Consider the following 144,179-nt stretch of genomic DNA (forward strand, 5'->3'; position numbering starts at 1 on the left):
GTGTACCATAACTCTTGGATCTGAAATTGGCTTTTGATTATATTTTATTAGGATGAAAGATCTTGAAATTTGCCTTACTTATTTGATTGTTAGTAACTTGCAAATTTTTGAATGCTCTTTCTTAATTGCATGTTTACGTCATGTTAACTGTACTTGGTGAGGTTGCCAAGCAGATTGAGTTCTATTTATCTTACTGTTTATTATAATAAACAGTAAGATAATCTACTAATCTACTAATCTTGTAGGGTTAATAGATTAGTAAAATGTATGGACAGAGATATGAGTGACAGAATATATATATATATATCCACAATATAAAAACTGTATAAAAACTGTATTATAAAAACCCAGTACATATGTTGAAAACCCCAATACATTAACACACATCTTTGTTATCAACAAAGTTAGTTGCAGAAAAGCTGGAAACAAATGACTTGCTGAGTACAGATGAGCCATTTAAAACATTCATTAATTTCCTAAAGTTACCTTGAATCACAAAGGAAAAAATAGGTAATGAACTACATTTAAAAAAGCAATAAAAGGCTGCAGGAGTCTCACCAGCTGATTGAAGAAGAGCTCAGCTCTGATGTGAACTTCCTTCTGGTGTTCAGGTGAATTATTTGCCCTTTGAGCAGCAGTGTAATTCTGTAAGTTAATGTTAACAAATGTATAGATTTCCTAACCGGAAGGGACACATCCTCAGGACCCTGTAGATCCTCTCCCTCTAAGGCAGGAGTCTTTGTAACACATTCTTGCAGGTCACCCAGGGTCTGTTGATTGGAACCACTTTCCATTATACAGAAAGTACTGGCTGGGAGTCAGGACTCTGCATGCTTCTGCAGAAACCTTTCCCTGGGCAACTCTGCCCTGTTCCTACTGCCTTCTGCCTTTTGGAGTTGGACAGAAGATAATAAAGTCTCCATGAGAGCCTTCAGTTGTGTCCATCTAATTCCTTGTCCTCCTGGCATATCCTTTCCTGGTCTCTTTCTTCCATAGTTGTCTCTGAGTTCCTCAGGAGGGATTCTTTTTCTTCCCCTTCTCTTTGTGTCTGGACTGTCTCTTGCTCCCGAGGAAAGGCAAGCAGAACGTTTTGAATTCCTCTTTAGCCATCTTACCTAGAATGGTGGTTTCACTTTATTTCTGGGCATTTCTATCTACCAGACACAACCTTTGTCCCCAAACACCAACTTTACACAAACTTGTTGACCTCACACCCAAGTCAGCTTTTCTTCCACCCTCATCTGAACAAATAAACATTTTTCTTCTGATCAGCGGATATCCCGTGTGGAGTCAGGAAGAGCCGACTTGGGCAGTGCTGGCTCAGCTAGCCAGCCACCAAGCTTCTGATTTAGTTTCCTCCTCTGATTTTAAGAAGTGAGATTAAAAAAAAAAAAAAAAAAAAAAGCAATTCCTGTTAATCTCTTTGACAATGCAGGGGGCTCTGGGCTCTATTCTAGGAAGTTGGCTTCATCAAAGCGGTGAACCACCGACACCAGAAAGAAGGATAGGGACGCCAGTATGAAGGTGGCATCCAGGTAACACCCAGGGGTGAGGCCGGGGAGCTGGCACGGCCAGGGCTGGAAGGAGCCGCAGGAGCGAGGGCAGAGCCGGCTCTGCGCCCCTGCGTGGCTGCGCGCGGGAGTTCAGGCTGGGGGAGTGTGTTCCCTGTGCAACAGAGGCGGGGACAGGACCCTCCTCCTCTTATCTGTAAAGGGCGGAGGGCCAGATCTCAGAGTTTTCCAGTGGACCAGAGATAGAGGAGAGAGAGAAAAAGACCGATAGGAGAGGGAGATCTAGAGAGAGGCTCAGAGACGCTCATCAACTCACACAGAGAAAGACACAGAGACAGAAAGAGACAGGAGAGGTGAGAGTCCAGCCAGTCCTTCCTGGTCACTGGCCATCTCCAGAGAGGAGATCCCGGGAGAGGGAGGTGTGCGGATCCTGGCACCCCGGGACCCCGGAGGGTTCGTTTCCTGCAGCTCCTGGGCACTGGCTGATTCCAGGACAGCCCCTCTAAGTTTGCGGCGGGGGGCTAACGCTTGGGCAGGAAGAGGAGGTGGGGTTCTGCGGCCAGCGTGGTTCTGGTTCTCTTTGGGGGCGGCGGGTTTGGGGCTGTCTGTCCGGGAGGAGCGTGTGTCTCTACGCGGTCCGCAGATCCTGGGGCCTCGGGTTCCGGGCAGCTGGCCCCGCGCCTGTGGCCGGCCGGCTGCTGGCCGGTGGCCTTTATCGCGGTCCCTCTGTCCCCTCTATCTCAGGCGCTGCAGGAGGCCCGGGGGGCCCACTCTGCCTATCGATTCTCCCGGCTGCGCGGCCACTTCGATGTCCCGAAGCTCGCGGGCGGCCACCCTTCCCGAGGCGGCGGAGGAGCAGGGGCGCCCCGCGCCGCGCTGAGAGGAGGCGCGCAGCCTGGGCTCGGGCCGCGGCCGGGATGGCTCCGGGCGGCGCGGTGGCCGGGCTGCTGCTGCTGGCCGCCGCCGGCCTCGGAGGGGCGGCCGAGGGGCCGGCGCTCGCCTTCAGCGAGGATGTGCTGAGCGTGTTCGGCGCGAATCGGAGCCTGTCGGCGGCGCAGCTCGGGCTCCTGCTGGAGCAGCTGGGAGCTGCCCCCCGCTCGGGCGCCCTGGAGCCCGGCCGGCTGCACTTCAACCAGGTAGGAGCGCGGGCCCGGGCGGCCCTGCTGCCCCGCGGGTGTCCATGGCAGTCAGCTGTGGCGTGTGTGTGTGTGTGTGTGTGTGTGTGTGTGTGTGTGTGTGTGTGTGTCGAGTGCAGGAGAAAGGATTCCGTCCCGTGTGTCTCCTAGACCTGGCTGGCTACCAGTGTAAGCGGCTGGTGTAGTTGGGGCATCCAGAAGTCGCAGTTTTATGCCCGACGAGCTGCGAGGTCGGAGGTTTGTGTGTATAAGATTGTACAGAAACGTGTGTGAAGTACTAGACAGAGGTCGGGAAGGCAGGGCGAGAGATGCATTTTTAGATAGGAACGGTGTATTTAAATCTCCCAGGAAGATAGCAGTTTACCTCCTACAGATCAGCAGAGAGAATATGTCACATGCCACTCTAACAGTCGCCAAGTGGGTAACCACTCCCATTTTAAAGCGAGATGTAGCGTTCAGGCTCCCGTTCTATCACCTGAGGCACTTAAAGCCGGAGGGCCCATTCATTGTACAGATGGGGAAACTGAGGACACCTTGAGACCCATATCCCAGTTGGTCATTCCGTTGGCGGCAGACTGGGTTGTTTCTTGTCATCTGGGTCAGGTCAAGTGTTTAATTCTAAAATTCATTCAAAATAAAAGGTGCATTTTGAGGCTGAGACCGTAGGATCGCGGTTCGGACAGCCTCAGCTACTTAGGGAAGTCGTTTGCAACTCATTGAGACCCTGTTTCAGAAAAAAAAAAAAAACACTAAAAAATAGGGCTGGGGGTGTAGCTCGGAGGTAAAATGCCCCTGGGGTCCATCCCCAGAACCGCAGGGAAAAAAAAAGTGCATTTTTTTTTTTTTTAGTACATATACATGGTATTTCTAGTCACTTGGTAATACCTGGGAGCAATTAAAAGTCATTCTTTTTGCGGGGCTGGTGATGTAGCTGAGCGATAGAGCACTTGCCTACCTTGTGGGAGGCCTGGGTTCCACCCTCTGGGAATTCACTTAAATCAATGCTTTGATTTTTTTTTAAAAATAGCAAAATGCAGTATTTCCCATATTTTTTCCTTTTGAACAATCATACTTTGTTAGAAAAAAAGCTCATGTGGTTGAAGAAGTTTAGGAAATTCTGCATATTATATTCCACTTTTGGAAATATGGCAATTCCCGAAGAATCAGACCTTAGATTACAGCTTGGGAAACTTTAATCAAATAAATTTCTTTATAACAGCATCATAAATAGGTTGGTATTCTTTTTGTTAAGATAGTTTACCTCAAAGCATGTAGTTTCAAGAACTTTCTGATACTATGTGGTATCAAAGCCATCTCTCTTTGACCTGGAAGGGTTTGTGGTCCCCTATGCACATTTTTTTCTTTTTTTTTTTTAGTAAACTGTTTATTGTTCCAGTTCCGGCATGTTATGTTTGGTTTTATGTCTGAAAGATGATATGTTGGGAAGACTGAAATGGCCACATTCTGTATTGATACTTTAGAAAAAAAAAAGCAAATAAGTTCCTAAGTATTTTCCAAGCTAGTTGTATTTTTCTCCTTTTCAAGTATGAGAAACAGCTGAGCTGACTCCCTTATTTCTAGGGAGGTGTGGTCACGTGTTTGGATAGAAGCCTTGGGACTTGGCTTGAAGCTGTACATCTGTAGTCCACACAGTTTGACTTAAATGATATCCTTATCTTGCAGTGTCTGGAGGTGAATTTTAAAGGAGTCAAAGACCCTCAAGCCAAGATACTGGAAGATTTGCCCACATTATTTAGGAAAGTTGGTTAAGTTTACTAGCAAAATGATTGTTATTTTATTAGCAGGTCGGATCTCTCAGAAGGTAAATTATATGTATGTCGACACCTTGTTTCTCATCCTCAAGTTTGTATATTTAACTACACTAATTATGACCTATGTGGGCATCAAAAAGAGAGAGGAAGAAGCCCATAATTAGCTTGGAAACAAAGGGAAGCCAAGGCAAATTTACCATTAATCAGGCCTAATGAACATCTATTTGAAGTTCTAAGAAGTCCTAATGAAAACAACAATCACTGGTTAAATGATGACAAATGAAATGCTGGTCCAGAAGAATCCATTAATTTGCTGGAAACTAGTGGGCCAGAGCCAAGGCATTCATTCACAGGCACTCAGCCTGAAACCATCTAATTTGGAATAACATGCTGGGCCTTTAATGGCTCTGCACTTAAAAGAATGCAATTTTGGTTTTCTCACCTGCCACACAGAAAAATAAACAGCATAGAGTCTACTGTGAGAAATTTAATTTTCATTTTTTCCCTTGGTACTAGAGATTGAATTCAGGGGCATTCTACCTCTGAGCTACACTCTAGCCCTTTTCTTTTTTTCATTTTTAATTTTGAAAACAAGGCCTCACTAAGCTGATGAGGCTGTCCTTGAACCTGTGATCCTCCTGTCTCAGCCTCTCAAGTAGTGGGATTACAGGTGTGCGCCATCATGCTCAGTGAGAAATTTAATTTTCTAATTTTGAAAAAAGTTCAGGATATAGCATTTGTTTCAGTGGGCCAGGGATTTATTGAACCTACAAGATTTGTCTACAGAAGACATTCTTTTGGATGAGGGCTGTGTATTAGATTAGCTTCTTTTGGGTAAAGGATTACTAAACTCTAGAGGTTTGTTAGATAATCTTGGAATTTTTTCCTAATATATATATATTATACATTATATATATATTATATATATAATATATTATATATATATATATATATATATATATATATATATAATTTCAGTAACCTTAGGTACTATTAACTAGTTTCTTTGGGAAACCAAAGTGATCTGAGTTCAAGATGGAAACAACAGAACAATTCAGTTTATTATCTTTCTTCTTCTGGCCACAGAGGGTGTGAAGAGTTAGGTAGAAGAGGTAACCGGAACAGAGAGAAGGGGGCCCCTTTTAGCCAGGTGTGTCTACGGAGCCCCCCCATGGCTAATTAACAGAGTTCTGATTTATCTCAGGTAGTGTCTAGCATACACAGATAAGCCCCAGATGTCAGAGTACCAACAACAATTACCCTGTTTTTTTTTTTTTTTTTAAGCAAATTCTCAGCTCGGCCCTTGGTTTGTTCCAACATTGTTTTCTCATTCCTTTTCCCCATTTGTCTTTCCCAAATACTCATCACCAAGGTATTTGGTGTGGACCCTGGTTAAAGAGCTGATAAAAGGGGAGATCCTCATTCTTCAAATGATTCCACCAAGCTGCTTGGAATGTCCCCATTCAGCAGCCCAGCTCCAGGGAGGTCTGTGGTGCTGGCGGGTTGAAGTGTGAGGCCACCTGTGTCACGCCACCACGCCGCCCTGCACTTTGCCTCTTCCCAACCCTTTCCTCTTCTGCGGGCTATCTTGCAACTATCTCTTACAACATATATTTTTTTCTTTTACCTTCCAACCATTGTCCCGTTGCCTGTCACTTGTATTTCAGCTCCTTGAATTCCAAATGCATCTTCTTAGAGCAATACAGTACATATATTTTTAAACCCTTCATGAACTGTCTTTTCTCTGGTGCAAAGATCCTGAGTTTGAGGCCCTGCCCCCCTGTGTCAGCCCCCTCTCCAGGCCTGGCACCTTCTTCTGTGAATTCCTCAGGTACTTCTGCTCAGCCACTTCTTAGCTCTTTATTTTCCTTTGACCCTTTTGGCATCTGACTAAAACATTCGTCTTTTCCTTGAATGACTTAATCAAAATCTACATTTAAAAATAAAAAGAAGTCCAGTTAGTTGAGTGTGATGGTGTATGCCTGTAATTCCAGGACTTGGAAAGCTGGGGCAGAAGGATCAAAGGTTTGAGGCCAGCCTCAGCAACTTAGCAAGACTCTCAGAAACTTAGTGAGACCCTGTTTCAGAAAAATATAAAGTAAAAAGGGCTGGGGGCATAGCTAATAGGTAGAATGCCCTTGAGTTCAATCCCCAAAACCCCTAACAAAACAAAACATCAGTTAACCTCTGCCATAAAACAGAGGCACCACTACCAGCACTGGTTCACAGATTTCTCTTGTTTTCTGGATTCATAAAATATTTTTTTATTATGTTAACATCAATTAACTATCACATGTTCAACAACATTTTGATTGAGTACTACAGTCTAATTAGGATGGTTATTTTAAAGTACAAATCTGATTATAGCATTTATCTTATTAAAACAATTCAAACACTTCAAAATTAACTTCAGACACCTCATTTTTTGGGGGGGGATTTTGGGGGATGAAACCCATTTGCATCCCATGAAGCAACAGCCTCCCTTCCCCATATCCAAACTTCAAACTTCAGCTACTTTAGTAGAGCTGAGAGTCTTTTACGATCTGGTACCTGTATGTCTCTCTCAAACCCGTTCTTTCCCACCACTGCAGTCTTTATGGACCATTTATAATGCCTGGCTCTCCACACATACTTGTTTATGCTCAGGTATAAGTATAGGCATATTATTATTATTATTATTATTATTATTATTATTATTATTTATTTATTTATTTCGGGTTTGGAGATGGAACCCAGGGGCATTTGACCTCCGAGCTATAGCCCCTGCCCCATTTTTTATTCTTTATTTTGAAGCTGGGTCTTGCTGAGTTGCAGAGGGCCTCACTAAGTAGCTGAGGCTGTCCACAAACCGAAATCCTCCTGTCTCAGCCTCCCAAATGCTGGGATTACAGGCGTGCGCCACCAAACCCGGCTATTATTATTATTATTATGATTATTATTATTAGTGCTGGGAGTTAAACCCAGGGGCATTCTATTTTGAAAGAGGGTCTCACTAAGTTGCAGAGGGACTCACTAAGTAGCTGAGGTGGGCTGCAAATCTGTGATCCTCCACTCTCAGCCTCCCACTTACTGGGATTACAAGTGTACACCACCACTCCCAGTTTAGGCTTTACTTCTGAGGTCTTTCTTGGTCTGCCCAAGCATTTACTATGGATCCCTTCTATGTCACCCTGTATTAATTGATGCCTGTGCAATCATACAACACAATATATATTACAATATGTGTATAATTTTATACATACTACTATTTTTTGTTTATATGGCGGTGCTCCTTCCTACTTCCCAGTTTTTTATATAAGCTGAAGCAATGTGCTGACTCATGTCTCTAGGGGTTGATGTAGTGCCTGGTTAACAGTGTATTCGTTAGAAAGTTTCCGAACTCGTGAATGAAGATTGTTTAAGATGAGTAAAATAATTTGGGCTCACTCGAGTGTTTCAAAAAATTCACCGAATGTGGGAGTGTGGAATGTTGGAGTGGGTCAGGACCGGAGCTCAGGAGGCAGCAGCTGCAGATTGCAGGAGACAGTCAAAAGGTGAGATAAAACCTCTGCTTTGGAGCCTTTTGGAACAGCAGGACAAGCGAAGAAGAGTATGCAAAAGGCACCAAAGATAAACATTATACTACATGTTTTATTTTATGTATTTCATTTTTATTTTTGCTGTCTTCATGCATGCCAGGCAAGTGCACTGTCACTGAGTTATATCTGCCCAGCCCTCACCTACAATCATTAGACTGTTTTCTTCTTTCTCTTCTGGCCTTTGATGCCAGAAGGAAAGGCAGTAAGATATATCTGGGCTCGCATCAATGTTGTGGCCAGGCCAGTGGAGTGTCACAAACAGAAGATGTGTGTGTGTGTGCGTGCGTGTGTGTGTGTGTGTGTGTGTGTGCATGCATGTGTGTGTGTGTGTGTGTGTGTGTGTGTGTGTGGTCACTGAAAACATGTTGTTGTGTCTTTTGTACTTTTTCTCTGGGGTCAGGGCATGATAGACAGGATGAGGGAGGTCTTAGGTAGTATTGACTATGGATGGACCAGATTAAGAGCATCTGTATCTTTCTTTTCTCTTTTGTCCTTTATATGCAGAGGCTTGGGGGTGGGGGTAACCGTGGCAGGAATGCCTTCCAGCCTGCTGGTTCAGGTGAGAACCCGGAAGAGCAGAAGAGGGTGAGGTTGTGCTTGGTCTCTTGTCAAGTGTCCTCCAAGACAATGGGCCCATTCTGATCTATTATACTGCTCTCATGAGTTGAGTGTGTATAGTGTGTTGATTGTGTTTCAGAGCTTTGGGAAAATGTGGGACATTCATAATTCATTTGACCAGGAGGCCAAGAGCTTAGCTTGCTTTGATACAGGTATGAATGGGGTGCTTATAAGGAAACACTTTCATTCTTTCCATGCCTAACTCTCAAACTTGCCTCTTTATCTACTATGCTGAAAGTCACATGAGCCTTTTAGTACATTATATGAATAATTAGAGCTAGATTTTTAAATCTTTTACTATGTGACATAACTCTTTTAACCAATTTATTCATATTGTATTTTGTGCTCATAATAGTCCTCTAGAGGATTTATACCATTACTATTTTGTTTTTATAAATATGGAAAATGTGGTAGAGGGATATTATATAAGCTCACCAACGTCACAAGGTAGGTGGTAGAACCTTAGGCAATCTTAAACGACTAGGCAATAGCTCATTCTTTTGGATTATAATCTGGAAAAAAATCATACTTTCTTTAGCCAGAGCAACATTACCTCACATTTTGAACTGTGGACAAGTTTCTAATCATCAACAAATCTGGCTCTAAAACTTGGTCACATTAAGGAAACAGTGCAGGGCTATACGGCAGCATTTGAACATAACTGATGTTTGTTTTCAAAGGCCTTTTATATATTAGGAAATGAGATGGAAACTTGTGAAAAGTAAGTATTCAAAGCACAATTATGGGAGTTAAGTAATCATCAAAGCAAAAACAAGACGTATCACAAGGCCGTATATGATTGTCAGATGAATACAAGATAGCATGGACTACTAGATAGTAGATACTACTAGAAAGGTTGAGGTATCCTTTTGGGTTGGAAATGCTTATAGTAGAAGGGGGCAGGGAGAGGGAGGTGAGGAGGGGAGAAGGAAGAACTGATAAACAATTCAAATTATGCTATGCCCATGTATGAAGGATGACTGTCAATGTTACTATAATGTAATGTGTCACTATGTTATGATTATATAACATGTTACTAAGTTACATGTTACTATGTTACTAACACATGTTACTAACCTGTTACTGTGTTACTAACACAATGTTAATATTAGGTAACATTCTTCAGCTCACAGATGTTGGGAGTGAGTGGAAGCAGAGACAGAGGAGGTGAGCCAGTACTTCCACCTCGCTGCCAGGGGGAGTGGGCGTGCCCTCACTACCAGGAGAAGCAGAGGCAAACTCCTTTCCTTAACTGGATAGATCTTTGTTTCTCCCTGGAGATGTTGGCAGTAGGAAAGTTCGGTAGAAGATTCACATGTGTTCTTTTTATGGCTCAGGGTGTATTCCTGTTTTCTGGTTATTCCCATCTTGGGAGGTGTCAAGGGTCATGGACTTAGTTTCCTCTTCATTAACAAGCCATGGCTTTTCAGCTACAACTATAATTTTAGTGTGTTTTCTTTAAATGGTTCACATTATGGACTCCTTGGATATAATTTTCTTGGTGGTAGTAGAAGTTGGGAAGAAAAATGAGAATATAAATAGGACTGGAAAATAAGGCCTGAAATAGGGAAGGATCAACATTGCTCAGGGAAAAGAAAACCAAGCCCCAAGTGAAGAGCGCTCACTGTGGTTGGTAACAAGAGCTTGGGAGTTACTGGTACAAAGGGTGGTGTTTCCTCAAAGGATAAGACATTGCCAAGTGTAAACAGCTAATATTGGGGTCATTTTATAATACAACATTCAAAAATGCTACTAACCTCCAGATAACAATAGATTCCTATTAATAATTGACACTAATTAATTTATTCTCAAACTATTCCCAGTTGTCTATTTCAGTAGCCAAATGTGTTTGCTGAGTCTTGAGGTTTTATTTTATAAAAAAGTGAAACTATCATTGAATTACCTTTTTGATGATGGGATTTGAAAGCATAAAAAACCCTTCAGAATGGAGCCTTGTTTAATTTAGTTTCTGTCTCCTTCCAAAGATCTTCTGTGTTTTTCTTGGCCTGAAGCTTAAGGGGAACAAAAACAAAAATATCTGAATCTAGATCAAAAGTGCTAATCTGAAAAGTAGCATTATGCCTTCCAAATATTTAATGCCTTGGATTTTTATTTATTTTTATAACTAGATGAATAGTTGGAAGAAAAAATGAAGTGAACACTGGTAAGGACTCCAAGGCTTTAATTTTGTATACCTACTTCAGAAATAATCCAGAGTTGGCATCACTTTGGTGAGTTTCTTAGATCTCCACACATTTTAGAGAATACAGCACAATGGTTAACAATTTGTCTTCTAGGTTCAGGCAGACCTGGACTGAGATTTACATTGTGTCCCCAATGAGCCTGTTAAGTCACAGGCAAGTGATCTGACCTCTTTAATTCCTAGTTTTCACATCTATGAATTGAAATGAGTTAACTGACTTTAGTTGTTTGTTTGAACTAAAACATGAGAACAACAGTAACACTTTACAGAGGATTTTCTATATTTCAGGCACTTAAATATTAAGTGTATTACACATACTACCAATAGAAATACAGGATTTCCCCCATTACTTCTATTCATATAATAAATACTAAGGAAACAATGCATATAAAATACTTAGCATGCCGGGCGTGGTGGTGCACGCGCTTGTAATCCCCTTGCTTGGGAGGCGGAGACAGGAGGATCGCACTGGTTCAGAGCCCGCCTCGCTGGCTTAAGAGACCCCGTTTCCACAATAAAAAAATATAAAATAGGTCTGGGGGTGTAGCCCAGAGGTAGAAGGGCTTCCAGGAACCCCAGTACCACCACCAAAAAAAAAAAATACTTAGCATCCTGCCTCGTTAAAATTATGTGATTAACATATAATTATTACCATCATACTATGTATTTACTTGGTATATTATCCTTAACAAAATTGCTTATTTTTGGAGACTAAGCATCTTGGGGTAACTCAGTTTAAGAAGAAAGCCCAGCTATAAAAAGACATCAGGATTAATGAAATAAAGTTTCAGTGAGAAAAAAGTCAGTTCAGTGACTTTGGTTTGTCTTAGTTTCCATGCTGACTTTTACCTTGAGAAAGGCTTTAACTCATTGTCTGTACCCTTTCATTAAACACTGGCAATTCATTTCTAAAAGTCTAAACTTAGGTTTAATAATTTGAATATAAAAAATTTAAATATCTGAATATGCATTGAAATGATTACTTTTTCTCCAGAGGATTTTTGAGGCTGTATTTAGGAGTTGGCTCCATTTTATTATTATTTTTTTCTGAAATTTACATTAGTACTCAAATGTGAGTTATTAGAAGTCCATATTACACTTGTGGAAATTGATAGAATTGTTTTTAAATTAAAATCTACCTCTAAATCTGTATAGATTTTGCAAGCCCATGAACCAGGACCCTCTCTGTTCAGTTAAACTTTGTTAGTTGGAAAGCAAGGTAGAGAACAGGGGGCCATTTTGGCCCAACTGGGAAGAGAAGTAGCTCTTCAAGGGAGGGATAGAAAAAGTAAGCCCAAGCTTCAGATGGAAAGGGGCAGTAAAATCAGTGGTTGATTCTGAGATGGGTAATGAATCTTGCTTTACATAAACATTGACCATATGTGTGATAGAGCACACGGACCCTTTTAGTACGAGATGCATGGTATCCACCATACTGGATAATTGAGTTTGAAGACAAATCATGATGACCTACAGTTTTCTTTTGGAGTAGCATTCTCAGAACTTAGGTATATTCTTTGGTTACTTAACTAACATATTGATATAAAAAGCTATCTACTAGCTCTATTCCTCTGCTGGTCTGAAAGCCATTTAAGTAGATGTGTTAGGCAGCACCTTTCTGTAACAGAGTAAGCAGGTCCTTTTCTTTTTTAATTTCTTTTTTACTTTTATGTGGAACATATTAAAAATGACATATATTCAGACTGTGCTTGGTGCCCCCCACCCCACTTACCCCCCTCTCTCCCAACAATGAGTGTCCAGGTCGACCATGCTATATTCATACTTTTACACATATTCGAATGTAGCTCCTCCATTAATCAACCTCAGCCTTCTTCCTCCCCTCCCCTTCCTTTCTACCTTTGCTGAGGTTCCCCCTCCATTATCTGGAGTCCCTCTGGTATTCCTAATACTCCCTAGTTTGGGCATATTATGTTCCTTCTCTTTCTGTGCTTGGCTGATCTCACTTAACATAATGTTCTTCAGGTCTTCCCATCTTCTTGAGAATCCTTTTCTAATAATAGCAATGATAACTCATGTTTATGGGCTGCTTCTTGTGTGCCAGGCATTGTACTTAGGGTTTCCCTATTTACTATCCCCTTCCTAATCCTGAGGAAAATACTTTTTCTATTCCCACGAGGCAAACCAGCCTCAGGTAGGTTAAATTATTCTAAGTGAGAGAGCTCACAGGTGGCGGAGTGAGGGTTCCACTCCAGGATGACCGACTTCAAGCCCTATTCCCTTTCTCCTGTTGCTTCTCCTGAGAGCACCACATTCCCACTGAGCAGCTGGCTTACTTTCCAAGTGCCTGATGTCAAGGTGGAACTGATGCCAGTGTCTTGAAGCTACTGGGAGCTGTACACTCACTTGAAGCAGGAAGATGTTCTTTGTTGATGCTACTGTCTTGTTGGAATAAAAAAAGGAAATAAAAGGTTACCCCTCCCAGGCTGTAGCTGCCCTGCAGTAATCACAGACAACTAACTCTAAAACCCAGAATTTAAGCCGGGCGTGGTGGCGCACGCTTGTAATCCCCACGCTTGGGAGGCTGAGACAGGAGGATCGCACAGGTTCAAAGCCAGCCTCAACTACTTAGTGAGGCTCTCAGCAACTTAGTGAGACCCTGTTTCCAAATAAAGTATAAAATAGGTCTGGTAGTATAACCCAGAGGTAGAAAAAGCCCCTGGATTCTACCCCCAGTACCACACACACACAGACACACACACACACACACATACACACACACAAAGAAAACCCAGAATTTATTCCTTTAGGAGCTGCTTTTTCAACCCTTCACAGCTGTTTTCTGCTACAAATATGGGATTTTCAAAATGAAACTGAGAGTTGGCAAACATCAGTTTCCCCAGAAACAGAGGCACAAGTAGGTTGTTTGGTGGAAGTCAGACCAAGCGCCCACATTTTTGGAGAGATGATATACTCCAATTTTGAAACCATTCAGTTCTCTTCCCTTGCACTGATTAAAAGCAGATAGTGTGTTATTGGGCACCGTGCCATGGGTGTCCTGAGCATTCGTGGTCTCTGTACCTTACATCCTGTGTGTAACTGGATGAAGAAAGGCAGGAGTGTCTATCCCATTTCCTCACCTCGGGGTCACTCCTCAGCCCATTGTGGTTGGGCTTCTCCCACCACTTCCTTGAGCTCAGGGTCACCCAGACCTTCTTATTGTTAAACACAATTGGGTGTTTCTCATGCTTTTCCTCTGTAAATTTTGATGGTGTCGATTAATCCTACTTGAATCACACCTTCTTATTTGTAGAAGTGTCTGCTGTGTTTTGCTTACTTCTCTGGGTGTTTCTTTTCAATTTTCATTTCCTTGGTTCATCTATTAAATTATCAGTGGTCTTTGGGGTTCCATCTCAAGCCTCCTTCCTTTGGATTTTATATACTCTGCACAAGCTCAGTCATTCCATGGCTGTGGTTATTTGTATGGGTGCTTTCTGCCTCGGCTGGCTTGGTTCAGATTTCTCTCTCGGGATTTAGCCTTGAACATTCAGGGCTGACTGGTTTCTAACTCTATTTACTTCTCAATTAAACAGGCCCAAATCTGTCCCACCTAGAACTCTTTAATGCTGTGTTTTCCATTGAAACCTTTTGTTAATCCTGGTTTGCCCATCTCAGTGGTAGGGATCACCATCTCCTCACTGGATTAAGCTTAGAAATGAATGGTATTCATTTCTCCCTCCTCCTCCAACTCCTCCTCCTCCTCCTCCTCCTCCTCCTCCTCCTCCTCCTCCTCCTCTTCCTCCTCCTCCTCCTCCTCCTCTTTTTCCATCTTCCTTCTCTTTTCCATATCAAATGCACATAAACCCCATATCATTAGCTTCTAAATCTTTTCTTTAATTTTAAAACTTCAGTATTTTATTTTATGCAATGGAGAAAATTTTACCTACTTTCTGGGACTGTAGTGAAGATGAAATCACATTATGTATCTAGCTGTTCTGTCTTATGCCTGACATACTGTAGCTACTTAATACATGTCTCCCATGTTGCTGACACCAGTCTTCAACCAGTCTTGCCCCATCCCCTTCTCCATCCTCCACATTTATGTCAGACTTACATCTGAGAGTGTATCCGTTTTCAAATGGCTTCCTAATATAGTGAGCATAAATTATAAACTCGTTGCCTGGCATTTATGGCCCTGTTGCAATTGCCCCAATTTTTGTATTTCTTCCATCTAATTTCTACTTTCTCCACATCTCATTTTTTTTTTTGTAGTATTGGGGATGGAACCCAGGGGCATTCTACCTCTGAGCTACACCTCCAGCCCTATTTTTTATTCTTTGTTTTATGTATTTAGGGTATCGCTAAGTTGCAAAGGTCCACATCTCATTTTAAGATGCTGTTTTCTCTAGAAAGCCTTTGACAATCCCATTACTTTAGGACTGGTTCATCACTGTCACCCTCTCATTCATGGACTCTACCCTAGCACATAGCAGACCACGCTATAATTATTTATGTTTTTATATGAACCCAGTGATGGTCTATAAGATCTATGAAATGAGAGACTGGGTATTCTCCATCACTTTCTCTATTTCTCTGACTGTACGGTATCTAGTATATAGTTGCAATTCAGGAAATATTTTAGAATGAATGAATATTTATTTGCTTGATAAATAACTTCAGTCTTTTGAACAATATGTTGTATACCAACACAACTTCCTAAATTAGTTCAATCAAACTAATTGCCTTATTTAATTAAGGTAAATCAGCAATTACTTCCTTTGATGCAGACAAATTTAATTTAAAAGTAGTGCAAAGAAAATATTAAATTAAAATTTTATTCATATGTTTTCTGAATAGAAGGAAATAATAAACATTTTATTACTTTTAATTTCTGAATTTTCCAGTTTTCATTTCTCTTCATTTAAACCTGGATTTTCTCTATCGCCTATAAGTATATTTTTTAGGGCAACTTCAAACATTAGGATCAGTGTGAATTTATTTGTATTGTCAGTTCCCCACTGAACTGATTCTAGGAAAGTTTCACAGGATGAACAGAAATCCTTGTGACTGTAAAATTTGTCTTCTCAGAGGTCCTGGTAAAGGACACTTGTGTTATTAATCCATACTCTCAGAATTACATTCAAACACCGTGCACTAGTTTTAAATCTTCTTTCACACACACCCTTTGCTTAATCTATCAAGTTAGTGACTGTTTATAAATTGAGTATCTTTCATGTGTAGTTTGTTGGGGTTTAAGGAAGGCATAATAAGGAAGAAGCACATCTTTTCCAGATGTTTCTGATCTAATTAAAGAAATGCTCGTTTTTGAGAACAGATAACCATATAAGGAAGCCACAATAAGATCTAAACAAGTAAATACATGGGTGCAGAGTCTGAGACCAGATATAGCAATTTAGCAAGACTCCCAGCAACTTAGCAAGGCCCTGTTTCAAGATAAAAAATGAAAAGGACTGGTGATATATCTTGGAGGTAGAATGCTCCTGGGTTCAATCCTCAGTATCTGACCCTTCCCCTGAACCCAGGCAAAGAAGAAGGTTGGATCCCATGTGTGTCTCTGCATTCAGTTTGTTATGACATGTGTCACCTACTCTCTGGAAATTCCATGTTCACTCATAAAAGAGTGAGGTGTCAAAAACAGGAAAAATGCAGTCTTAGTGAAATGGGGGTTTCTTGAGAGAAAACCCGGCGAGTTCTTGTCTACGGTGAGCAAAGAATGACACCCGCAGACCTCAGGAAGGGGAGTAAAAGGTTTATTGGAAACAGCAGGGAATGGGGGAAGGGTGGCTGGACACCCCCAAAGGGGCTGGAACTCTGGGTCCAGCAGCTGCCTTCAGGACAATACTTGAGAGTAGCCCAAGTCGAATTGCCTTCAGGTACAGGCTGCTTTCTTCCAGAGTCCGCATGATCTGCCAGCAGGGAATAGAGAAAAGTGGCCGAACACCCCATAGGGGCGGTCGGAACTCTGGGGTCCAGTAGCTGCCTTCAGGGTCACTAACCGAGTGTCGTCCGAGCCAAGTGCCCATCAGTTGCAAACTACTTTCTCCCAGAGTCCACGCGATCTGCCAGAAAAGAGGTACAGGTCAGCCCTAGGGGCCTGGCCAGCCATGAGGTCCAGCAGAGGCCTTCAGGTCACTACTCGAGAGTCGCCTGAGCCACGTGCCCTCAGATGCACTCTGCCTTCTCTCAGGGCCAACACGACCTGCAAGAGAGAGAACAGCTCCCCAAAAGGGGAGGGGGTCCCCTAGCGGGAAAGTCCCCCTTTGCCATCCGACTGGCCAAAGCCTGACCACTTGCAGGTCCGTTTTTGGTTAGGGTGACTTTTGGGATTCCAAGGAGAATTTGCATAGGGCGTTTGCAAGTCCTTTGAAAGGTCTCCTTTCAGGAATGCCAGACTTGCTTGGTGGGTTTGTTGATTAGGAAACTCAGGATGGCTTTGTGAAGCTCTGGCCTTCTTATCTCTGAGCCTTTGGAGTTTCAGGCATTTGTCGCCCCTCAGGAAACTCAGGAAAATCAGGAAATTAATTTTTTTCTACCAAGGCCTTTTCCCTATCTGTGTATTTCCTTTCTACCTCCTCATTAGTGTTACTATGGAAATAATTTTGACTTTGTACATTCTCTGATGGGGTCTTGGCAGCCCCCAGGGGGCTTTGGGCTATACTTTGAGAACCAGTATGCTCAAGGACTGTCATGTAATTGGACTGATGATGGACCAGTCAGTCTGTGCAGGGGTGAGATGGCTTTGGAAGATTAGCTCATTGCTTGGGGCCTCCCCAGCCCTGGGCAGAAGAAGAGGCCTATCTTACATATTTTATCCCTAGAGGGACTTTGTGGGAAGCCCTTGGTCAGCAGCAAGGCCTTTTCATCTTGATAGCAGATGGGAGATGCTCATGGGGCCATCTCCCAGCCATGGGAAATAGGCAGCTCCTGCCAGGGGAAGGTCAGGGTTGAGAGGTGAGAGCGTGGATCCAGAGCCTTTGTTATGACATCACACCAGGCTTTTGAGGGTGAAGGGTTTGAGAAACTGAATGTAGCATGGGGCAGGGCTATGAGACTTGTCTATTGCTGTGATAAAGTCAGAAAAACATAATTTTTTTTGTGTGTGTGGTACTGAGGATGGAACCCATGGGCATTGTACCTCTGAGCTCTATTTTTTATTCTTTATATTTGAAACAGGGTCTCACTGAATTGCAAAGGGCCTCACTAATTAGGTAGCTGAGGCTGGCCGCAAACCGCAATCCTCCTGTCTCAGCCTCTCAAATGCTGGGATTACAAGCATGAGCCACCATGCCTGGCTTGTTGTAAGCTTTTTTGCAAAAGCATATTGTGCTTCTCAACTTCTTTCTCTCTTCATCCTTAGTAAAATCTTAGAAATCCAACTTGTCTTATGTATGTGAAACTTAGAAAAGGAGATTAAAACCCCCCACGACCACCATGCTTTAATTTTATTTTTCTCAGTGAAACAGTCATGCAAGTTCATTGTTTAAAACTTTAGCAGATATAGAGAAGCAGAAAGGGAAAAAATAAAAACTACCCAAAATTTCACCACTCACCAGTAACATTTTGGAGCATATATGTCTGATTATATTTAACCTTATTTATAGCAATAGTGCTCCTAATAGTCTTTTTCTCTTAATGATATGTCATAAAGGAGGTATTTTTCTCTTTTAAGGAATATATTTAGAAATAATAAAAGCCTGGTATGGTGACACATACTTGTAATCCCAGTACTTGTGTTACAGTGAAATATGTTCGGTGTGTGAGGGGAGAAATAATTCCCCAAACACAATCACACAAACAGAAAAACAGAAAAACCGCGGGTCCTTGTCCTGAGCTAAGTATACACGTTAGCCCAGAGTCTTGCTGAAGATTTAAAGAAGTTTATTAAAAAGATAGAAATACAGAAGATAGTTAAAGCTCCATTCTGGCATGGGCGGGGGGGGGGGGGGTGACTCAAGTGAATACACGAAAAGACCCCTGCAGGCTGAGTGTTCTTATCCTGACCAAGTCTGAGGCAGGTCCTTTGATATGTAGATATGCTGCCCTATCTCTAGCCCAGTTTTTCATCACAGCCTATCTGCCTCTCAGGGGGGCAGCCCTGTATCTGCCTCTCAGGGGGAAAGCCCTGTCTGGGCACAGACCTCCACACCTTTTGTTACCCTCCCAAGATGTGTTAAGTTGCTTCTCCAGATCTGGGATTTCCTCCCATCCTTGAGGCAGTTTGTCTCTCTTTAGAAATGTAAAGAACCCTTTCCCCTGGCTCCTGGATTTCTTCTCTTTAGAAATGTAAAAAGTCCCTTCTTCCTGGCAGTCTAGGCTTTCTTTAGTACAAATGATATATTTTCAAAATTGGAAATCTTTCCCAATACTGGTACATTAATACATTTTGAAACCTCTTCCCAATACTAGTACACTTGGAAGGCTGAGACAGGAGGATTATGATTCTCAGCCAGCCTCAGCTACTTAGTGAGGCCCTGCAGAACTTAGTGAGACCTTGTTTCAAAATGAAAGATAAAAATAGGGCTAGGGGTGTATCTCGGAGGTAGAATGCTCCTGGGTTCAATCCAGAGTACCACACACAAAAAAAGAAATAATGCTTTTCATCTGAGTATTTGAGTGTGTATGTATATGTCTGTATATGAGTATGTTTGTGAGTGTGGTGTTTGTGTGTTTGTGTTTATGAGTGTATGTTGTTGGTGGAAATATATCAGCATTATAAGTGGCTTCAGTAAAAAGCCTAAGAAGGATTGCAGAAAGACTGAAGAATTATGCCTGTAATCCAAGGATCCCAGGTATGAGGCCAGCCTCAAAAATTTAGCAAGATTCTCAGCAACTTAGCAAGACCCTGTTTAAAAAATAAAAAACATTAAAAAAAGGCTAAGACTGTAGCTTGCCCTTGGATTCAGTGTCCAGTAAAAAGCAAGCAAGCCTGAGAGAAAAACAGAAGAGTTAATCTCAGATAATGAAGTTGGAAGGACTTGATAGCTTACTCTTAAACCTAGGGATTATCTTTCTAGAGGAGTCTTTGTTTAAACCTTAGGAAATCCAGTGTCTTATCTTGGTAAAAGAGTAGTGTGTAAATGTTGAAGAGGCGTCTTAGAGGGCAAAGCTTCAAGACGAGGTTCAGAGTGATTCAGCTTGTACGTATCTTGAGCAATACCAAGAAGGAGTGAACCAGAGTGAACCGGGATGTCTTGGGTCTGAGGTGAGCAGCCCCACCATTGCAACACCTATCAGGAAGAGTTCCCGGCACTGCCTTGAGTGTTCCTGCCTTAAGCAAGTGTTTAAATCACCAGTTCTGTGACATTGTTCAGTGACCCGAAAGAGATACATTAATGGGACTATTCACTTGTTTCTAGGGTCAAATATATCCTTTCCATTGTCGAATTCAAATCACCACTTTAAATTTACACGTTTAAGTCATTTTTTAGGGGATCTTGGCTAGTTGCCTGATATAAAACACTCAGCGAAATTTACTTTCTGCATCTTACTCTTTTTGCTTTTTCATTTGTTTAGGTTACTACTGTGAAGTTAAATCACTTCGGCAATTGATTCCAAAGAGCAAATGAAACCGAGCGAGGGGCTCATTTCTTTACTCTTTCATGGATTCAATGTGTGTTTTCTAAGTACTACTTTGTGCCAGGCACATAGTATTATTCTTTTATTTATGCTACTGAGGAATAAACTCAGAGGTCTTCTACCTTTGAGCTGAACCCCCAGCCCTATTTTATTTTGAAACAGGGTCTCACTAAGTTGCAGAGGACTTTTCTAAGTTGCTTCGGCTGTCCTCGAAACTACAAGTCTGTCTTAGCTCCCAAGTACTAGGATTACAGGTGTGCTCCACCACAACTGGTTGTTGTATTGGTTTTATTAGTGTTAGCAAATATTAAAGTAGTGCGGGTACTGGGATTTTAGAGACTTCATTCCCATTTTATAATCGTCCTAGGTATTTCCTTTTTCCTCCTCTAAATACATATTGCTGACAATCTGTGGCCAGTCATACTGTTCTCATAGTCATAATGTGTGATAGTAGCATAGGTGGACAAATCATAAATTGACTCTTTGCTACAGCTGCAAAAATACCATGCTGGGCTTAAAATAGTAGCAGGAGACAGCACACATCCCTGGGATCGAGGTGCTCCTCCAGCATCTGCAGTAGCCGTAGGCCTGTGTGGGGGCCCAGTGCCAGGTTCTGGGCTGGTGGTTTCTGATACTCGAATGTAGCTTCAGTGTCCCTCCAGTTTTCTTGTTTGTTGACAGTCAGGATTTGGTGACTTATAGCCTTCACACTCTTATTTAGGGGGGAGATGAAGAATCATGACCATCTTTTATTTCTTTTTAATATTTTTTCCTTTTTTATTTCTTACCATGGAGAGGAAACATGGCTGATGTTTGGGTTGTAGGACTGATTTTTGGTCTCTCACTAGGTAGGTCTCTAAATAGTTAAAGAGTAATTTAACTTTATGATCCATGTCACTGATAGGGACAATAAAATACACTCCATGCCAGGGTCTACGTGACTTTCTCTTTATTATTTGAATTTTTCTCAGTGTTTAAATGAGAAATAGTATCTAGAGCATTGGTTTAGAAGTCAGAGGACAATGAGAAAACATAGGCTTAGATTTTGTCTTTTAACTCTTTTAAAATTAGACAGCTTTACCTAAAACATGACTTCTTTAGCCACATTTCTCCTAAAATCTATTAGTAGTTAGTGTGGAGGTTAAAAGAGGTTGTAGCCGGGCGTGGTGGCACACGCTTGTAATCCCCGTGCTTGGGAGGTAGAGACAGGAGGATCGTGCAGGTTCGAAGCCAGCCTTGCTGGCTTGAGACCCTGTTTCCAAATAAAAAAAAATATATAAAATAGGTCTGGGAGTGTAGCCTGGAGGTAGAAGGGGTCCATCCCAGTACCCCCACCAAAAAAAAAAAAGAGGTTATATAATGTGAAGTGCATATCATAGTTTCTGTTACTATAGCGCATTTCAGAACTCCAAATGTTGTTTAGAAAATACATTTGTCAATAACCACATTCTCTTTTCATTACCAATTTCTCCCTTAAGTTTGTGTAAATCACAACTTGATCTCCCCAGCCCTCAGAAGCACCAAAATATTATAGTTTCTCCTCCCCCAGAAAGTCTTTACTGACTCCTTGTTCATAAATTTATTGTGTTTAACTGTTTTGCATCTTTTTTATGAATGGCAAGCTTATTGAAGATGGGAACCCCATCTTATTCTCAGCTCCCACCTGACAGCTGACCCAGGGAAGGTGTGAACAACCTGTTTGGTTAATGAATAAATGAATGAGAATGAGCGACAAGAGGGAAAGGCTCCCATGAAAGCAGAATAAGACCAAGCTTGTGGGTTGATTTTTGTTGAACTATTACCTGTGGCTTCTCTTCAAAGAACAGGAGACCGTCATTCACCTGAGTGGTGGGAAGGAGGGTTCCAAGGCCACCATCATGGGGCTATGTCCATGGCAAAGTCTAGATAGTAGCTGCAGTTTTTGATGAAAAAACTACAGCTGCCAAAACAGTAGCACAGGAGGCTAGGATACCCTGGTTAAAAAAAAGAATTTAGACAGGGTTTTTGCAGACTTGATTTTGAACCCACTTCTGCCTCTGACTACCTTTGGGGCTTTGTAAAAAAAAAAAATTCAAAGCTTGTGTGGCATAGTTATTTTATCACTTAGGAAGATGAACTGGATTTGATGTTTCATTCTATTTTTGATTAACAGTGTATTTCTTTCCTTCCATCCCCCTCCCTCTTTTCCTGGTACTGGGGATTGAATCTAGGGACGTTTTACTCTGAACTACACTTGTAGCCCTCTTTTATTTTGAAATAGGATCTCACAAAGTTACTGAGGGTCTCACTAAATTACTGAGGCTGTTCTCAAGCCTGTAATTCTCCTGTCTCATCCTCTAAGTACTGGGATTAAGGTGTGTGTCACCATGCCCAGCAACAGTGAATTTAGATGCACTACAGACTGCTTTTTCTCCCAAACTTCACCTCAGTAGAGAGAATACAGCCACACCTCGCTGTCTTCTTAATATGAATATGAACTGCTTGGCTTTCCACAGAGTCCCAACCCATGGCAAAATCTGAACCCAACTCTAGGGTGACTTTTTTTTTTTTTTTTGCGATACCTGGGATGAAACCCAGGGGCATTCTACCTCCAAGAGACACCCCAACCCTATTTTTTATTCTTTATTTTTGAAACAGGGTCTCACTGAGTTGCAAAAGGCCTCACTAAGTAGCTGAGGCTGTCCACGAACTCTGATCCTGTCTCAGCTGCCCATAGGGTGACTTTAGAATGGGATAATATTTCATCTTTGTGGTGGTTTGAAGGCCTTGGCATAATGGACAGGCGATCAGATGGTCCCATTGTTTATATTACTTAATGGGCGCCACTTGACAAGACAGCCAGTGAAAATGGTCTGTCCATGTTTTGAGGAAAGGAAGAAGAAATAGAGAAGAGCCTTTAGAGAGCAGAAACACTTATCTTCTTGTTTTCACATGCGTTTTGGATATATCATTCATTTACTATTTGGGCATGCTGAGACAGGGGGATAGGTTTGAGGACAGCCTCAGCAAGGAGTGAGACATTCACCAACCTAGTGAGACTCTGTTTCAAAATGAAAAGATAAAATTGGGCTGGGGATACCAGCTTGGAGGTAGAATGATCCTGGGTTCAATCCCCAGTAACACACACACACACACACACACACACACACACACACACACACACCAAAAAACCCCAAACCAAAAAACAAAAACCCCCAAACAAAACTAAAAAAAGTAAAAGAAAAACAAAAAACAAACTTTTAACTTTCTGTTAACCTAAGTCATAAAAAAGATTTTATTAAGGTAACTGTAGTGTCAAGTTTCATATCAGCTTCAGGCACAGCTGCCTGTGTTTCTCTTCTTCTTAGCCTTTTTCCACATGGTGGTAAAGGTGATCTAAGGAGTCCTTAGACTCATAGTATTCCTGGTGAATGAAGATTTCTTTAGTAGCTTTCTTAGGAGCAGATAGCTCTGGGTCATCTGTTCTTGTTCAGCCCCTGGAATGGGGCACTGATGGCAATATGGTGTTCTGTACTGGCTAATGGAGAAGGAATCCTGGACAGGGAAAAGCCACAGGCATACGTCCATTTTACTAGCTTAGAGCATTTCTTGCTCATCTTGTTCTATTCCTTCTTTTGCACAAATTATTTCTGTGTTCCCAAGACTTTTGCTCTTTTTTCTATATACTTTATCTCCTGATCATCTCTTTACACCCACTTAGTGATTATTTCTTTACACAAGAGAACCACATCATTAGTCATTATCTCTGAATTAGTCACTTTCTCTGAAGGAGAATCTGATCATCTCTACCTGGTATCCCACAGGTACTGTGACTTTAAATGTAAGCGTGGTGTGGTGGTGCATGCCTATCATCCCAGACTTGGGGGGCCGAGACGGGAGAATTGCAGGTTCGCGGCCAGCCTCAGCAACTTAGTGAGGCCCTGTTTCAAAATACAAATTAAAAGCTGGGGGTCACAGTTGTGCATGGTGGTGCACACATGTAATCCCACTCAGGAAACTAAGACAAGAGGACTGTAGGTTTGCTGCCAGCCTCAGCACCTCGCTGAGGCCCTGTTTCAAATAAAAATTAAAATAAAGCAAAGGGTATAAAACTCAGAGGTAGAACACCCTGGATTCAATCCCCAGTGCAACAAAACAAAACAAATCTGTCTTCCACCTGCCCCATGCATTTTTCTTCTAGGTTCCTTAGTTACCAGGAGCAACATCCTCTTTCAGCTTTCCTAGAGTTCTACCCACAAAGTAGTTTTCTACTATTTTCTCTGCATACAACTTCTTCCTCATAGAAACTCCCAGTTCTTTATCATTACATTGTGCATGAATTTACCTCTTTCACCATGACTTTATAGATCTTGATGCATCTGATTTATTTCTGCCACAGTTATTTAGGTTTCTGGGTAAAAAGTACTTTTTAAAATGTTTAATCTGTTCACACCAACACAAAATTAACCATTACAAGGAGGAGATTTTGGTTAAAGAGACTTAACAGGATTCTTGCTGAAGCCAAGGGTGATCAGATACTGAGGGTGAGACAAGAAATTGGACCAGATGTTGAAGGTGATCAGATGTTAAGGGTGAGGAATGAGGAATTGGGCCAATTAAGAAGATGATCAGACATTGAGGGAGGGAGGATTCTCTCTAAACTGATGCTAGAAAAGTTTGACTTAAAGCAAGGCGATCTCATAAGGATGGATGTCAGGGTTGAGGCGTGGACCTAGAGGAGCCTGACCAAAATTTAGTCAGGGAAAGAGTCTGTCAGTTTTTAAGGTATTCCCTCCCTCCCTCCCTCCCTCCCTCCCTCCCTTCCTTCCTTCCTTCTTTGCTTTTTTTTGTGGTACTGGAGATTGAACCCAAGGTTATTCTCTGAGCCACACCCATGGCCCTATTTTATTTCTTATTTTAATAGGGTTTTTCTAGGTTGATGAGTCTCACTACTTCTGAGACTGTCCTCGAGCCCGTGATCCTCCTGTCTCAGCCCCTCAAATACTGGGCTTACGGGTGTGCACTGCCCTGGATTTCAGTTGTTTAAGAGGTTGAGGGAGGAAGTTGCTTAATTAACCTCCAGTTCTTTCCTTGCACCTGCCCATTGCCCACCTTGCACATTTCCACAAACACATGCAGGAAAGAAGCAGTGAAACTTTTGAGAAGTCAGAACCGGTGAGGGAGAAGAAGCAGAGGAAGCAGAAGCAGAAAGGCGCCAAACTATTTGCTAAAATTATTTTGGGTATCATTGGGGTCTTTATAATGCCTGTTTCACCCTCCCCCTTCACCTCCACAGCTACCTTGGTGTTTCACATACATAAGGCCCACTTGAGATCATCTTAATGTGGCAGACACTAGCAGATATGTAAAACTTTGAGGAATTGTTCAGGAAAGACATAGACCCACTGAGCACCAGGGACACTCTCCTCTGAGAGCACAGAGCTTAGAAGGCCACAGGAAACAGCGGTGTGGCACTTAGAGAACATCTGTGCCATAAAAATGAACAGATGGAAAGAAAGGAGGTTGTCAGCACATAACCGCGAGGGAGGTGGGGAATCGCACTGAGTTTTAGAGCTCTCACTACTCTCCAATCGCTCTGCCTCGTTTTCTGAAGAGCCCTTGGTGATTCTGCTATTTCCATAACCTATTCCTTCATTGTTTGGGGGGTAAGGGCCGTGGAGAGGGTGTTTGAGCTTCCTGGTTAGTGTCAGTGGTTCAACCAGTTTCTGGTGCCCTCTGTATTCAAGCACTGGGCTCTCATTCCCTTTGTTGTGGGAGACACTGGCTTTTTATAGACAACTGCTTCCTTTTGTTTTGTGGTCAAGCTTGTAAATCAAAGTATAGTAGAAATCAGGATTGAGGTCCAAATAGGCTGTTGTCCAAAATTACTTGCACTGTACTTACTGGTCGATAGCTATTTCAAGTGGATCAGGTCCTTGTGGCACATCTTCTTATCACAATGCAAAGCTTTGAGTCCTGTCATCTCACCTCTGTGTGCTTCCTGGCGATTGACACTTACTGCTGTCACAGCGCTATTATCTTTGACCACCTGCTTGGGCTAAAATGTCTACACCAATGCCACACACATTGTAGAGATCCTAAGCTGTTTCACAGCATTAATCACATGTTCATTGGAGCATGCAGATTCTTTTTTGCTAACTGTGCATGGGAGAGTATCTCTTTTTAAATATTTTTAAATTGGTGCATTATATTCATATATCATAATGGGGTAAAAAATTTGTGTGAACATACATGCATACATCACCCAGCCAGCACCCCCAGTCCCCACCCACCCCATTCCCTCCCCATCCCCCTTCCCATGCCTGGCTTAGTGGTTGACTTCGGTATGTTTAAGTACACCGTGTGCTTTAGAGAGTTTCCCTCTTCTCCTCTCCCATCCCCTCAGTTAGGTTGTCTTATTTGATCCTCTGTAGGATTTCCTTTTTCATCTAGAGTTTCTCCTGTGACCTATGGGCAATGGTCAAGTTAGGCATCCTTAAGGGGTATGACATTTAAACTTTGCCATTTGCAGTAAAAAAAAAAATGTACAGTGTGATCCGATGTATAATGTGTAACAGAAGCTAAAATTAGACTCAGAAAACACTGTTAAATGTGATAGATGCATTTACAGTTTCATTGAGTGTGTATTTTGCTCTATTAAGAAATGCTGAGTGCTTCCTTGGGCTCCGACCTCCCAGGGCAGTCCCAGGCTTCTGGTGATGGTCTGTCTTTGCCACCTGCAGTGGCGTTGAGAAGCAGAGCAAGTTGCAGCTTCAAAGTAATGGATGGAGCCCTAAAATGAATAAAAACAGATGCAAATAGGACTAGGTGTTTACCAGAAATGAGAGAGCAGAGATGGTGCTTATCACCTACACTCGCCTTGAATTTTGTTTGAAATTTGGTTCAACTGTGTGACTGCTCAACCCTGCGAGTGCCTGTTGACATGGAAGTCCATTTAGGATTGAAGGTGTTGGCTGTAGAATTTGAAAAAAAAAAAAGGCACATGAGCCCTGTCATCCTAAGATATTAAGCTTAAGTATCTTTGCGATGTTTTTGTAAATGGTGGATCATCTAGTAGCCACAGTGTGGTAGCGACCTGGACCTGGACTTGGATGTGAACTTAGAGTGGAATATCTCTCATGTCTCTGCGGTGTGAGAAGTGGGAACTGCTTTACCCAAGTTTTACAGGGTATCACCCTCTGATGTCAGATGAGATGAACACAGTTCTGCCTCTGCTGCTAATGCCTGAAACCTTCCAAAAATAGAATCAGTTAAGAGTTCTTTGGGGTTTGTCTCCAGAAGTATTGAAGGAGCTGGGCATGGTGGGATTCACCAGTAACCTTAGTATTTGGGAAGATTGAGACAAGAGGATCTCAGGTCCAAGGCTAGCCTCAGCAACTTAGTGAGACCCTCCCTATTTCAAAATAAATGGGGTATGCCGGGTGTGGTGGCACATGCTTGTGATCCTCGGGCTTGGGAGGCGGGGACAGAAGGATCGTGCAGGTTTGAAGCCAGCCGCGCTGGCTTAAGAGACCCCTGTTTCCAAAAATTAAAAAAAAGTATAAAATAGGTCTGGGAGTGTAGCCCAGAGGTAGAAGGGCTTCCAGGAACCCCAGTACTACCAAAATAAATAAATAAATAAATAAATAAATAAATAAATAAATAAATAGGGTATGGGAACATATCTTGGAGGTAGAGTACCCCCGAGTTCTGTCTCCATCACCACATACTCAAAAAAAAAAACAAAAAAAAAAAAAAAACCAAAAAGTAGCCAGAGATCATACCAGAAAATCTTTGGCAGTTACTGGAAATAGAGTATAACTAAGAACATTTAGAACTCTGGTCTGCGGGTTGGTATAATCTCATGTATGAGTGGGATTGCAGTGATTACAAATTGAAATTAAGTATTGTCATCTATACACTCTGGTAGGAAGCTAAGGAAAACAGATGCTTAGCCCAGAAAAGTGTTTCTCTGTGGATTTCCTGTGAAGTCAGTGACTTGGGTTTGAAGTTTGAAGCATAAATAAGGTTTTCTTTCTTTCTTTTTTTTTTTTTTTGGTGGTACTGCGGTTCCTGGAAGCCCTTCTATCTCCGGGCTACACTCCCAGACCTATTTTTACATTTTTATTTGGAAACAGGGTCTCCTAAGCCAGCGCACGTGGCTAGCTTCGAACCTGCGCGATCCTCCTGTCTCTGCCTCCCAAGCGCAGGGATTACAAGCGTGCGCCACCACGCCCGGCATAAATAAGGTTTTCTTAAAAAAAAAAAAAAGAAATGCTGACACCTGTAATTAGAGTAACTTGGTAGGCTAAGATAGGAGGATCGCAGGTTCAAGGCCAGCCTTTAGAACTTAGTGAGACCCTTATCAAAATAAAAAGGGCTAGGCTTGGGGTATAGCTCAGAGGTAGAACACCCCCACGTTCAATCCTCAGTACCAAACAAAACAAAACAAAAAACGAGTGTGTGTCATGTGTCTTCCTGATCCAGTAGTGGGCCATAGTTTGAGTCGATAGAACTTCTTAACAATCACTGCTATTGCAGATCTTGAGAAAGCTCGATCAGAGGATCTGCAATGACATAGATCACCCGTGAAGAATGTCTAACATTCCTTTCTTCATAAAATTATTTTAGGATTATTTGGATTAATATGTATAATTGAAATTTTATGTATAAACATTATAACTAAAACTGATGGGCAGTGGCTTGTGAGAGACTCAGACAGCAAAGATTTTTTTACCAAGGATAAAGTTATTGGGCCAAACATTAAGTTCAAACTGACCTTAGTTAGAGCCACTGTATAAGATTAAGTTTGAGTCAGCTTTGTGAAGTGAGACAAAACATATTATGATTATTTAAATGTCTGGCACCCTTGCCCTAAACTCTATAGAAAATAATAACTTTTTCCCGCCCTTGGCGATCCTGCTTGCATGACTTTGCCTTGGCTTTTCTGCCAACAAAAAAGGTATAAAAACTATAACAAATCCTGAATAAAATGGAGAAAGATGGAGAAAGATTGATCTCGTGTGGCATTCTTCTCTCATTGGCCTCGATTTTCCCCTCATCAACACACGAACCCCGACTCTGCTAGGGCTGGACCCTGGCAAATCGCCAAGTTTTAGGAAGTCTGAGGATGTTAATTCTGAGATGTCTTTGGTGATGTTCTATAGGCAGCTTGTTGTTTTCCTCCTGTTTTATGGCTGAAGGAACTTGAAGTCCAAGTCGGTTAGGATTTGCTTGCAGGCACACAGCTCTGCTCTGTTTGCACTAGCACACCTATCATTCTGGGACTCAGGCAGCAGCCAGCTGAGTCACAAGGCCTCTGTAATTTTTTGAGCATAGCAATTATGCTCCTGGGTGTCTTCACGGTAATGAATGAACTATACCCGCTTTCTCTTCCCCAAGTGGCTCTCCAGGTATGTTCTCTATCTATTATTTTAGGATTCCCCATTATCAGCCACAGAGAAGACTGATAACACAGCAGTCTGTGTCTCCTCTTCTAGGGCCAGTGCTCAGCTGTTGTGACCACAAACCCCAAAGACAGAGTAGGCTGAGTAAGAAGCAACTTAGATGCATTTGTAGACATTAAATAGACATTAAAAGAAAGCCTAAATGCACATTTGCTGTAAGGAGATTGCAGCCTCAGCTTCTGACAGTTGTATTTATCTTGGTATAGTTGTTTTCTTTCCCCCCACTTGTAAGCAGTAGTAATTTTCATGTACCCAAATCTGACATTTTTGCTTTCATGGTTTCTGTTGTGAAGGAATTAAAGCACCTTATGGCTGAATAATTAACATCAGCTTCCAAGTTCTCAAAACTATTCATGGTATTAGTCATCTCAGGCTGTCGGTAGCCTGGGGAGCTTAACCAACAGAAGTTTGTATTCTCACCATTCTAGAGACTGGAAGTCTAAGACCAAAAGCTTCGCTGGCTGGTGAGGGCTCTCTCTTTGGGCTGTAGACACACCCTTGTTCCTGTGTTCTTATAGGGTAGAGAAAGCAGATGAGCAACTCTCTGGTGTCCCTTCCTATATGAGTACTAACCCCATTGGGCCAGGTCCCCCTTATTTAACTAATTTGACCCTAACCACCTACGAAAAGCCCCATCTCCAAATACCATCATATTGGGGATGAAGGACACATTATAGAGCTTTTGAGGGATGAAATTCAGTCTATAAAACATTGCTAAGGTTTTAGTGGGGTTTGAGTATTGGAGGAAGGATGCAAAGGAATTGTATTTATCAAGAATTGACACTTCTATTTAAGTGAATGGATAATTTCATATCCTATAATTCTTTTTAACATTTAGTAGTATTTATATTCTTCTTAATAATTCAAGTATGTGGGAGAGAGTTTATAATTAAAATGTACCTGAGAATAAAATACCTTGAAGAGATTATTATTATTATTATTTTATTATTTTTTTTTTGCGGGTCTGGAGATGGAACCCAGGGGCATTTTACCTCCAAGTTACACCCCCTGCCCTATTTTTTATTCTTTATTTTGAAACCGAGTCTCACTGAGTTGCAGAGGGCCTCACTAAGTAGCTGAGGCTGTCGGCGAACTGCGATCCTCCAGTCTCAGCCTCCCGAATGCTGGGATTACAAGCGTGCGCCACCACGCCCGGCTTGAAGAGATTATTTTTAAAGAAATTGTTTCCAACACATATTCTATGAATTTTAATTCTATGAATATGAATTCTAATGAATTTTAAACAGCCCACTACTATTTTTGAAATTTTATTATGATGGACACAATGCAAATAATCCTTTGTTTATACATGAAATTATCTCTCTCAATGTAAATTTTCTCTCTGGGTAGGGGAGGGAGCCACACAATGAATGCTGTGTGCATTTGTGTTCGTGTCACTCTGAACCTCACTATGATGTATAATTACAATGCACCAATAAAAAGGACAATAATGAATTTCGGCATTTGTAAGGAAAATTTTAAGTGTAGTTCATATCAGAGTAACTATATACTGACATGGACGTTAACATTTCAGTTTTGAGATTCTTCGAATATTGAAAACAATAAAAATCATCTTCAAAGATTTATCATCTTTATACAATATGTAAAAGTTACTGTCATTGACAAAAATGCCTATTTTAGGAAATAATAGCATGTTAAAGACATTCTGCATGACTTTTATATATTAAAATTGTTACTGCTCTGCAGAGGAGAAACGTAATTCTTCATTATGAAACTGGAAGGATCCAGGTGTTTGTCTACAAGAAATGTTATAGAGGACTACTCCAATAGCTCTTACAAAAGAAATAACAATTCAGATAAATAAAAAAAGAAAAATGAGAAGAAAAATTGAGAATATGAAATTTTTATAAATCTCCCCTTTTTTTTTGTTGGCATCCTACTTCTGAGCTACATCCTCAGCCCTATTTTTTTTTTTTAACAAAAGACAGTCTTTTTATTGATTCATGTATTTGCAATTGATAATTAGTATTAAACGTTTTCTACAAATTAGCATGGTATTAATGTAAACAATGCAGTTAATGCTCTATACTAAATAAAACTCCGCACGTATTTAACACCTAGTATATAGCACACATATTTTCTTAGAAAAAGTGCTTTAAAAGTACGTTTGGATTGTAAGCCTGGTTAACCAAGACTTATTCACTACCACCAGTGAAGTATGTCATATTTGAGGAAATAAAAAAGGTTAAATGTTGTCTTGAGAGATGGATATTAGATTTTCCAGCAGTGGTAGATAAATAACAAACCATCCATTGCCTCTGCTCAGCCCTATTTTTTATTCTTTATCTTCGATAACAGAGTCTTAGTTGTGGAGGACTTCACTAAGTAGCTGAGGCTGGCCGCGAACTTGTGATCCTTCTGTCTCAGCCTCCCAAGTACTGCGATTACCAGTGTGCACCATCATGCCTGGCTACATAAATCCCTTTTTGTTTGAATGTTCTTGGTATGCTTTTTTGTTGTTGTTTATATTTATTTAGTATTTTTTGTACTGCTGAGGATCAAACCCAGGGCTTTGTGCATGCTAGGCAAGCACTCTATTACTGAGCTACAGCCTTTTTTTTTTTTTTTTTAAATTAAGTCTCTGTATATACCCAACCCAAATTTTAATCATTTTTCCTGCTATGGGTAAGCTGTTGATTAAAAAGGCTTTTTGCTATTTTTGGTGTTTGTTTCTAGGTTTAAAGAGGTGTACTGTTCCACCATTAAGGGGTATTCATACATTTCTATAGGGGCTTTCGTATAGTAAGTGCTGTGCACCTGGATGAACTATTCTGTTTCTCTATAGTATCTTTGTATACTTTTCTCACATGTATGTTTTGGCTGTGTTATTCTATTTCAGTGTTTATCAGCTGAAGAGATATTTTCCCTCCACGGCTTTTCCAATGCTACCCAGATAACGAGCTCCAACTTCTCTGTCATCTGCCCAGCAGTCTTGCAGCAGCTGAACTTCCACCCCTGTGAGGATCAGCAGAAGCTCAAGAAGAAGCCAAGTCTCTCAGAAGGTATACCTGCAACTTTTTCTTTCACTTTATGAAAAATCTACAAGCCAGTAGAAAATGAAGTTCATATACCTTCTTTTATGCTTTATTGGTTGCAGTTAATCTACACAGAAACTTTAGGTAAAGACTTATATTTTGAAAATAGCTAGAATACATACATAATGCTCCTCTATTAGTGGACTCAAAATTATACTTAATGCCACTGAAAACATAAATGAAACTCAATTCTTGATTTGAAACAATACATATTTATGCTGTATATATAAGACTGCACATTAAGTATTTGGTTTATAAATTACAAATGACCCATTAATTTCCATCACTTTTTGTTTATCATGTTATTTTAAAAGGTGTTAGTTTATCAGCAATTGTCAGTTAAGGCATAAGGGAATTAGCATGCTTCTTTAGATTAAATCTTAAAGGACCCAGTTATTACTCTAGTAACGTTCATAGATGAAAGAAAATTTCAGCCATGATCTTAAGGGTCTATAATAGTCATGAATAAATGCCATGAATACTGCGTTTAAAAAAATAATCTGGGGTGGGGCATTCACTCGAACCACCTCCCCCATGCCATTCAAGAATAGCATGGGGCTGTAACTATCTTCTGTATTTCTATCTTTTTAATAACTTTCTTTAAATCTTAAAAAAAATCTGCTGTGAAGAAATTTTAAAATATAAGAAAACTAATCATGCTTAATGAACAGTTCATTTACTTTTATGTGTGGAAGAGTACTTTTAGCAATTAAATAAACAAGTTGTTCAATGGTTCTTCTTCCGATTTACACGAAATTATTGATATCCCAAAATCTTTAGCTTGCTCCACATGGGTAATTTAATTTTAACTCAATAAATGTTTATGGAACACCACTATTCTGTGCATTGAGGATTCAGTGGTGGATAAGAAGAAAACTCCCTGTTCTATTATGACAGAGTATAGTTGAGAATACTCATTTACATGAGTAAATAATAAATAACACAGTTTCAGAGCGATGCATGCTCTGAAGAAAACAAAGTAGAGAAGGTTGTGGTGGGTGGTGGGGTTTCTGAGAGGTGAAGGGTTGAGGTTGCACCTGAGCAAAGGCCAGGGTGAGAACTTCTGCAGAGTATTTGTGGTTAAGGGGACAGACAGTAGAGCATGAGCGTGGGCTTGGCATGAGCCAGGAGCAGCAGGAAGGCCTGTGCGTCTGCAGCGTGGTGAGTAGAAGAACTGTAGAAGGCCATGAGGTCCTGGGCGTAGCCTGAGGCCAGAGGGGGAAGGCCTGGTAAGATGTGTTGATTGGATTTATTCTGAATGTAGCAGGAAGCCACTCAACAGTCGCTTTTAAAAAGTTGGGCATGCCATGTTTTTATTTGAACCTGTAAAGAAGTCTTGTATCTGCCTCTGAAGAAGATAGTGTAATGGGGCAAGAGCAGAAGCAAGGACACTGGGCAGGAGGCTTTTGCTCAAGATGATGTGAACCCGGACCAACGTGGGGGAAGTAGGAGAGTGGAGAAGTGATCAGATTCCGGATGGAATTTGGAGATTGTGCAAAAGTGGTTTGCTTCTGGGTTGGATGTGGGAAAGAGGAAGATGAATCAAGTTTTGAGCCAGTGAAAGTAAATACATGGTTGTATCCCTTTCCAGGGATGAAATGTAGTTAGGAGCCGTTTATTGTAGGGAAAAGGTGGAGATGAGGATTGAGAGTATGTTTGCCATGGTCGCTCTGTGTCATTGATGTATACCCATGTGTGGAGATGCACCTATTTGAAGCCGAGGAGAGACTGAGAGGGGGGATGTGTCATCAAAGAGATGGCATTTAAAGTTACTGGTGTGAGCAAGCTAGTCTAACATGAGTATACATAAAGAATAACAAGACAGCAAAGCTAGAGAAGACAAGGGAAACACAACAAAGAAAGTGCCCATTTACCTTACTTTTGGATTATTCTGCGTATATACACTTCAATCTCCCTATATGTGAGTAACAACAATAGCAATGATAATACTAAAATAATAATTATAGGAGCCAATTTTGGCTATTCTTTATTATGTAATAGACACTGTTCCAAGTACTATGCATATATTAACTCACTTAATCGTCACATAACTATATGAGATAATCATTGCTCTTTCCAGTTTATAGGAATTTTAAAGTCATTTGCTCTTAGAAAGTTGCACCTTGTATGTACGTGGTAGAGCCAGATTCAACCCACATTGTCTTGGCTCCAGAAGTCATGCTTTCATTTATCTTCTGTATTTATTTATTTATTTTTAAATGTTTTTATTTTTATGTGGATCATATTGAAAATGGCATACATTCAGAGTGTGCTTGGTGCCCTCTCCTCTCACCCCCACTTCCCATTCCCCCCTTCCAACAATAAGTGTCCAGGTTGACCATGCTACATTCATACTTTTACACATAATCGAATGCAGCTCCTCCATTAATCAACCTCAGCCTTCTTCCTCTCCTACCCTTCCATTCTGGCTTTGTTGAGGTATCTTCTGTATTTATATATGCAAAGAACAGAAATTATCAAGCACAATTTATCAATATAATTAACAATTCTGTGAATAAAAGTAATTTTAATTCTGAAATAACAGTAATGTCTACTCACTAATTGTTCAAGCAAATATTTTTGCTAGCGTATATTTATATTTCTATAAGCCTGTTTAATATAGTTTGAACTTTACATTCAAATATAAACTCTGCCTCATTAAGGTGTATGACTACAATACACCAATAAAAATAAAAAATTAAAATTTGAAAATGTTTAAGTGTTTTAACATTTGGTAGTAGTATGGAATTGAAAAAGCATAGACTATGAAGTCAGTCCACGTGGGCTCAAGTCCCGGCTCTGTAAAGGGCACGTGACTTTAATCTCAATTTTTCCACTACAGTTTTCTCATCTAAAATAGTTTCTTTCAACTCTTTGCACTGTTGGTGGAATTGTAAATTAGTACAACCACTATGGAGATCAGTCTGGAGGTTCCTCAAAAACCTAGGAATGGAACCACCGTCTGATTCAAATATACCACTTGTTGGTATCTTTTCAAAAGGATTAAAGTCAGAATATCATAGTGATACATATATGTCATGTTGATACAAGCACAATTCACAGTAGCCAAATGATGAAACCAACCCTGGTGTTAGTCCACACATGAACGGAGAAAGAAGTTGTGGTTTATACACACTGGAATTTACTCAGCAATAAAGGACAAAATTATGTTATATGCAGGAAAATGGATGGAAATAGAAAATGTTGTGCTAAGTGAGATTAGCCAATCTCAGAAGTCAAGGGCTGTATGCTTTCTCTCATATGTGGAAGCCAGAGAGAAAATAGGAAACATAAGGGACCTTAAATAATGTGGGAAAGAGGCCTGTTGAGTAGTGGAAGGGGATTCAGGAGGGATTCAGAGATGAGAAGAGGAGGATTGATGAAGGAAACAGATCAAACGATATTATGGCAATATGTGAAGATATTTCTACCAATTTCACTAATGTATGTGGGGAGGGAGGAGGAGGAACAGGGAAAGAAATACACCAAAAGCTGTGTGCGTGTATGTTTTTTTACCCCATTGAATCTCACAATCATACATAATTGCAAAACACTAAAAAATTAAGTAGTTCCCTTCCCACAGGGCTGCTGTAAGGATTTAATATCATTATATTTGTAAAGTACTTAGAACATTATCTGGCACATAAATGCTACATTAGATCTGTTAAATAAAATATATTACTAGGACATAATCCTATATACAGGATGTCAGGCTTCAGGAAAAGAAAATCTTGCACTCTGATATTCATAAGTTCTTTAACCCCAACTGCCCAGGTTACTGTATTTCAGAAACCAAAAGATGAAGCCAGGCATGGTGGTGCATACTTTATCATGTCAGTACTTGGAAGGCTGAGACAGGATTGCAAATTTGAGGCCAGCCCCAGCAACTTAGTGAGGTTCTCAAGAGCTTAGACCCTGTTTCCAAATAAAAAATAAAATGGGACAGGGGGTGTAGCTCAGAGATTGAAGGTCCTTATCTCAGAGATAGAATGTCCTTGGCCCCAGCAACACACACACACACACACACACACACACACACACACACACACAAGGTGAGAATATAGAAGTTGGAAGCAGAAAGAGAATTCAAATGTCAGCACTGCAAAGTCATAAAGCAGAAAAGTGAGCCATTTTAAGTTACAAGACCAGAAAGTTACCAAATATTTGGACAGAGGACCCATTAGAAAGGGTAGTGTCTAGTATAACTAACCTGGTAGTATGCTTCCTTTTTGATGTGATAATCTTACTTGTTTTACTTTGAGGTAGCTGCATCATCTTCAGCAACTTACTTGTTAATGTCCCCATGCCTTTGTTGTCTCACAGGTGAAATGCATTTCATAATAGCGCCTTTCTTATAGAACTGTCAGAGTGCCAAGCAAAAGCCTGGCACAGATGAAGATGACATCTCTGATCATCTTACATGTGCATCGATAGATCGTTTACTCCATTTGCTGGTCTTTGGGCAATGCTGTTTCCCACAAAGACATATTTTTAAAATTATTCAGTACACGGGATTCTTTATACAACTGTTCACTTAATAGAAAGTCAAGTCTGAGTTCAACCAAGAGAATAAAAATCAGAATAAAAGCAACAGGCGGGGCGTGGTGGCACACACTCGTAATCCCCATGCCTGGGAGGTGGAGACAGGTTCAAAGCCAGCCTCGCTGGCTTAAGAGACCCTGTTTCCAAATAAAAATATAAAATAGGTCTGGGAGTGTAGCCTGGAGGTAGAAGGGTTTCCAGAAACCCCAGTACCACCAAAAAAAGAAAAAAAGCAATTCAGGGGGGTCGTAATACAAGAATTTTCTGAACACATTTATGTTGACTTTTCAGAGGGCAGATAAAATAGGCTCGTTTTTCTCAAAGATCTCAGTTTGTGATTTTTTAAAAATTTTTTTTTCATATTTATTTTTAATTGGTGCACTGTATTCATACATCATAGTGGGATACATACTTTTGTAGACATACATGCACACATTGCCCAGTCAGCCCCCACCCAATCCCCACCCCGTTCTCTCCCTATCCCCCCCTCCTATGCTTGGCTTAGTAGTTGACATCTAGTATTATAGCAATTTATCCAAAATTAAAAATGATAATCTCACATAACAGTTTCATTTGTCTGATACCAAGCTTTTGATGACTTAAAGATAACATTTCAATATTTCTTTTTGCTTTCTTTCTTACCAGAGAATCTATTTTTTTCTATTTTTTAGGTGAAACTATCATATATTTATATATTTATTTTTCAGAAAAAAAATTTATCCTAATATGTAATATGGACTCTAGGTACCCAAAACGATCTTGAAGAAGAACAAAGCTAGCAGATATATATTTTCTGATTTCAAACCATATAAAGCTACAATAATTGAAACAGTGTAGTACTATTCTAAAGGCAGATATATAAACCACTGGAGTTAAATAAAAGCCTAGAGATCAATTCTTACATATATTGTCAAATTATTTTTGACAAGGTTTCCACGAACATTTGGTGGAGGAAATACTAATCTTTTAACTAAATATTGTTGAAAAATAATAATTACATGAAAAAGAATAAAATTGGACCCTTACCTAACACCATATACAAACATTAACTCAAAATAGATAAAAGACCTAAATATAAATCTTAAGACTATAAACTTTTAGGAGAAAATCTGGGTCATAAAACCTCACAACAATGAAATTGGCAGTGATTTCTTGGTTATGATTTCAATGGCACAGGCAACAGAAGAGTATACAAACTCCCTAAAAAATAAAAAACATATTGTATATCCAAAGACAATGTAAACAGAGTTAACAGTTACTAATAGAATTGGATAAAATATTTCCAAATGCTATATCTGAAGGTATATTAATATTCCAACTAGAAATCCTAAAAATTAACAACAATAAAGGCAAACAATACCCTTTAGAGATAGGTAACAGACTAACATAAATAATGAATCTCCACAGATAACCAATCTTAGTTGTCTGTTGGATGGAAAATCTTGTTTCTCTAGTTCTGATGTGTGTTACCCATTTCTTCTTTGTAGTTAATCTCTTTGAGTATTTTCTCTAGTGCTGGTTTTGAAAACATAAATTCCTTCAGTTTCTGTTTGTCATGGAAGCTTCTTATTTCTCCATCTAATTTGATAGAAAGTTTTGCTGGGTAGGAAATTTTTGGCTGGAAGTTGTTTTCTTTCAAAATTGGGAATATGTTACTCCAAGCCCTTCTGGCTCTCATAACTTGGTTTGGGAAGTCTGGAGTGATTCTAATTGGTTTGCCTCTGAATGTCACTTGGCCCTTTGCTTTTGTTGCCTTTAAGATTCTCTGCTTGGCTTCCACACTGGTCATTTTGACAATTATGTGGCGTGGGGATCCTCTTCTCCGATCCTGTCTAAAGGGAGTTCTATAAGTTTCCTGGACCTGCGTATCGACCTCTTGCTCTATGTCTGGAAAATTTTCTGCTATTACTTCCTTGAAGAGACTGTTGATCCCTTTGGTTTCACTTTCTTTTCCCTCCTCTATTCCAATTATTCTTAGGTTAGCTCTCTTAAAATGGGCCCATATTTCTTCAATATCAGATTCCTGCTGTCGGATATTTTTTCCTAGATTAGAAACTATGCGTTCATTTTTGGAATGATCATCTTCTAAGAGCGAGATTCTGTTCTCCATGTGTTCTAATCGGTTGTTTGTGCTTTGAATTGAGGCCTTTACTTCATTAATTGCATCCTTTATCTCTTTTTGGCTCTCTCTGAGTTCTTTTCGAAGCACCTCTATTATTTCTACAGTTATTTTCCTGATTTGATCTTCTAGAAATCTCTGATTTTCTGTTTTATCGGGTTCTGATGTTGTGGGGTTGTGAGCATTCATTGCTCCAGTATTATTCCTCTTTCCCATGATTTCGGAAGTTTGTGCCTTCTCTGGGTTCTACCCTTGGGTCACTATGACTTCACTTAAGGTGCTCTGGATCTCGAGTCTGTTGTATCTCAGACCCCACTACTCCTTTACTGGGTTGTATCACAGAGTCTCCGACCCAGAGAGTCGATAGAGGCTGCTTTAGACCGTGGGGGGTGCCAGGTTGCACGTTCTCCTATGGTGTGATATCACTGCCACAGCCCCTCTCCCACTGGGTCAAGTCCTAGTGAGTACAGTACTGGGATTTCTCCGCTGTGGCCCGCAATTTGACTCACTGTTCTTGAGTACGCAGATGTAGCTGTAGTGAATTCGGTGCTGCTGCCGCCGGTGGCAATATGGCGCCGCTGCCACGCCCTCGGCTGTTGGGCTGGCGTTTTTTTTTTTTTTTTCTTGGTTTTGATTTCCACTCTGAATCCCTGCAGCGTGTGCTGAGCTCAGACACTGGGAGCTTTAGATGTCCTCTGCGCCGAGAAATCCCTCCTGGCTGTTCCGCAGCGGCTCCCCTCGGCTTGCTGTGGCCGTCCCGTGAATTCGCCGGCAGTATGACGCTGCTGCCGCGTCTGCCGCGTCCTCGGGCGTGAGGATCTCCTCTGTGGCTCTGTTCTCAGTCCGCTTTCTCTCTGGAGCCTGGTGATTTTTTTTGTTTCTCTGGTGATGTTGTTTTCTGGCTTTGAAAGGCGCTGATTTTGTGGTAATGGATATTTGTTGTTAGCGGGGCTCTTAAGCCCCGCTTTTCTCGGTCGCCGTCTTCCCGGAAGTCTCAGTTTGTGATTTTGTGAGGTTGACTTTCAGTATAAAATCATATTGATGAATACAATAGTATATTAATTGTATTTCAGTAATAATTTAATAGTTTGAAATTGCTTCATTTTTGTGATGAGTTCCCAGAATACTGTTTAATTCAGATAACAGATAAGAATAGTAGAATTTTACTTGACGTGTTACTGAAGATCATTCTGTCCTTATGCTGTAATACCACCGGTAATCTAAGTCTCCTCTCCAGAGAGGGCAAATGACTTCTGGTAGCTGTAGTATCTGTGGGGTAGGAGAGCCCAGGGCTGAACTAAAATTTATAGTATAGTCTCTATTTTCTATGTTTTTTTGGAAATAATAACAACCTTTATTGAAAAACTTGCTATGTTGCAGGAACAGGATTAATTTATTCTTGTAAAAGCACTATGAGATAGGAGCTATTTTGACTCGCATTTTCAATAAGAAAAGAAAAAAAAAAGGCTTAGTGAAGAAAAAAAAAAAAAAACAGTTGGTGATGCCATGTAGGGAAGAACTGGGTTTCAAATACAAATTTACAGGCTCCAGAGTTTGCACTGTTAACCACCATTCTGTGCAGCTACTCATTTGCCTGGGGTCAGGTAGAATAAGAGTCTGGACTGTTTATGGATCTGCAAAATGAGGATAATAATAGAATCATGTGTCCTAACCTGCAAACTAGGGATAATAACAGTATCTATCTTACAGAGTTTTTATAAGTTAACATAAGTGAAGTTCTTCAATCATATAATGGACATTTGATAAATGCTAGCTATTGCTATTATTATTGTAAATCTATCGAAATCTTTCAGCGTTCACATAGACATAGAAGGGAATCTTCTCTGAAACTCATCATTAGAGTGAGTCTATGGTGTATTGGCGAGGCCCAAAGGAAGTTTTTATATCAATTCGCTCTCTGGTGTCCCAGTTGAGTAGAAAACTGGATTAAAAACTGTACTAACAATACAATAAGGAGAATCTATGTGATGTGTGTAGGGTGTGATGACTTAATTTTCAGTTTCCCAAATTGTTCTTTTTTTAAAAAAAGAATTAGGTGCATTGCAATATTACATCACATTGGCATACAGAGTGTTAGAAAAAATACATGGACATACTCTTGTTGCCTTCCCCACTGGGTTCTTCCCCATCCCCCACAAGTCTTTGACATTGGAATTGGCTATTTTGTATACATTCATAGCATTATTTCTATTATTGAATTGTTTATGACTTGATTTCCCTCCCCCTTCCCTAGTCACCCTCCATCACTCCCCTGGAGTCTCTGCTCATCTATCTTATGTTGTCCTTGTTGCCAAATATCTCTCAGGCTTCCACAGATAAGAGAGAACATACATCTACTTGTTCTTTGGGCCTGGGTGTACTCAATTAGGATAATATTAAAAAACTAAATATAATTGCTTGCATCTTATCAGACTAAATTGGTTTGAAAGTAGAAAACAACATGAAAATCCCGAAAAAACACACAAATATAGGGAGATTGATGCTACATTACTAAATGAAGACTGAATCAAAGAAGAAATAGGAGAGAAATAAAAAAAATCCTAGAATCAAATGAAAATAAAAATACAATATATAAAAAATCTATGGGACACCTTGAAGGCAGTGATAGGAAGAACATTCATAGCATTAAATGTCCATAGAAGAAAACAGAAAGACTCAAATAATCTACTGATGCACCTCAAAGCCCCAGAACAACAGGAACAAGCTAACCCCAACACTAGCAGAAGGCAGAAAATAATAATGATCAGAGCAAAAATTAATGAAATAATAAACAAAAAACTCAGAAGATCAACAAAACAAAAAGCTGGTTTTTTGAAAAGATTAATAAGATTGACAAACCCTTAGCCAACCTAACAAAAAGAGAGAACAGATCCAAATCTCAAGGATAAGAGATGAAAATGGAGATATCACCACAGATTATGTGGAAACAGAAACCTTATTACAAAGTATTTTGAAACTTTATATTCCAATTAAATAGAAAACCCAGAGGAAACTGACAAATTCCTAGACATCTGCAGCTTACACAAACGGACCAAGAGGACAGAGAAAACCTAAACAAATCAATAGGAATCAAATAAATCAAAACAACAATAAAGGGAAGAGGAGTCAAAGAAGGAGTCCAGGCCCAGATGGATTCCCAGCTGAATTCTATAAGACCTTCAAAGAAGAACTAACTCCAATGCTTTCAAAGTATTTTGTGAAATAGAAAAAAAAGGAACACTATCAAATCATTCTATGAAGCCGACATCACCTTAATCCTCAAACCAAATAAAGATACCACAAAAAAAAGAAAGGTACAGTCCGATATCAGTGATGAACATAGATGCAAAATATCTCAACAAAATATTAGCAATTTGCATTCAAAGCTACATCAAGAAAATAGTTCACCATGTCCAAGTAGGCTTCATCCCAGGCATACAAGGCTGGGTCAATATTAGCAAATTAATAAATATAAATAATCACATCAATAGAGTTAAGGATTAAAAACAACATGATTATATCAATAGATGTAGAAAAAGCATTTGACAAAGTACAACACCCTTTCATGATAAAAAAAAAATTCTAAGGAAATTAGGAATAGAAGGAAATGTACCTCAACATTGTGAAGACTCTATACAACAAAACCCGAATGGTTCTGATAAATGTGCACAAAAGCAAGGGTCTTAGGAAGATAGAATGAGCACATGAATTGACTTTTTAAATATAATTTTATTGGTGCACTGCAATTATACATCATAACAAGGTGCACACAGCATCTGGTGTGCTTCCCTCCAGATCTCACTCCGCTCCCTCCTCCTCTATGGACATACTATTGAGAATAACACTGATAACTTCACATGTGAACATAGCATTATTTGAATTGTTTTCCTTCACTAAGTCCCCCTTTTTTTCTTCCTTCCTCCCTTCCAAATTGCCTTCCATTATTCTGCTGGTCTCTCTCCTCATTTATCTGAGGTCCCTTATGTTTCTAAAATTTTCTCTAGCTTCAACATAAGAGAGAAAACATGCAACCCTTCACTTTTTTTTTGACTGGCTAATCTCCCTTAGTATAATATTAGCTAGTTCCATTCATTTTCTTGCAAGTGACATAACTGTGTTCTTTATAGCTGAGTAAAATTATATTGTGTGTTTATACCACACTTTTGCAATCCATTCATCTGTTGAGGGACATCTAGGCTGATTCCAAAGTCAGAACACTATAGTGATACATGCATATCCATGAATTGATTTTTTTTTGACAGTGTTCTGGGCTGTCCCATGAAATAGGGCATTCATCAATTCATTAGCAAAGATATGTGCTATTTCATGGACAATGTTCTGGGCACCAAGGATGAATTAAACACAGCCATTCTCTTGAGAATCTCACTGTTTGTACAATATAGACACATGTATATATGACAACATTTCTTTAGCACACAGAGTATGTTAATTGAATTAGCTTCAAACAAATATATGGGAGTCTTGTTGAGCAGAGGTCTGCTGCTCATGGAAGGAAGAAGACTTCACAGAGGAGATGCTAAGTTGGCTTGGAGCGCTGCATGTGAGTTTCTCAGGCAGTGAAAGTAGAAAGGAGTTTCCCACGGAGAACCATGGATAACGCTGCGTTTGGAAAACATTGTGTCTGGGCAAAGATCATTTTGAGAAGAGGGTAAATAATGCTGGAGAGGTTGAGTCAGTTTATAAAGGGCAGTTTTGAAATAGGGGCATCATTTTTGTGTTTTTGTATAATAACCTGAAGGTCATGTTCACTAGAGGGAGGGAACCAGAGAGAAAGCTGTCATACTGCAGTGGGTGAGGGAGTGAGAAATGACCAGGGCTGGACTCCCGCAGGCATGAGGAGGGAGAAGCTAGAGGTGAGAGATATCTGAAGCGGAATTGATAGGGCTTGGTCACCAATTGTCTGTGGAATTGACTAGTGGAGAGTGAGAAATTGGAATTGATCCTGGTGTTTCTGCTATTTATGTAGGCACTGAATGAGTTTTTGGAGCTGGATTTCTCGGTGGAAGCTGATGAGTTTGAGTATGTGACATTGCCTTTATTTGGCATGTAAACATTTCTTTACTTTTTTATTTTAGTGTTTTACATGCACATGTCTTGTATACTCAATAAGATGAGTATCTGTGAATGAATGAATATGTGTAGGCTAGTGATGGTATTGAAGGCTTTTGTATTGAGGGAAAATATGGGTGGATATATCATGGAGGAAAGCCTGAGCAGAGTGGGCAGTATTGTCTTAAGTGATAAGGTGGTAAGTGGGAATGAGGTGGACTGTGGCGTGACTTTGTAGGACAGGGCCAGGATCTGGAAGTGATAGGCCAGTGTCTGGAGTAGATAAAGCCATCACGGTCAGTGCCGTGATGATGCCTGGAGTTACATACAACCATTCACCATCTGTCCTTTTCATTTGGTACTTGGCATCATATATGTGCATGTATGTGCATTCATGGACACACGTGCACAGACATACATAAACACACAAATGCATGCCCGCACGCCCACATGTATGCATTCTCCAGATCCCCACACAGAAAATTGCAAGCTCCTTGTTGGCAGAAAACATGATTTAATCCACATCCTAGGTTCAATTAATATTTGCTTATTTTATTTGTAGATAGAATTGCTAAGATTAACAGCAAGTAATCTTGTATTCAGAGGTGTAAGTTGGGATAAAATTTGTACAGTTTTGATGAGTCCTTGGGCTTTTAAAAGGTTGGATGACTGTAATAAATAATATAAAATAAGTATTGAAGCACATTCTGGCCTAGGAGCCAGATTATCTGGGTTTGGAATCCAGCTTTCTATCATGTCACTGGGGCAGCTTATTTGAACTCCCTGTGCTCTGACTTATTCAACTCTATGAAGAAGTAATGATAGTGTGTCTCTCACAGGTCATTGTGAGGGTCAAATGAGCTAATACATGCTGCTTGCTTCCCACAGTGCTCAGCACATGACAAAGGCTAGCTCCCTGAGCACTAGGCATTGCTAGTGAATTCCTTTGATAGTACCAGTGAGAAAGGTGGCCCCACATTTAAGTGTTTTCTGGATATTTTAAAGAAGTAGCAATGCAGAGGCAGCTTTCTCACCTTTCATACTGAGCAGCATCCAGTGTGTGGGGCCACAGGCAAAGCCTTGTGTTACAAAGCCACTTCTATCTCCACCTGCGCTGATAAAGGTGGCTAACCCGCCTCTCTTACTTGCATTCCCATTTTGTCCTTAAACTACCCCTTTAGGATCAAGAGGGGGAAGTGAGATCCAAACACAAAAAATCACACATGCCATTAGCTGCAGAACTCAGGACAGCATCTGCTCATTTCACTCTAAGCACCATCTATTGAGCACCTATTAGGCAACAAGCCCTGGGTATCCAGAGAGGAAAGGTGTGCCACCTCCAGCTGTCCCCAGCATCTCATTCGAACCCAGCATTTTGCCTTGCTCTGGCCTGTGGAGGGGGGCACAGTCACTCTAACCGCCCGCTCTCATTTCCTGTGTGCTCCAGGCCCTAGGCTGATTCTAGGTCTTGGGCCCCAGCTGGGAGGCCGAGCTGCTGCTGTCTTCTCTGGGAGGTGCTCTCAAGAGTCTGCAGACAAAAGATTATGACAAGCTCAACGTCTGCAGCGATGGTCACCTTGACACCAGCCCACCCAGACTCATTTCTGCCACTGCCCTCCAGCCCTTATCCTTTTCCCTGAAACTCACACGGCTTCTGCCTTCCTACCAAAAGCTGAGTTTTTTTTTTTTACTTTATTTTTTTATTTTTTATTTTTTAATTTTTTAACAATTTTTTATTGAACATAAATAGTATACATTTACACTACATTTGGTGCCCTCTCCCCCCGCCCGCCCCCATTTTCCCTTCCCCCCTCCCACCAATGGTTGTCCAGGTTAACCATGTCTTATTCATAATTTTACACATGTTTAAGTGTAGACCCTTATTAATCAAGACCGGCCTTCCTCCTCTCCTATCTTACCATCCAAACTTAGCTAGTATTTCCCCTTCAATATCTGGAGTCCCTCTGGTATACATATGCATACCTATGTTCATAGCAGCACAATTTGTAATAGCCAAAATATGGAACCAACCCAGATCACCATCAACAGATGAATGGATAGCAAAACTGTGGGAAATACACACAATGGAATTCTATTCAGCCATAAAGAAGAACAAAATTATATCATTTGAAAGAAGATGGAAAGCCCTGGAGAACATTATGTTAAGTGAGATCAGCCAAGCACAGAAGAAGAAGATACATATGTTTCCTCTAATATGCCCAAACTAGGAAACACAAAAAGCTGAGTTTTAAAACAGGCCTCAAGCCACAGAGGAAACTAGGTGGCTGGGAGCCTGTGGACCTCGTGTTATTTATCATTGTTCTAGAATTTCCTCCAATTCCCTGCAATCTATAAAACTTTCTGATCTCGTAACGATGGTTTACGACAGATTAAGTCAGTATTTCTATTAATGTTTACTATGCTGTGTATATGTCTCGGTTTTCTGTGTAATTTTAATTGAGAATCTTTCTTTTCTTTTAAGCAGGTACCTGTTTCGAATTTTAAAGAAGAAATTTGTTTCAAGGGAGTGTACTCCAAGATTTCATTTGGGTCTTTGGCACTGATTAATTTTTACTTTTCCCTCTGACTCACAGTTTGGGGATATGGATTCCTGTCGGTGACAATTATTAATCTGGCATCACTCCTCGGATTGATTTTGACTCCCTTGATAAAGAAGTCTTATTTCCCCAAAATTCTGACCTATTTTGTGGGGCTGGCTATTGGGACTCTTTTTTCAAATGCAATTTTCCAGCTTATTCCAGAGGTAAGGATGCTGGCTATTTGTTTCTGTGAATACTTGTTTCTTCTAAATGCTCTATAGTCCTTGAACATTTTTAGCCTCCATAGTTCTCACAGCATTTTATGGTCTGGTTTAATGTGTTTTGGATAAGAGAAAGCTGAATCACAGCAAATGGAGAAGCTGGTCTTGGGTTATAGTAGATCTCAGTGTCAGAGACAAAATTAATATTCTAAGAGGCCAGTCACTAGAACGTGCTCAGACAGCTCTGGGACACCTCTCAGGGCCTTCATGCTTTATTCTGCCTTGCACTTGGCAAATTTAATGTTTCTGCACACTGTTTCATTATTTATTTATTTTTCTAAAGAGCATGCAATGTCAAATTCACTGAAGACATACACAAAATTCCCTCGCATATTCACTACAGCTATGAGGACTAGCGGATGAGTGAGCATGGTTGACAAACATTTTCCTCATTTTCCTGTTTTGTTTTGACTGAAGAAAAAAAATCAATCAAAGGCCAATCAATAAATAGCAAACTTATTTTTCTTTGATAAAATGTGTTGTTGATCTGATATTGACTATAGTGCACTACTCAATTAGTCAGCAAGTAATGGGTATGTTTTATTTCCAATATTTATTGTAGCCATGTAAGAAAAAAATAGAAGAAAAATAAGTGAGAGGAAGAGAGAGGGGATGTTGAAGAGGAGGGAAAGAGAAAAATCTTAGTGGGAGGGCACCACAAAAGTGAGCTGGAGAAATCTATGTACATGTGGACTGTGTCTCCCCACATATAATTGAGAGAGAGAGAGAGAGAGAGAGAGAGAGAGAGAGAGAGAGAGAGAGAGAGAGAGAGAGAAAGAAAGAGAAAGAGAAAGAAGAGAAGGGAAGAGAAGATTTCCGGAAGTACCTCCCTCATCGGTTTTAGACAGTAATACTTCCTTTAGTGTTCATGACTATGTATGTAAATGAAGGTATAATTTCTTAGAATCATGTGTTTTATTATTATTACAAATATGTATCAAAATATATCAAGAGTTTAGGAAAATACTTTTTTTTTTTTTTGGTGGTACTGGGGGTGGAACCCAGGGGCTTTCTACCTCCGGGCTCTACTCCCAAACCTATTTTATACTTTATTTGGAAACAGGGTCTCACTAAGTTGCTGAGAGCCTCACTAAGTAGCTGAGGCTGGCTTTAAATCTGCGGGATCCTCCTGTCTCAGCCTCCCAAGTTTGGGATTACAAGTGTGCACCACCACGCCCGGCAGGAAAATACTTTAAACCTGTGGTAGAGAAAAAAATTAAATCTTAGGGGATTAAATGACTTGGCATAACCATACAACTGGCTAGTAATACAGCTAGGACAACACAGGTTTTATGATTAAAAATAAATATTGTATATTTAAATAATACAACATTGTATGTTTATGTATTCATTATCTCACTTGCTTTGTGAGTCAGAGAAATTAAAATAAACAAACTGAGTTGGGGATGTAGCTCAGTGGTAGAATACCTATCTAGCATGCATGAATCCCTGGGTTTCACCCCCAGCACATGTGTACCATGCACACATGTGTTCACAAACACACACAAATTAAACTAATATTGTATGTGGACCGGATATTATGCATCCATTATTCAAGGTTTTATACTTTATTGAAAGTGTAGTAATATAAAGGATATCTCTTTGTAATGACACCTCAAATTTCCATAGTTTTTCTTTTATAAAAATTCTTTTCTTTTTTTTTACTTACATTTACAACCTCCATGTTAGCTACATAGTGTGGTATTTTTATACCATTTTTGCGCTGTAGAAATAGGCTCTAGGAGGTCTGTTAACATGAAGATATGATCCTGAGGTCTCCCCTGAGGCAGACAGACATATGTAGGACCAGGACCCTGACAACCTCTACTCTGATCCAGAAGTGTACAGTTGAATCTTTTCATACCTTCTTCCTATGTTTTATTTAAGTTGTGTTGTGTGTGTGTTAGGAATGTGTTGACTCCTTGTAACTATAGCTCCACCTCTAGCCTCTTTGTTTGTCTGGAAATGGATTGTCCCGTGTGTGTGTGTGTGTGTGTGTGTGTGTGTGTGTGTGTGTGTGTGTGTGACAGCAATCTTAAACCTTATTTTATTTTTATTCTTGGGCCCAGTCCTTGATTTTTAGGACTTATTAGGATTTTCTAGGTACAAGAAGATCCCTGGGGAAAATAGTAACCCAAATGGCCGGTCATATTTGCTTTAAAATCTTTACTCTGATATCATGGATGACAACTTTACTTTTACAGAAAGTGGGCAATAAATGTGTCCTTTATGTTCATTTCCTTGATCTAATATTATCTCTTAAAATATGAACTGGTACTGCTTCTTTACCGCTAAAAGTTTACTCTTTTAGGTCAATATAGTGATAGGCCTTATAGAATGGTAACTGTAAGAGCATCCGGAGGCTTTATATAATGGGATGTCTGGTTATAAGATTTTTATGCTCTTCCATATGGTTTGGTTACTCAAAATTTACAGTTGTTGTATTGTGATTTGGAGGGAAAATTTCCTATATTAGCTGGGCGTGAAGATGAACTTAGAACTTTGGTGAAAATTGTGTACTGAGAAATTATGTTTTCCAGAAATCAAAATTAAATTACTTGGTCTTACTTTACCTGGCTTGTTTCTCTCCCTTAGGCATTTGGATTTAATCCCAAAGTTGATAACTATGTTGAGAAGGCAGTTGCTGTATTTGGTGGATTTTACATACTTTTCTTTTTTGAAAGAACATTGAAGATGTTATTAAAGACATATGGTCAGGTAAATGGACTTTAAGATATTTGATATGTTCCCCTCTAAAATTCCTTGATATAGGCTGTACTTTTGTTCTTAGAATTATGTGAACAGTTCCAGTTATGTGCAGAGAATGAAAAAAGCCAATATATTGTCAAGTATAAGAAAAATACTTGACTCATATTATAGAATTTGGAACAAATTCTACCGTCAATTTAATGCTGAGTAACAGATGTGCATAATTTGTACTCCATTCATATTCATCAAACAGCAAAGTAAAGTATACATATCCTAATATGAAAAGCAGAAACAATAGAATCTAATAAATAGAATGCATTTAAAGAGGGAGAAGTTTTTTAAGCCTAAAAAGTGTACATTACATAGAGAATAGACATAAAATTTTCTTCTTTAAATGAAAAGCAGTAAACTATTTTCTTGTCTGTGTGAGCCATCTTTTTTCTTCTTCTTATGATCTCCTCATCCTTTTTTTTTTTTTTCCATGTAGAATGATCATACTCACTTTGGAAATGATGACTTTGGCTCTCAAGAAAAAGCGCATCAACCTAAAACATTGCCGTTACCTGCAATCAATGGTGTGACCTGCTATGCGAATCCCGCAGTCACAGAGCCTAATGGACACATACACTTTGACACTGTCAGTGTTGTCTCTCTCCAGGTAGGTGTATTATACTGATTCCACTTTTCTTTTACTATACTGTATGTTTTTTTTCACTATAAGGACTGTAGTGAATGCAATCAAGCTAGTATTTTGTACATTTATGAGTATCAGTCTTATTCCTGTAAATGTGAGGGATGTGGAATGTACATCTGTATTTTTACCCGACTTTTCCTGTAAATAAGAAAGAAATTGTGGATTTCCAGGTCTGGGGCATCATTATTTCATAAGATTAACTACATGAGAGTCTGGTAATTCGATTTATATATGTAGCAAAATGAATTCAGAGCATTTTTCTTATTTCAATTCTTCTAAGAACTTTCAAGATACCAAATAATCTTTTGCATGATTTTGAAACTACAAGAAGAAATATTTGTAAGCTATTACATTTCTGTTAATTCATTAACTTAGAATCTTTGTTTGTATCTTTTGAACAATACTGATATGTACTATTTCTTGAACAATTATATGCCAGGTAGTTAATTATTTAATTAACCATCAATTATTTTATCTCTTTTTTATATAACCGTTCAAGGTGGAGATTATTTCCTATGCATTAGAACAATTTCAGTTTCAAATTATGGTATTCAAATTTAAACTATGTACACAAAGGAGAATTTATAGCAAACATACTGAGATGTCTAATGGGAAAGCCTAGTTACAAGAAAAGCAAGAACCCAGGAGCTACTAGCACCATTAGGTTCACGCTCCTTCTCCATTTTGAATCTTTCCATCACTTTTTTCTTTAATTGTAGACCATCTCATTCTGGAAATGGGACATGTAGCTGCTAATTGTTCCTGAGATTTATGTCTTAGAATTTCAGGTACTAGAAGAAAATTGGCCTCTCCTATTCTGAAATTCAAAATTCTTTGCATGTGTCTCCCTGGTCCATGTTGAATTAGAGAAACACTTCTAGATTAATCTAAGTGCCTTAATAATTTGGCCCCTCGTTTGGCATCAAGTTAATATGGATGGAATAGATAAGCGGTTATTTAAAAGGGTGCTGGGGGTTGGGAGTGTAGCTGAGTGAAAGAGTACTTGTCTGGCATACATAAGGTCCTGCGTTCAATACTCAGCACTACTGCACACACACACACACACACACACACACCTATGATTATGTCATAAAGAATATATATGAGATGTGTCTGTGTGCTGGGATGATTGTATCTTTGGGGTCCACAAGAATTCTTATTTGACAGATGAAGAAATCAGAGTTTAAGATGTTAAATAACCTCTCCAGGTTAACTCAATTAATAAGTGTTAGACACACAAGGTACAAAGTTAAACAAAATATAAAAGTGAATGACTAAAACTTAAAAAAAAAAAAAAGGAAAGCCAACTAAGAGGGAAAAAGTAGGAAAGAGAGATACCCGATAGAGGTTATTATGACAAATGATCTGAGTTTCCTTCTGGAAAGAAGACATGAGTGGTCATATTCTTTCCCTACCCGATGAAGGAAAATCTTAAGTGCGTTTGCAGAGGCAGTTTTGTGTTAGCTCTAAGCTAAGAGGCAATTATTTTATGCAATTCAATGAGTGTTGCTTTCAGCCAAGATTTTGCAAGGAATATGGAAATGCTCAAACATTTAATTTCTTATTATTATACCTAATATTTATCAAATGCTCAAGGAGTATGTCTAGAAAATTAGATGAATTGCCTCATTGCATCCTCATGATAACCTAGGTACTATGAGTACCCTTATAATTTGGAGACTATGGCTTACAGAGGTCAAATATCACACCTGAGGGCACTTGGTTTCTCAGTGGCAAAGCTTGGATTAGTGCTGAGGGTGTCGGATGCTTAATTTTATGCTATAATATACTTTGCTGGACTTTCTTCCTCATTGTCAGTCTATTAGAAACAAGATGGCAACATTAACTCTTAAAAATAACAAACATTTATTTTTGGAGAGGGCGGAAGATAATTTGACCCAAGGATATTGTTTTCTGAAGATATAATTTACTGCAGGCACAGCAGAGAGAAACTAGAGAAAGATAGTAAAAACTTTCCTTACACTATATATCTAAATTCTAGTTGCTTTATACTGCAAGCTTTTGGAAAATACTGGATCATAGTAAAATAAGAGTTGATGATGATTTAAGAAGTGCCAATCAGCTATGTTGGTAGTTCAAACATTTATTAGTTCTTCAGATACTAGATGGCAGAAGGGATATTATGCCATGAAATTCATATTCCAACTTGAACTTTTTACTCTAAGGGAAGGCCCTCTTGCATCTCTCTAGAGTTAACTTCAGGCAGGCCCACATTGCTGTGGAGAAGGAATTTGAACCAGGTTTAGATTTGAGTAAGTTCTCTCTTGGGATACCCAAGTGCTGTCACACAAAGAATGTAAATCAGAGTTTTGGATTTAAAATAGGTAAAAGGCTCATGATTCCTTGACCATAGCAGAGACTCAGTGTGGCCTCTCTGGAAATTCTGACTTCAGATCCTTTCCTTCTCATGAACATACCAGGGTGAGCTAGCTGCCAATGTGCCCAAGTATCAGAGTGAGCTGATAGATTGTTCCCATTCAGACAGGAGGATGACTACCAAAGGCTTCAGAGGTTAAAATATTTATTTATTTTTAACAAAGAAATGAAACTGCTCAAAAGTTTGAATATAGGTAAGGTAGTAAGGCTCCTGGTTTAGGACTAGCTATTATAGAATATGTGTTTGCAACAATCTAAGCACTACAAGAAAGGTGGAGTCCTCCTAGAGACAATCCTATTTTATGTAATTTAGAAATATCAATAAAACCTGTTTTCACTTTTCTTCTGGCAGTGGTGCTAGTGTACAGAATTTTATTCATTTATTCAATATACATTTTTTTGAGTATCTGCACATTGTCCTAGGCACAGGGGATTCAGAAACAAACCAATTCATTTAGACCTTACAGTTTATTTGATAAAAACAGACCTTAGAGCAAAGAGTAAAATAAGAAAATATAACATAGCAAAAAAATTATATATATACGGTGGTATTGGGGTTCCTGGAAGCTCTTCTACCTCTGGGACACACTCCCAGACCTATTTTATACATTTTTATTTTTAGAAACAGGCCAGTGCGGCTGGCTTCGAACCTGCGCGATCCTCCTGTCTCTGCCTCCCAAGCGCGGGGATTACAAGCGTGCGCCACCACACCCGGCTAGCAAAAAAATGTTTTGATAGAAAAAAAACACAAAAAACAGTGGTGACATGAGAATGATGGCGGGGGTGGGGGGCTTCTTTGGAGTTAATGGTCAGGAAAGGTCCTGAAAGAGAACATTGCAGCAGAGAACTGGATAATGAGAAAGAACCAGCCAAGCAAATATCTGAGGAGAGAATGTTCTAAAAGCTTGGGAATAACGAAATGGGTCACAAACAAGGGGATTGCAGCCCAATATCAACACTGGAGACCAGTGGTGTGATTCCTCCCATACACTGAGTGAAAAGAACTGTGGAATTGTAAATGAAAATAAACTACAAATATGCTGACAGAGGAAAATTAAGCCAGGATTCTGGAAACTTACCTGCAGAGGTCAATACGAGGCTCGCTGAAGAAAGCAGAGAGTGCGCATGCCCAGGCGGCAGCCATGCACCGGGCCTTGAGATGAGACGCAGAACGAGTGCGGACATGAATTCCTTATGGAGTCTGTTTTCTGGACATTTTGTTGAAGGTGCAGTCTGGAAGGGAGAGAGTTTTAAACAAACTGAGCAACATACTACTATTTTGTTTTCTTTAAACGGTATGAAACATGGAAAGAAATAGAATTTAAGAAAGAATATAAAGATTTAGGTATTGCTTGAGGAGTCAGAAGGTATAAAATCAAAATAGTTTCTAACATTTTATTTTTTGTAATTTTATTGGTGCAGTATAACTACATATCCTAGTAAGATTTAAAGAGATACAGTCATATGTGCACACAACATCACTTGATGTGGTTCTTGCCTGATACCATCCTTCTACTCTCTTTCCCCACACATGCTAATGAGGTTGTCAGTGATACCTTCATCTATGAATATATTATTTGTTTTTTTTTCCTCCTCAAGCCCCCCTACCTCCTACCCCATCTCCATTCACTCTTCTCGTCTCACTCCTTAGTATGAAGTCCTTCTTCTTTCCTAATTCACTGCTGCTGCCACATAGGAGAGAAAACAGATGGCCCTTGACTTTCTGAGACTGGCTGATTTAAGTGACCTCATTAAAATAACTGAATCTGATACGTAAAATTTATTCACTTGAGTCTAAGTATGGCTATAAGAGTTTTTTTGGCAACATCAGTTGCTTCTGTCTCAACAGGGTGCAACTTTTTCAAACTGAAAATTGTAGTAAACTACTTAAAAATTGTGAGCTAGGAAATATAGTTTAAGCTGGGTGCAGTGGCACATGCTCGTAATCTCAATTACTGAGGAGGGTGAGGCGGGGGATCACAGGTTCCAGTGTAGCCTCAGCAACTTAGCAAGACCTTGTCTCAAGATAAAAAATAAATATAAAGGGTTTAAGTGTAGCTCAGTGGTAGAATGTTCCTGTATTCAATCCTTTTGTACTGTAAACCAGAACCAAAACCAGAATAGTCTAATTGGCCTTACTATCAATGAAATACAAATTGTGTAGCCAATCTAGATTTTTTTTTGGTGGTACTTAGGTTTCTGGAAGCCCTTCTACCTCCGGGCTACACTCCCAGACCTATTTTATATTTTTGAAACAGGGTCTCTTAAGCCAGCGCGGCTGGCTTCGAACCTGAGCGATCCATCCTGTCTCTGCCTCCCAAGCGCGGGGATTACAAGCGTGCGCCACCATGCTCGGCTTGCCAATCTAGATTTTTAACAGCACAATTTCTGATTTAGCTGTAATCTAGGAAGAACAGAAAAAAGTTATAATAAAACAAATAATATATAACAAAAGAAAAGAAATAATTAAAATATTTGACTTAGGGGTGTCTATTTTATTACTTATGCAAATACTTCTATCCCACCACAGAATAATCAAGGAGACTTACATTTAGTCATCTTTGGTAATTGACCTGTGCTCACCCGTATATAACAACAATAGCTTTATGTAATTTAGAAAATTTTGTTCCCATGGAAGCATTAATTTTTATCACAGTAGGAGAATAGACAATAGTTATCAGTCTAATATCTTGATTATAACTTCATTTAGATAATGAGATTCTCTAGTACCCTTGCTCCAGACCCAGTAAAGGCGGGGCGTGGCTGTCGGTATGGTGTGTACATGTGTGTGTGTGAGTGTGCAGGATGAGGGCCCGTGCGGCATACATACATGTGTTGGGGAAAGCTGAGAGAAATGGGAATAAGAGATAAGGAAATGGGGATAAGGGGAGTAAGGGGAGCACAAGATTCCATGTGTCCAGTTATCCAGGATAATGTGTCACATCTCATCTGTGATATATATTTTTTGGGGGGATAGTGTAATTGGAAATGGAACCCAGGGACATTTTACCTTGGAGCTACACCCTTAGCCCTATTTTATTCTTTTATTTTTGAAATAGGGTCTTACTAAGTTGCAGAGAGCCTCACTAAGTAGCTGAGGCTGGCTGCGAACCTGCGATCCTCCTGTTTCAGCCTCCTAAGTACTGGGATTACAAGTGTGTGCCACCACGCCCGGCTCGCCCTGTGATGTTGCTTTGTTCTTGTCTTTGACTGTTCTGCACAGCCACGTGGAAGCGCAATTTTAATAGCATATATGCAGTCAGGCGGGGCTTTTCCTCTTGGGCCCACAGCTTATGAAGGACCGTTCCTGGGGAATGTGAGGTTCTCAGGAGGGGTGTGTTAGCTCTCCAGGGCCACTAGAGGGACCATCTAGCCCCATCCCTCCCACAGCTTGTACTTGGTCTCCTGAATTCTTCTGTGTTTTAATCTAAGAATAGATAGATGTTAATAAGAATGAAGTGTTATGATCCATCTATTTTTCTAAGAACAGAAAATTAATTCAGCCATTTTTAGAAGTTGACTTTTGTGAATTTTATGTTTAAAATGGAGATGCAATGAAGTGGAATTTAGCGGCAAAGTGGTGGTGATATGAGAGAGACCTCTGTCAGAAGTGACAGGAAGCGATGCTCTGCAAAGAAACGAGAACTTTTTCTTTCTTTTTGTAGCACCGCTGCTCTCCTGGCTCCACTGCCCCTTGAGCGGCCACTTTCCTGCTGCTTGCTCCTCCCCTAGTCTCCCTCCCCTTGCACAGCTGCTGGGTGTGAACAAGCAGCAAGACCCTGGCAGTCATCCCCCTCACCCCCCCCCCCCCCGTCACATTGCAGCCAGAAATAACATGTGTGGTTGGAAGAAAACTGATTAACATTCCTAAATTCTCCTTTGTTCATCTGTTACAGGCAGAGTAAACATCCTTAACTATTGAATTTTTGTGAAAAGTAAATAATTTATTATGGGCTGACTATGTCCTATTGTTGGCACATCATTCTGTCTGCTTCTTTCTTCCATTTACCAGTTTTCTTCTTTCTGTAGTTTTTTTTTAATCATGGTCTTCTCATCAAGTCCATCACTTCATCTTTCCTCTTTAAATGTAAAGTACGTACAAGTCATCACTTAGAAGACGGCTTTAGCTGAGTGTGGTGGCCTGTGCTTTTAATCCTAGTACTTGGGAGGCAGAGACAGAAAGATCACAGGCTCGAGGCCAGCCTCAATAACTTAGTGAAACTCTATTTCAAAATAAAAAATAAGCCGGGCGTGGTGGCGCAGGCTTGTAATGCCCACGCTTGGGAGGCTGAGACAGGAGGATCGCACAGGTTCGAAGCCAGCCTCAGCTACTTAGTGAGGCTCTCCGCAACTTAGTGAGACCCTGTTTCCAAATAAAATATAAGTCTGTGAGTATAGTAGAAAGCCCCCGGGTTCCACCCCCAGTACCACCAAAAAAAAAAAAAAAAAAAAATTAATTAAAAAAAAAGATTGTAAAGATGATGCTTCTTGTATTAAACCCTATAGGTGTTTAAACCTATTTGTATATTTTTCTTTATGGTAGAATACTACAACAAGAAGATAAAATAAGCTGGGCATGGTGGTGCTTGCCTTTAATTCCAGTACTTGGAATACTGATACAGGAGGATCATAGATTTGAGTACATTCTCGGCACAGTAGCAAGACATTCGGCAACATAGTGAACCGTTTCAAAACAAAAAATTAAAATTAAAATAAAAAAGGGCTGGGGTATAGCTCTGAGGTAGAACACCCCTGGGTTCCATTTTTATTCCCTCCCCAAAAAGATAAAACTTATAGGATTCTATGTTTTCTCATCTCTATTATTTATCTTTCTTATAATTTGAGTACTTTTCTTGGAAATTAAACTTGGTTTTTAAAACTTATAGCTCATTTTGTAATGACAGCCTTCTGAATATAAATGCCTGCCAGGATGCCATTGATCTGTCAGACAGACTGAGAGAATCGGGAACATTTACTCTCACTTAATGGAACAGAACTTTAAAGACTAATTTAATTTGGCACTTGAATGATGATATTATCAGGCTTTGCACCAGATTCTCCATCAGAGTTGTCCAGCCATGCACCCAAAAAGTCCAATTGTATCTGTCACAATCTGACATGTTTGGGTTATTTGAAAGCATATGAAAGTAATAACATCTTGATTATGAATGAAAGACACTTAATGGTTATGGTTACATCACTGAAAGATTGGGGCACAACAAGTCTCTTAAAACTGAATTAAAAGCCAGTCTTGGTGGCGCATGCTTGTAATCCCAGCATTCGGGAGGCCGAGACCGGAGGATTGCGGTTCGCAGACAGCCTCAGCTATTTAGTGAGGCCCTCCGTAACTTAGTGAGACCCTGTTTCAAAATAAAGAATAAAAAATAGGCAGGGGGTGTAGCTTGGAGGTCAAATGCCCCTGGGTTCCATCCCCAGACCTACAAAAAACCAAAACAAAATAAAACAAAAAAACTGAATTAAAGATTATAGTTGTTGCTGTTAATTTTTCACCTGGATATAGGAAATGTTATAACTGGTTAACTATAAAGATAAACTCTTTAGTGGTACAAAATGTAAAAAATGGTGATTTGAAAGATGAGTGAGCAGCAGTGAGCAGAGCCATGTTGCCCCAGCTGGTCCGGGTGGCCTAAAGGAAGGCAGAGCCCAGTAGGGGAGTTTGAAACATTGGCTCAAGCCACTTACCAAGAGGCGAAACCCTTGGCTAACAATTCTCACTTCCCCAGATAAAACCAAGTCCTAGATGTTTAGGTTTGTCTAGAGCAATGTATTGGATACCCACCATCAGAAGGCATAGAGGGTTATCTGCTCGGACTCCTTCCATCAGCCAATCATTTGGCCAGCTGGGACATCCCATTCTTTCCTCCAGCGGGTGAGGGGCTGGTAGCATCACCATCACACATGAAGTTCATAGGAAAACACCTATGCTTGTGGCCAAGCAGTAAAGTAGATTTATGTGTATGAATGTGCTTTGGAAGGTACCAGAATTTGTTATTTAAGACACAGACTGTTGGTTATAGATCTCAGACAGGAATGGCTGTGATAAACATATGAAAAAAAATAAAATTTTAGTTAATCATGCGTTAAGCATTTAAATGGTTACTTTTTCCAGAGATAATTTTAATCCATTGGTATGGATTAAAAAGTACTTTTAGATCTCTACAAACATATCTCAAATGCTGTAACATTTTAAATTTTGGTTATAACTTGAAACTTTTTAGTTTTTCCTTTCCCTTTGTGTGTAGAATCACACGCATATACACATAATTTTTTGTTGAATAAAAGATTATTTTAAAGGTTTTTTTTTTATGGTACTGGGGACTGAACCCAGGCGCATCCTACCTCTGAGCTATAGCCCCTGGCCCTTTATTCTAAAATTTTTTGTTTTGAAATGGTCTTGCTAGGTTATTGAGAGTCTCACTAAGTTCCTGAGGCTTGTTTCGAACCTGCGCTCCTCCTAAGACTTCCAAGTACTGGAATTACTGGTGTGTACCACCATGCCTGGCAAATAAATTTATATCTTGAAATAAAAATAAAAGAAAGAATGAGTATTCAAAAATATGATATTCCAAATTAGGTCCTCTCTATTTCCCCAGAAATCACCAGCGAAACTCTTACTAATTTTTATTTCACATACTGTTTACAAAGGATCTTGAAAATTTTGTTCACAGAGTTACTCAAGTGGACAGAAACCTTTGCTAAGACTCCAAACACTTCTCAGTTTCTAACTTTGTTCACACAATGAGAGAAACAGTATCTGTTTGATGTTGGTGAGAAAGAAGAAAAGGCAAATTTGGCAGTGTGTCTTGTTAGTAGTGATCGGTCTTGATAAGGGTTGTTCTGTTGAAGCTGAAAGACCAAAAATGGGTGTGTAAGTTTGGACTGTGGAAAAATAATTATGGCGTCATTAGAATAAATGATGGAGGCAGGCAGAAAGCCCTGGATAAAAAGGACAAGGAAGAGAGATGACGATTCTCTCCAGATGAACTTTTTTTTTTTTTAGTATTTATTTATTTATTTATTTATTTATTTATTTATTTATTTATTTATGGTACTGGGGGTGGAACCCAGGGGCATTCTACCTCTGAGCTACACCCCCACTCCTATTTCTTAGTGTATATTTATTTCCCCAGAAATTGCCAGAGAAACTATGACTAATTTTTATTTCACATACTGTTTACAAAGAATCTTGAAAATTTTGTTCACAGTTACTCAATATACATATTGCAACAGGGTCTCACTGAGTTGCGAAGGGACTCGCTAAGTAGCTGAGGCTGCCCATGAACTGCCATCTTCCCCAATGCTGGGATTATAAGCATGAGCCACCACACCTGGCCCAAGATAAATGTTTTGTTGACACAAAATATATCCACACAGGGAAGGATACACACCAATTGTAGGGCCTCCTGAATGCTTACCAAGTGAATCCATTCCTATCACCACTACCTGGACCAAGAAATAGAGGATCACCAGCAATTCCTAAGCCTCCCTGGGGCATCTCCACAGTCATTACAGCCTTTCTTTCCAAAGGAAACTGCTATTATAACTTCTAACATTACAGGATAAATGATTTTTTCACAGAGGATGTAATCTTCTATATTGGCCTTCGATTACTGTGCTCTTTATGAAATCAATTTTTATTGCTGCCTATAATAATTTATTCATTTTCCTTGCTGTATAGCATTAAATCCTACCAATACATCCCATCAATGTTGAAAGATTTCTTGACAATTTAAAGAGTGTGAAATGGTCTATATAAATATATGCCATCAACATCATTATCATGAATTTAATCTTATCATACCTATCCAGGCTTTCATTTTTTTATTATATGTCTATATAGCCATAAACAAAATATTGCCTTATTTTACATTTTGAAACTGTAAAAAATGTGTATGGAGCGACTTACTTTTGTGAGTTGTATTGTGCAACTTACTATTCTTTTGCTTGTTTTCGCACTTCGAGTTCAGGTTCATTTTTTAACTGCATGTTTTTGCTGCTACCTGTTTTTCCATTTTCCTTTACATGCTTTTTTCTTCTGCCCAGGTTTTGCTATAATAAACATTTCTGAAATAAACATCCTTATAATGTCTTATTCTGTCTGTGTATAAAAGTTTGTGTAGAGCAGAGGAAGAGGAGAAACTTAAGAGACTTATATAGGACCTATGTGTACAGAAGATAAATTAATTCAGTCTACATAATGGATGACTTAAGGTATTAGGGCATCATTGTCTTGCTGAACCTCTGTAAGAAACTATTTGGGTCTACAGCTGGATGTGAAAGAAATGGCTCATAGACTATGGACATATTTAATTTGCTGAATAAATAGCAAATTGCTTTCTAAACTGTTATTTTTTTTTTACCTTCACATTGGTAGTATAAAGGAATTCACATTTTCTCCACATCTTTTGCAATGCTTGGAAAATTTCAGACTTAAGTCTATTGACAATTTAGTGAGTTTAAAATGATACCCTTTTGTGATTTATCTTGGAATGCTTCTGATTTTTAGGAAAGCTTATCATTTTTATATGTACTTATTATGTTTACTTTATGTTTCCAGTTCATCTGTTCTATATGCTTTTAGATGTGTTGTCTTTTTTCTTCATCTGGGTTAATAAAAATTTTTTTCTGACACTTGTTAAAACCACAAGAACTTTATTCAGAACTGTTGCAGTAGGGCTCAACTCTCTGACAAAAGGAAAAGGAGATTGGGCTCAACTCTTAGTACAGTACGACAAAGACAAAAGACATCTGGGGATTTATTGCTAGTTAGCCAAGGGGCAGGGTGGAGCCAGAGGATGGTCAAATTACTAAGAGGATACACCAAGGGTAGAGGATTTTTTTTTTTTTTAACCAAACCAATTTAGAATTCATGCTGAAGGCAGGCTGGCTATGGCAATCAGATATTATTACTTGCGGGATGTTGGAGAATGAGGAATGTTATCCAGTGTTGAGGTGATTAGATTATCAAAGATGGGAGGGATTCCAATCAAGTACTCTTAGCAGGATTCAGACTAGACTCTGAAAATAGACAGGGGAACCCCATATTGTGGTCTAATTGAGAAGAAGGCTCTCAGGAGCCTAACTAAAGTTTGGTCAAGAAGAAAAATCTTTGTCATTTTTGAAGACTTTACATATATACTGGATGCTAATTTTCATTGATTAAATGGGTTACAAATGCATTCTCCAAGTCTGTGATTTTTCTTTTAACTTGTCTGTAATATATTGTATTTCATAAAAGTTTTTTTTTTGTGGTACTGGGGTTCCTGGAAACCCTTCTACCTCTGGGCTACACTCCCAGACCTATTTTATATTTTTTTATTTGGAAACAGGGTCTCTTAAGCCAGCAAGGCTGGCTTCGAACCTGCATGATCCTCCTATGTCTGTCTCCCAAGCGCAGGGATTACAACTGTGTGCCACCAGGCCTGGCAAAAGTTTTTAATTTAATAGAGTTAAATATATAAAAGTTTTTCTTCAAGCTGTCTACCTGAAGTCTTATTTCAGAATGTTTTCCTTTACTAGAGTCAAGGAAATATTCTTCCACATTTCCTCCTAAAAGTGTTTTCCTTCCTTCCTTCCCTCCCTCCCTCCCTCCCTCCCTCCCTCCCTCCCTCCCTCCCTCCCTCCCTCCCTCCTTCCCTTCCTTCCTCTCTTCCTCCCTCCTTCCCTTTCTGTTGAATCCAGGGACGTTTTCTGTCTCTGAGCTCCATTCTCAGCTCTTTTTACTTTTATTTTGAAATAGGATTTGCTCGCAAAGTTGCTGAAGTTGGCTTCAAACCTGCAATTCTCTTGTTTCAGCCTCCCAAGTACCGGGATTACAGGCATACACCACCATGTTGGGTTCTGTTACTTTGTTTTTCTAAAACTCAGTTGCTAGCCGGGTGTAGTGGTGCATGATTGTAACCCCAGTATTTGGGAGATAAGACTGGAGGATCTCAGGTTCATGGCCAGACTCAGCTACTTAGGCTTTCTGCAATTTAGCAAGACCTTGTTTCAAAAAAGAGTAAAAAATAGGGCTGGGGTGTAGATCAGAGGTACAATGCCCCTGAGTTCAGTCCCCAGTACAGCAAAATAAATAAATAAATCCCACTTTCTTTATCTGTAAATTCTTAATAATACCTATCAGGCAGGATCATTATGAAGATTAAATTAGATACTATAAAAGTAATGATTAAGAGTAGCTATGTAATATTAACTCTTGTTATTCCTACCACTAGCATACTACCATATATCACTATTCTATTCTTGAGAAGTGATGGAGATTAGTGAGAGTACATTATGTTTTGACCAAAAGCCACAAACCCCTCAATTTCAGGGGCAGAATATTGAGTAGCTCTTGAAAGAGCCAGAGAGCTGGCGCAAAGTTGTGGGATCCTATGTCAGGTTATAAGCACGTATCAACTTACACAGTGTGTTTTCTGTGAAGGGTTGGTGAAGTACATTTTGAGGATTAAAGCAGAGATGTACTACTGTAGTGAAGGTGCATTTTTTAGCTCAGGATTATATTGATGAAATCTTCCAGAATGGACAAACAGAAAAGGGTTTCTAGGCAGTTTTATAGAGAGCAAAACCAAGAAACAAGTTTGAACACAGGATAGAAAGGTAGCTGACTGAATTTTTAAAGTAATTAATTAGTTAATTAAATGGAAAAGTAATAATTATGTACATTTATGGGGTACAATGTAATGGGTTTTTTTTTGGTGGTACTGGGGTTCTTGGAAACCCTTCTACCTCTGGGCTACACTCCCAGACCTATTTTATATTTTTATTTGGAAACAGGGTTTCTTAAGCCAGCAAGGCTGGCTTCTAAGCAGCGCGGTCCTCCTGTCTCTGCCTCCCAAGTGTGTGCCACCACGCCCGGCCAATGTAATGTTTTGACGTATGCATGTGCAGTAGAAGGACTAAATTAAACTATTTAACACCGTATCCATGTTTTTTTTTTTTGCGTGGTGAGAACATTTACAGTTTTTTTTGAAAAATTGAACTGCATAATATTGTCATAGTCTGTTTCTTGTTACTATAAGAGAAAATATAGGATGGAGTAATTTGTAAAGAAAGGAGACGTATTTCGGCTGATGGTTCTGGAGGACGGGAGGCCCAAAGCTGAGAGGCCATACTTGGTGAGGTCCTTCCTGCTGTTGGAAACTCTGCAGAGTTACGAGATGGTTCAGGTCCGCACAGTTCAAGGAGAGAGAGCCAAAGTGGCGTTTATACCAGCCCTACTCTGAAGATAGTTCATTAGCCACGAATTCATGAGTAGCGTTGTAAATTCACACATACACATACATATTTACACACACATATAATATGCATATAACTTAAAGGGGAGCTCACGGACCTATTGAAGCTCTTCTGAGAACTGCCAAGTCTAATATTCTGTGATGTAGAGATATATTTGAAAAAGAACACAAATGCTGAGGGGTAAAGGTAGAGGGCACTGTGGTAGGTTTTTATTGCTATTGTTGTGTTTAATTTCTACAGGAGCCCTGTTATGCAGGTATTATGCCTACTAGAGATGAGTAAATGAAGCCTCAGTTAAGTATGCAGTTTACTCAAGGTCTCACAGATGATAATTGGTGTTATGTTGAGATCCCCTCCTGGGGTCTTGCACCCCAAGCCTGTTTGTTTGTTCTGTATCTGTGGCATTAATTTTCTAATGGGGACATTACTTTTATCAGCTCAGATTTCTAACAGTTAACTTCTGAAGTCAACTTCCAGTGAGTTGAGGAGTGCCTGCACAGGGAAAGTGCATTAATTTTGACTGCTAGTCTGATAGCTGATAAATTATGATTTGTTGAATTTTGCTTATAGGCTGCTCTGAAGTCTAGCTTGGCAACATGTATATAAGTTTTCTTTAAAATAACTTTTTGGCAAGATTGCACCTATCCTTTTTTTTTTTTTTTGAGGGGCTGGGGATGGAACCCAGGGGCATTCGACCTCCGAGCTACACCCCCTGCCCTATTTTTTATTCTTTGTTTTGAAACAGGGTCTCACTAAGTTGCGGAGGGCCTCACTAAGTAGCTGAGGCTGTCCAAGAACTGTGATCCTCCGGTCTCAGCCTCCTGAAGGCTGGAATTACAAGCATGCACCACCACGCCCGGCTTGAACCTATGTTTTCTAAATGACCCAAAGCAGTATCAAGTTGTTATTAGGCCATTGACATGCCGCCTTAATCTCACCCATAAATGATGGTGGCGGGTTTTTTGAGGACCTCATCACACCTGTACTTAACTGCCAGAGTCCAGTTTGCTAGTGTGAATTCTGGAAAGCAGTGCAAGCGCATTTATCTAAACATGCTCTATACTAAATTGCTTTCACTAATCAAGCAGGACTTATCCCCATTTAGAAGAATTAGTGAGGTTTTACTCAATTAGGCTTGATATCAAGTTAATTTTTCCCCATTAGTATAATGAAGAATTGCTATGTTGTTCTGTCGTGCATGCTGATTGATAAAAAATTGAGAATGAGTGCCAGCACAATTTTACTTTGAAAAACAAGGATATGAAAGGTTCCAGTAAATAATTCTGTGTATCACATAAAGAGTTGCTTAATTCTACTGTACAAAAAGCCCGGTCACAAACCAGCACAAGCAGTGGAATATTTAAATGCACATTCTGTTACTGGTGGGCTCTAATATTAGCTTGCCAAGGACTTTCTTTTCTAAAGATTGCTTTAAAAAGGATGTCCAGTTCATAATAATTGGATTTGTAAAACAAAGTTGTCCTCTTTTTCTATTCTTTGCCTTTTTCTATTTGTGCTTTTAAAATATTTATTTTTGTGCTCTATTCTTTACATGCTACATTCTGCAGTTTGGGAATACTGAACCAAGACTTGGTAAGTAACTTCTATTCAGTGGATTATGTGATAGAAAATTTGCCAAAGTAAGAATTACATTATGGTTGTAATGAGCAAAATCCTGTCCCATGAAGAAGCTCTTAGGGAGGCAGAATTTATTCTACATTCTATGGTTCCATGTTATATTTATTGCATATATTAAAAATGATGACCCTGAGTTAGAAAGACCACAAACTAAATCATCTGAAAATGAAGCATTGTCTTGCTACAATAGTTTATGGGTCTGATGTTACTATGTTATGTGGTAGAGTCAAAGCAGATTACACACACACACACACACACACACACACACACACACACACTTCTCCCCACACAATCTACTTTCACCCTGCCCCCCTCACTCACTGATAGATCATCCATCTGTCTCTATAATCATATCCATTCAGTTTTATGTCTGAGGAAAATTCTAGATCACCAATCTTACTCTTTTAATTATTAATATTTTACTGATAATCTTGGTGAATAAAAATAAATTGAACATGTTTGAAGACCAATTTAAGTGCTCATTCTTAATAAAAGTACCTTTAGGCTAGAGTTAGATCATTCAATCGGTGGTAAAATTTCATTTTACTCTATGTCTGCTTTGTAGATAGAGAATTTCAGTTCTTTTCTGAGGATTTCAATTCAATTACAATTACGTTAATGACTTCTCATTTATTTTAACTAAGTGGTGATTTTCTCTGGCCTTTAACTTTGCGCGCCATGCCTATCAGTAGCCCAATTTATTCAGAAGGATGGTGTTTTGAGTTCTAATCAGTAGAAAGAAGAGATTAACGTATGAGCCTAATTCTTTTTAAAGTAGTTAAGATATTATTACTTTTTATTTCTATTAGCAGGTATCTGAAGATTAAAAGTAAAAAAAGAATAGATTTTATTTTACCAAATCTCCTTCAACTTAGAAATACCAAAAGGCTTAACGAATATGACTTCTTAAAATCCATAGCAACTCAGTGAAGGCAAGTTAATAGTGGAGAAAGCAACAATAAAAGATTACCTTTGAGCCGGACGTGGTGGCTCACACTTGTAATCCCCGCTCTTGGGAGGCGGAGACAGGAGGATCACACAGGTTCGAAGCCAGCCACGCTGGCTTAAGAGACCCTGTTTCCAAAAATAAAAAAGTATAAAATAGGTCTGGGAGTGTAGCCCGGAGGTAGAAGGGCTTTCAGGAACCCCAGTACCACCACCACCAAAAAAAAAAAAAAAAAAAAAAAAAAATTACCTTTGAAGGTTTAGTAAACTCTCTAGTACTCTGGTTACATGCTTTCTAGTTTATTCTTCTTTATTGCTAGATTATAAAATATATTTTGGAAAAACTGAAGTGAAGCATCAATCATCATCAACAGTTTGGCAAGCTACAAAACAACTACCCAAACCTAGAGATTATTTTGCTTGTGGAAAGTAGAATCATGAAAATTCTTTATTGGGTAGACATAATTTTTATAGACATGATTTGTGTTTTCTCTCTTTTTTGTAGTGTTCTTGGCTTTTCCCAAAATTCATGAAACTTTTACATTAAAACAAAAATAGCTATTTTAAACCGAGCCTCCAAGCAGATCTCTCTCTCTCTCTCTCTCTCTCTCTCTCTCTCTCTCATATATATATATATATATATATATATATATATATATATATATATATATATATATATATATATTTCATGTTACAAAGGACATCCTGGTTCATACAGTGAGTCACTCACTGATGCTGTGGGGAAGGGCAGGTACGTGGCTTTCAGTCCCTCCTTCTGTCTTCCACTCACTGTGCATCCAGTGATCACCTGCCAAGTGCTAGGCTCTCTTTGTACCCCAGAGATAACTGTGGTAAATGAGACAAAGTATTCCTATTCATGGACTCTTTTTTGTCCCAGTGGGACAGACAGTCCATAGTCATGGGGCTAAAATGCTGTGTGGGGACTTAAAGTGTGGTGATGTGATGATGTCTGGGTCACAGTTTTAGTTACAGTGGTTGGGGGTGACACCTTTAAAGATGGCACACTTCATGTAAAACCTGCTTCATAAGAAGGAGCTATCTCTTGGAAGCTCAAGGAGAACACTGTGATGCTGAGGAGAGAGCCAGTGAAGAGTCTCTGGGGTAGAAAAAAAGTTTGGTGGGTTTGCAGATCAGGAAAATGGTCAAAGTAGCTAGGGCATGGTGGTATCGATACTGCTATAAAATGACACTGGAGAAAATTCTAGATAGAAATTCTTCTCCAAAGTAAGCACTAATGTATTCTGGCATATAAGCAGGATTGATTATTTAAATAAAAGTTTGGTCCCCAAATTACATTTTATTCAAAGTGATAGACTCCAGAAGGCTGGCTGAAAAGACAACTGTAGTTTTCCATCCATGCTGTGGTCTGTAAACAACAGATTATAGAGAATAGATTGAAAGCTCAAGGATGGTGCTCTTTTTTTCTCCACAGTGATTGGAGGTATTATTTTAAGTATGTCCTAAGTGTTAGCAAACCTCAGATCACCACAGGAGATCAGCTTAGCGTATTCTACGCAAGGCTGGAGGTACTTGAATCTCTGGCACCTTCCAGGACAAAGGCCAGCAAATAGCAATGAAACAATCCATTATCATAGCAATAAACCACGGAACTCAGAAATGTCTTATCTGAAAGACTCAATTCTCTGGAGCAGTCTGTCGACTTTTTATTGTGTGGGCTTATGAGTCAAAGAGTCTGGATTCAAGGCCTTTCCATTTTCTAGCCTGGTCATTTTCTGCTCTGGTCAAGAGCTCACCTCTAGGATTTCTGTTCACTTCACCTGTAATCAGCCTGATAGCACACACCCTTAGGGCTGTTAGGAGAGTACTTTGCAAATACCAAGCATTTAACAGGTGGGTTGCCCTTGTTACTACTGTTCTTATTTCGACCCCCTCCTGCTTCCTAGGAATTCTGGGAAATGTGTAAGCTTTACCAAGTTAGATGCAGGATGGCTGTCAATAAAAGTCTTCTGCCCTCTACTGGTGTGGAGGAGAAAGCCTCCCGAGATCTGTTGACTAGAATGTGTTTTCAGTATTCTACTCCTTCATTCCATTCAGCAAAAACAACCTTCCTCCTATTTAATTAAAAGAAACATTTACTGGACACCTGTTAAATGCTAAACCATTGCCTTCAAATGAAAGAAAAATCCCGCCCTCCAACAGCTTTTAATCCTGCTCCTTAACTTTTGGTAATAAAGAAGTGGCGAAGAAACAAACAATAAATATCTCTTTGCTCTGTAATAGGTATATGAATCAAAGTAAAATTGATTAACAAACATTTTCTTTATTGAACCTAGGCCTTACCCATGCCAAGTAGATACTCAATGGCTGAGCTACATCTCCTGCCCTGATGAATGAGCTTTTAAAATGCACATTCTTTATGCTTCACATGTTATTTGTCTCTGTGTTTGCTCCTTGGAAATATTTGAATAGGTGCTTCATGGGACAGTGATTTGTGAACTTGTCATGAGAGGAAGTGTGTTTTTTATTATGACCACACCTTTATTTATTCACTCAGCAAATATTTGCTGAGGGCCCACAGTGCCGGATACTAGGAGAACAGAGTGAACAGGAAATATTACCATACATTTTCTAGCCATCATAGGCATAGCTTGTTTGGCTCAGGGGCTCAGAGCCTGTTTCAGCTGCTGTCTAGAATACAACTTAGCCTCTTTTCACCTCAGTTTCCTTATTTATAAAGTGGGGATGATGACCAAATATGATTGTTGTCAACTGTGATTGACTTGCTATGTGTCAAATACATAGAACAGTCCTAGGGGTATATGGGGGAATGTTCACTACAAGGCTCTTATTAATACTGTCACTATTAATTTTGTGCATGATATTTGTGGATCCAGTATCATTCATGTTCAGTTCCTCACCATAAAACTCCTATTCTTACACTGGTTAGCAGATTTTCACAGTGGCACAGTGATGTGTCTAAGAAAAAATGAGGTTCCATTCTTTATTCTACATGGCTTGCACCCCTCACTCTGCATAGGAAGCAGAGTCGACCTCTGTTTTTCTGATTATTGAAATCTTGGCCGGTAGCTGGTTTTCCCTCACAGGGAATGGCTTCTTAACTTGTCTCCACGTGGCTGTTTCTTCACTGCTGGCATCTTGTCTATTTCCAACACTTCACTCTTGTCTTACTTGCCTGTTGTGTCAGCGTCTGCAGCTACCCTGGCTCTTGTCCTCCTTCTCTTCCATCATTCTCTGCCTCTTACCACTTTTACCATTACCAAGCTTCTTGTGTCAAAAGACTTGTGTTTCTAATCTTCTCTGGCCAGAGAAAACACTCCTCGCCTGTCCCCCCTTTTACGGGTTAGCCAATCAATCATTTGTATTACATTGGGTGGGATTGTGTGTAGTTCTGTTCTTGGTATCATTCATGTCAAGTAGTAAGTACTCACTTGGCATCTGCTGCATGGCGTCAGCGCCTCAGCGGCACCCCACCCTCCTTCTGTTTCCTCATCCATATTATTCTGAAGTCTTGATGTTGCACAGTGTTGGTAACACTGTATTTTGGGAGCACTTCTTTTCAGGATCCTAGCAGCTAATTTCTCTAGCTCACATTAAAAGTTAACCAGTTTTCAGTGTTTTGAAAATCCCTTAAGGCTTCTCAGTAATAGTGAGAGTTCTGGGACTGGGGAGTACATTATATAGGCTTGTTATAAAAAATTATATCCTGTTTCCCGAATGTACCAGGGCCTTAATGCCATTCTCATCAGCAGCAACAGTAGGCAATCTTTTAGAGTGCTGTAAATACTCCATTAGGATAACTGTAAATATTTAATTAGTATATACTTTAAATTCCATTGGCAAAATAGTAGTAGATTTCTTGAAAATCCCTCAGCTTTCTCCTAAATTATATATTTTTTCAAGGTTATAAAATACTGTGGTCCCAAGATGGAAATGAAAGACAATTATTTAAACTTCTAAAGACCAAAACAACTTTATTCATTCCACAGAAGGATTGGATAAAAAGGATACAGTTTTTAAGGTTTCTGGAAATTGCTATTTTCTTGTTAATGGCTATTTTCATTAGCAAATGAGAGTTTCAGAATTAGTTTTGAGATTTTTCTGAAACCAAATGACTAGAAATTTAGCTCATTTGAATTATATTTGGTTATATTCAATATAGATAAAATTAATTTCTTCTTTCTCACGTGAAGTTTCATTTTGGTTACAGTAGACTGAGGCTGACCTTTGAAAGCTAAGAGCAGGGCCAAGAACCCCCAGCTATAAAACATAAACACTGAAATCATTAGAAAATCTTGTCATAAAAGCAAAGCTCATCAAAATTGTGTGTGTGTGTCTGTGTGTGGAGGTATTGGGGATTTAACCCAGGAATGTACCCAAATATACACCCTCAATCCCTTTTTAGTTTGAAATAGGGCCTTATAAGTTGCTGAGGGTTTCTTTAAAAATTTTTTTTTTATTGGTGCACTATAGTCATACATCTTAATGGGGTACAAGATGGTAGAGGCATATGTTCACACATCACTCTTTTAACCCTTCCCCCAATTCCCTCCCCATTCCCTCCTTCTTCCTTCTGTCTCTTATTTGGCTTAGTGATTGACTTTGATATGTTTGTGAATGTACATTAGGAATGAGGGTCTCCTTAAGTTGCTGAGGCTGTGTTTAAACCAGAAATCCTACTGTCTCAGCTTCCCCAAGTACTGGGCCTACAGCATGTGCCACTGTGCATGGCTTAAAATATATTTAATAAGTATACATAGAATCTGTGAATATTGTTTTGTGGAGTGAATATTAAATTTCAAATCAGTCATGTCCTTTTTAGAAAAAGATGGCACAATCAAATAAGGATATATTGTCAGATGCATTAGTGCATGCCTGTCATCCCAGTATTTGGGAATAAATATCTTCATCTCAGTCTCCTCTTTCCCTCTAATTTATGTTTAAAATCTTTGTACGGAGCCAACCAGAAGCCGGGAGCATGGGAACCTTTTCATAGAATACATACAAGTCTCATGGGATAGAGAAGTGGGAAAGAAGGACAGAAAGTAAATCTGGAGGGTGAATGAATGATGTCTGTAATCTCCTACCACATTATCTCCTATGAGCCTCTACTTCATGCAGATGAAGATTGGAGCCTCCAGCATGGGAGAATGCATATGCTATCATATCATCTCTGTGTGTGAGGCCATTTTAGTAATGCTGTGACTTTAAGCTAAAATATTGGCCACTATCAGAATCCCTTCTATAGAATGTTGAGAGAAGGGGAAGGGGAAGAAAAGATGCAATGGAGGGACATAAATGACAGCTGCTGTTCACTTTTATAGCTGACTATGAGGGCTAGGCTGGTTCTTATAACTTCACCCTTCCAATATCTATTCTATGTTCACCTCACTGTCTTCACCTTGACTTACTGAGAACTTTTCCAGTATGGAACCAAGTCTTTGGTAGTTTTGTTTTATTGCATTGTTGACTTTCTTCCTTGACCAGGACTACTTAGAGGGAGGTATGAAGGTGTATCCCACTATATTCTTTTAGTTCTAAGCATTATCCTCATCTTCCTTCTGTAGCAGACAATCACCTGCTTCTAATATCTGGGTACCATTACCCTAGACAGTATAGTAATTTCATCTACTTATTGGTTTAGAGGAATAAAGAACTTCAAATTGCCAGGGGTTAGACTCTACTTCCATATGATTAGAAAATGACTATTTCCTGGTGGAAGAATTACTTCTATTGACATTAGGTTCTTCAGATACACCAACTTTAAGGTCTTAGGGATAGGAGCAAGAATTATTTAAGTGGGTTATTGGGTGCAAATATAAGATGGAATGCTTTCACCTGCATCTGGAGCTGAAGGGGTATATTCTCTGTAGCACGCTTGTAGTTATTCTTGGAGCTGTGCATTTTCTATAGCAGAAATGGCACCATGCTTTTAGCTGCTGCGTAAGGCATATATCCACAACCTATGGACAGAACTCCAATCTGCCTTTCCTCTTGGCTTTCACTCTGGCTGAGCTTTCATCAGGGCATTTCATAGTTCTGTCTGGTTGCTTCTATGAGGGAGTAAGTAATATGCTCTGGGATTCTATGGATTGATTCATAGAATTCATAGATTCAAAGAATTCCATTATTGTTTCACTTCCTTCTCTTAAAAAATGGTTTGGAGGCAGTTTTTACGGAACTTGGCTATATATCAGATGTAGTGTAAGTCCATGAAAAATGGTACTTGCAGAAGCACCGAAGGCAGGGAAGAGAGGTTGTGTGTGTGTGTGTGTGTGTGTGTGTGTGTGTGTGTGTAAAATCTCTATCTTTATGAGTCCAAAGAATATCTTCCAGCTGGAAGATCCAGTGTCATCATCTCGCTGTCTCATAGAGCTAGCTGGGTCCTCTTGCCCTGGGGCAATGACACCTTTTGGGAAATTGGGCCTTCTGTAGTGATCACCTTGTTAGAGGAAGAGAATTCCTAACTCATAAATAAACTCCCTCCCCATCACTTTTGCATTTTGTATGTGGGCTTATTAAGCTGACATCAGGTTGGTTATTGAAAGATACCAAGTGGCATCCACAATCAGGTCTTCTCCTTCACTTTATTATTGAGGTTATTTTCTACCATAGCCTTTTATGAGATTCAGTGGATATAATTAATTTCATGTCCTGTGTCTATTTTTTTTTTTTGGTGGTATTGGGGTTCCTGGAAGCCCTTCTTCCTCCGGGCTACACTCCCAGACCTATTTTATATTTTTGAAACAGGGTATCTTACGCCAGCACGGCTGGCTTCGAACCTGCGCGATCCTCCTGTCTCCGCCTCCCAAGCGCGGGGATTACAAGCGTGCGCCACCACGCCCGGCATGTCCTGTGTCTATTAAAAGAGGTCTATCTTTATATTTTTTCCAGATGGCTTTGCTACCATTGTGTGTGTGTGTGTGTGTGTGTGTGTGTGTGTGTGTGTGTGTTTATGTGTGTGTTACTGGAGATTGAACCCAGGGGCATTCTACCTCTGAGCTACACCCATAGCCCTGTTTTTTATTTTTTATTTTGAAACAGGGTCTCACTGAGTTGCAGAGGGCCTCACAAAGTAGCTGAGGCTGTCCGCAAACCGCGATCCTCCTGTCTCAGCCTCTCAAATGCTGGGATTACAAGCGTGCGCCACCATGCCCAGCCTGTTTGATTGTTTTGAAATAGAGTCTCTCTAAAGAGGCCCTCACTAAGTTGCTGAGGCTGGCTTTAATCCTGCAATCCTCCTGTCTCAGCCTTCCAAGTACAGGCATGTGCCACCACTCCTGCCTTGCTATCAATTTGTTAATTTTATCTTTTGAAAGCCTCTGACCCACCCTGAATTAATGTAGCTCTATATCTCAGACTGTTTATTCTTCAGGAAGTAGAAAATCAGATATTCTACCCAAAGTTTGCATAGCTGGCTGGTGCTGGAACAATGACATCTGCCCGCAGTTAGCAGGCTGTTGGAAACTTGCCATGCTACCTTATTGCTGTCTGAGGGAGGGAGGTGAAGCACTAGGGTTAGATATCATGAGACTCTGAATCACCTGCAGTACAGTTCATTTATGCCTTTGAGATAACGGAGGACCTATTCTTGTAGGTGCAATGTAGTAATGGGATGCTGAGGTGAACCTCCAATTTTTTTGGTTTGCTGGACCAGATAATACCCAGTTCATGCTTGTCATGATCCTGTGGCCATTTTGTATCTCATGGGTAGGGAACAGTACCCATGAACAAACAAGTTACTGCTTTATAAAGAAAAAAAAGTGCAAAAGAAGACAGAGTTTTACCATAAAACCCTAGGAGTCTGCACAGGGATCATTTGATCGGGGGTTTCCAGAAGGCTCATTATAACGTCTATCCGTTGGCTCTGTGAGGTCATGAGAACCAAGCAGAGGAAAACTTGCAGCACAGCCTGGACCTCGCAGAAACCCTGCATGTTATGGGCTTCACTTGCCATCAGATGCATATCTTATGTTTCATTTCCTTTATAAATTGAATTTATGAAAAACCCAATTAAAATAACATTTGGATGATTTGTTTCTGATGCTTACTTCCAGCACCAACAATTCTATCAGTTAGTATCCCAACGGTTGGTGTACTTAAATTAGGGTAATTTGAGGAAGGGCTATTGATAAGGTCTGAGCAGTAAGAGAATGATAAAGGTTAGTGCATGAACCGGAGGGAATAATGACAATGTTATCAGCTCCAGACCCAAAGGATGGAGGGGAAGAAGAAGTTACTAGAACCTAGAAAGAGATTTTTCTTGAGAAGTGCTGTGGCCTTCACATGAGGGTCATACAGAGCCAGAGTTAAGCTCACAAAATAGCACCTAGGAATAAATATTCTGATCTCTCTAACTGTACTCTCCCTAAACTCCTGCCAGGACGCCCCAATAACTGATATCAAATACAACCCAAAAAACAAAGAGCATGTTATGTGGCTCATCTTCCACTGCCTCAGGACAGAGTGGAGAGTCATTTTGGAAGGGAAAAGGGAGCTACTTACCACAGACCTGAAGTGTGAATCCTGGAAATTTCTTTTTGGACTAAGGAATTCAACAAGATGGAAGTTTATTTTATTTATATTTCTGTTCTCAGTTCTTAGCAGTTTCTGCCTGCTACAAAATAGTTGCTCAATGAATAATTAAGTAGTTGATTCCAATGCTTCTTGTGTGACCTTGAGCATTTATTGTCTTAGATTATCACCCCCCCTCCCCATTGGTACCAAATGAGCCAGCAATACTTTTAGGTATCTATCCAAAAGAATGGAAACTAAACTACCAAACTAATGCATGCGTATCTATATTTATGGATTGCCATTTTCTGCATTCTAAAATTAAGATACCAGCCTCTGCCCTGTTTCATTCATGAGGCTATTTTTTTGGTTCAGAGAAGATGAAGAAGCTAAAAATTGGAAGTGCTTTGTAAATTGGGATGTGCTATGTGTTTGTAAGATATTATTTTACACATTTCTCATTCTTTTTCTCCCATACCCAGTCAACTATCTGATTCATATAAACTTATTAACTCTGAGTTTGTACTTTTCACAATGAGTTTTACTTTCTGGATAATTACTCTCCTGACTCATGTATCTCGAGGTTTCTTCAAGATCATAATTATGGCTAACTCATGCATCTTTGTTAAATATTTTCCTTTTTTCTTTTTAACAAGTCTCTGTGTCAGTACCTTTTCTAAAGTTTTCTTAGATCTAAATTTTCTTCCTTTTTCTCTGAAATAATTTTTGGTCACTAGGCTCCTGAGTATCTTCAAGGGTTGCGCATAATAAATCTTCCAGCGTGGACACTCACGGGTAGTTTTAGTTTTTCTTCCTTGTGATAATGCTGTGTTCATCTGCACTTTGTGTGGCATAATAATTATTAACGGTGCACTTATGGATTTATAAATATCATTTCATTTGATTATCACAACAATCCCATAAAGTTGGAAGTATTATTGTCAACACATAAGGAGTCTGAAGCTCAGAGATGAACATCTTTTTCCATGGTACAGAGTTATGACTCAAATTTAGATCCACTTGATGATAAAACAGGCCCACAGCTTTTAGTCAGTAAACTAGTTCTCATTTTAGCCTTCTTTCCTTAAATCTCATCATCCTTTACTTGAAGTTCTTTTCTTCCAAACTCTATTTTAGTACTTTTATTCATTTCTTTTTTTATGGGCATAGATTTTCTGTTTTCTTTACACATGGCTGCATATTTCTTTTGTTGTTGTCTATACTTCATTTTGCCACCACTCTTTTTGGTGGGCTGCTATTTTCCTTTTTGGCTTGATTTTATTTTCACTAGAACTCTTTCTTCACAAATTATTTCAGTAAGAGATATGGAATATGGAATTGAACAATTCTCCACAATGGTTATTTGCTTTTGCCTTAACAATAAAGCACAGAGACCTATAAAAACATGCTCGTTAGTCATGGATCATGCTGTCTTCCTCAGTGCTAAGTGAAGTTTGATTGTGCCCAGGCTGCTCCTTTGAGCCCTTAAACAAACAAGAAAAGATTGAGTTCAGAGGCTGGTGCACCCTCTCCTGAGTGCACGCCAAGTGCTCGCCGGCTGTCACACGACGGTAGCATCCAAGTCCTCAAGATTCACTGTTCCTTTGTGCCATCCCTCACCCTGTGTTTCTCCCTAAGCAGGACTTTATTGTTTTATTTTATGACTATTGAGATGCATAGTGAGTGTAAAAATATACAGAAGATCCAGAAGTGATGAAAGAAAAAAAATAACAAAGATCATCTGTAGGTTTATCTCCTAGGGAGAACAGAACAAGAATTTTTGTGTATCTCTTCTAACTCTATTTGCACTTGGCCATCATAGAATTACATTGTTTTTAGAAAAAGTTATCCAATAGGCATGATGTTTTATAGTTATTATCATCATTATTATAAAACACTTTGTGTATATTTTTACATGTAGAAAAATATAGACCTTTCTCATCTACACTACTCATCATAGTATTTTATGCAGGGACAAACTGTATACCTGCTAAAGGGCAGCAGAGAGCTTTCTTTGTCTTTCTCCATCCTCGTCCTCCTCATTGCTCTTCTTCCCATTCTCTTCACCTCCTCTCTTTTGTCCTCCCTGTCTTTATCCTCCTTGTTTTCCTCCTCTTTGCATTCTTCCTGCTCCTCCTCCTCTCAGTCATCTGTGCTCCCCTCCTCCTCCTCATTTCTTCCTAGTTTCTTCTCTGTATGCTTTCTTTCCCGCCTCCTCATCTTCCTCTTCCCCATCCTGTGCTCACCGTCCTCTGTACACCTGTGTCCGCTTCCTTCCTCCACACGCGAGTCCTTCCTCTCCTCAGCCTCCTTTTCTCTCATGCCTCCCCTTTCTTTTCAACTGTCTCCATGTTGCTGACACGGTTCTACCATGAGCCTACTTGCTTTCTCCATTTACATTTTTGGTATTTTTTCTCTTACATTTTACTTCTTCCTTTTCATATAATTACAAAGATATAATTAGGTAAGACAAGTTGGAGGATGAAAACATTTTTTTTTAATTCAAAATACTCTAAGTGTATCGGGCCGGTGTCAATGCCCAGGTCACCTTCTCTGTGTCTTTCCACAAGATTCCTGCAGCAGTCATTGCCTCCAGCTTCCAGGACATTTTTTACCCACCCCACCTCACGAGATATGGCCTGAATCACGACTGTTTACCATGTTGTAATTTTAAGATATAGCTATGCAGTGAAAAGACCATGTTTAAAGATAAGATAGAGTCCTTTTTATGCAGAAGAGATTGGCTTTTTGAAGTAAAGGAGATTAGAAACTTCACTTCAATTTTACTTTGATGATTAAGAAGAGTTTTTTGAGAGGAGGAAGAAGAGATATCCTCAAGTACTGCCTTCAGATCCTGGTATAAACAAGAACCTTCTATCTCTTAAATTTGGAATAGTAGAAGGTTGTTACCAAAAAGCCTGCTTACTTCCTTTGTATCACTAGATAAGCTCATTACTCTTTCTGTGATATATTTTCTTCAACTTTAAATGACAAGAGTTGTCCTTAACTGATAGAATTGATTTAAATGAATTAAACATCTAAAGTGCTTAGTGAAGTGCCTAGAACATACTGCATGCCATGTACTTTTACTATTATTGTTCTGAAAAAACTACATCATCAGCAATGATAACAACACTAATAGTGCCCCAGTTCTTCCATATTAATTTAGGAATTTGTCTGTTCCAAATGAAATTTTTTCCAAATAACTTTTGATTGTGTCTATAAAGAAAAAATTTTGCCCAAAGATGTAGATTTGCCTCCAATGAGTAGTGAAAAGATGTATTGGAAGATCAAAAGTCACTTCTGAAAGCATTGGTCCCTAAAGTGTCTTGAGTAAGGAAGCAATGTTGGGGAGAATGGAAACCCTCTTAGATGACTTCTCTGGAAAAACCCCTTTTCTGTGGATATGGATTGTACATTAAAGAAAATGTCAGCTATGCACTTTGTAACTTCTTTCCAACATAGATTTGCTTCTTGAAGATACAAGCTCTGTGTTATACTTCTGTATCTTTCCCATAGCATTTAGTATGATGTTTTACAAATTGAAGGTGATCAATAAATGTGCTGACCAGCTGCTTAGGTTGAGGCAGGAGGGGACAGAGTTAGGAATAAAATGTTCTCTAGTTACTTACAAATTGCTGTACTACTTAAAAAATGAATCTGTGTTTTTACTATCTTCTTCTACAACTTCTGGAAGATGCTTTAGTTGGCATTTATCATTTTGATTTTATACAGTTTTGCCAATTTTATGAACTCTGAATTCTTACAAAGGTTTGTTGTTGGATTTTGTATTTTTATGATTGACTCAACATGGAGAGAAGTATTAGGGTAAAGGCAATTCTGCTCCTGTCACACTTCATGAAATTCATTAAGAGAATAATTGAAATTTAGAGCTGGTAGGGACATCATTGTTACAGCCTAAACACCTGTAGCATTTGAAATGGAGTGGAAATTCAACAAGTTGTCAAAAATAAGTAAATTATTTAGTATATTCCCTTTATTTCACAATTGCAGAAACTGACAGTGATAATTGGTTCACAGTCACATAGTGACATGGAAGGAATTGGAATAAAATTTCCTTGATATTATCATGCTCTAATTGTGGATTTCACATTTAAATTATGACATAAAGAAGACTTTAAATATAATCTTTGAATAATTATTTTATTTTATTTTATTTTATTTCATTTGTGGTACTGGGGATGGAACCCAGGAGCATTCTACCTCTGAGTTACATTCCCAGCCCTAATTTTTTATTCTTTAGTTTTTTTTTTTTTTTTTTTTTTTTTGGTGGTACTGGGGTTCCTGGAAGCCCTTCTACCTCCGGGCTACACTCCCAGACCTATTTTTGCATTTTTATTTGGAAACAGGGTCTCCTAAGCCAGCGCGCAGGGCTAGCTTCGAACCTGCGCGATCCTCCTGTCTCTGCCTCCCAAGCGCGGGGATTACAAGCGTGCGCCACCACGCCCGGCTTATTCTTTAGTTTTGAAACAGAGTTTCACTGAGTTGCAAGGAGCCTTACTAAGGAGCTGAGGCTGTCTGTGAACAACGATCCTCCTGTGTCAGCCTCCCGAATGCTGGAATTACAAGTGTGTGCCGCCACGCCCAGCCAGAATAACTTTATTTTAAAATGTGTGCATAAGCTGAGCGTGGTGTCGCACGCTTGTAATCCACGCGCTTGGGAGGCTGAGATAGAAGAATCGCACAGGTTCGAAGCCAGCTTCAGTTACTTAGTGAGGCTCTCAGCAACCTAGTGAAACCCTGTTTCCAAATAAAATATAAAATAGGTCTGGGAGTATAGCCTGGAGATAGAAAGCCTCTGGGTTCCACCCCAAGCAACACACACACACACACACACACACACACACAATGTGTGCATAAATCAGATTCTTAGGTTAATTTCTGTGACACTGTATGAAGGTAGATATAAGAATCTGTTCATAAAAGGCAAAAGGGTTGATTTAAGGGGAAACTAATGTAAAATGTTTGCAAGTGGCTTGTTCTACATGGTCAGTCGATTCATTTTCTTTCTCCTATCATACGTTTTTTTTTTCTCTTTTATAATATTCAAGTTTTCCTCCGAAAGAAAGACTTCAGTTGGAACATTTTGTCTCCCAAGGCTTAATGTAATTCACGTCTTACTTTGTACCTCTTGGAATTTCAAAAAATGATTGTTATCATGTTGACTGATATTTTGCTATTTTACAGGATGGAAAAGGGGAGCCAAGCTCATGTCCCTGTTTGAAGGGGCCCAAACTGTCAGACATAGGGACAATTGCCTGGATGATCACACTCAGCGATGCCCTCCACAACTTCATCGACGGCCTGGCGATTGGAGCCTCCTGCACCTTGTCTCTTCTTCAGGGACTCAGTACTTCCATAGCCATTCTGTGCGAGGAGTTTCCTCATGAGTTAGGTGAGGGCTCTGCTTAGATTGGAAAAGGGGGTTTTCACAGACTGAGACATTTCAAGTGACACGCTTTTAAAATCCCACTGCTGCACCTAAATGGAGGAGCCCTGGTTGGACATTGATGATTATCTACGATCACAACCTCAAATGGCTAAAAACAAAAGCAAAAGCGAAACACCAATTTACTTGCCTTTTCTTCTTCCAGGGGACTTTGTGATCCTGCTTAACGCAGGGATGAGCACCAGACAAGCCTTGCTATTCAACTTCCTCTCCGCCTGCTCCTGCTATGTTGGCCTAGCTTTTGGCATTTTGGTGGGCAACAATTTTGCTCCAAATGTTATATTTGCACTGGCTGGTGGCATGTTCCTCTACATCTCTCTCGCAGATATGGTAAGACACTTAGACATTTTAATTTGTTTTCATTTTAAAATTGAAAATGAGCGTCTGGGTTATGAGTTGACTAAGGGCGCCTTCCCCTTTCCAGTGTGTGTACTGCCTTTGTGTACTACCTGAGAACATTCTTATTTCGCCAGAGTGTACTTCTTGAGTAGGTTGCATCTGTAGCCATTCAAAAGTAGTTCCTGGTGATTATTTTATTAATGATCTAATCGATGGGGGATGAAATGATTTCTTTTCGCTGACACAGGGATATGTTCTCTGTCTTTCTTTTGCCTCGGTAGATAAAACCCATCTTCTATTTGGTACGTCCCTGCAAAACTTTCCCTCACCCTCTTTTGTGGGGATGCCACATTTGAAAGAGAAATAGCTTGTTACAGCAAATAGCATTTTGTTATTACAAATCTCTGAACCGTGAAAGCCTTTGGGGCTAAACTAAAATTAATACACTAATATTGGTAAAATAAAATTTGACAATATTTCAGTCAGTATGTATTTATGTCTATATCATTATCTATGTGGTGTTTGTGTCTTTATTTCTATCTGTGTGTATATGCCCACATGAATGTGTGTACATGTGTATGTTTAAAAGAGAAAATATTCTGTACATTTTTAAATAAGTCATGGACAGCTTTCTAGAAAATAAAAATGTGCTCGTGCCTTTACATTTGGGACTGAATATATTACATATATAATTAAATAATTTAATTTTCTTCATCTGTATTCTTTGCCACAAGTTATAACTGTCCAGCTCTGTTCAGTGCTCTGCAGGCCTGGTAAGAGCAAGGATTTCATCTCTTAGAACAACCGCTTCATTTGTATTTTTCTTCACAGAATTAATATTTCATGCTATCTTTATTTTAGGTGGGCATTTATCATTGATATGATGTAAGAACAGAAATTGACTAGAATAGTATTAATGAAACAGTAGTAACCTGGGCATAGTGGTACCTGAAATCCTCCGGTACGTCAATCCTCCAGTACTCGGGAGGCTGAGAGAGGAGGATCATAGGCTCATGGCCAGCCTCCATGATTTGGTGAGGCGCTCTGCAACTTAGTGAGACCCTGTTTGAAAATAAGAAATAAAATAGGGCTGAGAGCATAGCTCAGAGGTAGAATACCACTGGGTTCAATCCCCAGTGCCACAAAAATAAATATAACAAGAAATTATTTTAAAATTTATATGTTCATTAGTTTTTCTTTTCCAGAATAGGTTACAGCTTTCACCCATTTTATCCTAGCCATGATTTTTTTAAAGTCAGGCCTGTGGATTTACTGTGAATTCTGGAGATCTCTCAGATGCTTTGGTATAATGTATCCTAGCTTTTACAGCACATCATTTTGCAATATGTTTCGAAAAGTGGCATTTACACATCTCCTATATAGCCTTTTCAGTATGTTATTGCTGTGAAAAAGTAGATTTTAACTAAAAATTTAGTCACTGAAGACTCTGGAGTGAGCAAAAGAGCACAGTCTATGAATTCCAGGGGAATTTTGTTAAGGAGGAAAACAAAACAAAAAAAATGAACAAATAAAAAAATGATACAGATGGCTAAATAATTACAAACAATTTAAAAATACTGTGAAATGAAAGGAAAAGCAGCTCATATGATGAAAAAGATAATAAGGGAATCTAGTATAAATTAGGGCTAAGGGAAGCATTTCAGGAAGGTGTGATTTAAGGTAAAATATGAAGGAATTAGTCTATTGAAAACCTGAAGGGAGAAGACTTCAGGTTCAGCTTATAGCAAGAGTGCAGATTTTGAGGAAGAAACGAAGCTGGGTGCATTTGAAATCCTTAAAAAAAAATGGTGTGGATGGAGCATGGAGAGTAAGGGAGAGAGAAAGAAGAAAAATGAGGAGAGTGTAAAAAAAAAACAAAAAAAAAGGAAGTTAATCCTACCCTGCCAATCGACTCCATTGAAGTAGAACCATTTCTGTGCTTTTACTCTTGATACCTGAAAGTGCTGGGTCCCCTATTAACAACCTCTAGGAAAACATCTAAGCATCTGAAATAAATGGTCAATCCTCCTTACAGAAATCTACAAATGACGATCTCATATTTTACCACAAGATGGCAACAGTTATCTAACAATACCTCTCTCTTCTAGTTTCCAGAGATGAATGATATGCTGAGAGAGAAGGTAACTGGAAGAAAAACCGACTTCACCTTTTTTATGATTCAGAATGCCGGAATGTTGACTGGATTCACAGCCATCCTGCTCATTACCCTGTATGCAGGAGAAATTGAACTGGAGTAATGGGAAATGGGAGATGGTGTTGATGAAGGCATTGCCTTAAACATCTCCTAAGGAATTTCTGAGCTCAATCTATTTAGTTAAAAGATCATTTTGTTTTCAACTGTAGGTCAAGGAAACTAATTATTGGTTTCAGATATATGAAATAGGCCATTATTTGACATTAAAAAATGCTTCAAGAAGCTTTTGGTTCTTGTCTAAAATGCCTGGTATATGGGGTCTTTGGTAAATATCTATTTTTCAATGTCTTACGCACATTAAAAAACCATTATGAAACAAGACACATATATGATATCTGTAATCACGCAGACATCTAGACCCAACAACAATATTATAAAATAGGTCATCTACAGCTTTAAGACTCAGTTGGATCAAAATTTAAGTGGTTTCAGAGTGGTTTTCTTTCAATTAATTTGTTCTAGTGCTTTCAAGAGCAGGTACATCAAAATGTGGAAGAGAATCAAAGCACAGACAACAGATGATTCTGAAGTTCTTAATAAACCCAAGAAAGGAAGATTGCTCACAGTATTTGTTCTTTGTTATGTTTCAATTAAGAGCTTATAGGATTGTTTTGAAATCCATCCAAAATAATATGAATTAGGAAATCAACAAAAGCTTATTAGCCCTACCCTGGGCTTAGAGGTTTATTTTTAAGTACAAACTCTACCAGACTCCATAAAAGGCTGAAATTGTTATTTTTATGATTTATACTGTGATGGTACCTCCTAGAAATGGCAAAACCATGGGTAAAACTAGCGACATCTCAGTTTCAGCATATCAGGTATTTGCTTCATGACAGTGAAGAATATATTGGACCCCGTGCAGAGGATAATGAGGGATGTATGTATGCAGTTTTCATCACTCTGTACCCTAATATGATATAAAATTACAATGTGCCAAATTAAAAAAAGAAAGATTATATTGGTTTGGAGAAAGAAATTGAATGTAATTCTAAGCAATTTACTTTTAAAGATGAAGAAAATTATTTGGCTGAGAATATTGCAATAAGTGCTAAACAACAGCTGGACTGCTGCATGTCAGGGACTGATTAATCACAAAACATACGTTCCTGATGTGTGTCTGAGAGTCATTTCAAGTAGACTTCTTTTATGTTCAGTCTACTTTTTCCATAAGGTATGCATTGGGGGAAAATGTAGCACACCATGTTTTTTTTTCCACCTTTATGAAAGTCAGAACCTGCTTGTTCACTTAGCAGATAATAGGGAATTAGCCTAACCTTGAACATTCTGACCTCAATTCACACTCCCAAGTCACTCAAGGAAAGATGAGGTGTTCAATGAAGAAAATGATTGTTAAAAGGCAATAATGATCTCAGGATTTAGATTTCCCCACAGACCATAATATATTTTCACATAGATGTAATGCCAATTTGGTGTATATTTCACTTTATGATTGATAAAAAAAATTGTTTGACTAAGTAGTAAACACCTTTGAAACCACGTTTGTGTCATTCATTATTCATTTAATAAGTATCTGTTTTGAGTGACAACCATTTATAAGGGAGAGAGATAACTAGAAAATTGGTGATGAAATTATTTAAACAATACCTAGCAAATAAATACAGCAAAGTTTTTATCATTTTATCTTTTTACATTCAATCTTCATAAACAATTTTGTTTTTTTAAATCATAGATTGCATGTCTTGTTGAAGAAACTATTTGCAAACAACATTGTATTACACGAGATATTTTTTTTGTTTTGTTTTGTTTTGGTGGTACTGGGGTTCCTGGAAACCTTTCTACCTCTGGGCTACACTCCCCGACTCATTTTTATACATTTTAATTTTGGAAACAGGGTCTCTTAAGCCAGCAAGGCTGGCTTTGAACCTGCGCGATCCTCCTGTCTCCGCCTCCCAAGCGCGGGGATTACAAGCGTGCGCCACCACGCCCGGCTTAAACGAGATAGTTTAGTGGCTTCTGATGGTGTGTGTGGGCCGTCTGGACTCTTCTTGTTACTCTCTGCAACTTCACCTTTTGGCCATTTTGTCCAACTCTGAGAACAGATGCAACAGGGCAAAGAAGTCTCAAAAAGCGTAAAGAAAATTGCTACTTATTGGAGGCTGTGGTCGAAGGTGGAACATAGGATTGAAAAGCTGAGACTGCATTTAAGTTATCCTGGACAACTTTATCCAAATGAACATAAACCCATTAAGTAAACATATTTTATATGGAGACAGTCACTGTTCCAGTTGAATATTCTAAAATTATTAGACTTTACATATGCTTCCAGGACAAACTAAAAATGATTTAAATGCATTATATATCATTATATACTTCTGTTTTTTATTGTATGTGTATGGTACTGGGGGATGTTGGGCCTCTGAGCTATAACCCCATCCCTATTTTTTTAAATTTTCTATTTTGAAGCAGGGTCTTACTAAATGGCTGAGGGTCTTGCTAAGGTGCTGAGGCTGGCCTCTAATCTGTGACTCATCTCTCTCAGCCTCCCAGATAGTAGAATTACCCGTGAATGCCATCATGCCTGGCTCATTGTTAAACTTTTAAAAATGCCTAATACTGCCGGGTGTGGTGGCGCACGCTTGTAATCCCCGCGCTTGGGAGGCGGAGACAGGAGGGTCGCGCAGGTTTGAAGCCAGTCTCGCTGGCTTAGGAGACCCTGTTTCCAAATTTAAAAAAATATAAAAATAGGTCTGGGAGTGTAGCCCGGAGGTAGAAGGGCTTCCAGGAACCCCAGTACCACCAAAAAATAAAAAAATAAAAATGCCTACTATTATCTGACATTTACAGAATACTGCATCAGACCCATATTGCCATGTTAATGTGGTTTTAAAAGCCACCACAGAATCTAAGGAGGCTCCCAACACCAGATAACTGCTCATGCTGCAGGTCTGCTGATGGAGGGTTCTGCTGCAGGGGTCCCTCAGGCTCGGTTAGACCTTGCTTGGTCACTGTAGTGGCTGGTGCTGCAAAGCCATGGACAAAAAATAGAGATGTGTAATTAAAATAGAGAACGAAGAAGTACGCAGTAGTCCAATCTATCTTAATGGTCTTTATGAGCTGCTATTTCATTTTACCTAGTGGCAAATATTTAACAGCAATAATAGTTTTATCAAAACTTCTAGGATCATGTCCTTGTTTTGATATTTACCTCGGATTCCTTTTTATGAAAATATATTTTCCCCTTTAGCCGTGCAAGTTGTGCTGTGTGGATGTAACGCTGCTTCACTCCCATGTGGATAATCTACGTTCACTTTATGAATCCACCCCTGCCATGGCGCATTTTCCTAGTAGCTGAGTACTGTAGTCCACATGAGAGGTTGATATTTGAAAGGTCTCTGAACAGCGTGATTCTGATCATTTCTAGATACTTAGTAAAGTCCTACTGAAATTAGTATTTTTGAATTACTACATTTTAAAGGGCTTCTTTAACTAGGAACTTAATTTTTTTTTTAAAAAAAAAGAACCCAGAGAACAGTCAAAATGGTACCATGAACTTATGAGTTAATTAGTTTAGCCGCATCCATAGAGCTAATTATGGCCAGTGCCAGGGCATACTAACTGCCTTTCTGTCCTCACTCTGCTTGGCATCGGCTTACTTTAGGTCTCAGTCTGGTCTTTATCAAGAGGCTACCATGATTTCCAGATGCCTTCTGTGTTTATTTAAGCTCCATTATATACCAAGAGGTGCTTAACCCTATGACAAGTACATTCTCTAACCCTGATGTCACTACAGCTATTTTCTCGCTGATACTTTGCCTTCCACACAGCTGGCGGTTGTGATACCTGTGTTAGATTGCTTTTTTCTTTGCTTCCCTGGGTATGTATGAAGCACTCTCTCTCGAGGGCAGTTAGGTCCCTCTGTTGAAGGCCTCTAACTTCTATATGGCCCGAGAATCAGTGATTTTCAGTAAAATTTCAGGTACGTTAAAGCAACTGGGTAAACTGAAAACTCTAAATGTCATTTTATTAATTCTAAGGCACACCCCCCCATCCCATATTTTAACATTTCCAAATGACACGCCGCAATCACTGAAAAACAGGTGGCTTTGTGGAGGTAGTTATACATGTGTGAAAATGAAAATCATCTACTGAAATCTGTAAGTCTAGAAAATGCCAGATTTTCACTGTGTTTAGAATTTGATGGTGTATAAGAAGAGGTGCGTATATGATTTCCTATCTTTTCTGTAAAAGAAGTGTGGAAACCACAGTGCAGGGCTGGCCTGATGGTCCTGTGGTCTCTGGAACCCAAACTTTATTTCATTAGTCTGCTCTGTCATTTTTACCTGTGACAAGTTTGCTTCATACTCTGAGGTAGTTGCTAGAGCTCCAGGCTTAAAGTCTAAAACTGACAAAGCAGGAAGGAGAAATGAATGGAAAGATTAAAGTTCACAGCTCTTCCTCGTTCTTTGAGGAAATCTTTCAGAAAAAAATATCTAATAATCTTCATGTATATTTACTGGCCAGATTTAGTCACATGGACATGTTAACTTGCAAGAGAAGCTGGGAAAGGTTGTTTTATCTACATGTCCTACCACCAATAGAATCAGGATTCTATTACTATGAAGAAGCAAGGAATGGACACTGGATGACTGGCCACCTCCCAGGTCTGGGCAGTTGTGTTTGTTTCACTGGGAAGCTCATTGTTCTAGATGGTTCTGATGTGACCTGTTCAGGGAACTGATGCTTTTAGGGATTCTCATGACTTCTTTTTTGCAGTTCCTTGTCACCCTGACTATTTTAATTATCCTGGTCCACCTGACCAGTCTTACTTTATAATTAATGTTATTTTTACACATTTTATAGTTTCTCTGTCTGAGTCTGTTATGAGTAATATTAATTTACCTTGAAGAAATCCTGTTTTCACAGGATGACTTAAATTCTAAGGAAGCCGAACAAAACTCTTTAGAGAGCCTTTGCTTTCTTATTAAAAACTCCTATTTTTGGACTTATGTCCAGAATTATTAAATTAAACACCACCAGCAGAGATTGGCTAAAACAGTTATTAGAAATAATTTATTTTCTCTCCCTTTCTCTAGATGGGTATTTAGTATAAGGAAAGTTGTATCTGAAATATTGTTATCTGCTATTTGTCGATAACTTTTAGGTAGTTTAATTTTTTAAGGATAAACAAGATGGGCACACCTATAATCCCAGTAGTTGAGAGGCTGAGACAGGAGGATCGCAGGTCTCAGCAATTTAGCAAGATTCTTAGCAACCTAGCAAGACACTATTTCAAAACAAAAATAAAAAGGGTTGGGTGTAGTTTGGAGGCAGACTGCCCCTCAGTTCAATCCCCAGTACCACAATAAGTGAATAAATAAATAAATAAAACAAAAATACTTTTGTAGATAATTAAATAGGTTACTCACCAAATGTGAAGTTCATTTACTTTAGATATATACAGTAAGAATACCAAGGGCCAATTTTAATGGGTAGCATCTGTATGCTTTAAAATATGTAGTGGCTCAACTTCTATTGCAGTGATTGTAAATGTTATTTTCAGAACTGTGTAGTCCAATTTGTGATAAAATCCTAGTGAGCCAACAAGTGAATAATTTATGTCCATGTTTGTGATCACAGATACATTTTACCAGGAGTTACAGAGAAGAAAAAGATGGATGATGTGGTAAAAATGAAAACTATGTGAAAATGATGAAAAATTATGAATTATAGAGGAAAAGTTCTCAGGAAGAATTCAAATTCAAAATGCTTCCATGTCTCAAAGAGCTGAGAAAGTTAATGAGATGTGTCCCATTCTCTATTTTGTGTCAGTCTCCACCCGTGACTCCCACTGGGCAGTTGACAGTGGCCACTGTAACAAATACTGTAGACTGGCTGACAAATGGCTCTGGAGGTGAAACGAGGACAGTTGCTGCTACATTTGATTTCAGTTCTAGAATTTTGGGGATAAAAGAGATGAATTTTTTCTTGATCTAGTGTAAGCCAAGTAGGGAGTGAGGAATCTGGTTTGGAAGAATTAAAAAATCCTGTGTAGGAGGGGCGCCATCTTGAAGACAAGAGTTCAGTCCTGTGTGGACCTCCAGAAAACCAAAGACCAAGTCAAGGGGAACAAGTGGAGAACCACAATACATTGTTGGGAAGGAGCCAGCTCTCCCTGAAGAATCTTGAAAGGTTAGCTTAAGTACTTGTCAGTTAGATAGCATGGAGCCATATTTTGAGAATATTTGCCAAGTAAAAACTTTTCTATCCCCAATTTTCTCTCTTCCATCTAAACACTTAACTCTGGAGGGGCCAGAAGCCAGTTAGCAAACAGGATGAATAGAAGTCTTACCTTTAAGTAAAGATTGAAGTACTGACTGATGTAAAGAACATTTTCCATAATTGACTTGAAACTATGTTTATGACTCAGAGTGATTGTAGGATTTTATATTCTCCCAGATTCCTGTGTCAGAACAGTTCTTATGCCACTCCCCAAGATTTAGCCAGATATAAAAGGCCTATCCAGTCCATATTCCTTTCTTAAAAACCAGTAAGAGGTAAAATAAAAATTGTTTTATTTATACTCTGAGAGCTACATGATACTGATTGCATGTACGCTTTTAAAATCAGTAGTCACAATAACCCTATAAAATAGGTTCTATTTTTAATACCAGGTCTGGCTGGAACTGAGAAGGGACAGAAGGATCACATACTCAGATGTGTATCTGGAACAGACCATGACCAGAATCCCGCTCATGCTGAGGGCCCCCATGCAGAAGGAGGGCCTCTTCCTCTTCTAGCAATGTCGTTTCAGTGTCCATGCTGAGAAAGCTCAATATGGTACTTGCTTACCATAAAGGATGGATGCCTAATGGGACTCTGCCTGTTATGGAAGAGATGGTATGGAAGGGCCAGTCTGAAGCTGGGAGGCAATAAAACTGATCATGGTACAGGGATTGTGACCAAAACAATAATACTTCACGGTGACAGGATTTTGTGTATTTTCTGTGCTGGAGGCATAAGCTTTTCATCTACACTCAATAAAGATTCGTTCTCTACCCTTCGATGTTTTTCTATTTGCCCCAGGAAACTGATACTCCTGAACATTAATAGATTGAACAAAATAGAGGACCTCAACAAGAGATTGGAGGAAGAGTGGAGAACGAGGATAAGCTATCAATTTTCTTGACTATTTCTACTGGTATCTTGGGTTGCCTGTGTTGCCCAGGAATGCCTTCTCCTCCCACTGGTGGATATATGTCTAAAAGAAATGAAGTTAGTATGTCAAAAAAACATCTACACTTGCATGTCTATTGCAGTACTATGCACAATAGCTAAGATAGGGAATCAACTGGGGGGTCCATTGGTGCATGAATGGACAAAGAAAATGCAGCACACACTCACACACACACACACACACACACACACACACACACACACACACACTGGGATATTATCCCACCATATAAAAGAATGAAATACTGTTATTTTTAGTGATATGAATGGAGCTGAAAGACATTAAAAAAAGTAAAATAAGCCAAGCACTGAATGTTTTCATTCATATGGAGAAGCTAAAAAGCTAATATTCTAAAAGTAGAGAAAGAATAGTGATTATCAGAGATTGAGAATGGTGGGTGGAAGAGAGAATGGAGAGAGGACTGTTAAGTGGTTAGGATTCAGTTGGGTGAGGAGTAACTTCTAATGTTCTATAGCACAGTAGTGTAACCATAGTTGATAACAATTAATTGAACATTTCAACATATCTAGTTGAAAGGATTTTGGAAGTTCCCATTATTGAGAAATGATAAATGTCTGAGGTGCTAGACATATAACAGTTTCCCTGATCTAATCACAACACTATATATGTACTGAAATGCCACACTGTACCTCATAAATATGTATATATGTATAGTTTCTATGTGTCAAGTAGGAATAATGCAAAGTCTTTCTCTAGAGCAGAGATTCCTGTATTCTCTGTGATGAAAGCTCAGCTTGCATTCCTTATTTCCAATTTTTCACAAGTTGGTACCTTTGTAAATAGAATTACTAGAAAAACTGAAATTAAATTTAAAACACAGACACAGAAAGTCTGAACTCCATTTTCCCTATGAGATACTTGTTATGGTTTAGATCTGGAATGTCCATGCAAAAGCTCATATGTTAAAAGCATCATCCTCAATGTAGTAACATTCAGAGATAGCGCTTTTAAGAAGATTGGATCCTGAGGGTTCTAACCCCACAGGTGGATTAACCCATTAAATGAATTACTAGTTTAAATAGACTACTGGGTGGTAAGCACTGATAGGTGGAGTATGTCTGGGGGAAGTAGGTCATTGGGAGAATGGCGTCAGGGACTCATGCCTCTCTCTAGCTCTCACTTTGCCTCCTGGCTGCCATGAGCTGAACAGCTTCCCTCTGCTATGTATTCCTCCATGCTGCTTCTGCCTTGAAGCCTGCTGACCATGAACTGAACCTCTGAAACCATGAGGAAAATAAGCTTTTTAAAACATCTAAGTTGTTCTTGTCAGATATTTTGGTCATAGCAACACAAATGCTGACTAACACAATACTCTAGACATACCGATATTATATCAAGTCACCATTGAAATTTATAAATTATTACTATCAATTTCTATATTTAGTTCACAGATTTTATACCTAGCACACCTAACAGTTAACACTTAAGAAACGACTTTGCTTTTGGCAATCACTATTTTTCTTCCCCTTTGGCTTAAGAATAACCACAACTTTGCTGTCTTTAGCCCCAGCTTTGTGACAATACTTAGGGTTTCTCTACATCTCATTTGCATATATGTATTTATTCCCTTGGTAAATAAATGAAGTTGATTCACCTTATCCTGATTTGAGTACATTATTTGATTCTAGTGGTGCCTATGACTGATCAGCATAAATGCCTTATCATGGAAGAGGAGGTGATCATATATGAATTTGGTGGGGAAAAGTGAGGGACAAAAGTGGGAAACAAGTGTGTAGTTGTTACTATTTGGTAGCAAAGTGAAACTCTAGGACAATCCCTCACTTCAAACGTGCTATGCATTGTTATGAGTCATATCTGAGTGGGAAAATCAGGGACTGCAGCCTATTTCCATAGAGCTGAGAAGCTCCAATTATTCACAGCCCACACATATAAATAGATAATGTTCTCCCCTCGGGAGTCAGCATATTTGTTAACCCTAATATTGTTACTTTTATAATTAGGTAAGAGCTTGTTAATGAATTGGGAAATACTGATTTTAGAAATCTTAGGAGCTGTGGGGGAAGGTGCTTTATATGCACCTTTATCCTTACTTTTCATGTTTCAACTAAAGAAATATCTTCTTTTAATTTGGAAAAGCAAGGCCTCAGATGTGTGAGCATTTTACAGAAGGATGCATGTGAGAACAATCGATTGCACTATGCTAGTGATTCCTTAGTGGTATAAGGTAAATGAAATTCACAGTATTTTAGCATAGTAGAGGATTAAAGATGACATTTTATCAAGTAGGAATTGGGCTGCCCTGGAATTTTACAGTGACAAAACTAATGAAGGTTATATTAAAATCATTGTCCAACATGGTAAGAGTACTGGAGTTTTGTTGATTTTTCATATTTATTTTGGTTTCTGCCCTTCTTCTTATAACAGCTCCACTCTTTGTCTTGGAAACTGGTTGCTTCCACTCCCAGTGGTTTAGGAGGGCTCATCCACCTCTGTGCCTAACCCACTCCTGTACCACAAGCTAGGCAAGTCACTAAGACAGGGCCAATCCCAACCTGCACACAAAACTTTTCAAGGAGGCGGAGAGTGAAAGCTCTTGCCTTTTGTGTATGATTTCAGAGCTGCTGGTTGTTGCATCCCACAGACGAGAGGAAGATGTGCATGGGGGGGAAGTGGAGAGCAAGAGTTGTTTGTTTTTCCTTGGGTCTAGTCCCTGACATCCTCATACTTAGTTCCCCTCTCCCCTGGCAGTTCCTTCAGTTTTATAAATTATTCCTGCTACTTAATGTTGAAAAAGTCTTTTTTTTTTTTACTTTAGCTAATTTGACTTGGGTTTGTTACTTGCAGTAAAATTTTCTAATACAACCATTAGATACTAAGATATTTATTTCAAACAAATTCCTAGCTCTTGAATTTAGCTCAGTCCCTTACACTTTACAGATCTTTGACATCAAGGCCTGGAGTTAACTTCCCATTTCAGACAGAGCATAGCAACATCTCCATCATGCTCCAGTGGTGGAGAGCAAAAGTCTTTTAAAATTTCTAGAATTTCCAATTGCTATGATTTAACTTTGGAATATATAGAATCATTGCAGATATTTTATCATCATCACCATCATCATCATCATTTGCATTTAGTATAGTTGGTGCATCAGAAGTGATGGTTGTTTCTCATTGACTACAGGAGGAGGACACTTAAGGCCACTAAAACACATTGGAACTAAAAGAGGCCTCAGTCTGTCATCTAACTAACCTGGGATTCAGAACAGATAATAGTGTTGAAATGATATTCTATTTGTAGAACTGTATGATTTTTAATAGCAGTAGCAGGATAACGAAGAGCATAACTTATACTCTCTGACAGAGCATGCACAATCAGACTTTTTAGATAACTCCAAGGAAGGTATTTAATGTAGGATATGAATCTAGGCCATACTTTATATACAAAGTGTTCATAGAAAAATGCAGTTTCTTAGCAACAATCACCTGGTTGTCAAGTTATTACTTGATTTTTTATAGACACCTGGCTTTTTTTAGGCCCCTGCCTCACTGATATTTAAGCATAATATCTAGGTTAGTGTTGGAATAATTACATTCTACTTTCTTCCAGATAATATTTTTAAAATGAATTTTTCAAATTTGCTTTTTTTTTTTTAAGAGATAAGCCATTGTAGAAAAATCGTTATAGAGAGTTAGAAAAAGGATTTTGAGCTTGTTTTCCTCTGGGTGAATGAATAAACTTATTTGTTCAATAAAATGTATGTGTAGGGTCCATTAGTGCTAGGCCTTGGGAGTACAAAGATGAGTCAGAGTTATCTCTGCTCTTGAAAGTACAATGCCATGTAAAGAAAGAATGATATCACAAGTCATAGGTGTTATGGATAGATAACATAGAACATGGACTGCCAGGTAGAAAAACAGTAGCTGAGCATAAGTGAGAGAATTCTCCTCAGATGGGAGTGGAAGTTAATCAGAAATACTTTACAAGGTACATAGCATTTCAATAATTTTTTTTTTTTTTTAGTACTGAGGATGAAACCCAGGGGAATTCTACTTCTGAGATAAATTCCCAGCCCTATTTTTTTATTCTTATTTTGAAAGAGGGTCTCACTGAGTTGCAAAGGGCCTCATTAAGTAGCTGAGGCTGTCCACGAACTGCGATCCTCCTGTCTCAGCAGCATTTCACTATTTGACTTTGGTTTTAGTGAGTGATGTTTAATTCTTCTCTGACTAGATCTCTTCTCTCCTCCCACACCTGGAACTGATAGTGTCACCTTTGACTTATCTCAAGATAAAACTCTTTTACAAGACAGTAAAGTGTAAATATGTGTTTGGGGGAGGTGTTCCAGATAACATAATAACTAGTTATTACTACAGAAGTGATAGAAATATAAAAATTAAATTAATAGTAACTGAAAAAAATCAGGCTACTCAACAGTATGTGCGGTGTAATCCCAATTTTTGTTTTATATCTATATTAATGTATGTGTAAAATATACAGAGGGAAGTATATTTTCTAATATATTAGTTGAGAGTATATCTATGGAGCTATAAATCATTTTGAGTTGTTTTTTTAATGTTAGTGTTTGCTCATTGTTTTTCAATAAACATATGCCTATTGATGGATTGGAAGAACTCTCAGTTGGTGGGCCTTTAACTGAGTCATCACCCAAATTTGTTCTTTTTAATATCTCCTAGTTTTTAAATGAACATGTATTCCAAAAGGCCTACTAGATGTGATTAAAGGAAGGGGATGAGAAAAAAGCTAGCAATTTAGAGATTTAAAGATTGAAAAGAACACAGTGATGGACATGATTTACTTCTTACTATATTCTTTTCCTTTGCTTATCAGTTAAGTTAGTAATTTAATTCTCGGGAACATTCTATCTCCAAATCTCTTCACCAGTAATTAGAGGGAAGCATATGATGTAGTTACGATCCCTGAGACATGCCAAGGTGTATACTGAGACTGTAGATGTGATTTTGGGAGTAGCTATTTTGCTATTCTTTTGAGTTGAATTTTGTCCCTCCAAAAAGTTATGTTGGAGTTCTAACACCCAGTATCTCAGGACGTGACCTTATTTGGAAATAGTGTCATTTCAGATATAATTAGTTAAGATAGAGTTGTACTGGAGGGGGTGAGTTCCCAATAAAATTTGTATACCCGGGGAATACTATGGAAGATGAAGGCAGAGATCATGGTGACGTGTCGATAAGCCAAGAGATGCTAACAAACACCAGCAGATCACCAGATGCTAGGAGAGAGGCCTGGAACGGGTTCTCGCTCCCAGCTCTAGGAAGGAACCAACTCTGCGCACACCTTGACCTAGGACTTAAATTTCTGTTGTTTAAGCTTCTCAGCTGGGTACTTTGTTATGGGATTTCTGGTAAACAAATACATTGCCTTAAGAGATAATGGCATAAGGACAACTAATGTGCTAAGGTTGCAAAAAAGAAAGTGGAAAGATGGCTCATGATAAAATCCTTACAGCTGAGTTAAAAATTCTCCATCATGGAATGTCATTTCCTTGGAACCTCTTGGTATGAGTAGCGGTCACTTTTCTTAGTTGTGCAAACCATGTTGAATTGCTTTTCAAATACCAGCACTAATATCTACTAAATATCAGTAGCACAAACTAACTGATTTGGCCCTCCTCCGTGTTCTCTTTTGCATTCTGAATCCTGATGCCTGACTCTGCCCCAGTCCATTCTCTTCCATTCAACTTCCAGAAGTCTACATTTCTCAATCCAAAGGAAGAAAGAGGGAAGTTTTTATTTTTCCCAAGAGATTCTTCTACTTCTGTGAATATCAGAAGAAAAAACATTACTTCATTACTTAACTCTTCTCACTAGTAGGAACCAATTCCTGCTATGACTACTGTATACTTAGATGCCATATTTTATAAGAACTAAAAAAAACAAAACAAAACCCAGACCTGCCCATCAGTTATTTCAACGTTATGCATCCCTCCCTTAACAGAGCTGGAGGAAACACCTGATTATTGAAGGGTAGAAGAAAATAAAGATACTTCAGGTCTGTGCTCCAGCTCTTCATTTTTTGGAGTTAGCCTTTGTGCCTGGAATGTCTAGGAGTGAAGAAAAGAGAACCACTTACACACCCAGACTGTGGTGAGGAGAACTATCAGTGAGGTTGGGATGTTGGGGACAATTTTCAAGAAGAGATTAAAGGTGTTAAGAACATGCCAGTCCAAAATATGCTGCTGTGGCATGTTGACTATTCTGAACTGAAGGCACTTAAAACAACAGCAGATGCAAGGAGAAACGCATAATGAAGCCCCTTCATTATGATCCCTGAAAGCAGGAGGGAAAATTCCCATGTGAGAGATGTCCTCTCTGTAATAGAAGGAATAATGTTCTTAGCATCAAGTGAGAAGTTAAAATTGAGGGAGTTCTGAATAGTTCTTATTTAAATAACTCTTATCCTTTAAGCTTCTCCACGTAATTTAGTTCTTTTTTGACAAATTACTACTCTTAGTCCAATTTAATATTTAAGTAGTTCACTTTAACTACTTCTTGGGGTCATTATTTCCTCATAAGGGCTCCTGTATCATATAAAACTTGAGTGACTATGCATGTGTATATTTTATAATCTCTTATGTCAATTTATTTCATCTGGGACCCTAGGAGGGTAGAGGTTGGGTTTTATTTCTTCTGCAAAGGAAGAGGAGATGCTTAGCCCACTGGGCCTAGGGAATCAAAGTGGATTTCCTAGACTTTGAAGTGGACCCTGAATCTGAACCTGGCCCCGGAGCCTCCCTGTTGTTGTACACTGCTGCTGCCAATTGTGGATGCTTAGGCCTGGATCACTAAACACTAAAGACCTTTTCCTTTGGCTGACATAACAGCTAAGATTCCTAAGACCTTCTCCTCTTCATGTGCTTCTCTGTATCTTTGAGCCTACTAAAGTAACTCACACTTCCCCAGAAGAATTAGATATTGTCTTTGAGGAAGAGAATAATTCTTTATACTCACATAAGCCCTCTCTGGACTAATTTCTAGACAGGATTCATAATTGGCTATCCTGCTTCTATTTTTATTGTGAGTCACACATTTATGGGATTTCCTAAAAAAAATCTTTGGAGTTTTTATCCAGGGATGCTGGTCTCGACTCTCATATTATTTATTGACTAAATAGTGGGTTGATATACAGAAAAAGGAATTTTGAAAGATGGTGTATTTTTTGCTGATGAATTAAGGTGGACATTTCTTCCCCAAATACTTAATCAGAGTTGAAATTAATGATTTGTGACACATCCTTACAGAACTTGAAGAGGTAAAAACTTACTTAAAAGGGCTCAGAGAGTGCAAAGAAACTAGATCATCCTTCAACCTGGTTTTAAAATACAGAACTCTCTATTGCTATTTCAAGATCCGTTTAAAAATAGCTAATATTGAGCAGAGAACACTTTATTAAATTTAACACTTGTATTTTTTTTTTTTTACTGGTGGCCTATTGTCAGTCAATAAGCATTAGCCACAAAGTGCTTCTGCTAGTTTAAATGATAAGTTATAATATTTCTTTCATTCATCACTTATTAATACCATTACTAAATAAGCATTACTTCTGTTAAAAGTAATTTCCATTTTTGAAATTTACTCTATGTATGTAGTTATAAAAACATCTCTGGGATAATTATAGAAATGTTTTCTTACTAAAAACTTGCTATAAGTTCATTTTCAACCATTTAGACTTTTATATTTGATCTAATATCACACAAAACATTTCTGTACATTTGTTTTTAGTTTTGCTAATTTTATAATTACTTATTTTAAATTAGAAAAGCAGAAGATGTGTTGAAGGAGAAAAAGTTTGGAATCAAAGAGACTAAACTTCTGTTTCTTTTCTATTTCTACTTGTTTTGCCTGTGAAATGATAATAATTTCTACCTATAGAGTTAAACATGACCATATATTAAACACATCTGGCCAGTGGTAGAAATGTAGTTTTTAACTCCCTGTTTACTCTGACTAGTACTTCGGAACTATGAACAGTTTTTAGTTCATGGTTACAAGGTCATAGTGCTATTGTCAACTGCAAACAATTTAAGGTGATGCTATTTTTAATGGTCCTTCCAATACCCTAGATTTGCTTTTTTAATGAATATATATGTGCAGAGAAGGAATATTACTAATGTATCTGCATGCCATTTTTAGTTAAAATGCTGGTTTTTCACAACAGGTACGTAAAATCACTGGGATTTCTGTTTGGATTCAGATAAATTTCTTAAGTAACTTGTCATATTAAATAAGATGACAAGAGAGATTTGCCTTGATTTTACTTCTTTTAGGATGACTTCCAATTTCTTTCAAGTTTGTAGTAATTTTCAAATATACATTAATAATGTCAAAATGCTACAGATTTTTTTTCTTTCTTATATGGCTTCTGTTGGAGGACATGATTTCATGTTACCATAATATAATTTGCATAGAACTTTAAGCTTATCAAAATTTCTCTTTACTTAGGAGCTGGGTATGGTGCCCCATCTCTGTATCTCAGTGCTTGGGAGGCTGAGACAGAGACAGAAAGATCACAGGTTTGAGGCCAGCCCCAGCAAGTTATTGAGATCCTGTTTCAAAATAAAAAAGGGCTGAGGGTGTAGCTTGGAAGTAGAATGCCCTTGGGCTCAATACCTGGTACCAAAGCCAAAATAAAACTTCTGTTATTTGTTATATAATTTCATATTTATATTAATTCTACATGCTACACAGGAAAAAACATATTGTCTTCATAATTTAGATGAAGAAACTAAGTGTCAGAGAAGATGTGATTTGTTTGAAATTCAGTGTTTTCATCACCTTTGAAAGATTATTTTTATCATGCAAAATACAGTTGGCTCTTACATTTTTCTGGATCCTAGAGTTTTTTGAATCTCAGATGAACATGATGGTGTCTCTCTCCATATCACAGCAGAAAAAGCAAAACAAAACAAAGCAAAACAAAATTATATACAGCCAGTTGTCTACAGTTCCTCCTCCTTCCCCAATTTATCTGTTTAAGCTTATTTTAGGAATTCTGCTTAGAGATCCCCTTGCAGATACACCAAATGAGACAACCTGGTTTTGCTGGCTTATGACATTATTTTACCTGCAAATATATGTGGATGGGAACATCCAAGACATCCCGTCAAGGGGTTAGGCCAGTGCCAGGGCCAGCGAGGCTGGGAACGGAGCCTGCCATGAGGCAAGGCTGGTGCTGGGGCCTCTGAGGCCAGGATAGGAGTCTGTCAAGGGGTTAGGCCGGTGCCAGGGTCAGCGAGGCTGGGACAGAGCCTGCCTTGAGGCTAGGCTGGTGCTGGGGCCACCGAGGCCGGCATCGGAGCCAGCCGAGGGGTTAGGCTAGTGTGGGCGCCAGCGAGGCCAGTATTGGGGTTTCCCATGAGGCAAGGCCACTGCTTGAGCCAGCAAGGTCTGGATCAGTCCATCAGGTAGCCAGGCCACTACTGGGGCCGTCAAGAGTGGGATCGGTACTTGCAACGCGGCATGCACAGAAAAATATTGCAGAAAATAAAAACCAGATGCTTCCCCTAATCAGCAATAACTAGGAGGAAAGGGGCAACAGGAAAAGGTCAAGTTATAGAAAGGGCCCTATATTGAAGCAATTAAGGTGACCAATCAGAGGGTATGGAATAGGGGAGGATGGAGCCTCTTTAAAACGCAGGAGGTACATAAACAAATGTATCAAAGTTAATCACCAAACAAGCATGGGATCGAAGGAGGAGGAGGGAATGGGATGGGGGCTGAATGAGGGCTAATTGGATGGTGTGTGCTTGTATATCCTCTCAAGTCTTGTATTCCAATGTTATATATGATTACAATGCATCAATAAAAATAAATAAAAAAAAAACAAAAACAAAATAAAGAATAAAATGTCGGGCTAGGTGTGTAGCTCGGAGGTAGGATGCCCTTGGGTTCTATCCCTAGTACTGGGAAAAAAAGAAGTGGACCAATTTTATTTGAAAGCAGATGGGCTGGGGGCCCATTGTGAACTAACAGCTTTTATAGACATTGGATGAATACAGTTGAGAGAGCTCTGGATGAAGGGATTCCTGGTTCTACCTTAGGTAGCAATATTCAAGCACTTTTTTTTTTTAAAGAAAAACAGGACTAAATTATCTACAAAAAAACTAATTCAGAACACAAACTTGAGAGAAGAGGCATTAAAAATGGTTGAAGTATGAGGACTTGCTTTTTCTTCCTTGTTCTCAATTTTCTTCCAATATTATTTTCAAAATCCAGGTTTGAAAATCACTGATAAGCCATCTTGTACTCCATTAACATATAGACTAAAATCCAACAATAAAAAATAATAAAACAAGAAAAGAAGAAAAAGAAAATCAATGATAAACAGAATCCAGGAGTGTGTTGTTAAATTAGTCACTCTAAGCTGGGTGTGGTGGCGTATGCTTGTAATTCCAGCATTCAGGAGGCTGAGAAAGGGAGACTAGTTCAAGGATAGCCTCAGCTACTTAGTGAGGCACTTTGCAACTCAGTGAGACCCTGTTTCAAAATAAAGAATAAAAATATAGGGCTGGGTGTGTAGCTCAAAGGTAGAATGCCCCTGGATTCCATCTCCAGAACAGTAATAAATAAATAAATAAATAAATAAATAAATAAGTCACTCTAATATATTAGATGAAGTCATTGACTATTTATTTATTTATTTTAAATTTCTATTGGTGCATTGTAGTCATGCATCTGAATGGATTACAAGATTGTGGAAGCATACATCACCTAATTAGCCCTTACCCAATTCCTGCCTCATTCCTTCCCCATTCCTCCTTCTCATGTTTGGCTTAATGATTGACTCTGATATGTTTGTTAATGTACAACATAAACTTTAGAGAATTCCCCCCACCCCCATCCCCTCAGGTCGCCTTATTTGCTCATCTATAGTCTCCTTCTTCAATTAGAATTCCTCCTATGACCCATTTTCTCCCTAGCTTTTGCATATTAGGGAGAGCATCTGATTTCTTATTTTTTGTGACTGACTAATCTCACTTATCATAATGTTCGCCAGTTCCATCTATTTCCCTGTAAATGATGCAATTGTGTTTTTCTTTATAGCTGAGTAAAATTCCTTTGTGTACATATCCCATAGTTCTGTAGTCCATTTGTGCAGGTTTGAAGCCAGTCTTGCTGGTTTAAGAGACCCTGTTTCCAAATAAAATATAAAATAGGTCTGAGAGTGTAGCCCGGGAGAAGGGTTCCATTCCCAGTACCACCAAAAAGAAAAAAAAAAAGAACAAAATCAGTGCTAGAGAAAATACTCAAAGAGATTAACTACAAAGAAGAAATAGGTAATACATGCCAGAACCAAAGAAATAAGAATTTTCATCCAGCAGACAACTAAGCATAGAAAAATAAACAGTATTTCAAACAGAAATAAAATCTTAACATGTTAGGAATTAAAAATCATCTCTCAATAATTGCATTGAATGTAAATGGCCTCAACTCCCCAATAAAAAGACATAAAGTGGCAAAATGGATTAAAAATCAGAATCCTTCCATCTGCTGCTTGCAAGAAACACACCTTACAAGTAAAGATAGTGACAAATTTAAGGAAAAGGGCTGGAGCAAGGTAATCCATGCTAACAGAACTCGAAGGCAAGCAGGAGTAGCAACTATATCAGACAAGTTAGACTTCAAACCCAAACTTATTAAAAGAGATAAAGAAGTTCATATTTTACTGGTAAAAAGAAAAATTCAGCAGGAGGAAGTATCAATAATCAACATCTATGCCCCAAACATAGATGCAGTTACTTTCATAAAACAAACTCTTTCCAATATTAAGTCACACATAAATCCCAATACAAAAATACTGGGAGACTTCAACATCCCTCTCACACCATTAGACCAATCTTCCACACAAAGGTCAGTAAAGATACCTCAGACCTAAAGAACACCATCAAACAAATGGACCTGTTGGACACACATAGAATATTCCAAACAACTACAGCAGAGTTCACAGTTTTCTTAGTTCCTCGCAGAAGCTTCTCCAAAATAGATCACATCCTGGGACACAAGGTGAGCACTAGCCAATTCAAAAAATGTTACATACTTCCCTGTGTCATTTCAGACCATAATGGAATGAAACTAGAAATCAACTATAAGAAGACCCAGAGAAACCACATAAACATGTGGAGACTGAACACTACACTGCTGAATGAAGAATAGGTCATAGAAGAAACAGAGGTAGAATTAAGAAATTTCTAGAAACAAATGAAAATAGAGATACAACATATCAAAACCTCTGGGACACTTTTTTTTTTTTTTTGGTGGTACTGGGGTTCCTGGAAGCCCTTCTACCTCCGGGCTACACTCCCAGACCTATTTTATATTTTTGAAACAGGGTCTCTTACGCCAGCGCGGCTGGCTTCGAACCTGCGCGATCCTCCTGTCTCCGCCTCCCAAGCGCGGGGATTACAAGCATGCGCCACCACGCCCGGCCTCTGGGACACTTTGAAGGCAGTTTTAAGAGGAAAATTTATTGCACTGAGTGCTCACATAAAAAAAAAAAAATGAGAAAATCTTCAAATAAATAACCTGATGACACAGCTCAAAGCCCTTGAAAAACAGGAACAATCTAACCCCAAAGCCAGTAGAAGATAGGAAATTATTAAAATCAGAGCAGATATTAATGAAGTAGAGAATAAAAAAAATACAGAAAATCAACAAAACCAAAAGCTGGTTTCTCAAAAAAATTACAAGATAGATGAACCACTAGCCAACCTAACTAAAAAAAAAAAAAAAAAAAATATAGAGAGAATCAACCCCAATTATGAAGATAAGAGATGAAAAAAGAGACATTAATACTGACAGTGCAGAGGATAATAAAAAAAATCCAGAGGATTATCACAAACTACTTTGAAAAACTATACTCCAACAAAATGGAAAGTCTGGAGGAAATTGACAACTTTCTCGATTAATACAACCTTCTTAAACTGAGTCAAGAAGATATAGAAAATTTTAACCAACCAATAGCAATCAAAGAAGTTGAAACAGCAATAAAGAATTACCATCAAAGGAAAGCCCAGGACCAGATGGCTTTCCAAGTGAATTCTATAAAACCTTTATAGAAGAGCTCACCCCAATACTCCTCAAACTATTTCATGAAATTGAAAAAAGCGGGACTCTCCCAAATACATTTTATGAAGCCAACATCACACTAACACCAAAACTGAATAAAGACAGGTCAAGGAAGGAAATCTATAGGCCTATACGATAAACTTGGATGCAAAAATACTAAATAAAATACTAGCAACACGCATTCAAAACCACATCAAGAAAATTATACACCATGACCAGGTAGGGTTCATCCCAGGGATGCAAGTCTGGTTCAACATAGGAAAATCAATCCATGTAATTCATCATATAAACAGAATCAAAGACAAAATTCACATGGTTATTTCAATAGATGCTGAAAAAGCATTTGATAAAATCCAACATCCATTTATGATAAAAGCACTGCAGAAAATTGGAATAGAAGGAACATATCTCAACATCATAAAGGCAATCTACAATAAGCCCACAGCCAACATCATATTAAATGGGGAAAAACTTCGAGTATTCCCCCTAAAAACAGAAACAAGACAAGGATATCCATTATAACCGCTTCTCTTCAATATAGTACTAGAGACTCTAGCCAAAGCAATAAGGCAAGAAAAGGAAATCAAAGGAGTACAAATAGGAAAAGAAGAACTCAAACTTTCACTATTTGCAGATGACATATTTAGAAAACCCAACAAACTCAACCAAAAGGCTTATAGAACTGATCAACAAATTCAGCAAAGTGTCTGGATACAAAATCAATCTAAAAAAATCAGAAGCTTTCCTGTACACCAACCATAAATCTACCAAAAATGAAATCCAGAAAACACTTCCACTCAGGATTCCCCATAAAAAAATAAAATACTTAGGAATAAACTCAACCAAGGAGGTAAAAGACCTCTACAAAAAAATTATAAAACATTAAAAAAAAGAAATCAAAGAAGACTTTAGAAAATGGAAAGATCTTCCATGTTCACAGATAGGCAGAATAAATATCATTAAAATGGTCATCTTTCCAAACTTGATCTACAGATTCAACACAATGCCCATTAAAGTACTAAGATTGCTGGAGCCAGCCGGCAAGAGTACAGGTTCTGAAGTGAGGCGTGAGGATGGAGAATTTTAAATTTTAATGTGGGGGAGCCTCCAGCCTATTATCTCTACTGGTCGAACCCTGTTCATGGGTCAATATTTCCTACGGGTCGATGACTATGCCTGGGTCAGTATTCTCTATTGTGTCAACACTCCTGGCCAATGCAACTTCTGGGTCAATCTCATCTTTATTGTGCCGACGCTGTGTTTGTTTTTCCAGAAGTATTTATACACAGCTACAAGTCAATCAAAATTCTCATTCTACCACCACCAGAATACAATAAAGACCAATACAAAACACACACATTACAGATAGGCCTATCAGTACCCTTGTGTCATCACCACCTGATCCTCTCTCAGACCTCTTTGAACTTTCCATAACCCAAACCTTGTTGACTCTGGGCGAAGGACAGTCAGCTGAGTCAGAGGCACCAATATAGGGGAAAGCCTTAATGGCTCCCCACACAAGATCATTCCTCACAGACATAAAAAATCAGTCCTTAAATTTATTTGGAATAACAAAAAGCCAAGAATAGCCAAAGTAGTTCTCAGCAATAAAAACCATGCAGGAGGAATCACAATACCTGACTTTATACTACAAAGCCATTGTAATAAAAACAGCATGGTAAGAAGACCTAGAAACAAATCCACACACTTACAGCCAATTGACTTTTGACAAAGGGGCCAAAAGCATACACTGGAAAAAGATAGCCTGTTCAACAAATGGTATTAGCAAAACTGGTAAACTATATGCAGAAAATTATAAATGAATCCCACTTTCTCACTCTAAACAAGAGTCAATTCAAGATGGATCAAAAACTTGGAAATCAGACCAGAGACTTTGAGGCTCCTTGAAGAGGGCATAGGTCCAACACTGCAACACATAGGAACAGGTAAAAACTTTCTCAACAAGACCCCAAAGGCACAACAAATTAAAAGGCAAATCAATAAGTGGAATTACATGAAACTGAAAAGCTTCTGTTCAGAAAAGGAAACTGTCAAGAACCTCAATTGAAAGTCAACAGAATGGGAGAAGATTTTTGCCACCAACACCTCTGATAGAGGACTAATATCTAGACTATACAGAGAACTCAAGAAACTCAACACTAAAAAACAAATAATCCAATCAAAAAAATGGGCAAGCGAACTAGACACTTCACGAAAGAAGAAATTCAAATGGCCAATAAATGCATGAAAAATTTTCAACATCATTGGCAATCAGAGAGATGCAAATCAAAACTACCCTGAGATTTTACCTAACTCCAACTAGAATGGCATTCATTCAAAACACAAACAACAACAATTACTGTCGAGGATGTGGAGAAGTGTGAATGCCAAAACATTGCTGGTGGGTTTGCAAATGAGTGCAACCACTTTGGAAAACAGTATGGAGAATCCTCAGAAGAATGGGAACAAATCTACCATTTGATCCAGCAATACCTCTTCTGGTTATTTACCCCAAAGAAAGTAAACCAAACTACCAAACTAATGCACGTGTCTCTATGTTCATAGCTGCACAATTCACCATAGCCAAACTATGGAACCAACCAAGATGTCCATCAACAGATGAGTGGATCACAAAACTGTGGGATATGTACACAATGGAACTCTACTCAGTCATTAAACAATACAAATGTGGTATTTTCAGGGAAATGGATGGAACTGGAGGACATTATGCAAAGCGATATTAATCAGTCAAAAAAAAAAAGAAATTGGATGCTTTCCCTCATATGTGAAAGCTAAGGAGAAATTTGTCATAGGAGGAACTCTAGATGTAAATGAAATCCTATTGAGGAGCAAACAAGACATCCTAAATGAGGAGATGGGAGGGAGGAAGAAGGAAATTCTCTAAAGCACACAATGTACTTAAACTTATCAAAGTCAACTACTAAACCAAGCATGGGAATGAGGGATGGGGAGGAATGGGGTGGGAATTGGGTAGGGGATAAATAGGCAATGTGTACATGTATGTCTACACAAGTTTTTTACCCCATTATGATGTATGAATACAATGCACCAATCAAAAAAATTAAAAAAGTAATGCAACCTTATAAATATATGAACATTCAGCAGAGTGGGCCTCAGTCTTTCTCTGTGTAGATACTGAGTGCCACCCGCACCTTTCCTGCTGCAAGCCTGTTTCTCGGAGTCTTTCCCAGTCCATGCAGATGGCTGGTATCAATGGGGCTGGACCTAATGATAAGCATAGACTGCCCTCCATGCTTTCCACTGATGTGGAGTCTTGGTCTCTCCCTACTTCCATAGGAGGTAGATGCCTCTGAGACCAAACTCAATCTACGAGTCTCTTTTCTGCACAGCTAGGGCAGGGCTGGTCTAACTTCTTGTTCACCATGATTGGATGGTCTGTGGTGATCCCGGAGATCCTACTAGTTGGAACAAGTGTTAAGTGTAGGTCTCCCCCACACTTTCTACTGATGCGAAGCCTGAGTCTGTCTGACCCTCTGCTATGTCCAACAGGAGACTCCAACTCCACCTTTAACAGGTTGAATCCCAAAGTCTCAGACCTAGGGAGTTTATCATGGCTGAGTGAGTTCTAGGGGCTGTGCTGGGCATTCTCCCATGGGTTGGTGGCTTCACTTACACTGTTGTTGAGCACCGCTCTGGATCTCTGGAGGGTGTGGTGAGCTGGGTGCAGTGAGGCAAATGGTGCTGCTGTGGTGCCCACGGCTGCTAGGTGGGTGGGTTTCTTTTGTGCTCTCTGATCAGTCTTCTAGCCTTTTTTTCCCCTGCAGCCTCTGTTCTTTTTAAAGTTGTGGTGTTTTCTGGCTTTTGTAAGAATGGTATTTTTAAGGCAATGGAGATGGGGTGTCAGCAGGAGGACTGGTATATGCTGCTTTCCTCAGTTACCATCTTCCTAGAAGGTCTCATAAAATAATTTGACAAAATTAAAAGTATAATAATAATTGCCGAGTACAAGCTTTTGTTTTATACCCTGACTAAGGAGAAAGATTGAGTTCTCTTTTTCAAAAGCAACATTCAGCTTAACTGGGATTTAAGTTAGTGTTCCCCATCACCAAATCAATTGCAAATGTTCATCTGTACAAACAATTCTTTTTTTTTAAATTTAATTTAATTAATTTATTTTTTATTGGTGCACTGTATTCATACATCACAGGGGGATACAAACTTTTGTAGACATACATGCACACATCGCCCAAACAGCCCCCACCCGATCCCCACCCCATTCTCTCCCCATTCCTCCTTCCCATGCTTGGCTTAGTGGTTGACATCTAGTATTATAGCAATTTATCCAAAATTAAAAATGATAATCTCACATAACAGTTTCATTTGTCTGATACCAAGCTTTTGATGACTTAAAGATAACATTTCAATATTTCTTTTTGCTTTCTTTCTTACCAGAGAATATTTTTTTTCTATTTTTTTAGGTGAAACTATCATATATTTATATATTTATTTAAATCTATCCTAATATGGAATATGGATTCTAGATACCTAAAACGATCTTGAAAAAGAACAAAGATAGAAGATATATATTTTCTGATTTCAAACCATATAAAGCTACAATAATTGAAACAGTGTAGTACTGTTCTAAAGGCAGATATATAAACCACTGGAGTTACATAAAAGCCTAGAGCTAAATTCTTCCCTATATTGTCAAGTTATTTTTGACAAAGATTCCACGAACATTTGGTGGTGGAAATAATAATCTTTTGACTAAATATTGTTGAAAAATAATAATTACATGGAAAAGAATAAAATTGGACCCTTACCTAATCCCATATACAAGTATTAACTCAAAATAGATAAACGACCTAAATATAAATCTTAAGACTATAAACTTTTAGGAAAAAATCTGGGTCATTAAACCTCACAACATTGAAATTGGCAGTGATTTCTTGGATATGATTTCAATGGCACAGGCAACAGAAGAGTATACAAACTCCCTAAAAAATAAAAAAATATTGTATATCCAAAGACAATGTAAACAGAGTTAAAAGTTACTAATAGAATTGGATAAAATATTTCCAAATGCTATATCTGAAGGTATATTAATATTCCAACTAGAAATCCTAAAAATTAACAACAATAAAGGCAAACAATACAATTTAGAGATAGGTAAAAAACTAACAAAAATAATGAATCTCCACAGATAACCAATCTTAGTTGTCTGTTGGATGGAAAATCTTGTTTCTCTGGTTCTGGTGTGTGTTACCTACTTCTTCTTTGTAGTTAATATTACTCTTTGAGTATTTTCTCTAGCGCTGGTTTTGAAGACATAAATTCCTTCAGTTTCTGTTTGTCATGGAAGCTTCTTATTTTTCCATCTAATTTGATAGAAAGTTTTGCTGGGTAGGAAATTTTTGGCTGGAAGTTGTTTTCTTTCAGAGTTTGGAATATGTTACTCCAAGCCCTTCTGGCTCTCATGACTTGGTTTGGGAAGTCTGGAGTGATTCTAATTGGTTTGCCTCTGAATGTCACTTGGCCCTTTGCTTTTGTTGCCTTTAAGATTCTCTGCTTGGCTTCCACATTGGTCATTTTGACAATTAGGTGGCATGGGGATCCTCTTCTCTGATCCTGTTTAAAGGTAGTTCTATAAGTTTCCTGGACCTGTGTATCGACCTCTTGCTCTATGTTTGGAAAATTTTCTGCTATTACTTCCTTGAAGAGATTGTTGATCCCTTTGGTTTCACTTTCTTTTCCCTCCTCTATTCCAATTATTCTTAGGTTAGCTCTCTTAAAATGGGCCCATATTTCTTCAATGTCAGATTCCTGCTGTTGGATATTTTTTTCTAGATTAGAAACTATGCGTTCATTTTTGGAATGATCATCTTCTACAAGCAGATTCTATTCTCCATGTGGTCTAATCGGTTGTTTGTGCTTTGAATTGAGGACTTTACTTCATTAATTACATCCTTTTTCTCTTTTTGGCTCTCTCTGAGTTCTTTTCGAAGCACCTCTATTATTTCTACAGTTATTTTCCTGATTTGATCTTCTAGAAATCTCTGAATTTCTGTTTTATCGGGTTCTGATGTTGTGGGGTTGTGGGCATTCATTGCTCCAGTATTATTCCTCTTTCCCATGATTTAGGAAGTTTGTGCTTTCTCTGGGTTCTTCCCTTGGGTCACTATGACTTCACTTAGGGTGCTCTGGATCTCGAGTCTGTAGTATCTCTGACCCCACCACTCCTTTATTGGGTTGTATCACAGAGTCTCCGACCCAGGGAGTCGACAGAGGCTGCTTTAAACTATGGGGGGTGCCAGGTTGCACGTTCTCCCATGGTGTGATGTCTCTGCCACCGCCACTCCCCCACTGGGTCAAGTCCCAGGGAGTACAGTACTGGGATTTCTCCTCTGTGGCCCGCAATTTGACTCACTGTTCTTGAGTTCGCATACGTAGCTGTACTGGACTTGGTGGATTCACTGCTGTTGCCGCTGGTGGCAATATGGCGCCGCTGCTATACCCTCAGCCGTGAGGCTGGCTTATTTCTTCTTGGTTTTGAATTCCACTCTGAATCCCTGCAGCATGTGCTGAGCTCAGCCACTGGGAGCTTTAGATGCTCTCTGTGCTGAAAAATCCTGCCCGGCTGTTCCTCAGCGGCTCACCTCGGCTTGCTGTAGCCGTCCGCTGAACTCGCCGGCGCCGCCGGCAGTATGGCGCTGCTGCCGCATCCTTGGGCATGAGGCCGGTGTATCTCCTCTGTGGCTCTGAGCTCTGTTCTCAGTCCGCTTTCTCTCTGGAGCCTGGTGATTTTTTTGTTTCTCTGCTGATGGTGTTTTCTGGCTATGAAAGGCGCTGATTTTGTGGTAATGGAGATTGGTTGTTAGCGGGGCTCTTAAGTCCCGCTTTTCTCGGTTGCCATTTTCCCCAAACAATTCTTGTGAGATGTACAAAAACACATGGTGGGTGGGATTTGATTCATGGTGAGATATGATTCATGGGAGAAAATTACTGCTACATTGAAATATTTTTAGGCTAAACCTGTTATTTGGTGATAAATTTTTACCCAAAGCAACATCCAAACATTGTGAACCTTGGTGTAAACAAACCTGACCTAAAAGAGTACCCTTGTAACCAAGCAACAAGTCTCAGCCAGTCATGGTAGCCAAATTTCAGTCAGTTACAGGCTTCCTACTGTTCAGACCATGTCTATATTTGGAAAATACCTCAGCACACCATGAACATCTAAAGCTGAATGCTGGCGGCCTCCTAACAGGGTATTTCTATTTGCCATTTCCTTTTTTTCTGGCTATAACTAGAACCTCCCCATGTGGTGGTGTGGGGCATTCTGAACCATCTTTGTTCTGGAATGTTGCTTTCTTTAAGAACCTTTTATCCTATTTTGAATAAACCTTATTGTATTTAACTAGTCTCTGTGTTTCTCCTAATACAACTAATTTGAAGATCCAAAATGAAGCAGCCCTCAGAATGAGAATAATTTCAGAGAACTCTGTGACTGTAACATGCTCAGCCAATATTTATGGAGAGCAAATGAGAGTGAGGTGTAGGGACAGGAGTGAGCTATAGAATTTAATTATTTTGCCTTATTTGAATATGTTGACCACCTACAATTGACGACACTCAGCTGCTGTAACTAAAGACACTCAACCATTTGCTCTATGACTATGCTCCTAAATTAGTTAGTTGCAGTTAGCACAAATGACTCTTTATTGATTTGGTGTGTTGGGCCCAGTACAGGTGTCTACTTTGTAGACCCTTCCTGTAGAATAAACTTCAGTTGGAAAATGGTAATTAAAGGATTTCAATTTGTCTTGAAGGTACTTTTGTTTTATAGTGACAGCAACAAAACACTTTCTCATCGCTTTATATTGGCAGTGTATTTTCTCTGTAAAGGTGAAATTGCCATTTCTAGTGTGGATAAAGTTTAAATCAAAGGAAAATTCAAAAGTTCTATCCTTCTCTAGAAGATAATTTGTAAAAATGTGTCAAGAAATCTAAAAAAGTGCATATACACTTTGACCCAGTGTTTTTACTTCTAGGAATTTAGCCCAATAAAAATTGTGCCAAATTATTTATGTACAAAGTTATTTATTGTTTATCATAGTGAAAATTTGGTACAGCCTAAATGTTTAGTAATAGAGGGATCAAAAAATAAATTATTATAGAGACATAAAAGAGATTAATATATGGCCACTGTCAATCATAATATGGAGCTTTATTTAATGGCATAGAAAGATGGTCACAATATATTACTATTTAAGAAAGAACGCCACAGAGATTGTGCATAATCTAATCCCATTATTGGATTAAAAGTATGTGCAAGTGTCAATACTGAAAACAAAATTAAAGACTGCATGCTAAAACATTAATAGTACTATTAGTGAGATGGGAATATAGATCATTATTTTTAGTAGCATAATAATAAGTAATATTTCTTGATTGCTTAGTGACTGTAGGCACTCTGGGAAATAATTTGCACAAATAATCTCATGCAATCTTTAAATCAATGCTGTAAAGTACATATGCTTATCTCTTATAATAATGGCTTGGAGAAGTTAAATAGCTTCCCCATTTGACATGGTTAGAAACAGGGAGTGTGAGTTTTAACTCAGATGTGTCTGATTTTAGAATTTGCACTGCTACATTCATGCATACAGATATTCTTACTTTCTTCATGCTAACTTATTTATTCTTGCTCTAAGGTATTGGTGGGTGCTTTATTAAAAAGCTGAAAATGAGCCAGGTGTGGTTGAGCACACTTGTAATCCCCGTGCTTGGGAGGCTGAGACAGGAGGATTGCACAGGTTTGAAGCCAGCCTCAGCTACTTAGTGAGGCTCTCAGCAACTTAGTGACACCCTGTTTCCAAACAAAATATAAAATAGGTGTGGGGGTATAGCCTGGAAGTAGAAGGCCCCTGGGTTCCACCCTCAGTACCACTAAAAAAAAAAAAAAAAAAAAAAAAAAAAAAAAAAAGCTGAAAATGAGAACATTGAATGTAAGTACATTAAAGACATTGAATCACTCTGCAAGAGATTTAACAATTTCTGCTCTTTACTGTTTTTCTAGGGACTCCAATCTGCCTGTCATTTCTACTCTTTTAAGGGGATTTCTATGAAGATTCAAAAGGGTAAGAATTAATAATCTAGTTTGATGCAAAGAAAGGGCATTTCGTTTGCTTTGAAGCCTATAACCTAGTCCCCCCATAATTTTTTTTTTTCCAAGCTGAAGAATAATTGCCTTTACTTTTAAGGTAAATTACTTTGCTTCAAGAGACAATCTGATTTTAAGAGCTTTTTAGAATCAGTGCAGGAAGAAGTAGTGGTTATTGGTGATTAAGAAACTTCCTCTTCTTTCCCCCATTTTCTGGTTCCTTACCAACAAACATTTCCTCAAAAAATGAATGAAGATAGTACTGGTCTGGAAGGGGGATGTTATCTTATTCAGGTTAAGATCTCAAGTGCTTCCTTACACAATAATGTGTTTACCATAAATAATCTCCTGGATTTAAACTTCATAATATTTTAAACTTTATGTAGTCCTGCATGCTGGGCTACAGATGCTGTAAAAATGATGGCTATTAAACTCTGATATTTTCCATTTGGTGAGCAAGATGAGCTGTTCTGTCTTGTTAAATTGTTCTTTAGGATAATGGGTTCTGTCACCAAAGGTCTGTGATAATCTTGCCACTTTGGTGTGTGTGATTACTGGGTTACAGTGCATAGTCAACATGATCAATTTTTTCCCCTGACCTATTTTGTCACATCTTTTGTTCCCAGCTCCTTGAAAACAGAATGTAGGTAAATTCATCTTCCTTAGGAGTTGTGAAGAATCACAGTTTTATTTATTGAATGCAGTAAAAATGGCCTATTATGAAATGATGCCAGATCACAGGTGGTTAGGTAAGGTCACATAAAACTATTACAGTAAACACAGAAAAAGTCTCGAAATGATGGTGAATTAAAAAGTAATTATAAAAATGAATCTAGGCACTGAATTGGGAATTTAATGGTCACTACGAAGTGAGTCATTTTGGAGTAGGTAAAAATCACACTCTAGAAGGGTAATAAATAGTTAAATATAGTAGTGAGGGGTGTAGTGGGTGGGAGAAAGAATTAGCACATAATGACTACTTTGATTTCTTTTTGGTTTCCAATAGTTCATCTAGTCATTAAACAAATGTTTACAGAGCTCCTCAGGCAATGACGAAAGAGCTGAGCAGAGCTGAACCACCTTCTGTTCTCATAGAACCTAGAGTGTCCTTGATGGTTGCTAAGTATCTCATAGTGTCATGTGACTGGGAATTTTTCATAAATTACAAGGATGGATCACACTCCCATTCCTCATTTACATAGACTCATAAGCATGGCAACCTTAAAATATGAAATGAGAAATAAAAGGGAGAAAGCAGCGTAAAGAATTTTTCTGGCTATGTAAGACTTAGATTGATCATTTATATATTGTTATAGAGCAACCACCAGAAAAGAGTACTCAGAGTGGACTAAGCACTCTGCAGTGTAGTCGCTGGCCAGCTAATAAAGACTTTCTATTTGGCTTAAACTAAGTCTGAATGGTCTTCTCTAATAGTCACTCTATAACATTTGGAAGTCTCAGTGAGATCTCCAGAGACTTTGTTCCCAGACTTCTGGGCACCCTGGTCCCAGAGTCCAGGGCTGAGGGGGTTAGAGACCAGAGGATTCCTAGGGGAGGTGACACCTGAGATATTCCAGAGCCTCAGGAGACCCGGTCTCAACTTTCCTCTGCCTCTGGGAGGACATCAGGGGACCCATTTAAATTAACTTTTAGCTGGGCGTGGTGGCGCATGCTTGTAATCCCTGCGCTTGGGAGATGAAGACAAGAGGATCACGCAGGTTTGAAGCAGGCCTCGCGGGCTTAAGGACCCTGTTTCCAAATTTAAAAAAAATATAAAAATAGGCCTGGGAGGGTAGCCCGGAGGTAGAAGGGTTTCCAGGAACCCCAGTACCACAAAAAAAAAAAAAAAAAAAAAAAAAAAAAAATTCTAAAAGAAAGTCATCTGTGTCTGAAATCCTTCCAAGGTAAGCATATCTGGAAATGGGCGGCCCATCAGGATGGACACTTTAGAGGAGGCTGGGTGAAGCCACTGACCCAGTGTCCAGGGATCCCTGTGAGACATTACTGGCCCTCTGTAACCTCAATTAAGAGGTTTGGTCTGGGTGTGAGAATGATAAACTGTCTATTGTCTGTCTTGTTATTAATGTTCACTCTTCTGTCTAGTATAAGTAAAATTCTAATTGGCCAAGATATGGTGTCAGGAAACAGTTGTCCCAAGACCTCCTTAAAATATAGGATAAGACATTTGGAAGATGGTTTCCAGGCTGAAGTGATTATGGAATTCATTTTTTTTAGCCAGGAAACTCCAAACGTTCTGTGAAATTGATTGGCCTTCATTTTATGTGGGCTGCTGAGTGAAGGAACTCTAGACCTCAAAACAGCATGAGCCATTTAGAATGTGGTCAAGGGAAACCCTGGGTACCTAGACCAGTTCCCCTACATTGATTGTTGGCTATTTATCCTCCAGCACTCACCCTCATGGTTTGAGGCTTGTGATCTCTCCTTTGGAAACTGAGTCCTTCTAATGAAGCCAGTATCAACTGGAAAGCAAAAGAATCCACTGGTTTTTCCACTTGCACCGGAGGACCTTGATATTTCCCCACCTTATGTTCCTGGTCATCCCCCTAATGCAACTGCAGTTAGGGGGATCCCTGGGCGAGGACTCTGTGTTTTTGACCACAAGTCCTCTATCCCCACCTCATACCCAGGGCAGCTCCATGTACGGGGGGCACAGCAAGCGCTCGCATCTACCCAGATGGTACCTGTCCTCCCCCTTTTAGCTGAGGAGCACTGCACTTTCATGATCTATGTTCTGTTTTCCACCAGTGATCTATAAAACCCGAATCCTTCCTTCTCTGAAATTAAAATGGAAAGTAAGAAACTTGCCCTAGGACTGGGAACTACCTTTCTGCCAGACAATGTGGTGCAAGTAAAATGTGTGTTCCCATCCCAGAGGCCTGACTGGGACCCTGACTCAGAGGTAAGGAGAATTTGGATGACTATCATCAATTATTATTGAGAGACATAAGGTAAGCAGCCAGGAGACCCACTAACTTCTCCAAGGTCAGTGAGGACATTCAAGATCCCCAGGAGTCTCCCACAGGTTCCTGGAGCACCTCCAGGAGGCTTATTGTGTTTTTACTCTAATAGACTGAAATGCTCCAGTAAACCAGGGAGCTAATAATATTGCCTTTGTAACTCAGTTGGCTCCAGATATAAGAAAAGAGTTACCAAAGTCAGAAGGATTTGAGGGTATGAACAAATCCCAGTTGTTAGAGATAGCCCAAAAGATAATAGGAATAATAATAATAGGAATTCAACAGAGAAAAAGAAAATGAAAGATTGGCTAGAGCAGTGGTGGCCGCCATCAGAGAGACCGGAGGGAGTCACCTGCCAGCCACCTAAAAATGGAGACTTGAAAAGGATCAATGTACTCATCGCAAGCAAAAGGGTCACTGAAAAAAATGAATGCTCTCAGAAAGGCAGACAGGAGGACAAACGCTCTATCCTCAACCTCAAAAAAGATGGACTCAGCGGGGGCTCCATCCCCTTAAGCCCACAGGAGCCCATGGTAATAGTAAATGTTGGGGACATTCCTATCCATTTCCTGATGGTCGTGGGAGCAGCTGTTTAGGTACTCAAGAAACCCTAACCTGTCACCCAGCAGCTGATGCAGTTCCAGGGGGCCACAGAAAAGCTTGCACAGAGATAAATGATTCAGTCCAGTCCATTAGATCAGACCTGACTGATGTCCCCTTGGCTGATGCAGACGAGGTTCTGTACACAGATGGAAGCAGCTTTGTCTAGCTAGGATGGAACCAGGTATGTGGAGGCAGCTGTGGTTACTGAAGAAAATCATTTGGCCCAGTCCCATCTGCACCAAAAGCTTAACTCATAGCACTGACACAGGCGCTCCAATGGGGAAAGGGAAAGGCTATTACCACCTACACCTACAGCCAATATGCCTTTGCCCATATACATGGTCTCTATACCAGGAGAGAAGACTCTTTATGTTCACAGGAAAAGAAATGAAAAACAAAGGTGAAATTCTGGCTCTATTAGAGACAGTTTGGCTGCCATAGAAGGTGGCCATTGTACACTGCAAAAGCTGTCACCACAGAGGTAAGAGACAAGAGACAACCAGGCAACTCTCGAGGTGGCTCTAGGACCAGTGGGGCCCCTCCAGGTCCTAAAAACAACGCCAGAGCCAAGCCTACTCTTAAACCCTGTAAAGCCCTGTATATGCCCCTGAGAAAGGAGCATGGGCACAGCAGGAGGGGGCAACCAGAAACAGAGAGGAGTGATGGATTCCTCTTGACAGAAGACCTGTCCTCCATGCCACCTTGGGAAGAGAGCTAATAGCCTGCCTCCACCAGACAGCTCGCCAAGGGGCAACGAAAACCAGTGAACTTCTCAGACCCAGGCACCACATCCCTAAACTGGACTTGATGGTAAAAGACCTGGTCTCCAGATGCCCCACTTATGCACAACTGAACCAAAGAGGGGGACATCAGGACCCGCTTGGATTTTGTGCCTGGGGAAATGTGCCTAGTGAACATTGGGAAGTGAGATCCAACCAAGCACGTATGGTTACAGATACTTGCTAGTGCTTGTAGACACTTTCACTGGGTGGGTAGAGCCATTTCCTACATGAAGTGAGACTGCCACCATAGTTACTAAAAAGGAGATAATTTCTAGGTTTGGGTTGCCTCTCACTTTGGGCTCTGACAATGGTCCTGCCTTCATGGCTACTATCTCTCAAAATTTGGCAAAGGCATTAAATATTGATTGGAAATTACATTGTGCTTACAGGCCCCAAAACTCAAAACAGGTAGAGCAAGTGAATAGGATTCTTAAAAAAAAGAACCTTGACTAAATTAGTCATTAAAACTAATGAGAGTTGGGTCAGTCTCTTTGCCCTCCTCAGGGCAAGGTGCACCCCATATTGGAAAGGATTAACTCTTTATGAAAAAATGTTTGGGAGACCTCCACCACTTCTTCCTAAGCTTAAGAACATACAGCAGGCTGAGCTAATGAATCACTTTCTCCTCAAGTCCTTCAAGGCTCTACAACAGACTCAGCAGGCTATTCACCGGGTGGTTAAGGTAGACACCTCCCCACACTCGTCTGAACTAGCCCACCACTATCAGTCCAGTGACCTGGTGTGGATTAAGAGGATTTCTGCCTGAAAATTGGAGCCTACTTGGAAAGCCCCATATGTTATAATCCTCACCACCCCAACAGCAGTAAGGTAGCTGGCATCATCTCCTGGATACATCACTCACAACTCAAAGAATCCAAGGAAGATGGTGAACACTGGACTGTCTTCTATACCCCAAACCTACTAACGTTAAGACTTCCTTGTCCTCCTCCTCACCCTCTGTGCTGCTCCTCTTCCTGGGAGGACAGGGATTGTCCCACCACACTCCAACCTGCAATTGGGAAATAAAAAAGATGGGGAACGAGAAACTAATTTCTAGTAACTATAACATTAGTATGTAATTAAGAAAATTTACTTCCAGGCTTCAGAAACAACCTGGTTGGCTTGTATAAGTGGCTTGACCAAACGTGTAACTTCTGATATAACGAAAAAAGGGCTGGATGGCATCCTTTGCATCCTAGTTGATACCACTCCCCAAGTATATGTATATGATGGGGCTGAAAAAATGGATCCATTTCAACTGGATCCAGGACAGGCTAAAAAAGAAAGAGGAGCTGGGGCCATTCTAGTTCCAATTCTAGTTAGTGCTGGAATAGCTGGGTTTGCGGCTATTGGAACCTCAGCCTTAACAATAGGGGATAAAAACGTCTGGAAATTCAGGGCTCAAAATGACACTGACCTAGGACACTTAGAAAACTCCCTCTCTAGACTAAAAGTGCAACTAGATTCCTTGGCAGAGGTTGTCCTCCAGAACCAGAGAGGCCTAGATCTCCAAATCATGAACAAGGGAGCTTATGTATGACCCTAGGAGAAAATTATTGTTTCTGTGCCAACCAGTTGGGAGTAATTTGGGAGAGTTTGGCCTCAGTTAAAAACAATCCAAAAAAGAGAAAAATAAAAGCCAGGCTCTCTTCTTCCAATTAGTATCAATCTCTGTTCTCCCGGTCCCCATGGTTAACTACTTTAATCACAGCTCTGGCAGGCCCACTTACTCTTCTGCTTCTAGCCCTAACAGTAGGACCCCGCCTAACTAACTGCCTCACAAGATGTAAATGCCAGAGAATTAATTCTGTCAAGCTTCTGGTGCTAATGGGTCAATCCAATCCCTTCTCCCACAGTGAGTCCACAATTTGACTCATGCCCCTAGAATCAGTGGGGATGTGATAAAGTGAGCCTAAGCCTTAGCTTCAGCAATGCCAGCCAGGATGTTACCCTAGGTGAGCCTGAGGCACTAATATTCATCAGCCTGAGGACAAGGTCATCAGGTACCTTGGTAGTCACAGATAACTGCCTGTTTGCCTTCTGTAATTCCTTCTTAGCTTGTACCTGCAGAGAAAAAAAAGTTGAAAGGAACTTTCTATCCTTAAAACAATGAAAAGGAGCCGGGCGTGAGACAGGAGGATCATGGCTTGTGGCCGGCCTCAGCTACTTAGACCCTTTGCAACTCAGTGAGACCCTGTTTCAAAATAAAGAATAAAAAATAGGGCTGGAGGTGTGGCTCGGAGGTGGAATGTCCCTGGGTTCCATCCTCGGCACCACAAACAAAACAAAACAAAACAAAACAAAAAAGAAAAGATGGATAATAGAAGGGACCGGACCGACATGGGTTGTTGAGTTCCTGCTCAATGCTGTTTCCGGTGTCTGTATTTTCTGTGTGACTTGCACACCAGCTGAAAGAAACTGTTGGAAATTGTTCATATCTGTGTGAACCTAAACTCTTCACTCCTAAGCTCGTGATTTTGACATATAAAAAAAGCCCTGAGAAACAGCTCGGGGCTGAACTCAAGACTAAACACCCTGCAGTGTATTCACCAGCCAGCTAATAAAGACTTTTATTTTGCTTAAACTAACTCTGAGTGGTCTTCTCTGGTGGTTGCTCTATAACAATATATAGTCTTACTAAGTTGCTGAGTCTTGCTAAGTTGCTGAGTCTGCCCTCAAACCTATGAATCTCCTGTCTCAGCCTACCAAGTATTGGGATTACAAGTGTGTATCACCATGGCTGGCTGATTTATATTTTGAAAATACTCCAAAATTGCTAATGGACATGAAGAGAGATTGCCATTCTAATAGATGTTTCTTTTTTTGTGTGTGGTACTGGGGTTCCTGGTAACCCTTCTATTTCCGGGCTACACTCCCGGACATATTTTATACCCATTTTTTTTAAAGCACAGCTGGCTTTGAACATGCACAATCCTACTGTCTCTGCCTCCCAATTTTTAAATTGGTGTTTTAATTTTCAAGAGTTGGGGCCAAATGCTAACACTGGCAGACCATCTACTCCTTCTGCTGATTTTGCCTGAGATCACAGAAGAAACATGACTGCTTGAGTCAGTTTTGTTTAAGCAATGATTTTTCCCCAGTTCAGTGTATTTAATATAGAAATAATATTAAACAAAAGAGTTAATTGTCAAAGATAATGTTTATTAAATTATTAAGAAGAAGTTGTTGCCCTCCCACTGATATGAGCATTTTCTTTAGCAATTCTTCAAAATCCTGGTCTGGAATTAGAAGTTTCCCCCAGCAATTTGTTCTTGGTCTTCATCTAGGTGCACAATCAAAGTGATCTAAGCTGTTTGCCTTTCAACATTATTTCAAATTAATTTTTGTTTTGGGAAAAATTAACTTCTGATTTTGGACAGTTTGTTCTTGCCAGGAAGGCAATACTTTATTCCTGCCCTCTTAGGATCTCATGCTGGGCCTGAGCATGAAACTAACATAAAACAATTACCAGGAGAAGTACACACAAGAGTTCTCATGCACACTGAGCTCCACTGCAAAGTGGAGACTCAATGCACATCAACAGCAATCGGTTTCATCAACGTGAGGCCATTGTGGAAGAGCACATACATGTAGGGAGGCTCAGGGGGATAAGAATTAGCTAAGATCTGTTTGTACAGATTTTTCTCTACCTCAGCTCCCTGTCTTTGGTGACAAGAATGTTTTTGCTGGCATGGGGGAAAAGAGGGGTATTTACTATTTTTCAAGTACTTAAAAATTTTTTTTGGTGCATTGTAGTCATACATCTTAATGGGGTAGAAGATGGTAGATGCATATATGCACACATCATTTTTTAACTCAAAGTAATTTTTATGTCCTGATGGTATATTGGGGGTTATATATTTTGTCATGCTTCATTCTCTTACTGTGTGCTTAATCTTGAAGGGGGGATTATTTTGGAGGATAGAATGGCTGCAGAAACTCCAAGAATTACACATTCATATCACAGTGTTTGAAAGGAGGTGTCCCTTTCCAGCATTCTTTTTCTAGAGCTCTTTGCAGAGTCCTTAGGACTCATTGGCCTGCACCTAAGTCTATCACTGCCAGAGGGGGAATGGGACCAATCACAGTGTATCCACAGAGTCTGGGGACCCTCAGTCTTAGGAAGGTTAAGTAACTTGTAAATGGAAGAATTGAAAATTGACTCACTCTAAATATTTCCCATATACTATGCAGCCTAAACTACATATTGTAAAATATAAAAATTTAGTAACAATGAATCTCACTAAATTCTTCTTATTTGTTAGGCATTGTATGCTGAACACCTGACATGAATTAGTGTGTATTATCCTCATAACAACATTATGACATATGTATTATTATTATTCTCCATATTACAGGAAAGGCTCACAGATTTCAAGTTAATTTTTTAAGATCACCCAGGAGCCAAGGGATGGAGTTGCAACTGAAGCCTGCATAATTAGACCCAGAGAAAACTCGATTATCCATCATATAAACTACTTTTTACTTGAATGGATCATCAGGAAGAAAGAATTATGATGTAAAACTCAAGCCAAAATTACATTATGCACTCATAGGAAAGCAGAGATGCAATTCAACGCTTTCTCAATGGATGAAACTTGAAGGGATTTTCCAAAAGCAAATATGAAATAATGTTTATGAAACCATCTTACGGTTGGAAATATTTACTTACTATTCAAGAATACAGATTAGTCACTTATTTATTATTTATTTATTGGTGCTGGAGATTGAACCCAGAGGCATTCTGCTTCTGAGCAACATCCTAAGCCCTATGTTATCTATTTTTATTTGGAAACAAGTTCTCACTAAATTGCTGAGACTTGCTTCAAATTTGTGATCCTCCTGTCTTGGCCTCCCAAGTGTTGGGATTATGGGCATGCACTCGTCTTTTAATCAGTCAAATGATCAAAGGATCAATCAATGAAACACAAGCAGTCACTGAAGTGAACCATATTAATGGAGTGGCAAGGTAAATTTTAGTTATTCATAGGGACATGCTAGAATTAGGGCTCTGGTAACAAGTACCCATTACTCAATAATTCACAAATATGACCAAAATATGCTAAAAAAACAGAGGCATATTCATTTGAATATAAACTTATGGTATCATAATAAATAAAATAAGCCTCATAAAATGAGCACTGATGTCATTTACTTCTCTTGCCAACTTTATGGTACTCTAAAGTTTTTAAAAAAGTGAGACCAGGCATACATGTGCTGTGTAACTGTGGAAAAGTAGAGGAAGAAGAGACTCCTGGTAATGGCAGGTGGATGGTGCCTATGAAATCTCAAAACTTCTCATTTTTCCCTCTAAATGCCAATTATACCTCACTTGAATCACTGCCCAGAGATCAATGGATGAATGGGAAACACAGTTAGATGTAGAGCAGGATGTTAGTTGGCAGTGAATGAAATCTCATGATAAGCGAAGAACTCAGAAGCAGACAGGAAGAGTTTGTAGGACTCATAAAATATTCTTTTTGAGCTATTAAATCCTTGGTTAATCTGTATATTATCTCTCTTGCCATTAATAAATGACATATAAACTATGCCATATGGTTTTGCAGTACAATTATTTCTGCCTTGAGAAATTTTGTATCAGTCTTTGTTATAAACAGGATCTCAAAAGCTCAAGATTGAGGGGGATTTCCTTGGAGTAGCGCTACGCATACTACTGGTAGGAATAAACCTAGGTCTGTCGGCCTAAATTATACCACAGAGATTTTGTGAAACGAGGGAGATATTTTAAAAATACATTTTATTTTCTTATAAAGTGAAAAGACCAATTGATTCAGCAACTAGCCAAATCCACCTCAACTAGGTAGCACTTTCAAAGGAGAATGAGAAATACTCAAATTGGTCTTTGACAAGATTAAGAGAAGAACTTTTTTAAGTGAATTAGAAAACTTCTTATAATAGTTAAATCCAGATTTTCTTTTTGATCTGACTCATAATTTTCCCTAGACACTTAGGTCACAGTTGCTGACTAGTCTCACCTGTATTCATCAAGACGATCCTTGTACTAGGGGTAACTATACCACATTTCCCAAGGCCATTCACTTCCCCACCTCCTAGTCATGACCTGGTTAAAAATGTTTCTAGAATCTTACCAGTTTGCACTACCATGGTGATTGCCAATCTTGTTTTATCCAACATGGTCTTGCACCTGAAGTAATAGGATGCCTATTTTCCTAGTTGTTCTTTTTTTTCCCTCTACTCCTATAGACTACTCTTCAGATGACAGAGTGATCCTTTTAAGTCAGTTCTTCAAGTAATTTTTCTATTTAGAACATTCCTATGGGTGTTTCTGGTCACACTGGAATTAAAGTCACAGGTCATAAGATGTGCCTCTCCGACCAGAATTGTCACACCGGCCTCTGAGATGCTAGGTCTTGTGTGTGTGTGTGTGTGTGTGTGTGTGTGTGTGTGTGTGTTACTGGAAAGTGACTCCAGTGCATTCTATCTCTGAGCTACACCTCCAGCCCTTTTATTATTTTTATTTTGAAACAGGGTTTCGCTAAGTTGCTAAGAGCTTTGCCACATTGCTGAGGGTAGCCTGGTGAATCTTTAGTCCTCCTGTCTCAGCCTCCCAAGTACTGGGATTACAGGCATGTGACACTGTACCTGGATATCTCAGGGATTTTGCATCTGTCTTGAACATTTTTTTGACAGGTATTTATAGGATTTGTTCTCTCATTGTGTTTAAGATTTTTCAAATATCATCTTCTTTGAGAGATCTTCCCACACCAATTTCTTAAGACTGCAAGCACTTCGTTTACTATGGCAATGTTTACCATTTGACATACTAGATACTTAATTTAGTTTTTTATTGTCTGTCTTGCCTTCTCGAATATAAACTCCGGTGGAACAAGTTCTGGCTTTTCTAACTTCAGCAACTGGAGCCCCCAGCCTTTATGTGTATGTATGAAAAAAAAAATCGGATGACATCTAAAGGTAACTTGAACAACTTTTTAGGAGGTAGGGAATGAAGTAGTGATTTATGGCATTCGGTTTCTGTCTTTTAACATAGAATTAATTTGTATAAAAAGTAGTTGGTATTTTTTACAGTAATTAGGTGGATATTATTATAACTGGTGAGGCAATTTTGGGAATTAAATTAAGTTGGTCAAGCCAAAAATTACATTATTCACTGCCAACTTTGAGTTATTCTTCCAAAATAAATTTTTGTTTCCTTTTACTTTAGTGGTTTTGAATACTTCACTGTATTTTTTGTCTTGAAAAATGGATTATCTCTGTGGGGCATCTGTAGAAAAGTGGAAGCTGTCACATTTATAAATAATCTTTTGAATGCCAACACAAATAGAATGCAGAAAAGTTTGCTAAAGTTAGATTTTTTAGTAACACCCAAGCTCTAACCGTGGCTTGGAACTGTAGGGTGCATAGGAACCCCCGGAGCTGATTGGTAAATACAGCTTCCTTGGCTCCATTCCAGGCTTGCTCTGCTAGAATCTCTGAAGATCAACCCTGGGAAAGTACGCTTTAACGATGCCCCCAGGGATCCTGATGTAGGAGCTCTGAGGGCCTTACTTGGAGACTACTGCTCTGATCTTTCAAGAGATGTTTGGTATCTTTCCTAGAAATCAAGTAAAGGCTTATGGTAAGAAGAAAAATATCATAAATTTCATTCCTGTAGAGACCAATTATCTTGCTACCAGTTGTGGCTTGGCTGTGAACTGCTTGCCATCCCCAGGGTGCCGTCGTGCATATGTGCTGTGGCTTACAAAGGGGGAATGAGTGATTTCAGCTAAGCTCTGCTTACTCAATATTAACCTATCACTCTGAACAATAATAATTCTAAGGAAACGTCCTGTAACTATAGGTAGTAAGGAGCACCTCTGGGCCACATTTGCTGACTTGTCATCTGCTCCACAAATGGCCACATTTTTTTGTCTTAGGGTTTTCTGTCTCCTTCCTTCTTTATCCTGAGAGAAACAGGTGATTAAAGGGGTCAGAATATGGCACTGTGTTACCATGGAGACCAGAAGCTACTCAGCTCTTGGACTGTTTTTTTTTTCCCTCTCTAACCAGCTGTTCTGTCAGACTAAAGGATTTTTACCAAGTAGAAATATGAGCCTTTAAAACCTTTCCCTTTAGTTCGAGCTTGTATGAGAGAGGTAAGTGAGGGGGGCAAGAGGCTGACAGTTTTCATTATTATGAGACATGGTGCCAAGAAAGTGCTGGGATTTGGGTGCTGAAATTTCCTGCCCCATGATTTTTGGTTTCTGGACTTGCAGTTATTTTGATTTAAGCTTCCATTGGCATCATGAAAGGGAAGACATGGAATGCTTTTTATGTCCTTGCCTCCTTCTATAGGAGAAGCAAATTGATATGCTGGCAATTACAAAGTATTTTATATAATTTGGATACCTTTGATTATTACTATGGCCAGACCCTCTTCTAAGGGCTTTACATGCATTATTTCATTTAACTCTGTATCAAACTATGAGGTTTGATACAGACTTTATTATGTCCATTTTATAGATGAGGAAGCAGAAAGACATTGCATATAAGTGACTCCTGCACTTAAAGCTACCACGATGAAAGTAATAGAACTTCTGAGTTGGTTGCATGCACCATGACAGCGCTGCTCTGTAGTCAAAATGAAGTTCATGCTTGGGTTACATGCGAGCACACAAGTCCCAGGGTGGAACCTATAGCAATTTCATTCAGCTATAAAACATTCTAGAGTTGCCAGGTGTGGTGGCGCATGCTTGTAATCCTCGCGCTTGGGAAACTGAGACAGGAGGATCATGCAGGTTCGAAGCCAGCCTTAGCTGGTTTAAGAGACTCTGTTTCAAATAAATAAATAAATAAATAAATAAATAAATAAATAAATAAATATAGCCAGGAGTGGTGGCGCACGCTTGTAATCCCCGCGCTTGGGAGGCAGAGACAGGAGGATCGCGCAGGTTCAAAGCCAGCCGCGCGCGCTGGCTTAGGAGACCCTGTTTCCAAATATAAAATGTAAAAATAGGTCTGGGAGTGTAGCCCGGAGGTAGAAGGCCCCTGGGTTCCATCCCCAGTACCACCAAATCAATATATATATATATATATATATATATATATATATATATATATATATATATTCTAGAGTTTAGGGTGCCACAGACACCCTCTTCACACAGACACTAGACCTCTGAACTCAGTGGCTGGCACCTGTGGTAGGCTGTTCTCTGGCAGTTCAGTTTCAATAGCTAACCTCCCACTTGGAACCCAGTTATAGGTCTTTCTGTGTGTTACTTCGAGGTCTTCTATGATGGAAACTGAGGGGAACACTTAATAAATTCTAGTTTCACTTTCTTCTAGTTACTCGCTTCCATCACTGCTTTTAAAAATAGCTTACCTTAATAATAAAGCATTAGCCCCCAATGCTTTGCTATAGGTGATACCCCTGAGGTAGGCTCACAACGGAAACAGCTGTTTAAGTTTGTCAGGGATTTGGAGGCTCAAACTGGTTGGAACCACTGGCCCTTTTGACCCTTTTCACTTGAGCCTGTGCAAGTATCTGATGCGTGGCCCTTGGATGTCAGAGGGCCAAAATATCCACAGAGTATGCTGAAGCTGATGTTTTCTGAACATGCACCTATGAAGAGCCATGAATTTTGATGATGTATGTGCAGAATACCAGTGACCTCACTCTTTATTAGTTCCAATTAATTGCTTTCACCCATGCCTTAGACTATCCTGCTTCTTTATTCCCATACATATTCATAAATTCTATCTTTTTTTTTGATACTTGTTCTCCTGTCTCCACATGCTGGCCATCTCATGAATAAACTTCCTTTTCCGCAAGACTTGTCATCACAATGATTGACACACTGTGCACTTGGCAAAGTGAGCTAGGCTTAGTGTCACTGGGAGCTCCTTATGCTGTGCACACGAGCAACTGGGGCGTGTGAGGGAGCTGATGCCCAGGAATAAAGCTTAGCCCAAGGCTTCTCCCCTGTCGTTCCCTTTACACTTATTTCCTCCTGCTTTCTAGAATGAGCTTCTAAATACAACCCCTATCCCCAAGTCTTTGTCCCAGGCTGTTTTCTGGGGGAATCTAAACTAAGAACCAGAATAATTGATTAAAATTAAAAAACTGTGATGATTATGCTGTACTGAGAGCAGAACCGGCGAGTCTGTGGCCATGTCCATGTGCTTGGGATGCTCTTGTGCGGGTGTATGGGTCCTGGCTCTGTCACTTCAATACCTTACAACACTGTCAAAAATCAGTTGAAGTCTCAAGAACCCAAATGGAAAAATAATACTGCCTCGTAGGATTGATTTGAGTTTGCTCAGAACCCTGCTATTCTAGTATCAGTGTGAGTGTAATCCTTGCTTACCTTTAGATTTGCCCAGTGACCGGAAGTGGGGCAATATTAAGTTAAGAAGAAGTCAGGGTTGTGAGCGAGCATGAGGATATGTGTATGGCAAAACAGAACTCAAAGCCTGCAAATTTTCTTCTCGGGAAGTAAATTGAACTCAGTATTGGTTAGGGATCTCTGTTCAAACAAGTGTGCAAAGATTGCCACAGCTATGTTTCCTTCCTTCCTTCTTTCCTCCTTCCCTTCATCCCCCCCCCTTCCTTCCTAGGACTAAACCCTGAGGCCTTCTACCTCTGAGCTATATACCCAGCTCTTTTTATTTTAAATTTTGAACTAGTGTCACTCTAAGTTACTAAAGGCCTCGCTAAGTTGCTGAAGCTGGTCTCACACCTGCAATCTCAACCTCCTGAGTACTGAATAGGTGAATATCATCATACCTGGCATAATATTTTCTTCATAGTCCTATAAGGAGTTTTTATAAAAAGTATCTTATTTCCTTCATTCCTCTTAAAGGAAAGAATTGTGAGTCTACTATGACATACAGAGAAGTCTGGAGCCTCCAAAAATGCTTCTACTTACATTATACCTCCATTTGTTCAAATGCTTCTATTTTTATTAAATTTTAGGTCTCTTGTTGTTAAAGAGATGTTACAGTGAATGGGAATGGAAAGTTGCTGAGTGCAATGGCTCTAGAGTTACCTTGGAAACAGTAGGGACAACCAATCAGTGAAGAGAGTACGCTCATCCAGGAGGTCTTCAAATTGGCCCCAGAGGTCATCTGAATGTTTAAGTGAACTGAGTTATCATAGCTGATGTTCTGTGTCCATTGTGCAACCCAAAATCTTGGCAAAAGTAAAAGAAAACTTATTTTGAATACTCATTTCAGTGGCCCAGATGATAATAGAAATGATCTAAGCTACAGTTCCTTCCTCTACTTTTGCAAACAGTGAGAGACAATGAGAATGGCGAGGCACCTGTGTTCATTGGCCTATGAGATCCTGTGAGGTGGACAGCCTGGGCTTTATACTCTCCCCTGATCACAGAAGAGAACCCTGAAGCACAAAGAGATTTGTTTCATCATGAAAATAATAAGTAATTACAATGGGACTCAATTCCTGAAAGATTGTTTGTGAAACTATTCACTTTTTGATAAGGAACAGCCCAGAGATATCCTGAAGTAGGGTAAGTTTCTCTGGAACCCAAAACAATTCTCTAGGTGCTATTGGGAGGGAGGAGCTAAGTTTTGACATGTGGGTTTATTGCCTTTCCATCCTGTCCTCTGTTCCTGCCCTCACCTAGGCCTCAGAATCTTTTTCTGCAGAACAACTTCTCCATGAAACCTTTCTGAGTTTAGTGTATACCCACATATAAATCACATGCATCTTTCTTAAATTCTCTCAGCATTTAATTCTCAGAGCCACCTATGTAGTACCTAAACATGTTTTCTACTTTTTCATGTATGAGAAGCCTGCCTTTTTATTAGGCTATAACTTCTCTCAAGGCAGAAGTTATAAACTTATCATGTCAGTCACCTTCCCTCCAATGTTTGGCAGTGTGGAATAAAAATTAAGTGTTTAGATGTATCTGTTGATAGCCTGATGGTTTGCAGCAGCTTTTATAGTAGAGCCATCCTAATTGTTGGTTGTTATTATTTACTTGTTTTTTGGTGTGTGTAGAAATGTAATATTAAATTTTATGATTTTTATATGCCTTTTATGACCCATCTAAAGTCTTACAATCAAGGAAACAAATTGTTAAGGGTACCAGAGCCTCCTCCCAATTGCTACAAGCTTGCTGATTGTCTGGCTTAATGTAAAAAATTCAGAAACAAGTTTGAGTGCCAGAATCTTAAGCTGTTTTACCGTCCTCAGCCTGTCTTCCTACATTATTGTAACAGGGACTTAGAGAAGCTGCCTTTGCTAAAATCAATGATCCTTCACCTGGGCCTGCCAATGCCCTGTGGGTCAGGAGAGAAGGTGCAGCTTGGCCTTCATTCTGTATCTGTCTCCTTTATTACCTTTAGCTATGGTCTTCACAAAGCCATGTTAACCATTTCAGGAGTGTTTATCTAAAACTAATAACACAAGATTTATGAGCCCTGAATTTACTTAACCTCTCTCATCCCCGTTGAAGGCCCAGGTAGGGTTTGCAGCATCCTAATTCAGACCCCTGGAGTGGTGCCTAGAAGTTGGCAGCCACTGCCCCTTCCGGGATCCCAGGTTTGAGACAAGCGTCCTGAGCAGGGAGTGGACATGGACTGCTCAAGTGATAAGGACTTCTGAGGCTCCAGAACTGAGAGAACTATTAGCTAGAACACAGTTCATTTAAGACTGCTGAATTATACACACCCCTTGCCCTTCTGTCAGCAGCATCCCAAAGACAGTCTGGGATGCTGGAGTCACTTTGCCTTCTCAGTATGACCATATTGATTACAGTTTTCTCTCTTGCTTTTCACAATTAACTTTTCTGTTTGGCATTTGAGATGACTTGGCCTGCTTAGTTGGGACCTTGGAGTCAGGCCAAAGATGCTGGCAATATTATGAGCATGAGCTACATGTTGTAAGTCTAACTTAGAGGAGTGAAAAAAAATTCATTAACCCTTTATACAGGTGAAGCTCCTTTACAAATTGCAACTTACTTCCTCATTCTCTCCCAATTTAGTCCTCTGGATGATGTTTACCATGGATAACTGCTTCAAAAACAATCTCAAATGCTTCTGCTTATGCACAATAAAATAATATTTCTGACTCATGAAATGGTCCTCAGGAGGCAAATAGGTCAGAGATGGGCCCTTTATTCCTCCATAGACTGAAATGATGGAGGTCCTGTCTTCTTCAGTGAGGGCTTCCAATATCTCCTTTCAGTGAACTAGACAGGAAAAGAGGGAGGGGGAGGCTCAGTACCTTTTCATGGGACAGGATCAGATCACATGCATTCATATTCCATGGCATCTCCAAACTTAGAAAAGGGGCTGGGAAGTCTAGTCCATGTATTCTGGAAGAGCAACCTGTGATATCTCCTCTACTCCACAATAACCAATATTCTACAATAAATCTGAAAAAACCAAGAAGGATGGAAGAGAGCAAACTTAGGAATCCTCGCTTAATTCCCACAAACAAGTTTATCTTTGGAATATCAATCACCGTTGTTATGAATTCTAAATTCCTTTTAGCTAAGATAAAAAGGACTGCAAAATGTCCTTGGAGAATTAACTGTCACAAAATTTCTGACTAAAGACAAACAAAATAGAGAGATGCAGCTTTGCCCATCAGGGCTTATACTAGTCCATATTTTCAGATGCAGGGCCCAATCAACTCCATCTCAATTTTGTCTATTTATCCACCTTCTATAATCTTATACACCTGACAATTCTCCTCTTCTGGGAAGATGATGCAGGGAGATAGGTTGTAGGGAGAAGGCTGAGGATTCAGGATTGGAGAAGGGGAGGACTAGGGCTACTGTAGGGCAGTGGAAAAGCAGAAAGGTGGGGCCTGGTTCTGAGTAGAAGTTTTATGAGTTTCTCATTTCAAAGTGCCTTGTCAGACTTCCTACCGTCACTGGTCCCAGGAGGTGGTCTCACTCCTTTCCTGAGCCTCTTCATTGGGTTTGACAGCTTCATTCCCTTATCCATCCATAGTGCAGGATTTTAATTTTTATATGTCAGGAAACTGAACTTCTTTTAAAAGCTCTACACAGGTTTCCCCTTTTGATGATCTTTCTCCCAGGAATGTCCTGACTACCTTCTGCTGAGTACTAGGTACATAATTTCCTTATATTAAGAAGCCATACACTGGAATATAAATAGTGCATATTATCAGTGGGTTTATTAAAATAAACATAGGTAACTTGGTAAAAATTGTAATATATATATATATATATATATATATATATATATATATGTTTGGAGAATTATAACACTCGTAGTAGTGATGAAAATAGGGATAAGAAAATTAAACCTATTATTCACTTCATGTTTACAATATTGTTATGGAATAGATATCATTAACCCATTTTTTTTAATAGAAAGGAAACTTAAGACAGTAAGCGTTTGCTTATCTTTCCAGGGTCAAATAACTTGTATTATACAAAGGCTTTCGACTCAGTTTTAACTTCAAACTCTGTGGCTTTGATCATTACACCAGATTACTTCATCCTGGGATTTGTACTTTTCATTAGCTTTTAGCTACTACTTGAAAGTATAAAATAGGAAGGGGGGCTGTTTGATCACTATGACTTCCCAGGTTCATATTTGTGCATTGTATTGAAAGAGGTATTAGGAAACAATCCTGCCCCTAGAAGCTTATGTTTGCACACACCAGCGGGTCTCAGTACATCTTGTAGCCTGCCGGCACATGCCACCTGGGTCTTATTTGGATGTCAGACAGGGTTCACATTTCATTGGTAAGGCCTAGCTTATCCTTTAATATTTACTTGAGATGCCACCACTTCTAAGAATTGTTTCTGTATTTCCTCAAAAGAAAATGCCTTCCTCTCCCATACTTATAACATTCTGTCCACATTTTATTCACACAGTTAAGTTTTGCACATGACTTTGTTTCTCTCATGCAAGGGACGTATATATGGGACATATTTTCACTCTACAAGTAAGTGTGCTATGGGCATTTGCTGAAATGAGATCAAATACCATCCCTTAGCCTAAATAGGATCTTTTTTAAACTTTGGTTTTGAATAGAGAAGATTCTATTATAAATTATAGATTTTGCTTCAACCTTTCTTCAAGGAATTCTAGAAAAGAAACACTTCATAATAAAAGACAATAATTTGATTGATTACATAATTTAATCTCAGATGTTTCCAAATTTGCTCTAAAACTTGCATCATATTTTTTTGCTTTAATAGTAGACAGGACAAGATATTAAAATTGTTACTTCTAAGTTTTAAATTTTACTCAGGTAGGCGATGCAGGCACACAATTCAGACGTCGCATTTAGGGTTACAGAGAGAAAGCATGATCACATTATAAGAGCTGAATTGCCTTGTGTGCAAAACTCACAGGTCCAAAAGAGATTGGGATAATTCATTGGGGTTATTTATTTTCTTCTTTGAAATTATTCTAGAAAAAAGATAATACAGTTCCATTTCATAGACCTTGAGAAAGAAATATTTTACATGCTTTAAACGATGAACATTTACATGTAAACAATAATTGATCAGTTTTTGCATTATTAGTATGCTAAAACTTTTTTAAACAAAACCTCCTCCTGTACTAAAACTGAATTAATGTGTTGTTAGTTAATTAATCAAATTTTTTCTTTCTTCATTACCTTTTTTTTTTTTTTTTTTTTGCGGGTCTGGGGATGGAACCCAGGGGCATTCTACCTCCGAGCTACACCCCCTGCCCTATTTTTTATTGTTTATTTTGAAACCGGGTCTCACTGAGTTGCAAAGGGCCTCATTAAGTAGCTGAGGCTGTCTGCGAACCATGATCCTCCAGGTCTCAACCTCCCGAATGCTGGGATTACAAACATGCGCCACCACGCCTGGCTTTCTTCATTACCTTTTCACTTTAAGAGAACTTTGTTTTCTTATGGTAGCTGCTCTTCAAAACCTTGGCCAGAATCAGTTCAAGTATTAAGAAACTATTTCTAATATATAGATCTTTTAGTGACAATTTCCCTGAAATATTTTTTTGCATGCTGGGGATGGAACCCAGGGATATTCTGTCTCTAAATGATACTCCAGCCTTATTTTTTATTCTTTATTTTGAAACAGGATCTCACTGAGTTGCAAAGGGTCTCACTAAGTAGCTGAGGCTGGCCTCGAACCACAATCCTCCTGTCTCACCTCCCAAATGCTGGGATTACAAGCATGCGCCACCATACTCAGCTTGAAATATCTTTTGAAAGAGAAATTGGACAGAGAACTCATATTCTTGGTTGTGAAGAATTGCAATAACTTGTGTCATCTATAAACTACAAGGATGTGAAATACTCAAATTATCCCATGTAGTAAGGAGAATGATTGTAAAAATGTACAATTTACAATATTGCTAATATGTATTATTCTATGGTCAAAACAATAACAATGTGGTGATGTTGCCTAAGAGAAAGTGCTTGTGCTCAACTTATGGGACCCTTGAGTCCTCCAAATTCTACCTGTTCCAAGGTGTCTCTTACATTTCAGATACAAGGCTTCATTTGGTTGATCCATCAATCTATCACCCTCATTACCCAGGCTGCTGACAGGCCGTGGAGGTGAACTGTGATAGCCCAGTGTGTTGTAGTGTGCTTTGACAAGCACTGAGGCAGGAAGAAGAGTAAAACTGATCAAAATAACTTTGACAGAGCCTCTAGGAGGGCAAATGGGGATGACATAGTCTATCAATTCTCTGGGTAAGTAGGTACGGCTTCAAGTGATTTATTGAAAATTATATACCTATATCTAAATTCCTATGAGACAGTGTACAGAGTCACCGCCCCCCACAGTTCAAAGAAGAGAAAGTATTTTATAGGTCTCATGGGAGAACTAGGTGGAAAGGAATAATGAATCATTTAATTAGCATTTAATCCCCATTTCTACTAAAACTAAAAACAGTGTTGTACCTTACAATGATGTGTCCTTGTTTTCCTCCCAGAAGTTTGAAAAGATGAAGCTCTGGCATTTTTGGAGAATGTATCAAGTGCCTTGCTGTTGGTCCTCCCTCCCTCTTCTCCACTGCTGCCTCCCATCCTGGCTCATCCTTTCTTTAGGTGATGGGAAGGCTGAGAAGAGGAAGCAAGTCCCACAGTAAGCATCCTGACTGCTCTACACCCTGCTCGGAGCAGGAAGGGAGTTCACATCTGTCTTGCCTTAGTGTGGGCTTCTGAGCAGCTGGGAATTCCTTGTAAGCAGTCTGGATTAGGTCAGAGATGACATCTAGGATGGATAATGGTCCAGTTTTTCAGCCACACCGATTTTGACAATATTCAGCAAGAGAAGCCTGTGAGTTCTCTGACCTGTGAGTTCTCTGACCAAAGGTGATCAACTCACACAGAAGGAGAGTGAGTTTGGCCAATATAATCTACTGCCCAAAAAGAGAAATATTTGGGAGTTGTAAAAGGAACGAAGCCATTAACAATTAGGCTAAGAAACAGGAATAAGTGCCAGGACTGTCCTAGACAAATCAGGACATAGGATCACCTTATATGTAAGTAACAATCCTTCTCACTGTAATGTCAATTTAGGCCTGGGTCACAAATCGTTCCACTTCCTTCCCCAGATTTTCCACTAAAGGAGAGTTAAGTAGACCATATAATGCTTAGCCCTACTTGCCATTTGCTACATTTGCTTGTGACTTCTCTCACTGGGATGCCACTCTAAGATGCTGGGGTTTTCTTACAGCCAGAAGTGGAGATCTGTGGGAAGGAGTCTTGATTGAGACTAGTAAGTACACCAGTCAGGTTTCTTCTGTGTTTTGTCTTCTCACTCTTAGCATTAAAAGAACTCTACTTTAGGAGAAAGTGCTTAAGCAAGAAAAAAAAAATCCAGGAGACTTTGAGATAAGAGAAATTAGGATGGGTAAATGACTTGCTAACATTTACTGTTTAATAACAAAGAACAAAACCACGATGAAATAAATCCAGAAGAATTCAGAAGTGAAGCATTTTATATGATGACCCCAGGAGTGGAGAAAAGAGGAGGAGGCAATCTTCTGGTAAAATATTTGGCTTCTGTGTCAAGTGCTGTGGGTCTGCAGGATTGTGCCGAACAATAGCATTACATCTACAGAGATGTTGTTTTATAAATAGACACATCTTTGAAAGATAATTTGGGCCTGAGCTCTGCCCCTCAGAACTCAGGGTTCTGGAGTGGGGTCGAGGCAAGAAGTTTTATGTGTTTCCATGACCTGATGCTTTGGCTGCTAAGAAGATAGAGAGTGTGGCTTGGATCTAGGTAGAGTTGCTGCCTACAGTGCTCTGAAAACCACTCTAGGCTAATTTAACCCTTTTTTTCCCGTGAAGAAAGGTTGCCTTTCTCTAATATATACAAATTTTCCCTCTGAGTTAACAGCTACTATTTTAAAGAGGGGCAATTTAGCTATGAATAGGCTCTAACATCATTGGGGGAAGTAAATAGATGTGTGCTATCAGTAGGTTAAGTGGTAAATACTGGGACTATAAAAACAGACTAGCAGAAGAAGAGTCTATCTCACCAATGGAAGACAGGAAAAGAAACAGAAAAATAAGAAAGCATGCTAAACAGAAATGAAAAGTAGTCCATCAGAAATAAGTCCAAATGCAACAGCTATGATAAATACCAGTGTATAAAAGCAACTGATCTTTAGACAGATGCTCAGATTAGATTTTAAAATGATGATTATCAGGCAAGAGAATCAAATGACTATATCTTCAAGAAAACATAAACTTGGAAGAGTAGTTGTCAAGTGATAGCTATCAGTGTGGAATCTTCTCCCTTTTGTGGAGTTAATTATTCAGAATCAAAGTAGTTCCTAATATCCTGGAGTCAGAGGTTGGCATCCTAAGGTTTTACCTTCCAATTAATGATATATTCCAGCAGTAATTTGGCTTCCTAATGTCTTAATAAGATTTTGTGAATGAAAGAAAGCTCCTGGGATAATTTTCAAGAGAGTCTTTTGGTACTGGGTTTTAAACTCAGGGGCATTTTACATCAGTCCTTTTTATTATTATTTCTACTTTGAAACAGGTCTTTGCTAAGTTGCTGAGGGTCTCCCTAAGTTGCTAACACTGGCCTTGAACCTATGATTCTCCTTTTTAGCTTGCCAAGTACTGGGATTACAGGCATATGCCACCATGCTTGGCTTAATTTCCACTGAGCCTAGCTTTTTTTTCCCTATTATATGAAAAATTTCTGCCTTACTGAAAATAATTTTTAATTAATACTAAATATTAATAGTTTTAGAAATGGAAGTTTGATTTACTTGCTCAGAGCCAAATTTGTCATATAGAATTGTCTGAGGTGATACGCAGATAATGACAATGTGTGTCAAGTCACAGAAAAGTTCACAGTCTCTTTAATTTTGGATATACGTTGACTAGTTAATTATGATGAAAAGAGAAACAATAATTGAACCAATACTATACTGCACAAGTGCTTGTATAAAATATTGGTTGATTTCTTCTATAAATTTTATTCTGTCCTACTTGACTTTGCACCATTAGGTTGCAAACTACTGGATACAACCTGGTTTTGAATAAGATAGCAAGAAGTGAACACTTTAGCTTTTCTATGACTAAAAATTATATTTTAAAAATAACACATACTGGGCATTATCATGAAGACTAATTATGAATTTCCAGTAATAATAAGCACCTACGTCCAATAATGTATCTTAAATGTAAGGTCATACAGAGGGCACATTCTGCTTTATTATTGTTATGATTTTTAGCTTATAAAAACTAAAGCCATTCCAATGAGTATTTCCTGAGATTTATTACCATTGTGATCCTTCACAGTATTGTCTAATATTTAATAATGTTTTATGCTACAGAATTTTAAATTTTCCACTACTTGATTGTACCTGCTAAGGAAAGAGAAAGATAACATTTAGAGAACAGTCACATTATAGTAGTAATTATTTAATTGTCCTGTTCACCTGTAAGTGATTTCCAAAATTAAATATTTAGATTTTCATTATTCTAATGTCAGGAAAATGTACTAAGGAAGTTGGGAGAAACTGGCTTTGTTTTTTACAAATGCTGTTTATCTAGAAACCAGGTCAATCTATTCCTATCATTATTGGCTAACATAATTCAAATGATAAAGGAAAAGACATTAACTGTAAACTCCTTAAAAGAATTTGGAAAACAAGTCGATGTTAGACTCAGCTATCTAGACAACGTCTTGTGTCTGTTAGTGAGTTAGATGAAGCTCGAAACAGGAGAGAGGAAGTAACGAGATGAGCTGGGGAGGGAAGTGCCCCATGTGCTGAGCCTCCTTAGAAGAGTGAAGCCAGGAAATTTAGCGAGCTCCTCTTGGGTATATATCCTGTATATTAGCATCACTCACTCAGGGGACAGCAGGACATCTGGTGGTTATGGGTTAATATTGCTGAGGCTCATTTGGAAAAGATAACTTGAAGTGCTGGGCATTTACTTTGCCTTTAGCTATACCACTTCTAATTAAGTGTTGGTTTCTTAAGCTAAATTTTAGCTAACACATTGCTATAGATTGAATATTTTCTCCCCCCCCCCCCCGAGTTCATATGTTGAAACTTAATTTCCAAAGTGATGGCATTGAGAGGCAGGGTCATTGAGGGGCAATTAAGTTAGGAAGGAAAGTAGAGATCCCAAGAGACCCCAGAAAACTCCCTTGTCCCTCCTGCCATGTGAGGGCACAGGGAGAAGATAGTTGTCTATGAGACATGAAAAGGTTTCTCATCAGACACAGAATCTACCAGCACCTGATCTTGGACTTCCCACCCTCCTGAACTGTGAAAATAAATAAATTTATAAGCCACACACTGTATGAGATTTTGCTATAGCAGCCTGAATAGACACTTATTCTTGTAAAAACATCAGCATTTAATCAGAGTTGCAAACAATTAGTTGGAGTTTTGTGCCACCTCTTTCTCATATAGCTCCTCTTTCTTCTCCTCCTCTTAAAAAATATGTTTTTGTTTGTGATTAAAAATATTTATTGAGAACATACTATGTGCAAGACACTTTGCTTGGTGTAAGAGTTGACTTGATGTTCAGGATAAAATGTACTTTCAAGGCACTAACATTTTAGTAAAGGAGACAGGAAAATGAATAGGCAAGTATTGTGTAACATATAGTTACAGGATGCTGCGGGAGCCTGTCAGGGTGTTACTGGACTGCGTTTTTGAGATCAAGGAAGAATACCTGGAGAAAGTGCTATTTTTAGCTGAGATCTGAAGCATACATGAGATTAGTAGTGAAGGCCACTGGAGGATGTAGAAATGTATCCCTGGAAGGGAAACTGTATGCACAAGGCTCAGTGGCCATAAAAAATGTGGTGTAGCCAAGAATCCATAAAGGTTATTGGTAGTTCAAGAATAGAATACTGGAGCCAGGTATGTGGTACTTGGGAGACTGAGACAGGAGGATCACAGGTTCAAGGCCAGCCTCAGAAACTTAGGGAGACCCTGTTTCAAAATACTAACTAAACTTTTTATTTTTATGCCATCCCACATGTTAATTCTTGTTTTAATTTCCTGTGTTTTGAAGGTCTTGTTTAGAAAGTTACTACCTGTGCCTATATGTTGGAGTGTTGAGCCTATACCCTCCTCTAATAGCTTCACAGTCTCTTGGTCTAATTTCCAAGTCTTTGATCCATCTCGAGTAGATTCCTGTGCACGGTGAGAGGAAAGGATTTAGTGTTATCTTTCTACAAATGGATAGCCAGTTCTCCCAGCACCATTTGTTGAAAAGGCTATCTTTTCTCCAGTGTGTGAATTTGCCCCCTTTGTCAAAGATCAATTGACCATAAGTGTGTGGGTTTGTTTCTGTACCTTCTCTTCTGTTCCATTGGTCTGTATGCCTGTTGTGCCAATACCATGCTATTTTTACTACTATTGCTCTGTAGTATAATTTGAAGTCAGGGATTGGGATGCCTCCTGCATGGTTCTTATTGCTGAGAATTGCATCAAAGCATACCATCAAAAACCTAAAGAGAAAGCCTACAGAATGGGAAATCTTTACCAGCCACCACTCTGATAAGAGAGCTAATATCTAGAATATACAAAGAGCTCAAAAGACTCTACACTAGCAAAACAAATAACCCAATCAAGAAATGGGCAACTGAATTGAATAGACACTTCACAATAGAAGAGATACAAATGGCCAATAGATACATGAAAGAAATGTTCAACATCATTAGCCATCAGGGAGATGCAAGTCAAAATACACTGAGATTCCATCTAATCCCAATCAGAGTGGCAAGCATAAAGAAGTCAAATGATAAATGCTGGCAAGGATGTGGGGAAAGAGGAACTCTTTTGCACTGTTGATGGGAGTGCAAACTAGTTCAGTCGCTATGGAGATCAGTGTGGAGATTCCTTAGAAAACTGGGAATGGATCAACCATCTGATCCAGCTATACCACTTCTGGGTATCTTTCCAAAGGGGTTCAAATCAGAGAACTATAGTAACATATGCATACCCATGTTCATAGCAGTACAATTAGTAATAGCCAAAATATGGAAACCACCTAGGTTTCCATCAACAGATGAATGGATCACAAAATTATGGGTAATATACACAATGGAATTCTACTCATCTGTAAAAAAAGAACAAAATCACATCATTTTCAAGAAGATGGAAAAACCTGGAGAACATTATGTTAAGTGATATCAGCCAAGCACAGGAAGAGAAGGGACATATGTTTTCTCTAATATGCCCAAACTAGGGAGTATTAGGGGTACTAGAGGGACTCCAGACAATGGAGGGGAAACCTCAGCAAAACTAGAAAGGAAAGGTAGGGGAGGAAGAAGGCTGAGGCTGATTAATAGAAGAGCTATCATGGTTAACCTGGACACTCATTGTGGGGAGGGGGGAAGGGTAGTGGAGAGGGAGAGTGAACCAAGCACAGTCTGAATGTATGCCATTTTCAATATGATCCACATTATGATGTGAAACTACAGTGTACCAATAAAAAAATAAAATGAACAGTGCCTTAAAAATACAAACTAAAACAGGCTGGGGGTGTAGCTCAGAGGTAGAATGACCTGGCATTTAACTGCCCTAAAAATAAAAAGGAAAAAGAATCTGGGTTATGAAAGGAGAAAAGGATATTAGATTATTCAGAACAACTTTATAATCCATGCTGAAGAGTTTGAATTTCATGGCAAAAGTATTGGGATCCTTGGGAGATTTAACTAGAGATATCTGATTTGATTTGTGCCTTCAGAAGATCACCTTAGAGAGTGAAACTGGAAAGGAGAAAACAGGGCCAGGAGAGAAGTTGAGAAACTTTGGAATAAATCAGATAAAAGATGGTGGTGGCTCCAACTCACTAAGCTACTGGGAGGGTGGGGAGATAGTAGAGGTTGGACAGTTCCATGACTGATTGGCTGTACGGGAAGGAGACCTCAAAGTTGATGCCAGCACTAGTGACTTAGATCAGTGGTGGATGCTGATGATATTCTCTGAGAACAGGGAGAACTGAAAGGAGGTTATGGTTCTACAAGAGGGGTTTTTGTTTATTTTCGGGGGATTGGGGATTGAACCCAGGGGCAATCTACCCCTCAGCTACATCCCCAGCCCTTTATAGTCTGAAACAGGATTTTGCAAAGTTGCTGAGGCTGGCTTCGAACTTGCTATCCCCCTGTCTCTGTCTCCCAAGTACTGGAATTACAGACATGCACCACCATGCCTGGTTTCTGAGTTTTAAAGTAGAATTGCTTGTTATCCCTGTGCTGTCTTCTGTTTCGTGGTCTCTCAGTGCCTTCCTTCTTTGTGTTCTACAGTCTGGCTCATGTTTTAAGAGTTCTTGCCATTATTTTGTTTCTCTCTTTCTGATGTGTTTTTCTTCTACTTTACTAAAGAATATTTTTCATCAACACATTTTTTGATGCTCTCAATCCAGTATAAGTTTTCAGATGCCTCATGGTCATCTATGGGTGACCATCTTTCTGCCCATCTCACTTATAAAATCTAATCGATTAGCATTTTAACTGCTACAGATTTTCCTTTGCTTTTCTAATGTAATCTCACCCCAGTCATCAATAACTTCCACATTGCAGAGTGGCTCGCTCTGTTTTCTGATTTCTCTACAATCCTCACTTTTTACCTGGCTTCCAGGACATCACACTTTCATGGTTTTTCCTCTCTCTCACATGCTGTTTCTTCTCAGAACCCCTTGCTGGGTGTTCCTGACTTCCCTGAGGGCTGAATGCTAGAGCACAGAACGGCCCAACACTGTCCTTTCCTTCTCAATATCTCTACTCATTTCCTTGGCATCTTCATAGACTTTCATGGTTTGAGTGTCATCCATACGCTGATCACTTTCTAATTTCATCTCCACACTTACACCTCACACACATCACACTTGAACATTCAACTCACTCCTCCACATATCTCTTTCGAAGTCTAGCAGATATTTCAAAGTCAACATACTCCTAACTTATCTGCTCTGTCCATCTAAACCAGCTCCATTTGTAGCTTTCTCAGTTTCCATTTATGTCAACTCCATCCTTCTCAGTTTTTGGGACAAAATCCTACAGTCACCTTTGAGTCCTTTCATTTCTTCCCACCTCATAGTCCTTCTGTCAAAAAATTTTGTGGCTTTGTCTTTGGCATATATACATAATTCATCACTTCTCTATATCTGCATTCTTACCACTTCGTTCTGTTAACCACTTTAAGGACATCATGATCCAGATAATACTGCCAAAAGTAGTTTTGCATAAGGGATACTACGCTCAGAAATATGGAACATAAAAATTGAAGAATTGCTTTTTCTTCATAAAGGCAAAGTCTGAATTCTTTTATAAAACACTTTTACATCCGAAAGCTGGCCGGACACATGCATTATTGCTATCGTCAGTTCCAGTTTCAGAAATTCTTTATTCATTAGGAAGAAAGGAAAACCATCTGAGCTTTAAAATTACAGCAGCATCTCAATGTTTGCATATATAGCCAAATCCAGAAAAGCTCTGGATATGTTTCTGGACAAGGCAAATGCTGATATCTGTGGATTTTGACTATATTTACCTCTACCTTTACCAAATCATGTAACACTTCAATGGTTTGAATAAGAAACTTGAGTAATAGTTTCTGATTATGCAGGCAGGCAAGCATCAATTCATAGTACTTTTATATGCTTCTATATATACCGCCAAAATAATTGAATAATTCCTGACCAGAGTAATAGCACCAGATTGAATGTAAGACAATAAAAAATTAATTTCAGAAAAGACCACTTTTGATTTCATTATCTATTTACTCTTCTATGAGGATGAAGGTGAAAATGAAATTTACAGCCCAGGAAGAGATAATTTCAGGTCAAATGTTCTGCTTTAATTGCTAAGATGGCTTTGCCTTGAACTGTATCTTGAGGTCTTTTGTTTGCTACCAAAAATGTTTGTATTTCTAGTTACTCATTCTGATTAAACTCTTTATCCCTATCTATCCTCCTAAGGATATTTGTTTGAAATAGATATTCTAGAAAAAAATTATTTTCTGTTTTTTATTTTTTTGTAAAGCTTTCCTTGTGGTATTTTTTCTAGCAGACATATTTGAAAATAATTGCAGCAGCAGGTTGCACACTGGCCCTTCCCTTACCAAACCTAATTGTCTCATAGAATATTGATGTGGATGCACTTTGTCCCCAGTGACAATACTAAACTTTTTTTTTTTGTCTCTTCTCCAAAGAAATCCATTAAAGGAGAGAAAGTAGATAATCTGGGTCATCTGAAATAAAACACCACTTAGACAACTTTTAGAAATAAAACAAAAATAAACAAATAAGCATGAGGTAAAGAAGAACATAATATTTAGGGAGGAGAATCTGAAAGAATTATTAATGAGAGAGAAAAATTACTCATCTTAGACACATTCATTATTATTCCTCATTTTTAGATATTTCATGCATTCAGCAATATAGGTCTGATGAACTGAGAGAAAAGGCAAGAATTCTAATCTCTGCTTCTGTGATTCTGCTCACTCAGCATGGGCTACAATATCTCTGTTTCATTAGGATCCAGTTCTCCATCATAAGCGTTTCTTTGGGGGCCTATGTAGAATCGGGGATGAAGCAATTGCTCAGACAGTTTGGGCATTGCCACAAACAGGTTACAATAATTTCCTAAAGTATAAGGTAGTGTTTCTAAAAGAGGATTTCCATAGCTACTCTGAACCCATCTTTTAGAGTGCCAAAGATATAGACTCTGATCAAGCTCTGGTACCCTTTGTTCAGAGAGGTGACATGGAGGCAGACCTGAGGGGAGATACTACCTCATAGGTGATAAGTATAATATTTCTGGTTAGCTTCCTGAGTCCACCACTAATTGGTTTTTTTTTTACAAATAAAATGGTTATTAATGAATGCATAAATTTATTTATTGTATTTTATTTTTTATTTTTTATTGGTGCATTATATTCATACATCATATTGGGGTAAAAAAACTTGTGTGTACATACATGTACACATCACTGGTTTAGCCCCTACCCAATTCCCACCCCATTCCCTCCCCATACCTCCTTCCCTTGCTTGGCTTAGTGGTTGGCATTGCTATGTTTAAGTACATTGTGTGTTTTAGAGAATTTCCTTCTTCCCCCCTCCCATCTCCTTATTTAGGTTGTCTTGTTGGCTCCCCTATAGGATTTCCTTTTTCATCTAGAGTTCCTCCCATGACTCATTTCTCCTTAGCTTTCACATATTAGGGAAAGCATCTGATTTCTTTTTTGTGACTGACTAATCTCACTTAGCATAAGGTCCTCCAATTCCATCCATTTCCCTGAAAATGATGTAATTGAGTTTTTTTTTTTAATGGCAGAGTAAAATTCCA

The 144,179-nt window shown here is 39.1% G+C and overlaps 1 protein-coding gene across 1 annotated transcript; it reads left to right on the top strand.

Moving 5' to 3' along the window:
• Positions 1-2,428: 2,428 nt before the first annotated feature.
• Positions 2,429-83,650, top strand: SLC39A8 (solute carrier family 39 member 8; the record flags this gene model as incomplete). The annotated part of the gene is made up of 8 exons (XM_080698062.1): positions 2,429-2,647; positions 32,680-32,842; positions 47,201-47,370; positions 50,023-50,145; positions 50,624-50,794; positions 80,792-80,999; positions 81,199-81,383; positions 83,501-83,650. 8 exons carry the CDS (start codon positions 2,429-2,431, stop codon positions 83,648-83,650), a joined length of 1,389 nt encoding a protein of 462 aa, XP_080554188.1.
• Positions 83,651-144,179: the final 60,529 nt, after the last annotated feature.

Source organism: Muscardinus avellanarius, assembly GCF_963383645.1.
Source record: "Muscardinus avellanarius genome assembly, chromosome: 6".
NCBI lineage: Eukaryota > Metazoa > Chordata > Mammalia > Rodentia > Gliridae > Muscardinus > Muscardinus avellanarius.